This window comes from Python bivittatus, unplaced genomic scaffold (assembly GCF_059951505.1).
Source record: "Python bivittatus isolate LINGU-HERP-01145 unplaced genomic scaffold, Pbiv_v1 ctg000280_np1212, whole genome shotgun sequence".
Classification (NCBI taxonomy): Eukaryota; Metazoa; Chordata; class Lepidosauria; order Squamata; family Pythonidae; genus Python; species Python bivittatus.
Genome location: NW_028277066.1, coordinates 2,235,519 through 2,378,453, shown reverse-complemented (window position 1 = coordinate 2,378,453; position 142,935 = coordinate 2,235,519). Strand labels below are relative to the sequence as shown.

The following is a 142,935-nucleotide window of genomic DNA, read 5'->3' as shown; positions in this document are numbered from 1 at the left end:
GCCTCTGATCTGTTTTCCCACCTGCTCTCATCGGGTGTCACTTCTGGCCACTGAATTTTCTGCTCTGCGCCATGTCCTGCGCCCCAGTCAATGACCTCATACAATGGAATCCAAGAACTTTCACTTAAAAAAAAAAAGACAAGGAGATACAATGGAGGTATCGATGACGATGTACAGCATGAAGAGACACCCCCTCCCTGTGTACCCTATCTTCCAGCATCCTAGAAACTGATTAGGAGGAGATGCTGAACAGACTGTATGAATAGCGCATAGCCAAACTATGGAACTTTCAAACATCTGTAAACATGATCTTGAAAGCTTCAGAATGGAAGAAGGGCCCAGCCATCTTTCTTCTGGATTTTCTGGAGAGATCAGGGTGGCCAGTGTTTTTGACCCAATCCTAACAACCACATCTCTCTCTCTCTCTTTCTCCCTCTCTCTCTCTCTCTCTCACACACACACACACACACTTATCCATCTATTCATCTATCTGTCAGGCCTAGCCCAAGGAACTCCAGGAGACCATGCAGATTCAGTTCAGCAATGTTTATTGGCTACAACCTTTAGCAAGAATCTTCCCAGACTGAAACTAGTTCCCAGGGTCAGCCAGTAAACACCAAGTGAATTCCTCAGGGAGGTGCCAGCCTCATCCTCTTATTTCTTCCCCTCCCTTCCGGAGACGAAAGAGGATGCTTCTCTCCCTGAGTCTGGCCTTCATAATTCCATTCCATCAAACTATCCATCTATCCATCCATCCATCCATCCATCCATCCATCCATCCATCCATCCATCCATCCACTGACCCACCTACTATCTACCTACTATCTCAACTCCTTTTTTTTTTTTTTTAAAGCATGCCTTTGGGGATTGTTGTAGGTTTTTTTAAGATTAAAAAATATTCTCTTAGGAAAAACTGGGCCGTGAACTCTACATATTTAGAAAAGTAGCATATAGAATTCTGCATGTTTGAGGAAGTGTGAACCAGAACTGTTTTTTTTTTTTTTAATGCAAATAAATTGTCAGAAAGAATAATCCTTGGACATCTATTATGGGATTTAGGTTCCTAATGCTGGAAAACCTTCCACGCCTACAACTCTGAATATTCCCCCCACTCACCCCACAACTCTATAAGGTCATCTGAATAGCTTCCTTTCCATGGGTACACCCCCAAGATTCACAGACATAGGAAGCTAGGTGTTCCTACGTGCTCTCACGTTAACAGAAACCTAATTTGTAAAATGAAGATAATATATCGATGGAAATTAACATCACACTCTTCCATACAGGTGGGTTGAGCTGCGGGTGAATGCAATGTAATTAAGAAATTAAAAGGTAATTTCCACATATGCTTTCTGTTAATCTAACTCAGCAATCATTTAATTTACAGCAGGGGACTGGCAAGAAGGCAAGCCAAAATAAATAAGATAATACTACATTTAATTGCTCTATGAAATGATAATGAGATGGAGTGGCTTTTGAGCAGGAACGGCGAGAGGAGGGGGTTGCACACACACCCTGCTGCCAAAACATTGGAGAAGGAATGCATTTATTTTTATTCAGAGTATCTATTCCTTTTATTTTGGAGGAATAAAAACTTGCACCCCACAAAGCCAACTTTCATGAAGTTTGGGGTCCAACTGTAGGTATCCAAATTCCATTCCTTCCTCCCCATTTCCACCCAGCTCCCCCTCCCCATTATCCCCCAAACCCTTTTCCGTAACTCTTCTCCAGAAACCATTGGATGTCTCCCTTCCAGGTTTCTTCTCTCTGATATTGAATAAAATATTTAATTATAAGAAGTCATGTCCTCAGGCCATGTTGGTTTGGGCAGTTAGTAAAGTTAGATGGTAGGATGATTTTATTCTATATCTGATCAGCAACACCAGATGTTGGGGGGTCAAGTTTATAGGTTGAAGATGTTATGGTTGTAGACGTGTTGTCTTGATTGTGACTATTTTGTAGGTACATATTGACTGCATTGCTTGCATGTAATTTTAGCCGTTTTTGAATTTTGATATGGCTGGACTATGTCCCAGTATGGGTTCTCTTACAAACAAACAAGCAAAAAATTTTTTTTGTTGTTTCTTATTTGTTATATTGCAAGAGCAAGGATGACAGAAAACGTGCAGAGTGGGTGAATTCATGCAGATTCCAGATTGCATAGCTTTATTTTTAAGCTTCCAGCTCTTCTGATAACCAAAACAGACTGGCAGGGGTCGGAAAGAAAGAGAGTTCCTGTCTTCAGAACAGGGATGCCTCTGAAAAGAAAGAGGAAGAGGAAGGAGGAAGAGGGGTGGTGGGGGTCATTCCTCTGCCACTTTTCCTATCAGTTGCAGAAATAAGCATATGAAATAGCCTTGACACAGAACACACTTTTGGAGAGCCAGATGGCGTTGATGTGGAGTTTAAGCTATTGTACTAAGAGGGAGACCCAGGTTCTAGTCTATCTTCAGTGACAGATGGATCTGGATGGATTTCGCCAGTCCCTCTCTCTCAATTCAGCCCATCTCAAAGGGTGTAATGGTCTGTGACAATGTCCTTGACAGACAGGAGGAGGAGGAGCTGCGGACTGGGCAACAGTCAGATAAGCGGCAGCTGAGCCTGCAGAAGGAATGGGGGTGTGGCAAGCATCTCAGAAGGGACCCTCCCTAGTTTCTCAGGCTGTAAAGGAGACGGGGGGAGAATTGTACTTTCAGATTTGCAAGATTCTATTAATGTAGCTTTACAATAAAGTAGAATTAGTTCATCTGGTTGTGTTTCCTGTCTGGTCTACCATCAATTTTGCAAGTCTGAAAGTACAATTCTCCCACATCTCCTTTGCACCCCAAGAAATTAAGAAGGGTTTCTTCTGAGCCTCTTGCCCCACCCACTATCCAGCTGCGGGCTATGCCGCCTCTTATCTGACTGTTCCCTAGGCAGGGTCTCTTGGCCCAGTCTCCCAAGGTCTTTCCCATGTATCATTACAGGGGGAGAGATGTACTTTCAGACTTGCAAGATTCTGTTACTGCAACCTTACAATAAAGGTTGTGTAGTTGAAGGGCTGACACAATTGTGGAAAACAATAGGAGGCAGGAGAGAGATACATACTACCTCGAGCTGCTGAAGAGAAGCAGAATATACATCTAAGAAATAAGTGACCCATTGTGATGTAGTGGTGAAGATGTTGGGGAGACCCACGTTCTAATCCATCCTCAGCTACCAGCTATCAGTCACTGTCTTCTCACCTAACCTACCTCACAGGGTTGCTGTTATGGGGAAAAATAAGAGAAGGGGATTCTAGGTATGCTGCACTGAGCTCCTGCATGAAAGGTGAGATATAAATCTAATCAGGAAAAATAGAAATGATTCCATAAAAGGCCAGCAAATAGAATCTCATTCTGCACCATACAGTTGTAGTATTTAGGGTTTTGTTTTTAACTGGGGAGGATGCAAATCGGATGACCCTGCAAGAACTCTGATTAATGGATTGAAAGCAAAGACCAGCTCTACGTTAGTAATTTTAATTATCTCTACTGAATAATGGGATATTGGCTCTGAAGTGTAGCAGACCTACTGACTCTTGAAGTGGAAAGGCCTAGCGGTATTAACCCACATGGAAAGAGAAACATCTTCTCAGGTACTTCAAGGCCTTTTATTCTTGTTTCTTCTTTATTCTAGAGCTGATGTCAGAGTCTAACCATTGGTTCTACTGAAACGGTCAGGCAGGAATCATTACATACAACGTTCATGGAATTGTTGGATTTTGAAGGACCTGGGAAGATATCTGCTTGGTACAGACACCAAGATCTGGAGAACCTCTTAAGATGGCTATCCAACCTCTGCTTAAATATCTTCTATAATAGAGATTTACTCACCACTTCCTTATGTACACTTTGCCATTGTGCCAAGAGGTCTCATTGCTGGGAAGTGTGTCCCAAAGTTTAGCCAAAACATCAAGGCAGAATGAGGAGATCACCAGAACTTGCAGAACAGGAGGAATTATTGGCTCCATGCCACAGTGAAGAAAGCTTGAATCTCAGATTAGACTAGCCTTCCAACTTGGACCAGCTTCCAGTTCCTTGGAATCTGTGTCCCAGAATTCTCGGTAATGGCCATTTAGCAAGCACTCAATTGAGGAATGGTAACTAACAAATAAAACAGCAACAGCAGCAAAGTGTAAAGAACTTCAGAAGGCATCAGTTTGGATGGGGAAGGAAAAGGGAGGCATCAAGCTAAAGTTGGTGTTAAAGATGAAGTTCCCCTCCAGGTATCTAGCATTAACAGATTGTATCCTTTTCCCAATATTTTTGGTTCTACAAGCAAAGGGGAAAGTGGGCATTTCACCCCAATGGGAAATGGTTCTGACAAATTATATCACAAAGAGGACTAGAAATTTGTTAGGTGCAGGAGGGATAGGGACCTGCATGATTAAAATGACCCAGCAGTATTATCAGGTTAGATCTAGGAAAAGAGTCAAGAAGGGAAGGGAAGGGAAGGGAAGGGAAGGGAAGGGAAGGGAAGGGAAGGGAAGGGAAGGGAAGGGAAGGGAAGGGAAGGGAAGAGAAGAGAAGAGAAGAGAAGAGAAGAGAAGAGAAGAGAAGAGAAGAGAAGAGAAGAGAAGAGAAGAGAAGAGAAGAGAAGAGAAGAGAAGAGAAGAGAAATCAATTTTCACACTTCTCTGAAGGAGATGTGAAGGTGAGATCGCTCTCCCAGCAGGAAACCTTGTGACGTTTTGTGAATTCTAATTACTTTTCCACCACCCTTCATTCATTTCATAGAAGTAAAATTCTGGGCCCAACATTTAACCTTGCACAAGGAACAGAAAGTTTCCCTCTAGCTCCCCAATGGATTTGAAAAAGAGTGGTCCAATGCCATATCATCCAAGAGCTGGCAGGATCCTAAGGCCAATGAGAGAAGCCAAAACTGTGAGGTCAGGGTGGGGGAGGGAGGAGAGAGAGAGAGAGAGAGAGAGATCTTGTGCTGTGGATCCAAAGAATCCAGAAAAGCTGCTCCCCCTTTTCCTAAGAGTCATGATTGATTTGGGAACAGTGGCCAGAAGGTTGCCATCCAAGAAAGTGAGTGTGCACAGCCAGGACCAAGCCTACCTTTGCCTTGACTTCCGTGCAGATTTAATTAAAATGAAATACACTGTGGACAATTCTGTCCTGCACGTGGATGTCCACAGCTCCGGTTGCTTTTGTCAAAATGAGGAAAGCCGCTTCACAACCGAACCCCGAAAGCTTTGTTGTTCTGGAGACAGGAGTGCAATGTTCCAGCACACACCCAAAAGGGAAGGGGTTTGCACTGGGATGGTGTAAGGCTGCTTTGATCAGACTGACCAGTTTGGCACACACACACACACACAGCCTGCCACTGTTCCTGTGTATATAAGAATTTTCTCCTTTGGTCGGATTGACCATGAAAAGCTGTGGAGGGTCACCGGGAAAAGTTGGGAAGAGGGACTCTTTCAGCACTGTGGGATGGGTGAAAATTGCAACCTTGATCTTTTTGAATGTAGTAGATAGTTGGTTAGATGGATGGTAAGTAGATAAACGTCATTGCCGTCGTTGACCATATACATATACAAATACATATATGGATATGTGGACATACACGTGGACATACATGTACACATACATTTCTACTAATATCACAGTCCAAAGCAGGCAAAAGAGTTTAAAAGAAGAAGAGAAAAGAAGAGGGAGAGGACAACATTTTGAAGGTACCAAAGAAACACAATTTTATTAGACAAGATTTGGGTGCGTCACTCAGGAAATCCTCCATTTCTTCAGAATCTTCTCCTGTGAAAGAGCTTTCTGTTTTTCTCTATTTTGATGATGACGACCACGATGATCCCAGTCCTTTTCTTCTCAGGATGGCTGAGAGGCAGCAGGAAAAAAACAGAATTACTATACACAACAACCCTTCTCTATCTTTGCACAAACGTATCATAGGAAGACAAGTTTCAGCCTTGCCACGCTAGCTTTCTGGGGGTTGAAATGTGTGTGTGTGTGTGTACGTGTGTGTGTGTGTGTCTAAGAGCATTCCATCATTTGAGTCCAGAGCTTGCAGCCCGAAACAGCGCAGGCCAATCGTTTGACCATTTCAATAGCACGAAGCCCAGCAGCTCCCAGCAGCTTCGTAGAAAGTCAGGCAAGATTTGAATTCAGGGTCCCCGAAGGGTGTCGGTATGACGTCAGCACTTCCATGAAAAAGGGAGGACAGCTTTTGTCCTTCTCAAGGAGAAGCTCGCTACTCTATTTCTTTGGCAGCTGGCAGCATGCCAGTCTTCACCGCTGCCTCTCGCCTTAGAAAAGGAAATAAATGCTATAATCGCTTTATTTGACTGCATTTCCTTGTCTTGAAAAAGCCTTGCCCAAGAGGGGTGCTCATTCTCGCGTGGCCTGCCGAGCAAAAAGCAAACAACCCCCGCTTCCCAAAATTAAAAATAGGATGAAAAAGTTATTGTTGCTCTCCTGGTTTTGTTTTAACGTTCTTATTTTCTTTTTTTAACCACTTTTTTATTGAAGTCCCTGGCTTTGCTTCAGCGGACGCCATGCACGCTCACATGCACACCTCGAGCCCCTCTTTTTTGCATCAGCCACACGTGTGCACACACTCACACACATACACGGGCACACCCACTCGAACGAGGGGGCTGCATTTTGTATGCATAGCTTGGGGTCTTCTCAGCCTTTCCAGTCAGTAATTTGCTGATTGGAAAATGTTCAGGCGAAGGGATGTGGCGAATAAAAAAAACAGACCAGGGAGAGGTGCGTGATCAAGGGCAGGTGGGGGGGGAGAGCTGAAAGAAGTGGGGGAGTCCTGGAGCTCTCAAACGGAGCCCTTTAATCTCAGCCATGTGGTCATCTGCTTTTGAAATAAAACCTGCGCATCCCGGCCTCACGTCAGCTGCTGTTCCCTCCCCTTCTCCTCTAAATCTCATTTATTCCTCATTAACAAAAATCACCTGTTGTTTGTCAAACGGGGACCGAGCTCTTCAACAATAAATTGGGCTGCAACTGTTGAGGGTCTGGGGAGAAGAAGTAAGAAAGAAATGGAGGTGGCAATGAAGAGAGAATGCGCTAGGGGCCCAATGCAGCTAGCCAGCTCCGGAGCTCTTCTAAGAGGTTTCAGCTTGTAAATGGGGTGTCTGGGGGGGGGGGGTTAAAAAGATCAAGATGTCAGCCATAACCTTGCAATCAAAGCCACCCTCTTGAGATTTTGGACCCTACCTGCAGATTCCCCTGGTTGCAGACAAGCGAGTCTCCAAACTCTTGATGTCTGCAAGGATGATCCACATTGTTTACCCACCACGTTTCTGATAAGGGGAGAAGAAAGGGTCAACCAATTAAAGGGATTTTCAGGAGGGCATCTTGAGGGCTTAGGCCTTGCTTAGCTGTGGCTAATTGAATAAACCATCATTGGTTGAGATTGCACTACCTGCTAAACTATATATTATGGTTTGCAAACCATAGTAAGTAGATCCTTGCCACCCACTAAGCCAAAAGTGAGTCTTATATTAGCTTCGTGGGAACCCCATTTCAGTCAAGTGGTTGGTGGAACGAACCCATTTTCAATGCTTCTTTTTTAATCATTTATTTTCAAAGAACCTCAATTTATTATTTGCCTTAAAAGAATGCATCGTTCTTTTTCTTTTTTGGGAAAAAAAATGTTTTATAATTTGGTGCACTGAAAAATGAGAACTCTATCATCAAAGGAATGCTTAGCCACCCGAGAAGGAGAGAAAGGGCTGAAGATACTATAGGGTAGGTAACCATCACAAAGCATAGTAATGCAGATGGAATCTTGTCTTATTTCCCACGTTAAAATATGATTCAATTACCAGTCCAATCATCTTCAGTGCCTAGAACAAAGAGATGTCAGCTTGTCCAGCTCACAAACTCATCTTGAACCTGTCCTTCAAAGAGACCACATTCCACAAAGGACATTTTTGTCAACACCGTCAGAATGAGATCAATGACCCTGTGAGATGGAATAACTTCTCTTGTCAACAGAACAGAGATAAAGATAAAGAAAGGTCTCTCTTGGGAAGGTCTCCATGTGGAATGATGCCACCAAGAAAGCCTTCTTGGAGATGGCTTCTAACTAGGCATCTGAAGGTGACAACATGCCAAAGAGGGGCACAGCAATTGACTCACAGGACAGATCAGGTTCACAAGGAGTCAATCCTTGACAGAGCCAACTCTTAAGCTATTTGGGGCTTTAAAAAGTTACATTCATACCAATGAAGTTGGCCAAATCATTCTTACAGGACCATTTTGCACTGGCTCAAGTTCTCCCTTTAATAGTTTCCAACGGAAAGCCCCATGCAAGCCATATAATAGTAGTCCAGCCCAGATAATGGGAAGTTCTTCTATCTTCACATTTCTGGTGGGGATATTGCACCATCTACTAACACTGGATGGGGGCTTCTGGAGCATCTTAACGTATTTCCCACTGTTCTTTAGCAATGGATCATGTAGCCAGCCCAATGCCCCATTGTTTCCCACCATTACTCTCTGTTTTTACAGTTCTGGCAACTGTGCGTTGCATCGTCCTAAAAGATGTATCTGTCTCCAGCATTCTCTTTTCAAGGGAACAAGAAACAGAGTGCCACAGTTTCTCTCTGTGAGAATGATGAATTTATGTTATTATTGTTGTGAAATCACAGCTAGGGAAAGAGATAAAGGAATCTGTAGGAGGGAAAGAGAAGATCCTGTGATCAGTGCTCCTGAAATCAATCTGTTCTGGTCATCTGAAAATCTTTTTATTTAAAAGGAAAAGTTGCCCCATTACTTTTTTGCCCTCCACTCATCACCCCCCCCAAGAAGTATTCATATCCCTTTTTGTCAAATTTAATTTGTAGAAATGATATAAGTATTTCTCCATGCTTTCCATACATTATAAATAGAGGGTAGCAAAGGAATCTTTTACCATGAAACGGTACTTTTTTAAATGCATTTCATGTTTAAAAGAACAATAAGATTGGTCTTTAAAAATAATAATGATTAAAAAGTATAAAAAGCATTATTTCCAAATTCCTATTCATTTCCCTGGAGCTCACACAAGGCAACTTTCAGTGACAGTGCTGCGAAATGAAATCCTTTTTTTTTTAAAAAAAGGATTCAGATTTATTGACTGAAACATCCAATGTAGTTTTAAATCAACATGGATGTTGTATATAGACCACTTTGTCTTTGTGGAAAGGCATTACACGTAAAGTTTTCTCTCAATGCTTAAAAACAAAAAATTGGGGAATGCTGGTATGGAACTTACACCCCACAAGTTTGCATACAGGTAGTCCTCACTTAACAACCATTTGTTTAGTGACCGTTCAAAGTTACAACGGTGCTGAACAAAGGGACTTACAACCAGTCCTTACGCTTAAAACTGTCGCAGCACCCGCGCAGTTACATGATCGCAATCCGGGCGCTTGACAACCAGCTCTCACTTATGATGGTTGCAGCATCCCGGGGTCACATGATTGCCATTTGCAACCTTCCCAGTTGGCTTCCGGCAAGCAAAATCAATGGGGAACTATATGATTCACTTAACAGCTATGGTGATTCACTTAATGACCACTACAAAAAAGGTTGTAAAATCGGACGCGACTCACTTAACAAGTGCCCTGCTTAACAATGAATTTTCCAGTCCCTATTGTGGTTGTTAAGTGAGGACTACCTGTAAAGGAAACATTTGGATCTACAAGATCCCATTAGCTATCATGGAATATGTATATAAGTAATGGACAAAATTGACTTGTCTGATTATGGAAAGGGCAATAACCTCATTTATTAGTGACTGGAAACCCCTTGTGGACTTTTTGCTGAAGAAAGAAAAAAATGAACTTCCGATTTATGGGTCTGATGATTAGAAAGGGTAGACTATGAGAGAGGGTAAAATATAAATGCATTTATAACCCCCATTAAGAAGATCAGAAGCTGCTTCTTTATCATTTTTCTTATCTTCTTTTTCTCTTTTCTTCTTTTCTTTCTGATCTATTCACTATTTTTCTTTATTTTCTTTATTTCTCCTCTGAAAGTTGTATTGTTTTTATCTTGTTAAAATTTTCATTAATAAAAATTATGGAATCTGTACGTCAGAGGGCCGGCTAAAACTGTGGTTGCAAAAAAAAAAAAGAAAACCCTGTTTGAAAAGCTTCATAGGAAAGGGGAGAGAAAGAAAGGGGAACTCTTCTACGTTTTACGGATACACAGACTATGCCGTAAGTTGAATTCTCCCTTACGCATTCTGACAATAATTAATAGATTAATAAGTCCGTTCCAACAGTAGCTAAAGAATAACTCGGCTCTCCCTCCCCTCCTCTCAAAATAGAACTTGTCCAGCACCAATATTTTTGCTGAGTTTCTTTTTTGGTACCTACACAGGCAGCGGCGGGTAGGAGAGCACATCGTGGTCTTCTTTCTCTCTCTTAGATTAGCTACCTGGGTAAGTCCAAGCAATCAAGGACACTCCAGGAGATGGTGATATTATTTGCCAGCCTATGTTGAAAAATAACGCCATCAAACAAACCTGAGAAGAGGTAGGGGCAGTGAATGCGTCAATTTTCATTTTTAATACAGCACATAGGGATAAATAAGCCCCATACAAACAGAAGCTCTTTTGGGGCCCTCTCTAATTTTTAAAAGTGGGAAGGGGTCCTGAGAGAAAAAAAAAATTAACATGGGCCTAGACCGACCAATTGGTTCCAAGGGCCTACAGCCTATTGGCGTATTAACTTCTCTGTCGTTTATCATATACGCTCAGCAGTATTTATTCAACGTGTTTTATTTCCTGTTTTGAATTATTTCAAGTCACTTCAGGTCCACTCAGGAGGAGGAGGAGGAAGTAAAGAAAGATAATGGTGGTGGTGGTGATGGTGATGAAGAAGCTGATGATGATGATGCATTGAAGAGGAGATTGGACAGGGCCGATGGTTGGATTCCCACAACCTCTTTTAACCTGGTTTTTCCATTAACCCACATGGGTTTGCACAATACACTGTCCCATGAAGTAACCAGAGGGGCTGGGTCTGCCCAGCATTTAGATGTGTGTGCACCCATACAAGAGCACCCACAAGGTGCAAACCTAACCACATTTACCGTTTTGTTGTGGGAACTCAGCAGGCCATCTTTACACTCCTTCGGTGAACGAATGGGAATTTGGGAGGGATGGCAAGTCTGCTCAGCCCTTCTGGCAGGAGGGCTGGGCACGGAGAGAAGGGGGCACCGAGCCCCACAGGCCCGGGGAAACCTCCGCCCAGCGTAATCTCCTCTTGCTATGACTCCAAGCGTCCCGCGCGCTGCCGCGTCCCCGGTAGGCGCACCTTGAATGCGCACCAACGGATCAGGAGACCCGCGGCCATTAATCTCGGTGACAAACAGGACTCCGAAGGAATATTTGCACCCCGAAATGGAAAGATTAGGCCATATTTGTCAAGGCTTGGCGAGCTTATCGCCTCCCGAGCAGATGCTGTTCCATATTCATGAGCCGCAGGAAGCGGTGAGCGGTCCCTCCCGGGCCTCTGACTTTCAGCTGCGCAGGGAGAAGGGGACCGGAGCGCTGGGCGGGTGGGAAGGCCGGCCGGCCGGTGGGGGGGGGGGGGGAGTCCAAACCCGGGAGGGGAATGAGAGGGAGAAAGGAGCGCTGCAATGCCTTCCTGTCTTCCTTCCTCTTTCCTTTCCTTTCTTCCCCTCTCCTTCCTTTCCTTTCCTTTCCTTTCCTTTCCTTTCCTTTCCTTTCCTTTCCTTTCCTTTCCTTTCCTTTCCTTTCCTTTCCTTCCTTCCATTCCATTCCATTCCATTCCCTTTCTCCTTCCTTCCTTCCTTCCTTCCTTCCTTCCATCAAATTTATATGTTGCCCAACTCCCAAAGACTTGGGTGGCTCACAAGAACTAATAATAATAATAATAATAATAATAATAATAATAATAATAATAATAATAATAATAATAATAATAATAATATGGCAAGTGCGACAGACCAGAAACTAGGGGTCTCTCTCCCTTGCCAAAGGCCTAGACTCAGCTCTTCAAGGCCTTTCTACACATCTTTTTTCCAATGGGGAAGTTTTGCCCACAAAGATAGCCAGATCCTTTTCCTGGGGATGGCACAGAACTTAGCTAAGTCGCCCATTTGCCCAGGAAGAGTGGCCAAAGTTAACACCAGCCAAGCAGGAACGTGGGGTGAATACAGGCATGGACTGAGCTGGATAAGGTGGTTGTGAGAATCTTGCCTCGCCAACCAGTGGTGGACCAAGAAGCCTACTGGGCAAATGGGGGAGGAGGAGAGGCCATTGCCACGTGTGGGTCTCCAGATCAAGTGGGCAGCATAGATTGAGTCAGCTTTTAAAGACGTACCGCATGCGCTCCCCCCCCCCCTTCTCCCTCTCTCTTCATCTACTTATTTTCACATAGATTTTTTAAAGAAATTCAGGGTGGGGTGGAAAATAGGTGCCGGTGATATCTCGGGCTTTCAAAAGCTGGAAGAGGCCAGCATCTCTCGGGTTCGACAAAGAGGTATCCAAGTCTTCGAAGCTGTGTGGAAGGATACTTTATGGGAGACAACTGGTTGGGAACAGAAACCTTGCCCATTTATTTCTCTCTTTGGTGAACCTGTTTATACAAATGCAAGAATTATCACTCTGCAATCAACTCCTTGCCCCGTATGTAGGAAATCAGGACCCCTTTTTCAATCTCTCACAGTACCTTGAATTAGATGGACTGAGTTTTAACAACATACAAATATTCAGCTCTTTTGGCCTTTTGGCTAAGATCAAGTGTGAAGTGTGTGTAGCTCTTTTGGCCAATAATAATCATCATTGCTGTTGTTATTGCAACACATTAAGCCCAGAATAAAAGAAAACAATCTAAGCAATCTAAGTTGGGCGTGTTGCACCAAACTAGCTACACTCCCCAGAAAGAAACCATGTTTGGGGAATGTGGTGGCTCCAGCCAGAGTTCCTGCTTTGAATACAAGAGTGGCGGGTTCAGTTCTAGGGATCGCCTGAAAGATGCTCTGATAATTAGCCGAGGCATTCTGGGGCCTCCCATTTTCCAGAGGCGTAAAAGCGTCCACCAGATCCAGCATTTTTGTCAAAAATAGCTGAAAGTGACATCACAACAAGGTCCGTTCTTTTCATGCATGCATGCACCATCATGGTGCATGTACACAAAGAGTGCAGCCTGCATTGCGTCAGCACAGAGTTTGAATCCCATACTTCCAATGTTGCTGTCAACGCTTGCGTTCCCTTGAACCCCGTCCCCCACCCCAGACAACTTTGCCTCCAAATGGTTTAGATTGAACTTCGATAAATTCAAGTCAAGGCCAATGAAGGAGTGAAAATAGGGGTGTCTGTAGGTTATGGTTAAAAAAAAAAATCCAAGACGATTTTTCCGACAAGGTCATGGAAGCCTCACCTGTTTTGTATGTGCATCATGGAGCTTCAATCACCCTGCCACATTTTGACTTCTTTGACCTTACCCTGTGGACACCCAAACATTTCCCAAGACCTCATACCTGGAGGGGTCAGATCTAACTATGGTTCAAGAGTCCATCAATGCTTCCATTCCGTGCAGTAAAATTTCTCAGTAAAATTAAATTAAAATCCCAAGAATCGTTTTAGGATTCTGTGTTTTTTTTCCTCCGTACAGTGAAAACTTGATTTAATGACCAACTGGGTGAAGGGAGTATCATTTATTCCTGATTTGCCGTTAAATTGGAGAGATCACCTGTGGCAATATCATTATGCAAATGAGGCCCATGACGTCATTTGTATCATTTAACATCATTTAAGCTATGGTGTCATTAGGCAGATGGATTTCTGTCGTTTTCTTTCATTTGCATCCAAGTGAATGCAACTGTTAGGATTTGTACTCATTAGCGTAATGACGTCATTACAGACAGGGAGGAAAATGATGTAAATACAATGGAAATGCCATCTGTTGCACTCAAAGTTCATTACATCATGGATACTACCCATGTTCCCATTTATATGCCTTGAATGAACAATATCCAGTGGAGAACTATTATATTTATATATATATATGATGCAGTGAGGAGAAAGTGGTGGCGGTGGTGAATTTAGTTTTTACCTCTGGGCCTCTCAAAACCTTACAAAAAGTCACCTGTGACAGTAGTCTTTGGGCTAGAGTTTTGGGGTGTTGAAATTCAAAGGAATGGTAGGTCACCAGACCATATTCAGCATTGAAACAGACTGCCAAAGAGACATGAAGCTTATTAGTCTCTTCCCATTGAGTTTTTCTTGGGTTTCCAATCTCTTCCCATTGAGTTTTTCTTGGGTTTCCAATCTCTTCCCATTGAGTTTGTCTTGAGTTTCCAATCTCTTCCAGTTGAGTTTTTCTTGAGTTTTCCAATCTCTTCCAGTTGAGTTGTTCTTGGGTTCCTACTACAGCCACAAGTCAAATTTACAGGGTAGAGGGAATCCATTTTTATCACAGTCCCACTAAGACATTTTCTTCATTGTTCATCTGAGTGTCTCATGCTAAATCTGATGTATCAGAAATAAGTTGAATAACCCTACAATTAAGACGTTCCCTCAAGTCCAGGAAGAAGAATGAAAGTTCCACAAGCTGATCAGAAAGCTTTCCCATAGTGTGGATAGAAGAAAAACTCAAGGATGTGATTATGTTCCCAAAACAAGATGTAGTAACTTGAAAGAGAATCAGTCAAAAGCATGACATATATATGTCACTAGAGAAATTGTCTAGAATGTATAAAGGCACTTCAAATTTATGTTGGAAATGTGAACAACAAGAAGGGACATTCTATCATGTTTGGTGGACGTGTAAAAAAGCTAGAAAAATCTGGATTCAAATACATACACAGATTCAGAGGATTTTAAAGATGAATATACACTTGAGACCAGAGGTTTTTCTTTGGGGATTGATAGACAAGCAGTTGGAAAAAAAGTCATGGAACTCTGTTTTTGTACATGATAACTGCAGCAAGATTATTGTATGCACAAAGATAGAAAGATTTGGCACTACCCACGATGGAGGAATGGTTGGTGAAGATGATGGAACTTGCAGAGATGGCTAGCTGGAAACCCCTTAGAGACTTTTTGTGTGAAACAAAAAAAAACCCCAAACTTATCATTTATGGTTTTGATGATTAGACAGAATAGATGATAGAAAGAATAAAATTATATTGTAACCCTAGAGTAAGAGGTAAATTTATAAGTGTACTTATAACTGCTGTAAAGAGGTTCTGAAGCTACTGTACTTCTTGTATCTTTTTTCTTTCTTTTCTATTTTTCTTTCCCCCCCCCCTTTCTTACACTTTTAGCTTTCTCTTTTATTTTTTTCTTTACTTTTTCTTACTTTATATTACTTTGTATTAGCTTTTATCTTCCTTTTTTTAAAAAAAATCTTTAGTAAATGATATATATATAGGAGTGAAAGGTATTTAGAAGCCTTCTGTAGTCCTCAGATATTCTTGAACGGTTGCATCTGAACCGGCTGTTGGTTTCAACTAACCCAAGGGTCTTTTGAGGTTACTGTGACATCAACGATTAAAATAGCAAGCTGGGGGAAATATGCATCAGTTTGAAGCAATAAGGCTTTCAGTTCATTCTGGACTAAAATAAATACTATTTGTTAACTTAAAAAAAACATAACATACTTTTAGGAGAACATCGAGGAACCTCAGCTCCTCTGGCCTTAACAAATATATACTTCACATCAACCAAGAAGTCATCAACTCTGCACAAGTAGAATTGGGCGGGGGGGGGGGGGAATCCTAAATCAAGGACTGTATCTTAATTTCAGATGACAAATTAACCCAAGGAGGAGCCAATGGCAATGTTTTCATTGTGATATCAAGATGAGGAATAAGAAATCCTTTAGAACATGGCTGGAGGGCTGAAAACCTTACAGATGTTGCTAAAGGACAAAGTCCAGCATACTTCAGCCTCGGTTATGATGGCAATGGTGTAACCACTCTGATTGAACTGTACCTGTGGAACAACACAGATTCCCCACCATAGCTTTAGAAAGGAATATACATAATATACATAAGTCAAGCCCATAAAATCTCAGAATGCAATGGAGGAGCTTCTTTGGAAGAAATGTAGCCCCAGAACTGGATATCCGGCTACTTGTTCTTGGAGAAAGGTTAAGTGTAAACCAGGGAATGGATGGTTCAAGCTGAATATATGTTCACACACACACACACACACACACACTCAGAACATCATTGCAAAAACCATTTGAACTCAGTAGAGCCATTGCAAAAATCAGATGAGATACAGAGATAGCTCTAAGCTTCTTTGGCGGAAAGTTGAGCTAAAAAGGTAATACTGAAAATGTCTGAATGTCAGGGCACATCCGTACCATTCTCTATCCCATCTGTGTTTCCTAAAGGATGGAAAAGGCCGATCTGGTGCCGTACTTGTAGTTAGTGGCATTGGGGCCAAGGGGATACGAGATCCTGTGTGGGGAGATGTGCATATTGAGGGATCCTGATTGCCTGTTGACTGTACATGTTGCAACATGTTGACTGTACATGTTTGCATTTTGTTTTATTCTCTTATTGATGCACGCCACCCAGAGCTGCTTTTGTTCAAGAGGGGTGGCCATATCAATTCAAATAAATAGATAGATAGATAGATAGATAGATAGATAGATAGATAGATAGATAGATAGATAAATAAATAGCTAGGTAGCTGTTGAGGTGCATCCCTCATCATGCAAATATATATAGATCCAACCAGATCACAGGATAAATACCATGTAGTCCAATGGTCCTAATTTAACAATAGCTGTTCGCTTCGGTTGACTGACCTTTTGAAAAAACAATCAGTGCCTTCCAATGGTACCTTTTTCCTGTAAGAGATGCTTTTTAATTCTCTGAGCCATCCAGTTCGTTCAGCACTGAGTACCCCTAAGTGTCACGGTCATGGAGAAAATGTATCTATCTCTGTGGTTGCTAGGAGTTGAAAGCAACCTGATGACCCATCATCATCTGTCCTGGAGTTACTTCCTAGGGAGCGTTACGCTTAAGACTGGCGTTTAGAAGTTGCACGGGTGTCCTCAGCTGTTGGGCTGGGGCCTCAAAAAAGAGAAGAGGCCAAGTTGAATCGGGACCTTTGTGTGGGATGGGAAGAGAAAGGGGACCATCTCCCCCTCTGTGTTGTGAGATCCAACACATATGGATTGCATTCCTTTCAAGGCTACAAATAAGCCATGGAGTGGTTATACAGCATATTAGCCAAATCCTCAAAATGGATTAATTCACTAACCAAATATGATGCATAAATGCAGAATGATTGCGATGCATCTGAGAAGCTCACAGGCATGGACACGAGCTATTTTATTACTCAGTGTATTGTGCAAGCCCAGGGTTTAATTCAAGAATGAAGCTGTGCATTGTGCAACGGCAGACCTCTTCCATTCACTCTCTCCCACATCCCATAGGTTACACACACGTATACTCCATTAAGTCCATGCGCTCAAAGCACACATATACATTTTAATTGCACCCCCCCTGCACATCCACACCAAATACTACAAACACGGACATCATTCGCTCACTTCTGCATACGTACACAGCCACATTAGTGTGCGCACATATAGACAGAGCTGCATACGGAGAAAGAAAGATGGTGGGAGTGCCATGGTTTCACCCATCTACCTTGGTTCTGCTTGGTTCTTTCCCAACATGCTCCAGGAATGATAAATTTGGAGCAGGAAAAGGGCAAATCCCATTGGTTTTCAAGCCTATCCAGATTAATTTATTTATACCTATCTACCTTAAATTTCTAGGACTGTCCATTCACTAATGACTCTTGGTAGAATTGTGTGTGTGTGTGCACATGCGTGCGTGCCTTCAAGTCAGTGTGGACTCCTGGCAACTGCCTGGCAAGTCCCTGCAGTTTTCTTGGCAAAATTTTGGAAGTGGTTTGCCCTGGCCTTCTTCCTCCTAGGGCTGAGAGAGAGAGCTTGGCCCAAGGTCACTCAACTGGCTTCGTCCCCAAGGGGGGGCTTGAACTCATGGTACATCAAAATGCAGGTGCAAAGACAGAGGAGGCCCACCTTCTTGACTCCCATAAGCTGACACTGCTACATGGTTAGAACCTGAAGTATGCCAGTCCTGTTGGATCTTACAGGGTGGGCAAAACCACTTGGAAGAAGATGGTCCCTTGACTATGCCAGGCAGAATGCCACATAGGTGAGGATCAATACCGTGAATTGAATCTGGAAGCTTACTGGGAATCCATGCAGTTCTGTAGTAGAGGTGTTACCTGGGCATCTTGAGGCACACCCCTAACTATTCACCCGGCCACATTTACATATGAATGCAAATGCACCATCTAGTGCTCAGCCTGCTGGTTCACACCACGCGGCATCTAAGGTGTACATTTGCTTGCTTTATTGATAACACCAAGTAAATCTTTAACCCAGAGAGCAAACATTACCTTGGATTTGAAAACAATGCAAGGCAGCAGGCAATCACAGTGTGTGTGTGCATGTGCATGTGTGTGTGTGTGCACATGGTTGTGTGTGTGTGCAGTCTTCCTTGCTCTCACTTCCTCACTGCTTTCTCTCTTGTTTTCTCTTCCTCCTGGGCCACTCAACTGGCCCAATCCTACTTAGCTTCAGAGAGACCGTTCTGGTTATTGTTGAGAATTGCTGGATGAGATAACCTGACATTCTTGGGTGGTCCATCCCTTATTTTCTCCCTCCATGGCCTTTACCAAACCGTGGTGGCTCTGATGACCTTTTCTTAATGGAGGAATCTATATTTAGGCAACCACCAAGGTCCATCCTTGCATCATAACCAACACCTGGTCCAAGCCCAAACAAGGGGAGAGAATTCTTGACATCGCTCTTGGTTTCATGCAGTCCAGAGCTGAGCATCTGACATGAGCAGAGCTTCCAAAAGCAAGGTTTGATCTCTACACTAGTCTTGATGGGACAGGGCATGTGGGAGGGTGTGTGGGTTTGAGAGAGAGAGAGATCAATGCTAGCCTGATCACTAATATTGACAGCTGAGCCAAGGGGGCCAAACAGCTTAGCTCATTGCATTCTGTTTCAGTGCAGCACAAGACTATCGCGGAGGACATTCTTAACAGGGCTAAATATAGCCAGATGTCAGCAAAAGCACTAATGACCAGAAGTCCAAAAATCAAAGACTGCTACTCTGGGCTGATGAAACAATAGGGCCGGCTTGGTATATTTATCACAGCTCTGGGCCGATGGAGGAAATGAAATGGGGGTGGGGAAGATGGTAAGGTGTTTATGTTTGCTTGCAGGAGTGATAATGTATCGGACAACAGGCAGAAGCTGTCTTTGGGGGATCGGGGAGGAAGGGAGGAGAAGCGGGAGAGAGAAGAGGGAGGAGGAGGGGGGAGAAGGGAAAGCGGACGAGGAGGAGAAAGAGGAAAAGGAAAGAGGAGGTGGAGGAGGTAAGAAGAGGAAGAGGAGGAGGAGGGTGAAAGAGAAGGGGAAGAGGGGGAGAGGAGGAGGAGGAGGAGGAAGCAAAATGGAGCTTTGGCATTGTTGTGGTTGAGGACAATCCAGAGAAAAGTCTCCAAATACAAGATGGGGATCAGCCCACATTATCATTCCCTACCCACGGGGTTTTGCACCCATATAGTCAGACCTGCTTTTTCAGTTTTAACACCCCTGTAGAATCATTGGCTCCTTCTCGCTCCAAATCCTTTTTGTTTCTGCATCATGAGTTGTAGATGACAAGCGAGGGATCCAACCGCCATGCTCTTCCAGAGACAAACTTCCCGTGTTTGAATGAGATCCTTCACCTGTAATTTTATGATAATAGCAATCTCTCTCATGCTTTATTGCAATAGGTGTATCTTTAAAAAAAGTTCCAAACTTCTCATAAAACCTCAGCCATGTGAATATTGTAGCCCCACTTACTTTGAGTCCCCCAATATTATGTGTAATATGTAATGTGACATATTAATTATGTAATATTAAGTTACACATTGCTATTGCCAGTAATAATGGGGTTGGGGGCTCTGTCTGGCCTTGTTGTGGATCGTAAACTACCAGATTACAGTTTAGCATAAATAATCACAACGATAACAATTGGTTTTACAAGGCCACCAAATCAAAACTCAAGAACGCCTACAGGTTTACAAATACCCATCTGTCCCAGCCATCCATTGCCCATCAGTCCTAACCAGTATGTTATGAAGTCTCAGGCGATTATAGTTAATGCAAAAAAGTATGATCAAGAAACTAGGGCTTAACTGGAGAGGTATACCCAGTTATCAAGACTGAGAGAGGCCCACCTGGTACCCACATTGTGAGCCTATACAAAACAGTTTCAGTAGCAGGACTTTATGATGGTAATCGACCAAGTGGAAGAAGAACTAAGAAAAGAACGTTTTTGTTTGCGAGGCAGCAAATAAAATCCACAGTAAAACCCAATCATTCTAATACTGGAGTAGTCAAAGTATGACATATTTTATAAATAAGAAGCCTGTGATGGAATGGAATTATGAAGGCCAGGTTCAGGAAGATAAACATTTTCTTAGCTCGCCGGAGGAGCGTGGGAGATACAAGAGGATGAGACTGGCAGCTCCCTGAGGAATTCACAATGTTGTGGCTGGCTGACTTGGGAGATGGGGTTAGAGTCTGAGAAGATTGATGTCAGGCCTAGCCCAAGGAACTCCAAGAGACAATGTAAATCCAGTTCAGCTATGTTTATTAGCTACAACCTCTAGCAAGAATCTTCCCAGACTGAAACCCCATCTCCCAAGTCAGCCAGCCACAACATTATGAATTCCTCAGGGATGTGCCAGTCTCATCCTCTTGTATCTCTCACGCTCCTCCGGCGAGCTAAGAAAATGTTTATCTCCCTGAGCCCGGCCTTCATAATTCCATTCCATCACAAAACCAAAACTTAGCCAGGTTAAGATAAATAAAATCACAGTGCTCAGATAGAAAAGTTTCACATTTTCAGGTTTTAAAGAATATATTTTAACATACCCTCTCTCCTTTATCATGCAGTTAATATTTTGGACACTCTCCCCCCACCCTTTTTTTTTTTTTGGAAAACTCCCTGGAAGTGCTGCTGGAAGGTGGTCCATAACTTCTTTAAATAAACCAACAAATGGTTTGGATCACTTGGCAGTAGAACCATTAAAAGACCCAACGTTAACAATTTGGGATGTGGGACTTCCAAGGAAGCAATGGTGGACTGAAGATAGCTCCGTAAAACCACAGCAGAATGAGGAGCTGATGAATGGATTGGCTCCTTGGAATTCCTCTCCAGATAAAGGAGAGGACTTGGGATCACTCATATGCACTCCAGACAGCCACTCCCCATGAGGAGACTGTAAGACAGTGATCTCCAGTGGGTATTAGAGCTCTGGGAGCAGAGGAATTGTCATCTTTGCCCAAGTAGTGGTTCTGTGCCTTCAAAAGGACACTGGGTTCACATACTTCCTTTCTTAACCATTTTTGGAAATTGCTTGTTAACTGATCTTTGGATATTAAGAACCTTCAGAAAGCAAGTTTCATTACACTGGGTAAGCCTCCTTCAGTCCTTGGTGTAATAAGTTTGTATGCAAGTTTAAGGACTTTAAAATTTCTTATTTCGGAATAAAAGCAAAAGGATGATTAGAATGTTGATTTTGGAAAGTTATAAATGGACTAAGGGGCCAGATGGATTTGAAATAAGATTTTGAAATTAATTACAAGAATCCTTCCTGTAATTACAAGAATCCTTCCTGTAAAATTCTATTAAAAATATATGAAGATTTTGAAACTAAGTGTAAGAAATTTTCCAGTGGGAAAATGTTGTGGATTAGAGAAAAACATGATCAGATGGGACTTTGAAGGTTGGACACTAGAGGGAACCAGAAAGAATTAAAGATAATAATTAAAGGAGAAGAGACCCACTTATACAGAATGGAGCAAAATGCTCTAACTTTGGAAGAATTCAAGGATATTTGTGAACAATGCATTCAGAAGTTACTCTTAAGATTGTCTGCTGTCATAAAAATGGATTTAAAAGAGGTGATAGAAGAGGATAAGATGGAGACCAAGGCTGTTTTGATTGTGGATTTAAAAATGACAAATTACAAGAATGATATGGAAGAAGATGTTACACTGGGTTTACAAATGAAACCAGCTGAGGTATAAATAACTAAAAGGGACACACAAATAATAAACCAGAAGAGTGACTTAGACAGTTTCCTTATTTTGGACTTACAAAAGAGACTTGTTCAACTTCTGAAGAAGTTCCTGGGAAAAGGTAGAGAGAAAATGAAAAGAAATAAACTTTTGGGATACTATTTAAAGCAATTAAAGATCAAGATTTTGAAAAGCAAAGGGAAGGGATATAAAGTCGGCTTATTTGGTCAAGGTTAAAATATATGTGCTGTTTCTGGTAACCTTTAATGGATTTTTCATAGGATAGGATAGGATAGGATAGGATAGGAAAGGAAAGGAAAGGAAAGGAAAGGAAAGGAAAGGAAAGGAAAGGAAAGGAAAGGAAAGGAAAGGAAAGGAAAGGAAAGGAAAGGAAAGGAAAGGAAAGGAAAGGAAAGGAAAGTTGATTTATTTGATTAAGGTTAAAATATATGTGCTGTTATTTCTGGTAACTCTTAATAGACTTTTGCTGATTAGGACTGAATGATGAGTTTATAGATAAGAGATGAGATGTGGGAAGAAGAGATCTTTTGTTGTAATATCAGAGAAGCTGATAATTTACTGAAATTGTTTGTACTTGTCTTGAGGAAGGTAAAAGTCATTTCTTTATCTCTTTTCTTTTTTCTTTACTATTTACTATTTCTTTTCCTTTTAATTTTTTTCTCTGCCCTTTTTATTTTCTTCTTTTTACTTTTGTATTTTCCTTAGTTTGTATTAGTTTTTTATCTTTGTAAACTTCAATAACCACTATTATTTAAAAAAAAAAACAATTTGGGATGTGGGATCTACGCTGCATTTTCTGAAGGTCCAAATCTATTTTCATTCTTCTCCTGTTTCCCTTTTGGCAATAACTTTTGTTTCTAACAGAAAGCTTTACTGAGCCAGGAGGATTTGTAGCCCAGAAGGACTCAAGGCCTTTGTGATGCCAAAACGTGCTGCCAGGAACGGTTGTCCCTCTAAAAAAGCAGAGGGCATTCGATTCTCCATCTGAAGTGGCTTTTGCTCAGCTTCATTTGTGTTCCAGCTGATGTTGTTATTCCCCTATTCTTTATCTATTAGAATTCCTCCCTCTCTCTCTCTCTCCCTCTCTCTCCCAGAGAGCGTACATGGAAACAGAACAAACAAACCCAAAAGAAAAGACCCAATGATGGAAGGCTTCAAGTTTCTCAGCAGGCTTCTTGGGGCACAAAGACACCCTAGAGACTCCTGCCAACTGCCTGCTCTTGTCGATGAAGGTGAGATTCAGCCAGCTGGCTGAACCCTTGCCTTGAACATCGCTGGGCCTCTCTTTATGGCAAGTCCTCCAGAGCGTGGCATCAAAGGGAAAACAGCTCAGCAGATTTCAAAAGCAGTTCCTAACTTGCTTGGTTTTCGAGGATGGGAAAAGAGAGGTGCAACAGAGGATCAGAGACACAAAATAAGGGAAGAGAGGGAGAAGGAGAGGGGAAGAAAGAAAGAAGGAAAAGGAGAAGAAAGGGGAAGAAGGAAGGAGAAGGAGAAGGAGAAGGAGAAGGAGAAGGAGAAGGAGAAGGAGAAGGAGAAGGAGAAGGAAGGGGGAAGAAAGAAGGAAGGAGAAGGAGAAGGAGAAGGAGAAGGAGAAGGAGAAGGAGAAGGAGAAGGAGAAGGAGAAGGAGAAGGAGAAGGAGAAGGAGAAGGAGAAGGAGAAGGAGAAGGAGAAGGAGAAGGAGAAGAAGAAGAAGAAGAAGAAGGAGAAGGAGGTGTTATATATCACTCTTCCTACATTAAAAAAAATTAGAATACAATACAATATATCAGTACTCTAAAACAACTGCATAGCAATCAGGAGCCAACATTCAATGTGGATCAAATCCCAGGTAAAGGTGAATATTTTAGGTAATTGGACAAATGTGGTATCAAAGATGCAAGGCTGGAAAAGGGTGAACTACACTGGCTTAGAAAATTGCTTTCTGGGGTTGCTCATTAGTGTCCCCACAAACAGGATGCCTCCCAACCTCTTAAAAACTGGGTGGGGTGAACCAGGAGAAATCGTCTGCAAGCAACTTGGACTAAGTCTTATAAATTAAAAACAAAATGTTGAAATGGACTTGGTCACCCATAGACCCCTAGTGCAGACTATAGAAATATATTTCCTGCATGTTGTTCAATAACTGAGTGGCAAAGTTGAGTGTGCCACCAAGAGCTTTAATTGGCCTGATAGTCTGCTAGACATGATGGCTAAAAATTATGGGAGCTGATGTCCAACATATCTGGAGGGAACCCATTTGGGGACACTTGGCCAAGGGATTCCTGGATTACTACCGAGGCAAGATGCTGTGCGAGAGGGTGGCATAAATGTAATTATTGTAGAATATCAAAGAGAGAAACTGATACTTCATTTGCAGCAGAGAATTGTTGATATAAGCTTGTTGCCCACGTTTGAATTAATCCTTTTTCAACAGCGGACCAAGGAAGAAGCGCTCAGTTTGGTCAAATTTCCTTGAGATGTTCCCTCTGGGATATACATTTCCGAACGTTTCATTTCATTATATGATTTTATTTTATTTCTCTGCACATTATTGACGTTATTGATTCAACAAGGTTTGGCAAAAGCTAACCGATACGGAACTCAGCGTGATTATTTTTGCTGTTGAGTTGTTTGAATGTACGAGTTTAAAAATACAAGAGGAGGAATGGGAGCCGTCCAGCTTGCTAAAGAGGGAAGTTGCTGATCTTGATTGCATCAACTAAGAGTATGTGCAACTGAAAAAAACACACTTTATCACTTGTGCCTATTGTCTGAGTCCAAGATGAGACATACATTGGCCAACAACTCACAGCCTACACCCATCACTGGCTTCTTCTGCATGAGTGGAAGTTGGAAATGGAAGATTTAAATAGATAGCCGTGTCTTCTCTTTTAGGACCCTCCACTTGGATATGTCATGGCCTCCTATCTCTGGATGATTGCAGAAGTTTTGCAGCTAAGATGGACCAAGAATTGTCCAGGTAAAATGGATCCTGCCCAAGATGAGTCTTCTGGGTAGGTTGTTGGGGGCCATGCATTCATTTCCACTGGACCTCCTGCCAGATTGAATAGTGCCAGAAAGGCTTGTCCTCCAGAGTAAAGATTTTGTCTGGTTGGGGGGTGGGGGTCAAGAAGCTGCTGGATCAGGCCACAATAACTAGCCTCAATGGCAAAATCCATGGAATTAGCAACAGATCTAAGCCCATGTTTATGCCCAGGCTGTGGAGAGCATTCCTGCTTTTCTCTCTCAATCTTTCTCTCTCTACCTTACTCCCCTTTCTCTGCCTTTGCCAACCACCCCTCTCCCTCCCACCACCTTTCCCCAGTCAGAGTCTCAGGCTGTGACAAGGAGTGTTTGGAGAAAGATGAATTGAAATGACACGTGCGCTCCAGCATGACTGCCACTGTGATACATGGAGAGCCGTCACTGGCTTTCTGTAGTGAGCAATACAGATGAGACACTGACCTCACTCACAAAAGGGTCAAGGACATTGGAAAGACACAGCAGCTGGAACTAAGAGAGGAGGAGGAGCAGAAAGAGCATGTATCTTTCCCTTCCTTTCTTTATGTTTTTCACCCTTCTCTTCTTCATCTTGTTTTGGGGACTGGGAACACACTAGGGCTGCTGATCGCTCCTGGCCCACCTCGGCATGTCCCATGGCAGTGAGTGCAACATGATGTGCCAAGACTGCAAGTAGTCTCTGGGATGCCTTAGGTGTCACCACTAGAAGCTGACAAATTTACCAAATTAGAACGGTTCAGACCAGCATTGATTTGTCTCAAGGAGGCACTTGGGGCAACAGTGACACAATGTGTCAAAGCAAAGGGGCAGCGTAATTGGCCACAAGGAGGCACTTTGTAGGAGTTTGGAGCCTCCTCCGGTAGTTGTGGTAGCCTGCTAGAAGAAGCTGTGGGGGAGACTTTGGGTCATCATGAAAACTAGGAAGATGGCCCCTTTGCTTTCCTCTTAGAAATAAAGGGACCAAATTGCTCTGGAGCTTTGATCATTGGAACCAAGCCCACCTTTAAAGATCTGAACAGCCTTGCAAATTATAATTCTTCATCTGACAAAAGAGGCACATTGTCATGACTGGAGTGTAATCATATGAACCATATTCATTTTTAATTAAATGTAGCTATAAATGAAATCAAATCAAATATGGTTTGGGCTCAGGTTCCACCCACTAGTTTTGGGAGTGTGGTCCTTGACCTACTCCAAGACTAAATATAATCCTGGAAGAAAAAAAATGTGCTGTTGCCCCAAACTGAAGACCATGCGATGTAGTTTGGAAAGTAGGTGGTATACAACGTGTGACTCAGCTAATGTCAGTTTTAAAAACAGGGTATTATTCTTGAATCATAACCTGAAAGCAGGGCAAGCTAATATCCAACAACCCAAGCAGGCTGGATTTAGACAACCACCTTCCTGATATCGAATTGCTTGTTCAATTTGGGTCTCTCCTTTCCAACATGTGATGCTCAAGGCAACAGGAGCTGATCATATAAACACTAATCAAATACAAAGTAACACCAAAGAAGATCACAGATCTTTAAGAACGTGGATATTGAATTGCCCCATTCTTATTCAATGATATATTAGTAGAAGATCAACTTTCTCCAGTGTCTATTTTGGCTGGAAGAGTGAGATATAAATCTAAGGAACCACAACATGAATGATTGCATATTCTTCTCGTTGGTTCCTTTTCTCTCTCTCTCTTCAAAACTCTGGAGTTCAAGTTCCTTGGGGCAGAGACTTGAGGGTTTTATCGTCTGGTGTTTCAAACAAGAGCACAAGTCATAGCAGAATGCATCACTGCAGAAAGAAATGGGCTGAAATTTGACCGCTTTGCCACCAAATGTTGGTGAGATAGTGACTTGGGTGCTTTCAGACAAAAATGGAGTGTGGGGGGGGGGGCTGCTTTCAACCCATGCCCTGCTTTATCATGATAGCTGCATGTGACTAAACTGGGCCAGCACTAGGAATAAGCAACTACCGTGACACACTGGTAGCAACAGGAGAACCAACGCTAGAGCTAAGGAAGGAGATGAAGAACTCTAGCAAAGGCTTGGTTGCCATGACAACCAGCACCAGGCCTTCAGTTGAGGAGAGGACACCGAGTGGGTGCTCATGTCTTATGCAAAAGCCTGCCACGGGTGCCATTCACAGCCCATTTGTTCCTGCCAAGGCAGAAAGAGTGGAACTGTGGAAATCCTTGGCAGGCTCTGTCAGTCTCCTTCACATCTTATCAGATGGGGAAAGCCCCCCAAAAGGCTGTGAAGCGAGTAATTAATCTTGGCCGATAATGGAGGCGATGGAGGGAGAAGGGAGAGCAAGCAGAGAGGGGATTCGGGGCAAAGAGAACTCAAATTAATGCTGGGCCCAGGTTACAGGACCCTTCAGCTGTTCCCAAGTCTCTTCGGTGGGGTTTATTTTTATTTTATTTTTTTTAAATTTGGGGGCAATTCCTCCCATCCTTTTAGATCAGTTCAGAGCAATAGAGGTGACTTAGTGAAGTGGTCCCCCATCATTTTATCTCCATGGCTGGGGTGGGGGGGTGGGAACAATCATAAAAGCAAGGCAAAAATAGCCCATTTTTCAGCTGCTCCTGTTTTATTCCAATCTTTCTTCATTCTTGCTTTGGGGAGTATGGAGGAAGGAGGATGTTGATTTGCTTCCATCAGATCCATCATGGGTGGGAACTGGGTGCTTTTTAGCGCTCACAAAGACATATGTAAAGAAAGACAAGAGGCTCTGACATGCCAATGGAAGCATTGAAGGAAGGGGCTTCAGAGCTCCCTGTACGCCAGTAAAGGAAAGACAAGGAACAAGAGAGCAGTTGCAGAGATGTGGGAGCCAGTATGAAGAAGACTCTGCCTTTTGTCCTTATCAACTTAACATTTACGATAAGCAGTTGGGAAGGAACCTCTCAGGCAGAACTTGCATGCAAGTATCTTCTTCCATAAAGCTCCTCCTTCACACTACATGAATCTAAATCCCCAGTAGAAGAGAATATATGTAGCTCAAGGTTGAATGGTGGAGTTCTTGATGCTCTCTGAGCTTGGTTGTTTGCTTGCAGACATTTCATTACCCAACTAGGTAACATCATCAGTGTAAGGGAGTGTGGGGTTCACCCTAATGAAGTTACCTAGTTGGGTAATGAAATGTCTGCAAGCAAACAACCAAGCTCAGAGAACACCAAGAACTCCAGAGAATCTAAACCTCCCAGATCTTCAAAGGTAAGAGCTACCCCTTGAACTGAGAATGTAAATTTCCTGAAACCCACCGCATTTGGCACAGCATTAGTGTTAAGTTGTTTCTGTCCCTTACTAGTGCTGTCATTCTCTAGAGTTAAATTACCTCAAGGCCTTCAAAAGCTGGATCTGGGAAGGTGAATCTTTTAGGAGTCAAGTACATGGATGAGGGGCTGTGGTGTTCTGGGTGACCTGGATGATGTCTTCTAAAAGTCCCAAGTTCGATAATTGTGAGGGAAACTGGAAGATGCAACTGGAAGGCCACCAGCTCTCTGCCCTGTAGTGTATATGCAAGTAATTAAATAGCTATTTAACATCCCATGCAGTGAATGTGTATGTTTAGAACCTAAGAATTGGGAAAACACTGGCCATATTCTCCTGTTATCTGGAAAATTAACAGCTACTTTGTCAATTTGTAGAGAAGCTGCTTGTGAAAAAAATAGAAAAAGTCTCTACCTTAACAAACTGAGAGATAAATGCATTTCTAAAGCGAAAGCCATCCCACTGCTGAGGTGTCTGTTACCTTATTCCAGTCCCTTTCAATAAATCTTGTTAAAGAAAACTCTGAGAGAATCTCGCTGTGGGTAGAAGTTGTCAGCCAAGAGCTTGACAGAACAGTTTCGCCAAGTTACAATCTGTAACAGCTGTCCTGTGTTTTTAATGATTAGTGATATATAGGAAGACGTTGATGTTTTCTAATGTTTGTTTTATTACAAGAATACTCACTCTCCAGGCTTTTCCATTAGTAGCACCAGTGGCAGCAGTGGCAAGCCACAGTGACATCAAAGAGATGGTATGGACATTATAACATTGCACACATGATGCAGAACAACAACAGCAATAATAATAATAATAACAAGCAAGAACTGGTGGAACCATAAAACAGACGAGGTAATAGAAAATGAAGAAGCTAAGGTGCTCTGGGACTTTAGAATTCAAACAGGCAAGCCCCTGCCACACAATACCCCAGACTTAACAACTGTTGATAAGAAAGGCAAAAAAGTCTGGACAGTGGACATTGCAATACCTGGAGACCGCAGAAGAGAAGAGAAAGAACTGGAGAAAAATCACAAAATATAAAGACCTGCAAATAGAAGTAGAATGATTATGGCAAAAGAAAGCAAAGATAGTCCCAAAAGTAATAAATGCCTTGGGTGCAATCCCCAAACATCTGGAGCACCGCTTGAAGACCGTCAGCATTGTCAAAATCACCATCAGTCCATTGCAAAAGACAGCTTTACTTGGAACAGCTTCTATCTTGCGTCCTAACACCATCAAACAACAACATCTGGGAAGGACTTGATAGGTGGATAAAAATGCCAAATCCATCTAAACATCTGGCTGACTGTGGAACCAATCATCATCATCATCATCATCATCATCATCATCATCATCATCATCATCATCATCATCATGTGATGTGGAAATGTAGAACCATGTTGTATGTTCCAGGCTTATTTTCATCCCCAAATTTTAGAAATATCACAGAAGACCCATGTTCTGCTACTGACAAATTGGGTGGGGGAGACTTTGGAAGTGGGGGCGCATGGATTGGGAGATTCTCTTTTCTGCTCTGTGACTTTCTACCGCCATCTGAGCAAACCTCTCCTTGTGGAGAGACATTCAGGAATTGGACTTCCTGGGATGTCTGACTGGTGTTTCTTGGAGTAGAACCACAATACAAAATAAATCTGTGCTGCCTCTGGGCAATGGGTGTATTCACAATCCCATAGGTTCCTCTGAGTTTTCATCACTCACAAAAAGCCTCGATCTGCCCCTGCCCCTGGGGGGGAGAACACTCTGCCCCCTTTCTAATCCACTGGGGAAAAGGATATCCTCCGATTAGGTTCAATTCATAAAACAACTGATTTAGGCACAACAAAACTGTTCCTGGCTTGTATGTTCAATATTCTGGACCATGCCTAGAACTCCTTTTAAGATGTGGGGAACATCTGCTTTTTAATTTCTTTGTTTCTTCTCTTTTATGCCATTCTGATGGGTCATCATACAGCTTGTAATCCTTAATGCAGTTTTTGTCAAGGTAGACATCTTCCAGATGTTTGGTCTTCAGCTCCCAGAATTCCCCAGTTAAACATGGCTATTGTTGAGCATCCTGGAAGCTGAATTTTCTCCCTGGAACATTGTCCATATTAGAGATGTTTGTCTTCATTACCGTTAGCCAGATTCTCTTGTTTCTTTGGCTATTCTTTGGCAGTATTAGTCTAAGGTACCCCCCCAAACAGCAGTGAGTTTTGTGATAATTTAAAGTACAATAAAAAAGCCACCTTGTTCCACCTAAATCTCAGTTGACCAACACTTTTATTAGGACCAACCCAAACAGCACAATGCATGTGGAAGGAGGAGGAGGAGGAGAAGGAGAAGGAGAAGGAGAAGGAGAAGGAGAAGGAGAAGGAGAAGGAGAAGGAGAAGGAGAAGGAGAAGGAGAAGGAGAAGGAGAAGGAGAAGGAGAAGGAGAAGGAGAAGGAGAAGGAGAAGGAGAAGGAGAGAGCTTTTAAAAAAATAGCACCACTTTTATTATGGAATAAGCTGTCCCAACTTCAGTATTCTTAGTATTCTTCATGGAATATGATCTTCAGTAAGAAGCGTATGCATATTACACCTGTGCTTGAGGTCAGGGAATAGATAAAAAATGTAAGTGGCATAAACAGAGATTTCTGATAAATTGTATCCATTCACATAGCAGCTGGCACAAATACTGTTTGCATCAGAGAGCTAATTAACACATACAGGCTGAGTTCAGACAGTCCATCTGACATGGTCTGCCTCCATCCAGGTAAGACCCCAGAGAATTGGTGGCAAATGACCCAGGATGACCAGGTCAAATCAGGAATGGCTTTCACCCAATGACCAGAAAGGGGTCTCGCCTGCCATTTCCCCCATCTATCTCTTAACAGCTTTGCAGGAAAAAACTGCAATGACCCAACTGGGGTTCAAGCCAACATGGATACAGTAGAGGACCACTTATGACTCCACCCTCTTTCTGCCCACATTAACCATTGCTATGCAGCCATAAGAGTCAAAGTAGTAAAATGAAGGCAAGCAAGATTTCTCTTTGTTCAGGCTGGACAAATGTTTCTAGCTAACCTTCCTTTCCATGGTTGATGGGGAATTATGTCTACCTTGTGAAGGTTATCTGGAGCGATAGACCTTCTCCGTTGTAATATATTCTCTGCCTCTGTCATTTTCTTTGTATTACCATGTTTCTGTTTCTAAAATGACTTTTAAAATATATCACTGACAATTTGAGATTTGGGGGGTGTTCTTCCCTCCCCACCTTTTTCTCTTCTTTTCTTTTCTTTTTCCCCTGATGCATCTGCTGCTGTTTCATTGTTGTAACACTTGGTCTTAAATTCAATGGTAATTTTTGTCTTCTGCTTGATGTTTTCTGAAGAGGAAGGAAGGAAGGAAGGAAGGAAGGAAGGAAGGAAGGAAGGAAGGAAGGAAGGAAGGAAGGAAGGAAGGAAGGAAGGAAGGAAGGAAGGAAGGAAGGAAGGATATTACCACATTTCAAAATGGGACTGGTCGGTCCCATTCTATTTGAGAGACCTTCTACAAATTCTGCAGGGAAAAGTCCAAGAGGTCCACAAGAAACTTCTCTTTGAAGATCTCATTGTATTAAACAGATTCCCAGAACAGATGGATCAAAACAGAGTCCAGACAGAAAAAAGGAGAAGATTCTTTGAACTTTAACAGTTGTGTCAATCTCAGGAAAATTTGTGTCCCTGCCATCCTCAGAAGACAGAATGAGAAGATCCAGAAATCTTTCAGAATGTTTATAGAGTCAGGCTCCCTTTGGAACTGGAAGAAACCTTATCTAGGCTGTAAAGGTGGGGTTTTTTTGTGGAGGGGGGGTTATGTGTGTGTAGAAGATAAGCCCTTCTAAGTTTTTCCAATCCAGGATGGTGAGCCAGTTCTGGAAAAAGACTAGATTGTCTCCAAATTTCACTTCTGCTCTGGGCCAACCTCATCCAGGGTGATTTGACACCTGCTCTCCAAGAGACGGAATGGCCCTCACAATCAGAGTCCAGCTTGCTGCCCCCCCATTGTCTCCCCCCTTTCTCTCCATCACTCCTGGCAAAATCCTTCCTGCCCGCCCACGCTCTCCCCCCACCCCACCCCCAGCCCCTCTGCCTGCTTCAAGCCTCTTTTCTAATAGCATCCTTTTTATGGAAACAAATTGTCCATCCAAGAACTGCACCTGAGGGCTTTCACCCTTTAACAAATAAGCTTTTAATTTTCTGCCAGAAGGACATAGAGTGTGGGGCGGGCCGAGGGGAGAAAATCAATCACTCATCCATCTTCATCATCCCTGCCTGGGGACCGTTCAGGCTGGCTGAATGCCCCACGGGGAACTGGGGTGAGAAAGAGTGTGGGGGTTGGAGGCGAACGGCAAGATAGGGCAAGCCTGTTGTTGCTGTGGTGGCCCGTGCAATCTGTGACCTTCCGTTGCCCAGGAGCATATAGAAATTGGGAGACTCTGCTGAACCCTGTTTCCAGCACCCCATCTTCATCCTGGGGATGAGAAATGGTCCTTCATTCCCCCCCCCCCCCTTCTATTATTCAATTGGAGAAAGGAAATATCGCTTTTCAAGTTTCCTTTCCAAAGGGAACAGAATTTTGGTGAAATTCTCCTAAGGGAATGTGGTGTTCTTGTATGTCCTGAGAGATGAGGGTGGATGTGAATGTGTTGTCCTGTCCTCTGCCTCTCTCCCTCTGGTTGGCTGTAGTTTCCCAGTTTTGAACGAAAATCAAAAGGGAAGGCAGAAAACAAAATAGTTACTCCACATAATGAAGCAGTGCTGTCGCTGCTGTCCAAACTGGGGAGACCGAGCAGCATAAAAGGGCACCGTTTGGTTTCACGCCACCTTTCTCCAAGAATGAAGCCGGCTCAGAAATGGTGCTCCCGAATTTCAAATGCAGTTCTTGAGCAAACTGAAAATCAGGTAGCTTTGGCAGAGGAAGAGGGCCCTTTTGAGAAACGGCTCTTGGCTCTTGGCACAGCTTGTGATTTTTGCACAACTGCATCCTCAGAGCAAACTTGGATTTGGGCCTCGCTAATCAAAATCAAGGGTGCAATGCAGCGCAACATGGTTTGTCATGACTTTGGAGTTTTTAAGGGTTTTTTGTTGTTGCTGTTGTTAAAAAAAAAATTAAAATATTATAGAACTGCACCTGCTAATATTTGTCTTCTAAAAATATTGAAGAGGCAAGGAATATTCATTCCCATTCTTTGTTTTACATAGCTGGACCTATTAATTCTAGTGAAACTTCACTTTTCCTTCAAGGAGTTCAAGACATCATATGTGGTTCCTCTCGTTGGTGTTTGTTTGTTTGTTTTAGATTTACAGCCATCTTGTGAAATAGTTTAAACTGAGAAATAGTAATCTGGACAAAGGCAGATCTGAAACTCTTTCTCTCTGCCCTGTATTTTAATCCTTTCACCACACTGGATCCACAGAACTATTGCGGATTTGACCATCAGTTAGACATGATCGTGTAGTTATCAGAGTGATAGTCCCCCACTTTGAGAGTCATTTTAATCTGCAGGACCACTCAAATTCTCCTTCCATATTACATCTACTTCTTTAGCTTTGTTTCCAACTGTTTAAAAAAGAAGACCTAGAAACAAAATTCAACCTCAACTGTTTCTAAGAGAAGCCCAGTCATAAACAAGCCATTACATTCTTCCTAACTTCGTCATCAGGCATGAAGAGACACTGCCATTAAATCTTAAAAACAATAATGCATTACACTTGTATGCCCCCCAACTCTTAACGACTCTTAAAGAATCAAGAAGAAGAAGAAGAAGAAGAAGAAGAAGAAGAAGAAGAAGAAGAAGAAGAAGAAGAAGAAGAAGAAGAAGAAGAAGAAGAAGAAGAAGAAGAAGAAGAAGAAGAAGAAGAAGAAGGACCACCATCAAACAACAACATATGTCTATCCCAGGTTCTTGGGGAGGACTTGATAGGTGGATAAAAATGCCAAGTCCAATCTAAACATCTGGCTGACTGTGTGACCAATCATCATCATCATCATCATCATCATCATCATCATCATCTTCATCATTATCACAACAACTAGGTTCTTGGGAAGGACTCGATAGGTGGATAAAAATGCCAAATCCAGTCTAAACATCGGGCTGACTGTGCGACCAACCATCATAATAACAGAAAGTATCCATTGAGTGGAGAAGGGACCATTGGTCCGGACCTTTTGTCCAAGTTTTTCAGCAGCCCCTGTTAGCACCTCTTCAGTCCTGGTTCAGTCCATGAAACACAGACAGGAGATCCTGGAAGGAGACCCCAATGCAGGAAGGCAAATAGCTTCAGCTACATCTGCCTAAGGAGATGAATGAACAAAGACTGCATGCAAAAAGGTGAGAGAGAAAGGAGGATAAACTGTGACTCTCTCTCTCTCTCTCTCTCTCTCTCTCTCTCTCTCTATATATATATATATATATATATATATATTCTTCCATCTTCTGGCGCCAGCTGACGCTATTCCATGTGGCAAGTCCTTGAGGATGGTGCCGCGGCTGCTGCCTCTTGGCATACATATGAAAATAAGGGAGAAGGTTAATTAGATGTTTGCATCCAATTTTCTTCTTGTTTGTGAAACCAGCATTTCAGTGTAACCCAGACGCAGAGCCCCCTGGCCTTTTCTGCACGCTTAGTGAATTTTGCAGTTCTGCACAACTGCCTCACCTCGGTCGGGCTCTTCCATTAGCACATAGAGCTGCCTCTTACTCAGTAATTACCAAGCTTCCACTTCTTTTTAATATTCCTTTTTATTTCCTCTCCCTCAGTCCCTCCTCCCCTACCCACACGGGAATTTCTAGCTCCCATACAGAATCTTTCCCTGGCTGTCTTTCGGAGTGGAACCACGGCGAACCCGCCTCCCTGCCCCCCCCCCCGATGTGTTTCCAGCCGTGGAAGCCTTGTTGTTAGAAAGATACAAAACTGGAGCTATGCAGGAAAATTCTTTTGCTTTGCTTTTCTTCCCCTTTCCATTCAATGTCACAAAAGAGAATCTGCTATCCTAGGGGGAAGAACTAGGGCTGGTGAGGCTGTGTCAGCCTTGCAAGGTGGTCTGGATGAGAAGCACACCCAGAAGTACTAACTTGATTGTCAGGTTACACTAACAGAATCTTGCAAGTCTGAAAGTGCATCCTTCCCCCCTCCCCTTTACAGTCCAAGAAACTAGGGAGGGTCCCCTCTGAGATGTTTGCCACACCCCCATTCCTTCTGTGGGCTCAGCTGCTGCTTATCTGACCATTGCCTAGTCTGTGGCTCTTCCTCCTGTCTCTCAAGGTCATTCCCACAGACCATTACATGCTATGTTTAGCTTAACCAAGACAAGACTGAGGGGAGACATGATCACAGTCTTCCAATCCTTGAAGGGCTGCCCCAGGGAAGAGGGCGTTGATCGATTCTCCATAGCACCTGAGGGTAGGACAAGAGGCAATGGCTGGAAGCTCATCAGAGGGAGATCCAATCTGGAAATAAGGAGGAATTTCCTGACAGGGAGAGCTATTCAGCAATGGAACAGCTGGCCTCCTGGAGTTGTGGGTGCTCCATTGCTGGAGGTTTTCAAGAAAAGATTGGACAACCATTTGTCTGAGATGGTATGAGGACTCCAGCCTTGGGCTGGACTAGAAGACCACCAAGGTCCCTTCCACCTCTATGATTCTCTGATCCTCTGATCCTCTGATCCTCTGATTCTACGATTCTACAATTCTATTTTTTCCATCACTCTGCAACCTTCCTAGCTGCCCACACTTCCAAAATAGAAAGCCAAGGAGTCTGCTAACCACTGGACAGAGGATTGAAAAATGTTCTATGTGACATTAACTCGCCCTCTTTGGCTATCTCGTCACTCAAGAAATGCAAGATTGTCCCATTCTGCCCTGGAGCATGGAGTGAACTTCTCTTTTCCAAAGCCATTTTTTTCCATCCAATTGAATGAGAAATGGGGGGGAAATGCAGAATTTTTCTGCTAACTCTAAGAGAGGCAGTTATAGGAACAGCCCTTTATTGCGTGTGACATTGCTATCCAAGCTATTCTCCAAGGTTTCTAGGGAAGCACATTTGTCATCATCCTGCCTGTTTAAATAAAACAGGAACTTGGTTAACAACACCTCTGTCCTAAAAGAATGGGACCTACAATGGTATCTCACATTTCAAATTTCTCCTTATTCCACAAAGGCTAAAAACACAGGTGGGTTTCTCCATTCTATCACTAGTCTTATTTGGTGGGGGGGGGGGATTTCTCAGGATCATTTTATGGGGGAACCAGATTGAAAATGTTTTGGAGAGAAAGTCACAAAGATTAGGCAAGTATCAACTTATCCGGAAGAGTTTTACAAGATGATTGCAGCGGGAGCTGGAAATTCCTTTGCATTTCCAAGCAATTCCAGTTCTCTACAGGCAAACCCAGTGGGGGAGGGGCAGAGAAGAGGAAAAAGAGATAATTGCTTCTTATGATACTCTAATGGCTGTGCTATTTGCAGAAGATTAAACTCCAATCCATAATGAGGCCTAATAACTTCACCAGTGTCACGAAGCAGAGAGCATGGATCCCCAAGCCAAGGGGAGAGGGGTGGGAAGCAAAAGTGACTTAGGGCCTCTCTGCCTGGGTTGTCTGCTATGTTGACAGGTAGGGTGGCTTCCTGTCTGGGCATTGGAGCACTGACCCTCAGAAGAAAGGCTAGAACTCTGGCCAGGTTTCATTTGTCTACCTTGGAATTTGGTGGGGTGGGGCACCAAGAATGTCCCTAAGATTCTTTAAGCAGTGGAGAAGCTGAACAGAAAGTGTTCTGAATAGTAGGAAGCTGGATGGGAGGTTCAAGCAGACAAAAGAAGGTTAAGTATGTGTCTGATGCAGACATACCGTGTGGAACTCACTTGTACAAGATATGTAGATGTTGTCAGCTTGGATGACAAAGATGAGGGCTATGAAATACGGACTTGCCAGTTTGCTAATAGAAAGTTATGACCAGAAAGAAAGTTTTTGGAGGCTTATTTTTGTAATGCAGCAATGGAAGGATCCAGTGAAGAAGGGAAGGCCTGGAATTCATAAGGTCCTAGCTGCTTAATTCCCCAACATGCACTGAAACTCACCTACCAGTTGTTTCGGAATGTCAATATATTTTCATATCAACTATACCTCCAAACCATTGGAAAATAGGGAAGTGAGTGAAGGAGGTATCAAATGTGTTAGTGGTTTTCTTGTGCCTCCCTTTAGTTCCTGAGTAGGACTGTTTAGTAGGATAGGAGTAGGCCAAATATAACTCAAGACCCACTTGCAAAACTTTGGATATTAGTAGCAGAGCCATAAGGGTCTCTTATTCCAACCATTCAACATCTGTTTCATATTTTGAAAGCCACCCAGGGTGGCAACCCTCCCCTTCCTCCAATGGCTTAGGGCTGCTGGCAAAGAGTTGCTTCATACAACAAAGAGGAGGAAAACTATTGGCTCAAGGTTAAAGCTGGGAGTGTTGAAAGGAGACTCACCTGTCCATTTTCACCCTACCATCAAGCTAGGACCAACCAGTTCCAGCTACTTTTGCATGCATCAATTTTCAATTCTGTGACTGTGTTAATTTACCTGCAAGCATAGTATACAGTTGCTACATCACAAAAAGACTTGAGCATAGTTTGGCTACCTGTAGCAAACCAGATGTTGCTGAACTACACCACCCAGGCTTCCAATGGTGATAGCAGATGCAAACCGCTGGGAAGCATTTGCAGTTAAACTAGTAGAAAGCTAATTTTTTTATAGTAGTATGGATGGGTTATTCCTACACTCTTCATTCAAACCTTGTCCCCTTCCTCTTCCCTCCATGGAATGTTATTAAAAGACTACTTTCCTTCTTCATTTCATTAACCTCTGAGAAGTTAAGCTTTCATTTAGATGTTGGGCAGTTGAACAACAAGGGCTCCATGATTCCTTCCTTCCTTCCTTCCTTCCTTCCTTCCTTCCTTCCTTCCTTCCTTCCTTCCTTCCTTCCTTCCTAGTTTCCCAATTTCATTTTTAGCTTCCCTTTCTTGCTCCATCTATTGAATCACAGCTCTGTGGTGTAGGTTATGTTGGGGAACAGAGACAGGCTGTTCCATGAGTTTTGTAGCCTTCATGAAGATTTTAATCTAAAGCTTTCCATCCTGGTCCAACATGTTAAACCAAAAGTGGGAACAAACGTGTCATAGACCAAATGTACATCTCCTGGTGTAGAGACTATGGACATGGCCTTAAAGAAGGAATTCAACAACCACAATATAAACATCAGCTTAGCCTGGATAGACAGGAGGGAGTAAGAAAGATACTCAAGATTGCCCTGGCTTGATGTTCTTGGGTATAAGAAGGGAGAAAGAGAATCTCTGTCAAGTTTTCAAGATTCTGTGATTATGCCCTCTAACAATAATGCAATCTGATATTTCATTTGGTGTTTGCTTCTTAACTTGGTCTACCTTGAAGGACCGATACCTAGTCTATCTGCAGGCCATGTTCTTTCACTGGTCTACCTGAAGTCATTTTTAGCTTATTATAGTGTCTCAGAAGTATTAACATGTATGGATGAAGAGTGTTACCTTGCCTGCAAAATGTGTGAGGAACTTGGTGGGGGATGGGGAATACTGGTAGAATTCATAACCAGGGCTGCTGAACCAAAGCTGATTATCTCATAAAGTGGGGAAACTCATCTGAACAGAGGACACCTGCATTCGTAGAGTGTCATAGGGAAAATCATTGCTTGCCTGAGTCTGATCTTTGTAGGTCTATGGTAACAAGGCACACGGTTCAGCACAAGGTCTCCATGGACTTTTTCAATGGCACCTATCAGACTCCCTGCCCTTTAACTTTTTCTGAAAAAAAAAAAAGAACCTTTTTTTGTAAAAATAACTTAACAGATGGAAAACTGGAATGCTACAAAGTCAAACTCCCATTTCCAACCTCCTGATGCCTCTTAGCTCCCTAAGCAACCTTTGAAAAGCAGGCAGTTACAAAGGGAATTCTGAAGGAGGGAGAATTTCACAGAAGAGGAGACCACAATTGAAAAGAACTTCACCTTGATCTTTTGATGGCAGGACAATCCCAAGGAGGGCATTGACAAGTGGTCACGGCCTGCCAGTCTGACATGGGAACAAGTATTTATTTAAATACTTGCATCTCCAAATCATATTGAATGTAATAGGTAGCACCAGGATCTTGAATCAGATTTGAAAAAGGCTTGGCAGACCATGGGGCTTTTTCAACACTGGAGAGATATGTTTCCACATACGTTTCCCATATCAACCAACATTTCTCAATAAAAGTAAAGAAGCTGTTCTGTATTCCTAACAACCCCATTGCACACTGAGGATGAAAGAAATTCTGGGGGTGGGGGTTGACTGTGGGCACAAGGAACAGTGAATAATGGTTGAAGTCATTGAAGTCAACCTATGTTAACTTCAAGTGGCTGAAGTGGTTGAAGTCAACTTAATGGTTGAAGTCAACCAATGTCCACCAATATTTGAGGACATGGTGAAAGTCATCGATTCATAGAATTGTAGAATTAGAAGAGGCCAGAAGGATCATGTAGCCCAATCTTCTGCAACATGCTGGGAAACCAGTTAAACCATTCATGAGAAAAGTTGTGCAGCCTCTTCTTAAAAGTCTTCAGAGATAACCTCCATAAGCAGACTGTTCCACTGTGGGGGATATCTTAATGTCAGGAACTATTTCCTTATATTTAAATGAAATCTAGGTAGCTGTACTTTATACCCACTATTACTGATCCTAGTTTTATGGCCAAAGGAAATAATTCCTGATCGTCTTCCCTGCAGCATCCTTTCATGTACCTGATGACAGATGTCATGTCTCACCTCAATCTTCATTTCTCCAGGTTGAACATCTCAAGTTCCTTCAGCCTGTCCTCATAAAGGACGTCCTCAAGTCTGCTTATCTTCTTTGTCATCCTCCTCTAAATCTGTCCTATCCTGTACAAATCCTTGTGAAAACATGGTGTCCAGAAGTTCACACAGAATTCCTGGTGTGATCTCCACAGTGCAGACCAGGGAAGAATAATCACTACGTATTTCTTTGATACGATGCTTCTTCTGATGTAAGTGGGGAAACATTATGGCCTTCATAGGGTGCAAGGGTATTTGGGTACACCTCAAACCTGCCCTTCCCAATCTTAAATATTCTATACTTCCTGGTCTGTTTTGCTTAACCTTACATTTCAGACAATTTTTTTTTTTTTCGGAGAGCCATATACACTGATCATTCTAAATATCTTGGTCATTTTCTTCCCTTGACTCCACATGCAATTATTCTATGATGAAGGATTTGTTTTGCCATTTTTACTATAATTCCCTTTTGCATGGCTGGCTTTACTTAGGTCTATTATACACCAACCTGGTATCTACACAGATAAAAGGTGGTTAAAGATTATTAGTATTCTGATGATTTGGGGTTGTGTTACTCCACAGAAATTTCTTTCTCATTTCCCTGGTTTTATTCAGATACTTTTATAGAGACACCAGAAGATGCTTAGGGCACAGCCTTTTGAAAATTTGCACCTGTTTGGGGGCAAATATATGGGTGGGGGAAGGGATGTCCACAGAGTGTGGTCCCAAAAGTCAAAATGGCAGCTGCAATAGTGCCATTGAAGGTCCACCCATTTTCATATGCATTACACATATGATGCACATAGAAAACAGACAGAGCTTTGATTGCATCATTGTGGCTGCCATTTTGACTTTTTGGATGATTCTCTGTGGACCTCCCTCAAAGGGGAGGTGAAATTTTTCAAAATTTACAATGGGGGGTGTTGAGATTTTGCACCCATTGCTCACCGCCAAGATTCTTCTTCATTAATGACAGACATGCCCTTTTTTTGTCCATGTGACATTTCATTGGATGACGAAATGGGTCCATTTTCTGGATTCTCATAACCCACTGAACCCTAAATTCCATTTTGAGAAAACAAGGGGCATAGGAACTGGAGAAGTTCAATAAAGAAGCAAATAAATATCATGACAAAATGGGATGGGTGTGTTCCCGTAACATGCAAAACCACCTTTCCACCACTACCCCACCACACCCCCTCTGAAATGAACCAAGCTTTGCACAAATACAGCTACTCTGCTCTGGACTTTCACTGAGCTGGTCATGGATAGAAGGAGCTGAAAGAGAGAGAGAGAAAGGCGGGGGAAGCACAAGAGAAAGAAATTAAAGGGAAGATCAGTTGGGAGTGAAGAACCCAAGTGTGTGGATAAGAACCCTCTGGCCCAACTTGCCAATCTCTCTTCCGCCCTGCCTACAACGCCATCTCTCCTGGAGTCCCTTATAATTGTCTTCTAGCATCACCCCATCATCGTTGTGCTGCTACAACACTCATGGATGCTGGGTATATATCGGCAATGACAGGGTGATGCTAGGTGACGATATAAGTAAATAGTTGGGAAATTGATCAAGACTGGGAGTTTGAGGCCCAAGATCACATCCTCGTTCCAGCTTCCTGGGGAAGCCACTGAACCCAACCTGGAGTTATGGTTCCAAAGTAGCATAGAAACATCCAACTTCTCCCTGAATCTCTCTGAGTTTGCAGAACAGTGACCAGAAGCAGAGAGGAGACAGATTTATTTTCCACTTCTTTCTTTCTTTCTTCTTTCTTCTTTCTTCTTTCTCCTTTCTCCTTTCTCCTTTCTCCTTTCTCCTTTCTCCTTTCTTCTTTCATCTTTCTTTCTTTCTCTCTCTCTTTCTCTCTCTCCCTTTCTCTTCTTTCTTTCTTTCTTTCTTTCTTTCTTTCTTTCTTTCTTTCTTTCTTTCTTTCTTTCTCGCCCCCCTTCTTTTTCCCCTCCTGCTTACCTCTTTCCCACATCTCAGTCCTTTGGGGAATATCAAGGGCACGGCAAAGAAGGGTTACCTGGAGAAAAGGGTTGCTAAGCAACCAAACACACACCCCCACCCCCAAGGAAGTGCCAGAAAGCCCAAACTGGTTCCAGCCCTGCAACCAGATTAGCATATTAATGAGGTTGTAATTTCTCCTGGAATTGTCTGCCTGTGTACGTTTGCTCGGTTATACAGGCTGGCCCAGGAGTTTGCTATGCAAATAAACTGGTTTTTACAGGCCCTGGCTTAATTAACTCATCAAGTTCATCTTCCCAACAAAACGAGAATGAAACAAAAGCCAGAATGATAGTAAAAATTATTATGGGCCTGTGTTTCTAGGTTTCCCTTAGATTAAAAAAAAGACTTCAGTTACTAGGTTGTTTTTTCCCCTCCCTATTTTCTCTTGCCAAAAAAGAGTGGGTTGGGGGGGGGGTGTCTCCTTTGGATGATCTCAACATTCCACAACTAAATAGAGTAAGAGAAAAAAAGAGGGGAGAAAGTGTTTTCTGAATCTCCTGGAATCTCCTGCTTCTTTGATTGCAGGATTATCAGGGAGGTTGTTTTGGGATGGAGGAAGATGGGCTCCTAGAGAAGCAAAATTTTCCCTCAGTATTTAAGGTTTGCTGTTTTTTATTCCCTAACTTTAGCCCCATTTCCTTCCAAACAGGGATAGGCAAATGGTAGGCCCCCAATTTGATTAATGAAGCCCCTCTGAAAATGATCATTTTGATCTGTAGAAAGATCAGCACCCCGGTCTGAGCAGAGACCAGGGGAAAGAGGGAGAGGAGAGGAGAGGAGAGGAGAGGAGAGGAGAGGAGAGGAGAGGAGAGGAGAGGAGAGGAGAGGAGAGGAGAGGAGAGGAGTGTAGGATAGTGCAAAGGTGTGACAGAAAAGGGAAAGAAACACAAGGGTACAAAAAAAGATAACAGTGCTGCGTTCAAATAACATACTATCATGGACCACATAAACCCATAACAGTGGATGAATTGACTAAACTGTGATTGATTAACATGAATGAATGTGTCATTCGAACACAGCCATGGTGTTCTGATGACTACAATGGACCACCAGGTCAATTGAAGACCAAGTGATGACATCCACACAGCATGATCAACTTGCTTGTTAGGATTTTGTATATTTTTTTGTCATTGTTTTGGTGGCTTAGTGGGTTGGGTGAACCCAACTGAGTTGGTTAGTTTATCATTCAATGCATTGTGAGGGCCCAGAGCACAAGTCAAGTTGATTTAGTCACCAAGTCAACTGTATGTTGGGAACACAGCCACTGTATCCAAAACAGAGAGGAGTAAAAAAAGGGTGTTTCAAGCATGGAATGAGAGACAAGTGGATATTGGGAACAAGGAGAAAAAACAAGAGGGTCAAAATGAAAGAACGAGTAGACAGAGAGAAATGAGAGCTGTGTTAAGGATCTGGGAAAGATCCATGGCATTAAAATACAAAACGGTCCAACCTCTTCTACAGGATCAGTAAAGAGGGGAATTGGGGAACCCAGACAGAAGACCCTCATCAAATATGGTGCAACATTATTTTGTTACATTTTTAAAAAAATTTAAGGAAATTCTGTTCCATGATCAGCCTCCCTCCCTCCTGCCCTCTCTCTCCCACACACACATACAGACATGCACATGGACATGGACACACACAAGAATTCAAGCAAGTGACCAGCTTAGTACAACTTCAACTCCAAATGAAAAACCAGGGGTTAATAAAACCCAATATTCTCTTGATCTCTTGGGTTGACCAGCTCAGAGTGTTAACCTTCCAGCTTCTCTTTTCTGTTGTTGTCACATTCTGGATGGACTATCTTATCGCCACGCCGGCTCTCTAACTTTCAACTTGTTTCCTCTGCTAGTCATTGACTATGTCACTAGGGTTCCAGGAAACCTGGGGTTGACAGAGATGGACACTGTACATATTCTCTTGTGTATGACATCTGGGATGTGTCTTTGTTATGAGAACCTTGTTAAGTTTCTCACAACTGCCTCTTGCCCATTCCAAGTGATAGCACTTTCTTACAAAAGTCTGCAACACTATTTGGTCATTGACAACTCACACCATGTACATGGAGATCTCTTTCCCAGCCTTGGCATTTATCTGGCTTCTTTGTGGGCTGGCTGGCTGGCTGGCTGGCTGGCTGGCTGGCTGGCTGGCTGGCTGGCTGGCTGGCTTTCTTTCTTTTTCTTTCTTTCTTTCTTTCTTTCTTTCTTTCTTTCTTTCTTTCTTTCTCTGTTATTCACAGCTGCAGTTCAGAGTCTTCCTAAGAAGAGGCTCTTGACTTTGCGTGATCCGTTTCAGAAAGTTTCTACTCATTCTTTCATTCTCCCACTAAGAGAGCTTCCCGTTACTTATTACCACTGTTAGCCTAACTTGCTATATGATACATAGTTAACCTGAATTTATAACAGAAATTAGAAGTTAAACCCGAATTCACAACAGCCAGCAAGGATGTGAGAGAGAAAAGCTTATCCAGCGTTGCCTGGTGAATTTAAGATTTGAATTTGAGACATTTGATCTGGAAACTTCTTGCATTCTCTAAGACATTGCTCCAGACCATTGCATTGACTCCCTGATATCTGCAAGTTTCATGGGATCCCCCAAATTCTCTTCTGCATCTCCAAAGTAGCAATTTGCCAACAATTTGCATGGGTAAATAAGACCAACAAAAATGGAATGTATTCAGTTTCAGGGTAGGCTTAGCACACACTTCAAAATGAAAAAAACACAATATCTTAATTAAAAATATCAACCTCGTGCTTCTTATATGACACCATGACAACATTGACATAACTGCCTTGCCCTGAGGGGGGGAGCTTTCCATTAAAAATAATATTTTAAAAATGTGGCCCATATCTTTGTTGTAGCAAGATCTTATCTGTGATGAAGACCTTTCTATCTTGCCTTTCTTTAATGCAATATAAGGTGTCTCCCCATATTTACCTCCCTGGCAAGTCAGGAAGTGGGTTCAAACAGTAACTGGTCCAAAATCACAAGGTGATCTCGAATACTTGGCAATGCTTTACAAATTATCTGAAGCCCCACTAATTGTCTTTATGCACCCAATCTGATGTATCCTCCTTAGTTGGGGATCTAGTGTATTCTTTGTCAGAGTGATTCCCTGGGACCCCAAATGATTTCCAAAATTAAAAGTGTTCGAGACCCATCTGTATTGTCAAAGCTGAGGTTAAAAATTCCAAATTAACTGGGTCAGTTTGTGTGACATGCACTTTTTTAGTACAAGAAAGAAAAACCTTGTAGTTCCACCCTAATCTTAACTAAGTAATGTGACATTTAAATAAATTAAAACTTCCAGTTATGGTAATAAGAATAAAGCTCTGGGGAACATGTCGGAAAATGATTTATATTAACCAGCTTAGAAAGTCTGCAATTTGTTTTCATGCTCTTTCTAACACTTAGAAACCCAAACAGATCCCATAGATAACAATGTTTATTTTATATATAAGCTTTACAGTAAAGATCTACCCTACAGATTGAAATTGGTTTACATGATTCTTTTTTTCCCAAGTAACATCATGAACTATAACTGTTATGGAAGCATTTGCATGACATAATTAAACCCTAACCCCAGGTTAACAGAACAAAATGAATGTATTTAAATAACATCATAAATCCATAAACAACATGGTGGTTTAATGAGAAGCTCCAGTTCTATACAATATGTAAGGCAATTGTTCCATTTCCCATCACATGTTGAACCACATTCTACCTCTTTTAGCTTAGAATTGTTTGTAAATACATGGCTTGCAACTGAGTGGGGGTAGGCCAACACATTTGGAAAATGCCAGCTACCTTCATTTTGCCTGCTTGTGCCACCTGTTCATATAGCCAGAAGTCTTAAATATGACATACAACTAGGTTAGATCCCAACCACCAAGCTAATTGTCCTTGGTGGGCTGTTGTTAAGGCTTCCCCAAGCTAGCCCCAGATGTGACTATCAATGGTGAGATTCCTGGCCATTCTTTTTGTCACTGGCCCAAACTTCAATCCCTAATAGCAGCTTTTCCACACTGGGCGTGGAAAGGAAGAAGTGTGAAGAAACAATTCTATAGAGACATTGCTGCAGAATAGAGAAAACGCATCCTTTCTTCCCCCCAAAGCTGTTTTTCCATTGCTGACTTCATACACCTTGGCAAGTCTTTGTTCCACTCTTAATGGGCTAAAGTGTGAACTACAGGGCAGACATGTGTATCGGTTTCTCTGACTTTTAGGATACAAGTTCCAGTGGAGAAATGACAGAAGGAGGACAAACTTAACCCTTTCGTCTCCAGACATTATCTGCTTTATGGCCCATCATATTCAGTTTCTTTGCACCTGCAGGTTGAAAAAATATATAAGGGTGGGGAATAGTTAATTATTTCCTTTCAGCCACTCTTGAGTCAGTGCTATTTTGCTTTTCAGATGGCATAGGTTGAGGAAACGGGGAGGGGAAGAGGGGGCAGGAGATAGCAAAAGGAAAAGGGGAAAAAAACAGAAAAATTTCATGTATTTATTCATTCAGTCATTCAATTTATATAGCGGCTCATCTCACATTCATGACTCTGAGTGGCTTCCAATAAAAACATCAACAAAGCCAAAAACAAAAAATAAAACAACCATACAAGCAATACAAAACATTAAAACAATTAAAGACCATACAATACAATCACCAGGAGATCCCAGTAATTTAAGAACCATACAGCCATTTTATGGGCTCCACACCATTCTCTGATCACCAGGCTAGATAGCAAAGCCATGCCTTCAGGCCCTTCCAGAAGGCCATCATGGTCAGGACCAGCCTGATCTCAGGGGGAATGACATTCCAGGTATAATCATCTATGTGAGATCTATTTCAATCTTTGAATATACTGTAGATGCTCTGCTTTAATTGCAAGGATTAGCTTTAAAAATCTTATCACCTAACAATGTCATACTGTACCTTTTTAATCAAAGGGAATGGATGGACGGATTTTGCCCTACCATGTTTTCCAAGCATGGGAACCCAGAGATGTGTCCCTGAATTGCCACAAATGTTCACTATGCTTGGGGGACCATTCTTCTCTTGGGTTGTGGTGAAATCACTTCCCGCCTGGTCTTTCTTTTCTAAATCCCACTGCTCCATATCATCGCCCCCTCCCAGATCTTCTTTCATTAAGATGAGACCATTTAGAGAAGGTTACCACCACTTAGAACTTAGAGTTAAGACTCCAAGAAATTGGCTATTGCAACTGGCGATTGCCTGAAGGCAAGAGAAATTAGTGGAATTAGAATTCGTTTTCTGCTCATTGTGCCACCTTGAAATAACCCTAATGTAAGATGACGATGATGATGATAATGATGATGATGAAGATGATGATGATTTAAGGGAGAAAAATGGGCCTTCGTTGCCGGCATTAGGCGATCTTCAGCACCATGGCCAGCTCCTGGGCGCTCTATCACTAGCAGTCACACAATCAATAGAAGGAAAATACATCTATTCATAAAATACACTTTACCTGATTACTGAATTAACCCATTTTCTGGGTTCCCACAGCACACCAAACCACCAAACGAGCTGAATTCAAATAGCAGGCTAAGTTCCCCAAACAAACAAATCAAGGTAGATACTAGCCAGGCTTAGCATATTGTGCATCTAGGTCCTTAACTGACTGGGTTAAGAGAACTGCACGAACACAGCCAAGCTGTAACAATATATGCACTCACACACACACACAAAGCAAAGAGATATGGGTGGAAAGAAGAGCCACCCTCCCCACTCCTTTTTTTCTGTTTGGGGCAGCTGTTCGGGGTTTTTTAGGAAACTAGGACACCTCATCTGTCAAGCAAGGAAATGCAGGTATTTTCTAACGCAGCATTTGTTCAGCAGTGAGAGAAGACATAATTATTATGAGATCCATTTTCGATTAGGGCTTCATGGAGAAACAAAAGATTTAAATTACAGGCCAGTGGGGCGTGTGTGGGTGCAATTTCCTTATGCTTTGGGTTCTCATAACTGGAATGTCGTTAGTTTGGTTGGGTTTCGTTTTAAATGGGGAGAGCCACATTTCTAAACATTAAATAATTCTATTTGGAGGCAAAGACAACTTGATTTCCCCATGAACCATGAAACTGAATGAGACTTTTCCAGCTGCACTGTAGAATAATAATAATAATAATAATAATAATAATAATAATAATAATAATAATAATAATTATTATTATTATTATTATTATTATTATTATTATTATTATTATTATTATTATTATTATTATTATTATTGAAGCTCATGGATCTTCTACTTTAAAATTATTCTAGGTTGCCAATTTCTACTGTATTTTTTAAAGAAAAAAATGAATGCTGGGGTGCAAAATGAGTGTTGTATTTTTTTAGTAGCCTGGTTTTGCAGCAGTTTTGGGTCTCTCAAATGAAGCTAGCCATGTCTTGGGTTTGTTTCATGGATCCAACTGCCCTTGGGATTTGAAGAGGATTTGACTTTATTGTTCTTCATAGTGTCCCTCCATTTGTCTTTATTTCTTTCTTAAACAAGGAAGGGAAGCAAAGCCGGGGTGGGGGGGGGGGAAGTAAAGGTTACATTGGTAGGAACATGCCCTGTGAATTTGTATCATAATTAACCAGAAATGGACCAGTTTTAGTTCTAAAAACAGTGTGTTGAGAGAGAGGAAAAGAAAGTTGTGTTTTGATACTGGTTAACATGAACTGGGGGTGGGGGAATCATAACCCCAAATTTCCTCTTGCTTCTGTCCTTAGAGACCAAAGGTCTTGCGCCGTTGATGAAGGACGACACCCCACGGAAAGCATTGGGGGTCAATCAAATCAACACCATTGATACTAGGCCTGCCATAGAACTCAAGGCTCACTGAGATGAGATGCAAACATCCAATTCTATTCAATCTCCCCCTTTTTCTCAAAGAAGCAGGATTAAGGCAGCTTTCCCCATTCTGGAGCCCTGCAGAGATGTGAACTTCCTTAGTCCCATCACTCCGCCTCTGCACCAGGGGCAATTTTTTCCTTCTAATGGGAGTGGGTGGCGAATATTTCTGGAGGAACCCTGTATGACCGAGTTTGGATTAGGTGCTAGCAAAAGAAGAGTAGAATAGCCCTACAGATGTTCTTCTGTTCCCGACAGTCTACACCTCGGATCTTTGGACACTTGGTGTCTTTTGAGCATGATTTTTGGTGATGATCCCATAATCAAGCCTTGAAACATCTCCACTGGGTGTGGAGACCCAATTTTCAAAAGGTGAAATCAGGGGTGGCTGGGAGGGTGGAGAGAGAGGGGATGACAAAGATGGATCAAGAGAAAGCATTCCTGTACAATGCAATAATCCAACAAGGCTTGGCCTTGCTGGACCCCCACCCCACCAAACCGAATCTGCTCTCCCCCCCCCCCCGCCAAAGTCCTCCTGCTCTGAAGGAGGCCGTGCTTCGTGCCACCCTCCCGCCCCCTCCAAACCTCTCCCCATCATTCCAGTTCCGCCTGGCACCGGTCTCTTCTCTTCGGCGTTCATGGGACTTGCTGTGGAGAGAGAGTGGGTTTTCATGCATACCCCCCCCTTCCCCAGATGGCCCACCCTACTTAAGAATCTCACCCAAGCCAAACAAAAGCCACCGTGTGGCAAAAGTCCCCTCCCTCACACACCCCCTTTCCAAATTTTCACTCAGCCAGTTAATGGGGGAGAATCCTTTGGGGTGTCATTCCAAAAGGGGGGGCAGAGAGAAATCCAGCAGATCTGTTCCCCACCCACTTTTCCACCACACCCCCTTTGCGAATTCACCTGAGGGTCTTTCCCTGATCCAACCAGCCTCATTTCCCCTCCCCTCTTGCTTTGCCTGGAGGAAAGCTGGTGACTTTTCAATCTCGGAGTGTCCCCATTTTTTTCCTTCTTCGGCCCCCGCCCCCCACCTCCTAAACAAAGGCAAACGAGGGCACCACAGTGACTGATCAACCCACAGCCATTAGTGAGAGACAGAGGGAGGGAAGGAGCAGGCAGATTGAAATTCCCCCACCACCACCACCACCACCACCTCCAGCTCAGCCAATTCAAAACGTTCCAAGGAAGGGCGATTAATCTAAACCTTGGTGGAAGCAGCCAACCAATAAAAACGGGGGTGGGGGAAGGAAAAGGGGAACAGAGCCAGCTTTAACAGCAGGTCCTCCATTGAAATGAATGGGGAGAACTGAGCCACTTCCATTCATTCCAATGGTGGCTTGTATACCAGGCTGGGCTGTAATGGAAGAAGAGCCTTGCTGGATGGCCACAGTTCTCCCCGCCATCATCACCCCATGTAAGGTGCGAAGGCAACATATGCTATTGTCCAAGCCCATAAAAATGTGTAAGAGGTTACAGGAGTCATGCTAAATCAGGACTTCAGAAATGCTGTGTAGCATCTCAGGTCAAGGATAATAAAACTAGCGCTGGAATTGGTTGGGGGGAGGGAGAGAATATGGATAGCCCCACAGGTCCTAACTTTTTTCTCTTGTAAGCTCATCACCTGTTCGAACACAACACACTTCTCCAAGTTGGTGAGACCCACCCCTGCCAAGATTACTTTGTTTTAATCTTAGTTAGCTTTTCTGTGGTTTAGAGTAGGGTGCAAAGCTAGGCCCGGTGGTTAGTTTAGGGGCTGATGTATTGTGTGAACCCCGAAAGGGGATTCATTCAAAAACCGTCCTATGCCCATTGGGTGAGCCTGCTTCCATGGTTTTCTTTTAAAGATGGCTAACCAGGCTGAACCCACACCCTGTTATTCAAGCCGAATGCAGAATCTTCATGCCATGGTTGGCCAGAAACGTCCCGATTAGTAAGTGAAGCATAGAATCACCAACTTAGAAAGGACCTCAAAGGTCATTTAGTCTAATCTTGGTCATGCCTACTATTGCACTCTTGTAGTACATGGATTAGTAGCCATCCAGCTTCTGCTAGCAAGGAATGACTCGTCTGACCCCTTTAGATTCACTCTCACCTGGTTTTCCCTATACGTTCTCTTAATGTCATGGACACAGGATAAGAGAATGTATCTGATTACAGCAAAGCCATGATTTGTGTCCGGTGAGGTACAAAGTATGGAGCTGAGGGATTTTCCAGACACACTCCAATGTCACTGTTTAGACATTAACAGTTTCTCCCTCACTAAAGCAAGAAAAGCTTAGGGGAGCAGTATTTCTAAGCGGAGTTGAAAGATCTCCTTTGAAAACATCACCTCAAGCTTCAGTGTTGAAGGCTGGGGAGACTCCATATCGATGTGTTGATGTTTTAAATAAACATAGTGATCAGTCATTCACTTCTTTAAACCCAACAGTAATCAAACCGTGCAATTATAATTCATAAAAGCAGAAGTCTTTTTAATGGGAAAGAATTTGTGTGTTTCAGTTGTACACACGTCTGTGCTATTCCCAAGAACAGTTGGCCTTCACGTATCCTTCCAATTTATTGCCACAAAGAACTGATTATGTTCCATTCAGTGAATATTCCATGAACGTTTAGGTGATTGGGAATATCACACACCCCTTTATTCAGGGATTCGTGTCTTGCTTCTTTTGTCTTGAGGTAGATTGTTCTGGAATTTGCCTATGGATTATCTTCAAGGAGGGCCTGGGCATCCTGGGAAAAATCTTTAATCTGGCAGACAGCGAAAAGAGCCCTCTGATCATTTCCATCCCCATTATTTTATTTCACCACCCACCAAGCATAAGAGAACACTTATTTCAAGCACCTACCTAGGAAAAGGGAAGGACCAGAAGGGTGTACTTTTGGGGAAGGAACGGGATGAAATGATGCCCTGGGGTCTAATGGATAAAATGCTGCAATTGCTCGAGAGTTCCTGTTTGAGACAACTCCAAATCCAGCCTTGGGATAGATATCCAAAAGTTCTATCTACCTGCTTAACCAAGGTTACTTAACCAAGGTTTACAGAAGCACCCCAATTTTCTGTGTTTGCAGGACTCACTAACCCATAAACAGACCAGATAAGATGTATTGGCCCAGCACACGAGCATCAAGCAAACATGGGACTCACTATTTCCCATTCAAGGGGTTGTGAGAACACTGTCTAACAAACCCTAACTCTACCCCAATCTCACAGATCTGGCTTTGCTCTTTTTAAAAGATGTGAGGGCAACATAAGAGTTGCACAGTAAGGGAAAGGGGAGATCCAAGGGAGTTTTGATTTCTATTGAGGAAACTACAGGCTAGGCCATATAAAATACCCTGGTCAACATTAAGGGGCCTGTGCAGAAGTTTGGAAGACCAGAGGTTCATATTTTATACTTGGATCTCAGAGCACCTGGTCCAGAACAAATGAAGGAATTTTCAGGGTCCCCATTTGGTCAGAGGGGACTTTTCAATGGCTGGGATCATGATAGAATTGGTTAAAATGGGAGTCTGGAGTTCAGCAGGCTGTGGGAACCCAGTCATCAAGTTAGCATGTTCAGTGTGGCTGGTTCTCTTCTTAAGCCATAATCAGATTGATTTGTTTGAGCAGACCATGTTTTGTAATCCCTGTGGTTACGACTGTTAACCCACATTTAATAGGTTGTGTGAATCTAAGTAGGGATTCCAAGCCATGTCAAAGTTCACTTCTTGGTGACATGGTTAATCAATCCAGCAGAGAAAAGTGGGATAATTGTTCTGCAGGTCTGCTCCCTCTGACCTGAAGAAGAATAGAGTGACACTAAAATTTAAGATAAAATGCCCTTCTATGGCCTTTAAGAGACAGAGTGGCAAACCGACAAAGGCAAACTGGTTCCATATCATTCCCAAGAAAACGTCATGGATGTGTCCAGCGTATCCACCAGAAGCTGAGTTCCTTTCAAGGAGATTTGGCCTAAACTTTGACTCTACCTGACATTGAAAGAAATCAGACCTTGCATTCTCCATCTGTTTTACTTGTGAATGCAAAGGGTTTCCTTGGGAACACAGTAAGTCTATGCAGCAAGTCACCTGTTGTTTTCTGTTTCTAGGTCAAAATTTACAGCTACTTTAGTTCAAGCACCAAAGGCATTTGCTTCTGTGGGAAACTCATTGGTTTCAAAGCAAATTGTCATTAGGGAACATCATTTCATTTTGTAGGAATTTCTCTATGTGAGATGATTTCCAACATTGGGTTCACACCAGATATGAAACCCTAAATCCAGGCTAGCAAAACACATGTCTAGTGTCAGTAGCTTTAATGACATTTGATGCTGGCAGATGGTTTTATTGCTCAAAGTCTTCACCTGAGTCTTAGCTTTCTCCATGCATTGAGTGGGTTGCTGGTCCGTGTGGGATGTTCCATCAGAGAAGTCCATTCCTGCACGTTTAGTGGTACAATCCAATCTCTTAGTGGGAATTAGGATATGATTGTATCTGTGAGTCTCAGACGGATGGGTATGGAGTAACACCATCACCAGGACTATCGAGCATGGATTTTGTAATCCCCAGCATTACTGGGGACGTTATGAAGATCAAGCTTTTTTTCTGTAGCAGCCTTCGGCCATCCTCTTGATGTCCAAGTTAAGATACAACCACTCTCAAGCCAAGGATGATCCTGGTGACTTCATCAACACATCCCTGTATTTTTCTTGGGTTTGTTGTCACTGTCTTCTTCCATGAGGTCTTTGCACTTCTCAGCCTGCATTCACACATTCATTGTATTTGGTCCCCATCCAAGTACAAATGAGATCCAACCCTGCTTAACTTCGCAGGTCAGGCAAGGTTGTTTGCTTCCTATTTTCCAGACTGCATTAGTAGAGTTCGGTACACAATGACTCTCAGCATTTAGGGTTCCTTTCCTCTCAGCAGAACTTCTAGGCTCTCCCTGATCCCTTCCTCCTTCCTTCCTTCTGCACTGGCTCTTTTTACTGCCTTTCTCGTCTCTTTTCAACAGCATCTAGAAAAGCTTTTCCCCAGCCAGACCATTCGGTGCATCAGACAGCCTGTGGTGATCCTAGATGTCCCAACTAGCAGATTTCCCTGATGTTCTCCCATCCAAGTCCACTCCTGGGCAGTTGCACGTGTGAATCCTTTTTGTTCTGGGTTCAGTGGACATTCTACTCCAGGCTGGATGCAGAAGGTGGAATCGGAGCCCTGATCCTTGAAAAATCAGGCTCTGGCTGGAGAGAGATCACCCAATTCACTGAAAAGAAACTCACCAAGTGAAATGAATATTTGAGATTAAAACTTAACTTACCTGGCTTCCTGCTGATATTAGTTTCTGTTAGGGGGAGGGCTTCTCACCTTCAAAAGTGCACCCCCACACACACACACACCTCCATTTGGGTTTGGAAAGGTCGCAGCCCTAAAAGCCTTTCTTGCCTCCTGATCAGCTGATTCCCACATGCCGGACATTCAGTGCGGTGGGGTCTCACTCTAGATGTGGGGAGGATGCTTCGTCCTTTGGGGTTTGGGCAGAAGCCCCGTTGATCCACCCAGAGCCCAAAGGCAGACCAGATTCGAAGCAAAGCCAAAGCCGTCAATTAAAAAAAATAAAGGGGGGGGGGAGGCTTGTAAGATTTGTTCAGATCTTATTTTTTATTTTTTTAAAGGCCTCTATCCTCCAAGTTTGAGGTTGTATTTCCCTTTTCCAATGGAACTGGCTTCTTCTTCGTAGCACCATGTTTTCTTCTTTCTTTCTCTTTTTCTCTCTGCCTCAGACTGAACACTGGCTCCACACATGGGGATCTATGGCGTGGCCTCAGTTTCCTTTCTTTTTCCCCCTCCCCTCCCTTCCCCCCTCTTTTTCCTTGCACTCCAAGCTGGTAGCGGGAGGTTTATGAAGCTCAAAGAATGGGGAGGGAAGAAGGGAAGAAGGGAGGAAGGAAGGAAGGAAGGAAGGAAGGAAGGAAGGAAGGAAGGAAGGAAGGAAGGAGGAAGGGGGGAAGGAAAAGGGAGACAGACAGACAGAAAAGAGAGGAAGGAAGGAAGGAAGGAAGGAAGGAAGGAAGGAAGGAAGGAAGGAAGGAAGGAAGGAAGGAAGGGGGAAGGAAAAGGGAGACAGACAGACAGAAAAGAGAAGAAGGAAGGAAGGAAGGAAGGAAGGAAGGAAGGAAGGAAGGAAGGAAGGAAGGAGGAAGGGGGAAGGAAAAGGGAGACAGACAGACAGAAAAGAGAGGAAGGAAGGAAGGAAGGAAGGAAGGAAGGAAGGAAGGAAGGAAGGAAGGAAGGAAGGAAGGAAGGAAGGAAGGAAGGATTTGAGGCAGAGGTGGATGGAAGTCCAGAAAGAGAAGGGCTGACTAGTTCTTGGGCACCCCTTCGCCCTTCCTTGCCCTCCAACCTGTTTTATTTGTTTTGGGTGGGTAAGAACAAGGCCTCCTTAATGACTCTATTAATTAGCAGGGTTTCTTCAGCGCGGTCCGCCTGCGCCTCGCCGCCGCCCACTGGCGAGCACGCGGCCCCCTCCCTTCCTGGCCAGCTCAAGAGGAGACCCCGCAGGCGGCCTCGGATTGGGGAAGTTGTTGGGGGGGGGGGGTGCCGAAAGAAGGTGGGGGCAAGACTCTGGCTCCAACCCTGGTCAGGCAATTGGACAACTGGGGAGCCGAGGGAAGAGGGGAGTTTCTCCCGCCGTTGCCAGACGGAGAAGAAAACGCGGGCAGCCCGCCTCCAGCCTGAAAGAAAGACCCGCAAAGACGCTCCGTTTCCTTAGGTTTTTTTCTGTACCACATCCCGCCCCCACCCCTCCACCCCCACCCCCGCCCCCGCTTAGCTTTCGGGGATGTAAGATAAAATTGCGCCCGTGGGAAATTTTCAGCGCTGAAGATAGTTTCTGAAAAACAGCCCAACGCTAACGCTAACCCTAAATGCTTTGCATAGAAGGGGATTATTTCGGAAGCGTTTTCCTTTTCTCTCAGACCATGCATGAAATCAAAATCCCTTCGCACGTTTTGTCCCTGAAACGCCTAACACTTCTGTCAAATTATTATTATTATTATTATTATTATTATTACTACTACTACTACTACTATTACTATTACTATTACTATTACTATTACTATTACTATTACTATTACTATTGCTATTGCTATTGCTATTGCTATTACTATTACTATTGCTACTATTATTAATCGTACAGCCAGCCAGATGTTTAGACTGGATTTGGCATTTTTATCCACCTATCGAGCCCTTCCCAAGGACCTGGGATAGGCAGATGTATTATTATTATTATTATTATTATTATTATTATTATTATTATTATTATTATTATTATTATTTCCTTCCTTGTTTTATGGCATTTTGCTGTTCTAACTTCCTTTGCTTGTTCACCAGGTGAAATGCTGACTCGGTTCACGGATGCGCCAACCTGGTTTGCCCGCTGGCAATTGAACTTGTGAAGACGTTTTCTTTGAAAAAATCGAATACTTTGAAAGATGGGCGGGGTAATGACCATTCTGATAAAATGCGGACATGTAAAAATATTCAAGAATTGGGATAAGAGTAAGGGAATAAGAATAAGAATAAGAATAAGAATAAGAATAAGAATAAGAATAAGAATAAGAGCTATCTCTTAGGGTGTTGTGTAACTTCTGCAAAACCTGGGAAGGTATATGGGGGATACCTGTGTGTGTGTACACACACACACGTGTCAAGTCATTCCTGTTATTTGTTTCTGTTAGGTGGCTTTGCGGGCCCGCGGTGACGGATGTGTACCTGTGAAGCAACTCCTGGAAATTGATCAGTACCCCGCGGACGAGACGGGAGGGAGCGAGCGTGTTTTTGTCAATTACACGATTGAACAAATACCCCGTCGAAGAGAGGGGCGGCCTTGGCAGTGCGCCCGCGCGGCGAGCGTGTTTGTGAAAGAGAGAGGGACTCCTCTTGATTAGGAAAGCGAGAGAGCTGGAAATGAGTTTCATCGGCTCCAGGGCCGATCTTCAGAACCACAACAAAAACAGGAGCAAAACAAACAAACACGCGTGTCCGTGGGAAGACACCCCCATTCCTTTCTCGACGGGTTGTGCAAAAGATTGTGCCCCGTATTTGGAGATGGGATTTCTTTCTTTTTCCATTCCGCTCCGCTGCCTCCAAAAATTAAATATTCAGATACCGATATAGATTTGCTTTTTGTACATTTCCTTTTCCTTCCTTCCTTCCTTCCTTCCTTCCTTCCTTCCTTCCTTCCTTCCTTCCTTCCTTCCTTCCTTCCTTCCTTCCTTCCACAATCACAGTAGTGTGCTATTTTTCAGCTTGCTTCTCTTCCTTCCTCTCCTTCCTTCCTTCCCAGCTCAGCATTAATTTCCAGCAGATCTCTCTTGAAATGCCCTTGTCGTGAATGCAAGACTCGCTTGGACTTTTTGTACCGTAGGTTATATTTACACCCCAAACAAAATAATTACACTTTTGTGTGGGTGAGGGAGAGAGGGAAACTTGGAGGGGGGAGCGCATGATGAGGCCGCTGCTCTTTGCGACAAAACACTTTCTCAGTAGTAGATCTGTACAATTTTTCACGGCTGAGTGAAATCAAAGGGAGGCCGTAATGAATCCGACGTGCAATTTAAATTTACAATTTGTAACGTAGGCTGCTTAGAAGGAGCCCACAGCCCAGCTAAAGGAATCGTGCTGGGCTTGGTGTGCTTGTTTAATGTTTAAAAAAAAAAAATCCCCCTCCATCTTCTTCAGCCCCTACTTATTCCCCCGCCCCACAAAGGAGCTTTTAATGAGGAGAGGCAAAAGAGCTTCGTTGCGTATTCCCTTCTTTGTAATCGGTCCACCCTTTCCTTTGGTCGCCTGCAGACGCCCCCCGCCCCCCCCCCAAACGGAGAGTGACTTTTTGGCTTTATTCGCAGGACACTAACCTGGTCCGTGCAAGATCTAGGAGGTGCACCGGCGCAAGATGCGAAGGTTGGCTGGTGTTAACCACGGTTAGTTGGTGGGGTTTGGAGGAGGGGGCGGGCATAGTGCCTTTTGGCTAGAATGTGGTTAGAAGCGGAGCCCAGAAAATGAGGTAACTCGTGGAACATGTGGAGGCAGCCTCTGGGTGAATGTGTGTACGCGTAAGAATGAGCGTGCCATCGCTAACTAGAATCACTAAGGCAATAGATAGATAGATAGATAGATAGATAGATAGATAGATAGATAGATAGATAGATAGATAGATAGATGGACGGACAGACAGACAGACAGACGGACAGGACAGGACAGGACAGGACAGGACAGGACAGGACAGGACAGGACAGGATATAAATACAGGGACAGGACAGGACAGGACAGGACAGGACAGGACAGATGGATAGACAGTCAAGCCTTTTGTGTGTTGAATCCGATAGAGTATGAGCCTCCCGTTTCTTCGCTTTCTTCTTTCTTAACGACGCTTTCTTCTTTCTTAAAGGGGCGCGTGCGCACAGGGACACACACAAAATAGGGGTTTTCACCGCCGCCTCTTCTAGAGGAGCGCTGGGCGGCTTATAAATCAGAAGCCTTTCCTCCTGCACTTGCGGGACTGAATTCCGAATTTCATGCCTACGCTCCGCAAACGGCGAGTCTGAGCCCTCCTGGAGACTCTGGACTCCCGGGTCCTAAGCGAACCCCTCACCCTCCCCACCCCCCCAAGTAACCCTAATGCTAACTCCACGGATTGGGGGCCTCAGCGGGGTTTCCTTTCGCCTGACTCGGACCGGGTTTTTTTTAGGAAAGGGACTCCGTGCACCGCGAGCCCGTCTTCTCTCCCTCCACACACACCCCCCTCCACCTTCCGCCCCCGCCCAATCAGGACGCGCTCCCCTTTCCCTGGGATTCGTTTTGAGTTTTCGGGTTTTTTCGAAACAACCTTCAAAGCTGTGAAGGTGGGAGGAGGTGGGGTGGGGGAAAATAATTTGGAATCGGAACAGATAGGAGGTAATTAATTAGGAAAGTCAGAAGGGAATAGCCCGGTGCAGCGCACACATTCTGCCGAGCTTAACTGATTGAAAACAGATGCCTCCTTCTTTGCTTTCCTGATCCCTCTGCCGCCTGGTGCGCCCGAACCTGGATACACTTTACTCTTCCAAGGGGGATCCTTTCTCCTCTCTTCGCCTCCTCCGGAGCCTTTGGGGTTTCTTTTTTCCTTCCTTCCTTCCTTCCTTCCTTCCTTCCTTCCTTCCTTCCTTCCTTCCTTCCTTCCTTCCTTCCTTCCTTCCTTCCTTCCCTCCCTCCCTCCCTCCTTCCTTTTTTCCTTTTCTTTTTCTTTCTTTCTTTTTTCTCTTCTTTTCTTTTGAACTATAGTGGAATTCCACCGCCGGCGCCCCGGCTCCAGCGCGCAACCACCTTCGGAGGTTGGGGCAGGCAAGGAGAGGCGGCGGCTCGGGACCCCGGAATGTGTTTGGCGGGGGAGGGGGCGACGGAGGAAGAGCCAAGGTTTGTGGGTAGGACGCGCCGGGGGGGGGGGGGGGGAGAGGCGACCAGAGTAGGACGGGCTGGAAAATGGAAGCCAAAGGACTCTTTTTCACCTCTTTCCCTCCCTCCCTTTCTACATTTCTGTTCTCTTTTCTCCTACTTTTCACTCTTCTTTCTCACATGCACCTTTTCCCCCTTCTCTTCTTTTTCCTTTCTCCCCCTCCCTCTTTCCTTTCCTTTCCTTTCTTTTCCTCTCCTCTTTCTTTTTCTTCCTCCTTCCTACCTTCTTTCACTTTTTTTTGCCCCATCCCTTCTCTATTTTTTGTCTTTCTTATTTCCTTTTCTTTCCCTTTTCCACCCGTTCCCTTTCTTTGCAATTTCCATTCCTCTTTACTTTTCCTTCCTTCCTTCCTTCCTTCCTTCCTTCCTTCCTTCCTTCCTTCCTTCCTTCCTTCCTTCCTTCCTTCCTTCCTTCCCTCCTTGTCTTTCTCCTTCCTTCCCTTCTTTCTCCCCTCTGTCCCTCCCTTCCTTCCCAGGGCGTTAAAAATGGGGAGCGCATGTAGCAGGAACAGGTAAAGAAATGCATTTTCAGCTATAGAAATGAAGCGTGAGGAAGGCAGGTATTGATTCTGGACGAGATCCGTTTTGAGGAGTATCTAGAACGGGGGACCTAGCTTCGCTCCTGATCTAAATCTTAAAGCAGAGGAGGGAGGTCTGAAAAGCAGTCCCGGGGTGCCGGGGGGGGGGATCCTTTCCTGATTAAGTGAGGGGTGGGTACCGGTAGGGGTCAAAATGGCTCACCATCCTCTCTGAAGGAAGTGGATGGAAAGCTGCTAAGGAACGCGGGGCGAAAGAAATCTTTCTCGCCGTGTGCCTGATTAGGAAGCCAATCTGCTCCAGATCCGTAGGACCGACTTCCAAGTAAGCCGGGTGCAGTGTAAATGATGCATAAAAGGGTGCTCTGCGTTGCCCCTTCCCCTCCCTTCTCGGCTACCACCGGGAAAACACACACACACACACACACATACGGACAAGGAGAAATAATGCCTTGAAGGACTGAAAACTCGTGCCTGTGTTTCTAAACGAAACGCCTCGGGATGCGATTCTGCTTCCAAAGCGGGACCCGCTCGCGCAGCCTCCGGCCTCCGACCTCCATCACGAATTATATCTTCCCCTCCGGCCCGCTCTCCCGCCTCCAAATCTAGCAAAGACACCGATCGCCCTGCCAGACCCGCGCCTTTCAGAGCCGTGGCGGCGGACCGGGGTCCGAAAGCGCTACTTTGGCGGATCCTTTTTTTACAGGGTTGAAAAGGGGGCTCGGTTTCGTTTTTTCCTTTGATTTCGCGGCCCACCTTGTCGGCTTGCGGGTGTGGGACTTGGCTCTCCCGTCTCTGCCTCGATCGATAGAAATCCAAGAGCCCAAACGTGGGTGCCTGGCAGAAAAGAAACGCCGGACGGACTTCTTCGATGTGTACACGTGTGCACGAGAAGGAAAGGGTTAAGGACATTGCTTCCCGTGTAGAAGAGAAATGAACAGAAAGCGGAGAAGCGTCGTTTCTCCAAAACGAAATCCCCAAGCGAGTTTGTGTTTTTTTTTCCTCCACCACTTCACCACTCTCTGCCACGCCGCGCAAAATAAAGAGCCGCGAAACTACATTCGGCCGTATTTCTCGCCCGGAGTAAACTTTTGCTAGCCAGCGGCTTCCCGCTGCGGAAGATATTCCCGTTGGAATTTCTCTTGGCGTTTTGGACCTGAAATTCGGGGGAGGTATCGGGACCCAGATCTAAACGCGGGGGGTCCATTCGTTCAATGCACCATCCCAAGCCGGTGGACTAAGCCTCATTTACAGATTTCATCAGAAGAATAGATCAACGGTACATTAGAAAACAGAAGGAAAAAAAAGAAAAGAGCGTCCGCGTATATACGGAGAGGGTTTAAAAGCTGAGGATTGTCTTATCTGAAGAAACGGTTTCCCTTTTGCAGCAGAAGTACTCTGGCTGGTTATAGACCTGCGGGCGGAGGAGAGCTTCGGTTTAAATATATACTCCCCTTTTTGAATTTCATTGATCAGACAGGAGCATTTTGTTTTGATGTCAAAGGTTATTTTGCCTGGTGAATTCTATAACTGTGATTGGTGGAAGTTGCAAAGATCTTTCGAACGATATATTTTCGATTTGAAATTGGACACAGAGAGGAGGAAGGAAGGAAGGAAGGAAGGAAGGAAGGAAGGAAGGAAGGAAGGAAGGGGAAGGGAAGGGGAAGGGAAGGGGAAGGGAAGGGGAAGGGAAGGGAAGGGAAGGGAGGAAAGGAAAGGAAAGGAAAGGAAAGGAAAGGAAAGGAAAGGAAAGGAAAGGAAAGGAAAGGAAAGGAAAGGAAAGGAAAGGAAAGGAAAGGAAAGGAAAGGAAAGGAAAGGAAAGTTCGCTGTCTACGATTTAAGCAGAACAGACATTACTTTTCTAAACTGATTTGGCCAAATATAAAAGATTATAAAGGCCGTCGGATAGCCCCGTTGTATGGTGCTCCTCACTCTCTTGGGTGCACGTTTGCATACACCCCCCCCCCCCCGCCCCAATCTTTTGTTTCCAGCCGATTGGTTGTGCTTGTTGGGTCCAGAAAGAGTCATTATACTTCCACCATGCACAGCCCACCTCACACCTGGGGGGTTTGCCTTTTCCTTCTAGTGCCCTCCTTGCTTATTCCTTCTGCCTGGACCCACATCTGAAAGAAAAAAATATGTCTGTTGCCTTCTTCCTTTCCTTTCCTTTCCTTTCCTTTCCTTTCCTTTCCTTTCCTTTCCTTTCCTTTCCTTTCCTTTCCTTTCCTTTCCTTTCCTTTCCTTTCCTTTCCCCCTCCCTCCCTTTCTCCTTCCTTCCTCTCTCTTGCCTTTCTCCCTTTCCTTTCTTTTCTTTCCTTTCTCCCTCCTTCCTTCCTTCCCTCCTTCCTTCCTTCCTCTTGCCTTTCTTCCTTCCCTTCCCTTCTTCATCCATTTATTCCTTTCCTTTCCTTTCCTTTCCTTTCCTTTCCTTTCCTTTCCTTTCCTTTCCTTTCCTTTCCTTTCTCCTTCCTTCCTGCCTGCCTGCCTGCCTGCCTGCCTGCCTGCCTGCCTTCCTTCCTTCCTTCCTTCCTTCCTTCCTTCCTTCCTTCCTTCCTTCCTTCCTTCCTTCCTTCCTCTCTCTTGCTTTTCTCCCTTTCCTTTCTTTTCCTTTCTCCCTCCTTCCTTCCTTCCCTCCTTCCTCTTGCCTTTCTTCCTTCCCTTTCCTTCTTCATCCATTTACCTCCTTCCCTTCCCTTCCCTTCCCTTCCCATCCCTTCCCATCCCTTCCCTTCCCTTCCCTTCCCTTCCCTTCCCTTCCCTTCCCTTCTTCATCCATTTACCTCCTGTCCTTCCTTTCCTTTCCCTTTGTTCGGACTTAATTTGAAAATCGCCCCCCAGGGGTGGGGGCGGTCATTATTTAACAGGGATCGTTGTCGGTTTCTTTCGACTCATCCTTGGCTCTTATTTAAAAGAAAGAGAAAGGATTTCCAGGGCTGGATGGTGCAAGGAAAACGCCTCCTGGACCAGCGGCTCTGAAAATGTGCCCATCCTGGCAGGAGGGAAACAAAGACCTTTGGTTTTTATTTCATTTTATTTTAGCTTGGGGGGGGGAGGGGATATTTGAGTTCTCTTCCTTCCTAACTTTTTCTTTTCTTTCCCGAGGACGTTTGAGGAGGTCCACCGTAAGAGGGGAGAGGAGCCAGATTTGTTGGGACTTTCTCAGCACGTCTTGGAAGGCTTGCCTTTCAGCCCTGGTCCCCCTTCCCCACCCCCCAACACACTTCCAATGTTGTCCTACAAATGGGAGGTGGAGGGGGGGGACAAAGTCCTCTTCATTATCAGACTCAATGAAATGACTAGCGACGTACACTCGGGTACTTCCCGGTGGTTTTCGGAGACGTTTGCCCAACCCTCCCACTTCTGCGAGACAGCGGGGGTGAGGTGGGAGGGTGGAGAAGAAAGAAAGGAGAGAGAGAACCTTATAAGTTAATCTCTCCTGTTCCCCCCGCCCCATTATCCCCGCACCTTGCATGACAAAAGACGGGGAGGGTGAAGAGAAAATGCCCGGCTCTCTTCCCAAATTCCTAGGCAACCAACCGCGCGGGCCCAAATTCTCAGTCCCTGTCGCCGTCGTCGTCGTTCCCACTCCCTCCCCGCCACTCCCACGCCCCCGGGGGAAAAGAAAATCCAGTCGCGAGCCGGCCAACTCAGAAGGCCGCTGGAAAATCGGAGCCCGTCTCGCAAAGGCTTCGGCGTAGCTGACAGGAATCCCCGAATAACGCTGCACGCTGCATGCGTGTTGCAAAAGATGCCCTCTTCAAAAGGGGGCCGGAGGGAGGGGTGGGGGTCTCCGAGGCCCCAGTGGTCGGAAAGCTCTGTGGTGAAGTGAAATGTCAAAGTGGAAAACGGGAGGGTCACCGGAAACATACTTCGGCCTCTCGATTCTCAGGTTCCCGTAATATCATCGGTAATTCTGATCTCATTAATATACTATATAGTACAGAGTTGACAACGCTCTAGCCAGCGGATACACAAATAAACAACTCTCCGGATAACGGCTCCCTCCCCAATAAATAGACGTGTCCATTGGATTTTTTACTCTGAAAGATTCCGAAGTTTGGCTTTGTTTTGAGAAGGTACCCGGTTCTGTCTGAGCCCCTTTTGCAAGTGAATTTTGCCTCGGCGATTTTTTCCCCCCACTCCTCATACTTTTCGAAGTCCTCCGCCCTCGCGCACATCTGCCATTCCCGCGATCAGGAATTAGAGAAATCGCAGGACATGGTGTTGGTGGTGGTGGCGGTGAGGATGAGGATGAGGAAGATGGTGATGATCGGAAGAAAATCACGCCCCCTGCTCTTTGGACACCCGGACGGTTTTGTCAGTCAGTTAAAGAGAGAATGGGATCCCCAAATCGGCGGCCGTTCCACTTCTCACGCCACATCCGCCAACTCTCTCACACACACACACACACACACACACACACACACACACTCCAGCAGGCCGGCGGCCAGGATGGAGCCGGGCAAAGTTTCGATGCTGCGATTTTCTTCTCGCGCGGATCTCTCCCAGGTGGGCAAAGCCAGTCCTGCGCCCCCCAGCAGCGAAGGCAACCCGGAGCGACCCCAGCGGCGGGCGCGTTGAGACCACCGCCACCTCCGTCCCCACCTGCTGCTTTTGGACCTCTCTGGCTAAAGGGGGCAGGAGGGTTGATTTTCCTCTGCTTTCTCTGGGGCGGGGGCAAAGGGAGAGACGGGCCGCCCCCGAGCCGGTCTCCCCACCCGCCAGCCCGGCCCGACCGAGCTGCGCCCCCGCCCAGACCCGCCAGCGCGCTCAGGTCGGAAGGGAAAGCTACTCACGGCGTACCTCGGCGAGCCAGGTGCGAATCTCGCCCCTCCACAATAGAGTCGCCTTCTTTTTTTCCCTCTGTGCCAAGCGCCGGGCTGGAGCCAATTTAGATATGCTATAAATTAAGAGGTTGCCATGGCCACCGGCTCGCCATTGGCCGCCGCCCGCCCGACGTGGCGCCCCACGTCACCAAATCTGAATAAGGGTGCGCGAATTACTAAAGCGCCGAGACAAAGCTGGGCGATGGGAGCAGCGCAAAAGTGGAGCCAAGTCCCGGCCAGCCAGCGGCGCGCCGGCGAAGGAGGGGACCGGCCGAGGAGCACCGCCGCGCCCGGGCCTTGCCCGCCGCCGCCCAGCCCCGCCGCCCCGGGGGCCGCGGGGCCCGGCCTGCCGCGCTGAAGCTGCCCGGGAAGCCACGCCGGGCCGGGCGAGCGCCGAGCCGGAGGGGCGACGCCGAGGAGCCCGAGCGCGCCCGGAGGAAGCGGAGGGCGCGCGGGGAGCGCCCACCGGGAGACGCGGCAGCGGCCGCGGGCGGCGCAGAGGAGCGGCTGGGCGGCGCGGCCACCCCCCTGTCCGGCCGCGGCGATGATGGTGCACTGCGCCGGGTGCGAGCGGCCCATCCTGGACCGCTTCCTGCTCAACGTCCTCGACCGGGCCTGGCACATCAAGTGCGTGCAGTGCTGCGAGTGCAAGTGCAACCTCACCGAGAAATGCTTCTCGCGGGAAGGCAAGCTCTACTGCAAGAACGACTTTTTCAGGTGAGCGGCCCTTGTCCCCCGCCCCGCCCCGCCCCGCCCCGATCTTCTCCGGCGCGCTCCCCGCCCTCCTTCCCCGCTTCGCACCCCAAGGAGGACGGGGAACTGGGTCCCCCCAAGCCTGCCGCTGGCCTTCCAGCCCTGCTGCGCTCCGGGCCTCGCGGCGTTTCTTCTTTCCCTTTCCCGCTGACCCCCCTTCCCCCTCGCGCCTCGACTTACCCCTTGTCAAGTGGGGGATGCCTCGCCTGCCTGCCTCCATCAGGGCCCTGGCCTGATCCTTACACGCCTGCCTGGAGGCGAGCTTTGGGCAGCAAAAGGCAGCGCTGGGGCGGCGGGGGGGGGGGGCGGGTTGAGAGAAAGAAAAAAATAATTTACCTGGGGGAAAGTCTTACTGGGAATATGGCTTGTTTCTCAGGCGGTTCGCTGGGGCTTGCCATGCCAGCCTCGCTTAGGAGGGCGTAAACTCCGCTGGATCGGATCGGGTTGGCTTGCCCGGAATCTCTGGTTCGCAATTCCCGTGCAAAAAAACAAAGAGAGGGAGAGAGGGCTTTGTCTATTTGTATAATTATCACTAGGTTTCTTGATGGCACGGGTTAAAACCTGGGCTCGCCCGGAGCCCCTGCAAGGCGCGGCGAATTGCTCCCTCCACTCGCGAGCCGGGACAACGAGGGCCGCCGTTTCGCCAGCGAAGCGAAACGGAACGAGCGGCGCATCGCCCCTTCCTGCCGAAGGGGATGCCGCCTTTCCCGCCGCCGCCGCCGCCGGGGCTGCACCTGCCCGGCTCCGCACCTTTCTTTGGGGACGACCGAGACGCGCGCAGACCGAATTTAGCGGAATTGGCTTCCTCCGCGAGAGGCGGGCGGGCGGGCTCGCTGGCTCGTTCCTCGAGGCGCGGGGAGGCTGGGGTCATCAGCAGATCTTCATTTAGGGAATAAGCGAGAGAAAGATTAAACGGCCTGGAATTCGGGAAGTGCTGCCATCCCCGCCCCCCCCCCCCGCCATACTTCCCGCTGTTGGGTCCTTATTTCTCCTATTAGCTCTGCCTCACCTGCCTACCTATACGTGCGCGCGCCCTCCCCCCCGACCGCCGGTTCTTGCCACGGAGGTGACAATATATTCAGGCCCAAGCTGTTGGGGTTTTACCTACGAGTAGTCTTCTGGATTTCAACGGGACTCCTTAGTCATGAAGCGCAGAGGCGGGTAGCCGTAAAGGGTGGGGGGGTGCATTCTTCTGGCCTTCGCGTTTCTATTATTCTCCCGCGCCAACTTCTACGGATCTTTAGGGGCGAACACTATTTTATTTATTTTATTTTTATTTTATTTTGAGAGCTCTCCCTGTAAGAATGCTTTCTGGCATTTTAAGCGGAGAGGGGTCTGATATAGATATGAAAATGAAGGCCGGCGTCCTAATGGAAGGGGACGGCTCGGATCCCGAGCTGCCTTTGCGTTTTGTTTTGCCAACAGCAGCGAAGAGAAAAACTCGGCCGCTCCCTTCCCCCGACTTTGCAGAGGCTCAGCCGAGCGGAGGGGGCGAATCTGGCCCACCCGCATTTTTTCTTTTTGTCTTTCGAAGACAAACACCTACACGCCCCAAATCCACAATTAAAGCCCATTTAAAAATGCAAGCCATCCTTGCCTTTTAGCTTTTTCGACTGTAATTGAGGTAAAGCACCTCCTCGTTTAAGGGTGAGGATCACGAACATTGGGGGCCGAGCAAGGGGAGCGGGGTAAACTGCTGAGATCTGCGGGCGTTTGGGCCCCAGGCGACGGCATATGAATAGGCGGGGGTTAAGCTGGCTTTGCACATGTAAACGGGCTGGAAGGGCCATTCCGAATTCTTGGACCTTCACTCTTCTTTCTACATATACCCCCCTCCCCTTAAAAAGCCTTTAAACGCTCGGGATGAAGGGCAGAAAAGATGCAGATGGCTATATTTCTTCTCCCCCCTCCCCCTCCGCAAATATATATATATATATATATATATATGGCCTGTAATGTTTTCACATCAGGTAGAGGAAATGGTGCTTGCCCCAGAGCGGGGGGGGGGGGGGGGCAGACAGAGGACCTGGACCCCAGCTTCTAGTTTTTTTGCCTTGCTCTACATCCTCGAATTCGGGTGAGCGAACAAGCCAAGCCACACCACCGGGATTTTAAAAAATGGAATAAATAAAACCTTTTCTTCATCCGTTCCCATTTGGCCTTTGGACAGAGAGAAGGGGGAGAGAAAAATGAATTTCTTCCCAGGCTGAAGTGAACAATCTTCTTAAAAATAATCCCTCCCCCGCACCCCCTCCTCTGAAAACCACATACCCAAAATGGATTGCCTTCGTCTAGAAACTAGGATCCGATTCCAGTCGGACGGGTTTCCAATGAATTCGAAGCCAGGAGCGGCGCAAGATTCTGGAAAGCGAAGCGGTCTTTGCCTCGGGTTTCACGCGGAGCGGCGTTCCCTTGGGTCAGGCCCTTTCTAAGGGCGGACAAAACCCTTTTAATTCCTTTTTTTTTTAATTTAAGCATTACATTCAAACGCGCCCAGCCAGTCCAGAATTTTTTCCAGGATTGAGCCCCAATTGCAATCATCGTTCTCCTGTGCTTACCGAGTGATTTCCTATCGAAAGGGGGAAAATCAGGGCATTTTTGAGAAGGGGGAAGTGGGGAAGCAAAATGTTCCTTCCAGCCTCTCCCCACTTTCTTCTCCTGCGACCTCAGTGTAATTGTTTTCTGCCCGGTTTATTTAAATTAAAAAAAAAAAACATCCTTTCGCATAAGTGGCACAGAAACCAGGAAGAACACTGAAAAACCACGGAGATTCTTTACCGGGCAGGGGTGGGAGGGGGGTACTTTTCCTGGCCGGAGTGAAAAAGGGATCGACCCAGTTGATCGTTTCAAATACGAAGGCGACGGCGCACCTACCTTCTACCGTTTCTCCCGTGTGCTTGGGAATGGATCCCCGGGGCGCATTTTTGGGGATCCATTCCCAGGCACTCGGGAGAAACCTCGTCTCGCCCCGACCTGAGCGGCCGCTCCTTTCTTCTCCGCCTCGCCATCGCCCGATCCGTTTTGACTGCTTTTTCTTCTTTTTCAGGAAGTTTGGGACGAAGTGCGCCGGCTGCGCGCAGGGTATCTCCCCCTCCGACCTGGTGCGCAAAGCCCGCAGCAAAGTCTTTCACCTGAACTGTTTCACCTGCATGGTGTGCAACAAGCAACTCTCCACGGGCGAGGAATTGTACATCATCGACGAGAACAAATTCGTCTGCAAGGAGGACTACCTGAGCTCCGCCAGCTTTAAAGAGGGCAGTCTCAACTCAGGTGACCGCTTCCCCGGCCCCTTCCCTGGACCTGCTGCTGGTTTTGAATCCCAGAGAAGGGTAGACAATGGTGATTGATCTGTATGCTAAACAGTCCTGGATTCCCCACCCACCCCCCCGCTGGGGGTGGGGGCAAAAGACCTCAATTCGTCTGGGACTTTGCGCTCCCAACCCTGGACACTGTGCTCGCTAAGTGGGGAGTGGGGTGGACAGTCATGGGTGCCTTGGCTAACATAGCATCTGTGCTGAAACTGGAGTCCCATCTCCTCTAGCATCTCAGCTAGGAAGCCTATGCCACGGCTAGACCTAAGATCCGTGGCCCGTGGATGCTTATAGATGGATTGACGTTACGCACTAGATTCGTGCTTCTTTCTCTCCAGAAGCTCAAGGCAATTGAACCCAACAGGTTGAAGGGACAGGCAGGGCCTGATCCCAGGTCACTGAAAGAGGATGGGCTTGAATGGGTGCTTCCACAAGGCCGTATGGGCGGGGGGGGGGGGGGGGAGGGTCTTCCCCAAAGTCACGCTTACTTAAGAGTAGGACTCATTGAAGTTGGGGAGATATAGGCAAGCATCCATAAGCTTGTGGTATAAGAAATGTTCCTACCCAAGCATTTGTGATTTTCGGTTAAACAGTGGAAGAATAAATGTAGAAGAAGAAGGGAGATGCTCCGAGATCTCATTTTCAGATTTATTTATTTTATTTTTTTTTGGTAGAATAGGGAAAATCTTCTCTACAAATCTTCTCTACAAATCAGGATTCCTTCCTTCCTTCCTTCCTTCCTTCCTTCCTTCCTTCCTTCCTTCCTTCCTTCCTTCCTTCCTTCCTTCCTTCCTTCCTTCTCTTTCTTTCCCTCTCTCTTCCTTCCTTCTCTTTCCTTCCTTCCTTCCTTCTCTTTCTTTCCCTCTCCTTTCCTTCCTCTCTTTCTTTCTTTCTTTCTTTCTTTCTTTCCTTCCTTCCTTCCTTCCTTTCCTCTTCCCCTTCCTTCCTTCCTTCCTTCCTTCCTTCCTTCCTTCCTTCCTTCCTTCCTTCCTTCCTTTCTTTCTTTCTTTCTTTCTTTCTTTCTTTCTTTCTTTCTTTCTTTCTTTCTTTCTTTCTCCATTATATTCCTATTAGGCCTGTCCTCTTTCTGTCAGGATCCCACACTATCTTCATTCAGCCCAAACCTAGCAGGTTTTCCAAAACCATCATGAGCTTCTATTTCATGAGAAGTTTAACCAAGATTGCAAGTGTGGAGGGATGGCTGTGAAATGAGGAAAGCAGAATTTCAGATGGCTTGGAGGCTTCTCTGCCTGGCTGTTGGCCAGAGTGTAGCCAAGATAATTGTGATTTGGGATCAGGTGCATTTCCAGTCTGCCCCACCTCCTCCTCTTTGTCCATCACTGGCTGTCTTTTTACTAATGTGGGGAGAGAAGTGGGGGTTTGGGAAGTTACCCTGAACACCACAGATACCCTCACCATCTGCATGAAAACGGGCTTCTCTCCATAGAACCCCTTAGACCTTGGCATCTGCCAAACCACCTCCTGGTCTCTGCTGCTTTTCAGATGCTCCCCATTTCTTTTTCCAGCCCAGCCTTGCCTAACCTTCTCCCCACCAGATGGGCCACCCCATGACCCCCATCCTCTTCAGCAAGCATGGCATGCTAGTGGGGAGAGGAGGGGAATGAGAGCTGTTCTCATGCAAGAATAGCCTTTGGGGGGGGGGACAGCCAGGAGTGGTCCCCACACACATGTATCTCCTGGCATCAGAGTAGTCACACATCAATCAAGCAGCAAGTTTAAGGGGGCTGTTGGCCCTGCCAAAGATACAGAGATAAGGATCCAATACTTTGCAAATTGAAAGTGAAGATTCCTTCCAGTTTTGCTCTGCCTCTTGGTGACTTCATGAACATGTCCATGTAGTTTTCTTGGCAGTGATATGGAAATGGGTTGCCATACACCTGGTGGTCTCCCATCCAAGTGCTAGCTAGCTCTGACTTCACTTAGTTTTGGCAGCCAGCCAAGATCATTTTTCTCCTTTTATTTCACAAATTGTATAACTGGATTTTAGTCCTCACGAAAAACCAGCATCCTGGATCCCCTTTCCTCCCAGCCCCACCACTGGACTGATCTTTCCTTCCTTCCTTCTTTCCTTCCTTCCTTCCTTCCTTCCTTCCTTCCTTCCTTCCTTCCTTCCTTCCTTCCTTCCTTCTTTCTTTCTATCCTTCCTTCCTTCCTTCCTTTCTTCTATCCTTCCTTCCTTCTATCCTTCCTTCCTTCTTTCTATCTATCCTTTCTTCCTTCCCTCCTTCCCTCCTTCCCTCCTTCCATCCTGCCTGCCTGCCTGCCTGCCTGCCTCCTTCCCTCCCTCCCTCCCTCCCTCCTATTTCAAGAGGACAAGAATAACTTTTCTTCAACCAGACCTCCAAGTGCATCAGAATATACTTCATATCATCAAGTTAGACAGCCTGGCTGAGGCTTCTTGGATTTGTTGTCCAAAGCATCTACAGAGCACCAGCTGGCGATGGCTTTTCTAAATAGCTCAGTGGGTTGGCTGCTACCCTCTGCTTCCAAACCCTCTTTTTCCACAGCTTTATTTGTTTGTCTGATTCATTAATGAATCAATTAATTGATTGCCTTCCCATTGCCTTTGCAATGTTCCTCTATCCTCTCAAAGCAACTTACATCCTTTTCTGTGAACATAAAGACCCTTTTCTCCCTGGATATTTCTTTCCAAGGAACCTGATAGTAGGTTCATTCACTGATAGCAAGATTTGGGGGTTCTCATCTTGGCAGAGCTCCTCAAAAAAAAAGTCAAGGGGATGCCCTGTTAGAATATCTGTCTTCTTTTCCGAGTCAAAGAACTCCTGACTTGTCTTGTCTTCCCTCATTTGCTTCAAAATCTTGCAAGGTGGCTCTGTTGCATTTAGAGTCTCCCTTTCCATTCTGCTGAATGAGACCAGGACTAAGTTGATTTTCTTCTGACTTTCCCATAAAAGTACTGGGCAAAGTTTATTTCCTTTGGCTAAGTTACCCCCCTGATGCTCCTTGCTCCTTCTTTCTCCACATATTGACCATTCTTCCTTTTCCCCAACAGTTTCTTCCTGTACCGACCGAAGTTTATCTCCGGATATTCAGGACCCCATGCAGGATGATACAAAGGAGACGGACAATTCCACTTCCTCAGATAAAGAAACCACCAATAACGAAAATGAGGAGCAGAACTCTGGAACCAAAAGAAGGGGACCCCGAACCACCATCAAGGCCAAGCAGCTGGAGACCCTCAAGGCAGCTTTTGCAGCCACCCCTAAACCCACCCGACATATCCGAGAACAGCTAGCTCAAGAGACGGGGCTCAACATGAGAGTCATCCAGGTAAGATAAATTACCATTTTGTTATAACAGAGTTTTGAAGGTGCCCAGCTGGAATGATTGCTTCCCATCATCTACTAGACAATCATTTTTTTGGCTTCTTTCTGGGCATTTATTGTACCCCAGAGATATTCTGATTCATGGTTCTAATGCCCTTCGGAATTCAGCCTCCTCCACGTCCTTTCCAACCGTGCCTTTCTGTCTACAGAAAGGGGAAACGTTTCTACACATTCCAGGTTATATCATCACTTCTCACCATGGGCATCTGGAAAGGCTCTCCTGTGCTGAGCCATCACCAAGGACTTTTCTTTCAGAAAAAGAGAGAGAGAGAGAGAGAGAGAGAGAAAATGAGAACCATCCAGAAATGTTGACAGTGAGCTTGTCAAACTTGGAAATCTTCAGGCACCATCCCAAAAGGATTTTTACAGCCAGCAATCATCATTTATCACTCTTGTCTTCCAGGAAATATTTTGAGAGCCAAACCCTTAACTGTTTTAATTAAGAATGGAATATTAGGAAGTCACCTTAACAAAAAACAGAATCGACATGAGTAGCAGACAGTAGGAGTGGAACATGAAGGACAGGAGCATGTGACATCCTACCAGATGATTAGGTTTTGTTGGAGAGGGAGGAACGGGTGAAACCCATTCTTCCTGGCCCCTGTCCTCTAAATGCAAAGTCCAGTTGCATGTAGGAGGTGTATTCCATAGCTGACATACTTAAGAGCTCTCTGAAAGCTGGTTATGATTTCTGGGAAAGGCCCATTGGACTGAGCAAGGGGTGGAGTATGTGACTTCTGAGACCTCTTCTCAACATTTGTGATTCTGTGACTGGGAATAGTGAAAGACCAGCAAGGTTTGGATGGACGAGCTATTGGAATGAATGGTGGCTACCTGAGTGCAAAGCTTGAGTTCAGTGATGGAATGGAATTATGAAGGCCAAGCTTGGGGAGATAAACATTTTCTTAGCTTGCCAGAACCACATGGGAGGAACGAGAGGATGAGACTGGCACCTCCCTGAGGAATTCACACTGTTGTGGCTGGAGGACTTTGGGAACTGGGGTTTGCGTCTGGGAAGATTCTTGCTAGAGGTTGTAGCTAATAAACATAGCTGGACTGAATTGGCATTGTCTCTTGGAGTTCCTTGGGCTAGGCCTGACATCAATCAAAATGTTTATCTCCCCGAGCTTGGCCTTCATAATTCCATTCCATCACAAGTCCACATAGACCTGCTCCTATGCACGTTTTTCCCCAGGACAAATTCCACAGTACTGAATGGGATGCACCTCCAAGGAAGAGATGCCAGAAATTCAACCAGGTCCAGTTTATACTAAAAAGGAGAAGAAAGCAAGGTCTCCCCCATTAATTGTTAGGGTCCCCTCCCTCCCTTTGCCTTTTAAGGCTCTGTTTGCAGTTCTTCCTTTTGCAAGACCAGCGGAGGTGATGTTTCAACTGGGACTTGTTTGGCCAGAAGAAAAAGAGGCTACCAGGAATAAATCAAGACCACCAGATCATCTGAAGTCTATGGAAAGAGCTGTTTCAACCACCAGGTCTCTTTTGGAATGCAGATTTCTTAGGCAAATCTGCTCTGATTTCTTCCTGATGTGCCAGCTTGCCAAGAGGAGGCTCATCTCTATGAAACAGCTAAAGACTGTGTAGGACTGCTCCTGTCCTTCATGTTCCACTCCTACTGTCTGCTACCCACTGAAGACAGTGGAGCTTCAAGATTCAGAGGCAATATAGCTGCAGAAGTTAGGCCCTGAGGGCCACGAATGAGGACTTTTCTGCCTCTAGTGGCCCTTAAAAGATCAACTTTTCCCCTTAACTAGTACCCTCCACAGGTGGGAAACTACAGTTCCCTTCTTTTCCACCCAACATGGGATGGCTGATGGGGAAGATCTCCAGATGTGTGTTCCTGGTCCCTTAGGAAAGCTGTTGTTTATCTGAAGATCGTTCAGCTCCATGGGCCAAGACTCCAAAGGTTTCCATCTTTCCAGAACTCTTCTTTTGCTTGGCACCTCAGCATGGACCCTCTTGAAGAAACCATCCAGCTGGATTCCCCCAACTGCTTGCCTAGGTTTAAGTTCACTATGGACTAGTCCAATGACTTGGATTCAACCCCCCTCCCCCAAATTAGCCCTAAAGGCTGGGTCTAGCCCACCCAACATCGTTAAAACGTAGCCAGTTTGCTTATGGCTCAGTGAATCTTGTGAATACACACCCCACTTTCTGAAATCATTAGCTCGTGTGGAAATAATCAAAGTGAAATTAATTTATGACCAGCAAAGGGGAGTGAGAGATTGAGCTGGTGTATTCAGTGTTTTTCTTAGAAGAGAGGAACTTCAGCTAAATCTGGAAAAGAAATTCCACATGCGTTAGGAATGGGTTGGCTTTTCTGCACCTGCAATTTGCAACCACTTTCTTCCCCTTTGTGGAAGTGTTGCATGCTCCTAATTGTCGCACGCGTACATGCACATACACACACAGAACTGCAAACTGTTATCTTCCTTGCTTTCAGAATGGCATGCTAAGTAGTAATGTCCTTCCCTAAGAATTTGTTAAACCACAATCAGCAGGGTTTCCTCAAGAGGCTAAGCCCAAAATGTGGTTTAGGAAAAGAAGACACCTTAGGCCAACATTGAGGAAATCACAGGATAATTGTGTCCCCATCGCACCCAGAGCCACAAACTAGTCCACCATATTTGAGTTAACCCTAGCCCCTTGTGGTTAGGTTAAGGTTCAATGTGCTCCCCCAACCCCAGTCAATGAGTTGTCCAAAAGTGGACAGTTGAGTCAACCCTAAACCATGGATAGGCCTATCATGCAAACATAGCCAGCATACAAGGACATGCTCACCAACACACTACCCGTGGTTAGTTGAACCCCGGGGGACATACAGTGAACACAATTTTCTAGTTATCCTTGAGCCAAACACAGATGTTTCAGATTCGATCGGATGCCCTCAAAGCTGAAATGGGCTTGGTCACTTCTCAGCTCAAGATACTTTGAGAACCCAGTCTTTCACCTGGAGATCATCTTTATACTGGTCTGGAGGCATCCCAGCTGGATTAGGGGTGAAAGAAAGAGAGGTGAATTTCATAGAACAATCCCTGTGTGGCTGCTCAGAAGTAAACTGGCCTGTGTTCCACAAAGCTTACCTCCAAGTAAGCCTTGTTTAGAACTCTAGACTTTGCAGAACAGAGGAGCAAAAGAAGGAAATTCCATGGCTGGAGGAACTTGCTGGCTTAACGTCTGAGCACTTCTCTCAAAACAGAGCCCCTTTTCAAACAGTATCCTTCACACAGCACCTCCCTAGGTCTTTTCTCATCCCCCTTGCACATGATTAATGTTCTGTCAAGGTCAGGAGTCTATAGCCACCTTCTCGCCACACGCTTAACCCAGGTCTTGAGTTTATCCCTTTTCTGAGTTCGCCCACCCCAAACCACCAACTAACCCAATGGGTGGGATTGTCAAAATCTGCCTAGCTATAACCTCCTTTCCCTCGACAGATGCATTCAAGACTAACCAGTCTTAGCTTGTTGCGTGAACGCAGCAGTATGGACAAGCTCAACCCCGTTGCTTTCTGGGAAGAATTCTCTGTTTCCAATTCTATTGCTTTCCCCTGATCTCCATGGGGTTTTTTCCCACCCTTTTTTTGGTGGCAGGCATGTTCCTGGGGTACGGGGGGGGGTTGCATTGGAGGGGTGCTTGTCTGCTTGGAGCCCCCCATCTTACCATCTCCCCCCACCCACAGGTTTGGTTCCAGAACCGGCGCTCCAAAGAGCGCAGAATGAAGCAACTGAGCGCACTGGGCGCCCGGAGACATGCATTCTTCCGGAGTCCTCGGCGCATGCGTCCTCTGGGGGGCCGGCTGGATGAATCCGAGATGCTGGGTACCACTCCATACAGTTACTACGGAGGTAAGAGGCCTTTTCTTCTCCAGTTTTTGACCCAAATGTGCTGCCTTCAAGACTTGATCCTTTTCTTAGCTTATCTTCTCTTTTGCTTCTAACCCCCCTTCTAGCTATCTTTGGCTCCTGGGTCAAGGCCCCCCATCCACTTATAGGAAGGAAGATTGCCCGCCTGTTTGTCGATGACTTTATTTCTAAGTAAAGATCCTTAGACAATGAACATGTAAGGGTTTTTATTCTGGCTGGGTCTGCCACATGCTCCATCATGGTTTGTTGGATAAACCACCATGGCTGGGTTCCCATCTGTTGTAAAGCCACCAGCCCTGCTTCAGAGATCTGGGTTCGTGTGACGTGCTCAGCCCCAAGCCAGTAAAAACCACGCTGGGTGTTCACGTGTTGTCTGAAGCCAGCCTCGGGGTCTGAGGCATTAGGGCTCCAGATTTCACAGGCAGAGGGAGGAGAGGCGCTTCTCTGTGGACCTTCTAGTTACCTGTAAATGAAAAGAAAACAAAGTTTTCTTGGTCCTCCCAGAGTGGAGGTTCAACATCTGGAGAATTAACCTTGTTTAAGAAAGTTTCACGGAGATGGAAAGTGTTCTTCAGTGAGTGTTTTTCACTTTTCCTTGATTGCTTTTTGGCCTCTATTCTTACCTTCCTCCCTTCTCTCTTTCTCTGCTCCCTTCCTTTCCATCAGAAGTCATTGTGGAAGAATTTCCTTTTCCTTTTCCTGTTTCTCTTCCCTTCCCTTCCCTTCTTCATCCTTTCCTTTCCTTTCCTTTCCTTTCCTTTCCTTTCCTTTCCTTTCCTTTCCTTTCCTTTCCTTTCCTTTCCTTCCCTTCCCGTCCCTTCCCTTCCCTTCCCTTCCCTTCCCATCCCTTCCCTTTTCATATCCTTCCTTCCTTCCTTCCTTCCTTCCTTCCTACCTTCCTTCCTTCCTTCCTTCCTTCCTTCCTTCCTTCCTTCCTCTTTTCTCTTTCTTCCCCTTGCTGATTTACCTCCTCCTGCCCACTCTCTGCTCTCCTTCTTTCCAACCCCTTTCTCCTCCCCGCGCCCCATCCCCTTTCCTTCCCACCTCTCCCCCGCCTCCCCTGCAGACCCTCCCAGAGCCAAGGCTCTGAGGATCGCCCTGGGGGGGGTGCCCCTCAGCCAAGGCAAACCTTGCTCCCAAGGCCGCCGTCCGGCCCGCCTGGACCAAGCGGCGGGCTCCCCACCCCAAGCCAGAAAGGCGCTTTGTCCATCACGGCCCGGCTGGGAAAGGCCGCCCCCGCACACTCCCGGGGCTGCACCGAACAAAGCTTCAGCTGCCCGCCTTTTGTACCCCTTTCAGACGGCATGTGCACCAATTATGCCCACCCCAGGCGCTCCGGGAAGGCTGGTGTCCCCCGACCAGCCCCGCTGTGCTGGAGTTGCTCCAGGCTCAGCACCCTCTCTCTTCAATTCCCCCACATCTCTTGAGGCCAAGCATGAAACCAACAGACACCCCCCTCCGAGGACAAACTTTATGGGGTCTCCCCCCTGAAACGTTCGCAGGGATCCTTTCTGAACAAGTACTTGCTCTCTAGTGTTTCTTTCCACTCATCCCCCCCCCCAAAAAACACATTTCAGGTAGGGGTGTCTGCCATGGCCCTTAGCTCTAACCATATCTATATGCACACTGCACCTTGTTTACAGGGACTGCATTGGGACTGACACGCTGGGCTGTGATCCTTTCATCTCTCCTACTGAACTCAATAGGGCGGACTTCACAGATGCCCGCTTGGCCCATTCAGTGCGCTACCGTGCTCTTCTCTGTCTGGGTGGGCTCATCCCCCTTACGCAGAGTAGGTCACTCAGAGGCTGCATCCTCACAGCACAGGGAACCCCCAGCCAGCCAACTCTCTAGTAGCTTAGTGTGCAAATCCAGTTGTTGTGCCTGGCAGATAGCGTGTCGTGCAGAAGCAGAACATGGAATATAGTCGAGCCCATCTTGGGTGAGTCTCTGATGAGAAGACAGGCAGGCATGTTTTCCTAGACATTTAAGATTTATTTCTGGGTATTCTGGGAGGGTATAAACCCTCTGCTGCTCGCCAGCCTTTACACATGTGAATGTCGCCCTTGAAGATTATGGAAAAGAAGAGGAGAATAGCGTGGGGGAAAAATTCTCCAGGGTAAATTCAATCGGTAATAGGACCTCACCTTTGAAGACAGGCTGAGGTGGGGGTTATACTCCCCTGGCCAACTGATTGTTGGCTTTTCTCAGAAGTAAACCCCACTGATTTCAGTGGGGCATGTAAGGTCTTGCTTGCAGTCTTGTATCCCTTTGTTCTGGGAGCAAGTCCGATCCTTTCCCCTGATCTCTGTACAGCTGTCTTCGGAGGAGACGTTGACCAGATTGCTCAAGTTGGGAATGTCAAGGTGTCCAACTGGAATCGAAGGTGGCGAAATGGGGCGTGATTGCTTATGGGTTGGGCAGGGAGCCAGGTTCCTGGGGGCAGAGGTGTCTTTCAGGGGGTTGGAGTGAACTTTTTTTTTGGGTAATGCATAATTGTGTTTGTGTAAGAAGAATATATCTATTTATATCTCACACAGACACACACATTTATTTTTAAACTGTGTGTGTTACAATCCATATGTATACATCTCTGGCCCTGTGTTTCTGTGCGGTTGGGAGAATACGTAATATTTTTGCGTGAATGCTGTCCTTTCAGTTGTCTAATGGGGTTTATGATTATTGATTACGCGCCATAAAGTCAGCGTCAACTATTAGCCACCAGATAGACAGATTTTTCTCCAGGACAATCTGTCCTCAACCTGGTCCTTCAGGCCTTCCAACGGTGGCCACTGAAACGGAGTCCCTCCACCTTGCTGCTGGTCATCCTCTACTTCTCTTTCCTTCCACCCTTCCCAGCATTAGAGCTTTCTCCAGAGAGGTGGTCTTCACATAATGTGTCCAAAGGAGGAGAATTTGAACCTGGTCATTTGTGCCTCGAATGAGAACTCTGGGTTGATTTGTTCGATGATCCATCGGTTTGTTTTCTTAGCTATCCACGGTATTCTCAGGAGTCTTCTCCCACCCCAAAGTTCAAAGGTGTCAAGACTCTTCCTCTCCTGCTTCTTTAAAGTCCAATTTTGCACTTCCATAGAGTGTCACAGGGAATACCACGGGTTGCGTGATTCTGATGTTTGTAGGTAGAGGCACATCATGGCACCTGAGTATCTTTTCCAAGGCCTTCATGGCTGGTCTGCTGCGTTTTATTTCCCGACTACTGATTCCTTTACTGTTGATGGTTGATTCTAAAAGTCAGAAGCTCTCCACCCCTTCCATGTCTCCATTGTCAATTCTAAGGCTAGTCACTGGACCTGTTGTCATTCTTAACTAAAACCTTACTTCCATTTTTTCACCGTGTTCCTTGACTTTCATTGCTAGAGTAAATTGGGTCTCTAGGTCTAGATATTGTCCTTAAAAAGGGGTGTGTGAGAACTGGAGAGGTCGCAGCTGTAGCCTGGACAGGCACGCGCACAAGTGTGTGTGCATGGTTATAGATACCCACTAAAGTCCACTGTGATGTGCAAAGCAAGGCATGTAATCGTGAAGAAAGTTGCACTTATAGTTCACCCGGGAACACACCCCTCCCTAGCTTTAGAAGCTTTGTTCAAGAGGGTGGGCCTCATTGAACACACGTACACATGTGCGTCCCCAAATCCAGATCCTGCCGGGTCCTCTCTTTAATAGAATTAATGACCCCCTGCTACGGGGAGGGGAGAAAAGGGAACGAATACAATTCACAGCAATTGCTTCAACCCTTGAATCCCTCATCTGCCCTGTAGAGAGGGGGGCTCCCTCTCCTGCCTACCCCCCACCTCACCCCCCAATTTCCTGGACCTGCCATCCTCCTTAAGCCCCTCCTTTTTGGCCCCAGCACACAAGCTGGCTTTCAAGCACTGATCGGCATCAGCCCCTTCATGCATTTTGTTTGTGTTTTATGGTGGGGGCGACTTTATGGCGGTGTTCTCACATGCGTATCAAGTCCGGTCAACCCGTACCCCCTGAAATGGCCCACCCGGCAAGGATGTGGTTTGCTTATTTGTTTGGGGGGTCTGCAAACCCGAACTTTTGATTTGATGTAAAGTTGCACAAGCAGAAAACGGGTCGAACCGGTAACTGGGTTGGGCCTCTAAGGAGCACGGTTCCTTGGGGTCAGTGCCAAGGGGACAGAAGTTAAAATCCTTTCAGAAAGCCCCAGGTCTACTCAGAAGTAAGTTCTGGAGAGTCCCATGGGGTTTACTCACAGGGAAGGAGGTATTGCCACGTGTGGCTCTTCCACAAGGATTGGACTGCAGTTGCCCATCAGCTCCAGGTTCAGTTATCCGGAAAATGTGCCTTCCGAAGAAGCTTTAATGCACGGGTGGCTAAATTTATAACTGTTGCCCTTACTTGGTAGAGTTGGTAGGCCAAAGGGTTGGGTCTCAGTGCCATCCAGAAATTGCTTCCTCAGGCAGGTTAGCAAGGATAATGGGAGCTGTAGTCCAAAGCTGCTCAGAGAGCACCCAGTCAGAGGGACCTTTGGGGGTTATAATTTTTGCGTGGCTTGTTTTACGGGTTTCTCACTGAGGGGTCTAGCGAGATGAAGATGGGGAATAAACCACATCTGTTCCATCAGGGCTGGCTTCTCCAGCTGTGCGGTAATACCGGCCTAACTCGGAGGTCTCCCTATCCAGCAATAAGCATCAGGGCTTCACCAAAGCTCCGGGTTTTAAAAAGCTCGGCCTTGTAATCCAACGTATTCCACGGAGGAGGTGCGGCCAGACTCCTGATCTTTCGCCCCCACCCCCCCTGCCCGACCAACGCGGCTCTCCTCCTTCTCCCGGCGTGGCGCTGGGCCCTTTTCGTCGGAAGCCTCTTGGACCGCTCACCCGCTCTCTGCTCTCCCCCCCAGATTACCAAGGCGATTACTACGGCCCCGGGAGCAACTACGACTTTTTCTCGCACGGCCCCCCCTCGCAGGCGCAGTCGCCGGCCGACTCCAGCTACATCCCGACCTCGGGGGCCGGCTCCACCCCGCTCGGGCCCCTGGACGCCCCCCTGGCCGCGCACCACACCTCCGAGAACCAAAGGTACACAGATATGATCTCCCACTCCGACACGCCCAGCCCGGAGCCGGGCCTGCCCGGGTCGCTGCACCCCATCCCGGGCGAGGTCTTCAGCGGGGGGCCCAGTCCCCCCTTCCCCATGTCGGGGTACAGCGGGCCCCTCTCGCATTCCAACCAGGAGCTCAGCGAAGCGGCCGTCTGGTAGAGCGCCCTGCGGGGGGACGCCGCGCGCCAGACCGCCCCTCCAAGCCCGAACTCGGACCGAGCCCTCTTCCCACCCGGACGGGGGCGGAGGCCACCCCGCTTCCCTCGGGGCCGCCCCAGGACACGCCCGGCCCACTGCCTGCCCCGGGTGGGCCCAGTGGAGACGCTTGGAGGCCCAGGAGGGAGCGCCGAGGCGGCCGCCAGCCGCCAACCTCCGCGTTTCGCCACTCCTCGGACCAAAGCTGGATTGCCTGTTTCGCAGACTGGAGGATGGGGAGGGGGTCGAGCGTCGCTTCCCCCGCCCCGCTGTCTCCCACCCAGGATTGTGTCTTGGGTTCGGGTTTTTAGCGATTTCTTTTTTTCTTTTTAAGAAAAGGGGTGGGGGGGGAAAGAAAAGAAAAGAAACCTACAAGAAAAAGCAGTTTGGCGTTTGCTTTGCTTTGCTTTCGTTTCTCCGGAATCGGATCCAAAAGAAAAGGAAGAGAACGGATTTATTTTAATTAGAAGGTTTCTTTGACGCGGATGGGACGGTGGAAGGGGAGGGGGGGGGCTGGAGGGTTTTGCTGGTGACGCGTCGCCCCCTGGTGGTCAGTGCTGGAATGGCACGGAGGACCTCTTCGATGCCTTCAGATGGACTGGGGAGGGTTTTGAGTTCCTTTGGTTGAATTAATTAATATTATTATTATTATTATTATTATATTCTTATTTTTATTGGGGAGGAAACACAACACCCCACCCCACCCCGGCTACCAATTACAGCGAAAATAAAAAGAGAGAAAAGCAAATCGTTTGGGGATGTCAGTAAGAAACCCCGATCCAAACCTTTCTTGGAGGCTACCCGTGTTTAAGGATGTACTATAGGGTTTTTTTTGCTCCTAGTTTCTTTATTTTGTATAAAGAAGAAACAAATAAAGTATGTTTTTGTGTTTATTGATTATTTATTATATCAAGGATCTCAAGGGCCAAGGTGGGAGGAAGGGAACGAATGGAGATGCATAAGGAATTGAAATTGCAAATGACAAGAATTGCCACGCTTAGGTCGCAACGAAAAGACGGGAGAAAGTCATTCCCATTGTTGTTGCTGTTGTTTCTGTAAGAAAAGATTGGGACTGAATTCAAGATCCAGTGCAATTAAATCTTTAATACGAACACAGATCAGCGAAAGGGGGTGGAGTACAGTCCTTAAAAGGATGCATAAAGGATCTGAAAATCTATATCAAGAGTGAAAATGAGAATCTAAAAAGAATGAGTAAAAAGCTAAAAAAAGATAAAAGATAATTCAAGATCAGTCTTTTCCAATCTGGTGGCCCCAGTTGTTTTGGGTTACAATTCCCATTGCCCTTAACGTCTTTGAAGGAAATTTGGAGAAAAAACATTTTGATTACATTATTGTTAACAAAAAATGTGACCACAAAAACATCAAAACTGTCATTATCTTAGCATAATCATGGAGGCTAGAAGGACTCAGATGTGCATTTTATACACAGACTTGGATTGTATTTTATACACACACACATTCCTAGTTTCCAGAGACTACTGGAACAGTGGTTGAATGAAGAAGAAGAAGAAGGCTAAAGAAGTAGACAGGAATCCAATTCATAGGGTGGTTTTTAAAAAGCCCAGATGGCTGCCCTCTGCATGGCCATCTTGATTTTTTTAAACCCCCCCAAACATCCTTGCTTCACCTGTTCACTAAATAAATGTATTCCTTGTCAACATCTGGTGCTAAACCATGGTTTTATTAGCATCACAGTTTGTTAAACAAGCCATAGTGGCCTGGTTCACACCAAGCCATGAAACCTTGGCATAAGCCATGGTTCACAAGCCACGATGCCTGGATTCTGATACCTCTCTCAGCCCGAACCAAAGAAACAGAGTGGAGCATTTTCTTAAAGGCCATCCTATGGTAGAACCAGAGAAGGTGACATCTCCAGCAACGTTCTCAGGAGAAGAAATGATCAATGCTTAGCTCCCCACTATGAGGCAGGAGGACAAGACAGGCAATTGCTGACTCATGCACCACGTCGTCATCATGCCAATGACGTGAATTATGTTTTTGCATCAGATGTCAGGACATTAAATAGTTGCATCCTTTGACATGTCATCATTTTGACATCACTGTGACTTCTTACAGCTACCAATGCAGCCTGAAGCTTTTCTCCCCCAGTGTGGCCTTCATCTGTATCATCCATTGGGTCCCCCAATCAGCGGCTGCCTTCTTGCCATAACTGTGGCTTGTTGACCAAACCATAGTTCAACAACCTGCTGCTTAGTCCAGTGTATGAACCCTTCAGAGGCTGTTAGTCATTTAGGAGCAGTGGAGCAGAAACATAGTGGAACCAAGAGTCATTTTTCTCTTTCCAATATAAATTAATTGTCTGAAGAAAAAAAGGAAAACACTTATCAGTGAAAAGCAGTGCCTGGTGTACACAGAGAAGGTAAGTGCTTATAACAGACCCAGGGTTTGGAAAAAGTGACACCATCCTATGGGAACCCACAACAATTTGTCCCGTTGGGGCACAAATCTCTGTAAATGTAAAGGAATACCAGGCCCAGATCATCCTAGCACTATCTGTGCAAATGTTCACTGGGCCATCAGCTGTGCTAATAGGACTTTCCTAGAATGCTCCTCAAATGTTAAACTAACATTCACTTTTTCGTCTATGTAGAAAGCAAGGTGGACAGCAGCTGTCTCAGACGGTTTCTAAAATGCAAAGCCTGTTTAGAATCTAACCTTCCAACAGAAGAGAAGATCTTAGCTCAGGGTTGAACTGTGGAGTCCTTGGTGCTCTCTCAGCTTGGTTGTTTGCTGGCAGACATTTCACTGCCCAACTAGGTAACATCATCAGTGTTGGTCATGATAACATGCCGATGATGCTACCTAGTTGGGTAATGAAACATCTGCCAGCAAACAACCAGCTTAGAGAGCACCAAGGACTCCACAATCTACCTTCTTAACCCCCATCCCATTTTCCTATCTTGCAGCCAAAAGATGGAAACAGAATTAATTGCTTTTCCAGAGTGTATTACGACATGCCTCCTGAACTGAATTTGATAATCCTAACCATCTTTCGCCATTGCCAACTACTGAATTTATCAAATCCCAGTTCATCCTCTCCACCTTCACTGGCTATGTTCATACAACATACCCAACTGGGTTATTGGATTAACCCATTTTTTGAGTTTGCCTAATACAGCAAATCATAAATAGGTTTGTACAACCTACTAAGCCACAATAGGTTGAGGAACTGATGTGCATACAAGTTGAATGTTGATACAAATGAAATTGCTTTACAGTTAGACCAGTGTTTTGTCTAATCCAGTACTGTCCACATGCTGAGAACATGTTTGCATCATCACAGTTGGCCGAAGATGCCACAGTTGGCTGGATACACAGGTAAGTGCTAAGCCATGAAAGTATGGTTTGTAAACCACACAATGGTTCTGTTCCATCCTTCATACAAAGCCAACATCAAATAAGCTGAATTAGTCTGAATGGCAAATGAGTGTGCATATCTGCGTGCGGTGACCTAACAAACTAGTCCTAGAAATGTTATAGGGTTGGACCCTGGTATCTTCTGAACACAAAGGAGGCTGTGAATGATAGTAACTTTGGCCATGCCTGGGAGGATTATATTTATCCGTCTTATAGTGAAGGCCATCTTAGTACAGTGAAGCTGAAGAATGCCAATTCTGAATCTCATCCACACCAAAGTGACCTTGGTCAGCCTTTCCCACCTTGCAGGGCGGTGAGTATAAAATATTGGAGGATATTTAGGAGGGGTGTTTCATATTCCATTGGGAGATTTGATTTCAGAGCATCTCAATTGAATCGATTGGCTTTCTGAATTAGCTAGCTGCTTTAGATCGTTGAGCTGAATCAGTTGCTTCCAGCACAAAGAACTTTTGGGATGGACAGAGGCAGTTATAGACCCCATCTCATGAGCTGGTCTGACTCAGATATTCACTCTGAATCAATGTGGCAATTCAAAGTGATGGATGGTTCAAATCAGATCAAGACTGATACACACGCCCTTCGTATTTACACCTCCCCGAGCAACAGCAGGCCATAAATACCTAAATCGTTAATAGATGACTTATTGCATTTGGCTAAAGGAACTTCTCCCCTCTTTTGACAAAGAACATTTCAATCCCAAATAGTGCATTTGGACAGCAGAATATTCAAAAAATATGTTTGAACTGATAGAAATCAGTTTAATAACCTCCTTGGCTTCCCCAGAGTATCCTGAGAATTGAACAAGGACCCTAGGCCCTTTCTGTTGGAGGCCTTTCTCATAGAGTTGGAGGAACCTTGAAGATCATCTAATTTGGCCAACATAGAATTTGGTTGATGTTAGTCATGAACCATTTAACCTTGGCTTGTAAGCTTCTAACAAAGACCAAGCAACTGTGGGGAAAAGGGTGTAGCTGATGTGGTCTGTCCTCAGTAGATACTAACAAGTGTCCCATTGTTCAAGTGTTCTGCTGATGCTACCCTTGAAAGATTTCTGGCTTTGGAGTCCAAGCAAGGACAGCAGAGAACCTAAACAGGCAACACACATCACCTGTAGACCAAGCCTCTGTACCATTCAAGGGGTCCAAAAGGAAAATGAGCAATTTCTTAGAACTTTAAACCCTATGAAAATGTGTAAAGTAAATGACTGTTACTTTTCCAACCCCAGGATTACATCTCACTCCCCATATAAATCAGTCAGTCAGTCAGTCAATCAATCAATCAATCAATCAATCAATCAATCCTTCCTCTTGCTTTTTGAAAGCTAACACATCAAGAAGTTGGCCCACCTCCCTAGCATGCACTAACTTTCCAGATACATGCAGAGCTTTTGGCAAGGAAAGCCAAGTAGGATTCAACAGATTTCACTTTCTGAAGAGAGATGGACCTCAAAGATACGTCCTGTGCTTTGACTGACTGTGTAGATGTGTTCTTTGTATGCATGTTTACCTCTTTTCTTCTCTTTTCTAAGGTGGTCCTTCTTATCTTGAGAAGGCAAAGGATTGTAGAAGGTGGAAACTCATCCATTTTTAGATAAAAAATGATGCAGGGCATATTAGATTGATTATTTGATAATTAATAGAGTGCCATGAAACCAGAATCACCACCCCCAACAAGAAGCATTCCGCCTCCCCCCCAAAAAACTGGTGGGGATGATAGTCCAGAGGTTTGATTTATGAGATTCCATCTTCCTGAAAACATCTCCTGGAGTAGCTTGACCAACACAATTTATCAAGAATGGAGAGAAAAGAAGAGGCATCAGAAAATATTCCTGGTGGAATTTCAATGCAGGAGTCACCCAAGAAAAGTCTATTCTTCCCTTGCCTGTATCTTGGATAGTTTGCTAAACTTTGGTTAGTTCACAGGACAGGATGTTCAGTGACATGATAACGACTTGCAGAGGCATTTGGATCCACCACTACATCATATCATTTCTGTATGATCATGGAGGAATTTTCCGCTCAGAGAAAAACTCTTATTGTGCCTGTCTCATCCATACCTTTGTGAATTCTCAGATTGACCTCTGTTGCAATATGCTCTGGGGTCTGACCTTGAAGACTTCTCCATAAGAACATTGGAGTGCTGGATCAGCCCACATTTTAGCCTCAGGCTTGAGCCACAATGAAAATTTTAAGATTAAAACCCCAGTATTTGAGGAACATCAACTTCTTATTCATTCTCCCTGCTGTCTTTTGAGAAATATGCATGGCCGCTCCCCAGTTGGGATAGCGAGGAGTCACTGGTGGATCAGGTGGCTAGTTTTGCTTAGATGGTGGTGCAATCACTGAGTTGGGCTTGGCTTTCAAACCTCTAAGCTCAGGAGCCTGGGGAATTCTGGGAGTTGAAGTCCACACATCTTAATGTTGCCAGCTTTGAAGAACATTGCTCTAGACCAGTGTTGTCTAAATTTGGCCACTTTAAGATGAGTGGACTTCAATCCCAGAATTCCCCAGCCAGCCATGTTGAAGTCCACTCATCTTAAAGTGGCCAAGTTTGGACAACACTGGTTTAAACCAATTCTATATCTTCCTGTTGCTTAAATCATTAGATCTGTGCTCAGAGGCTAAGAGGATTTTGGCAACCTTGTCTATGACAGCCATTGAAGTACGCACTCCTGAGTCTCCAGAAGAAACCCCTTTCTTCAGGGTTTCTTGTCTTTGGTGTACAGGTAGTCTCCAATTTAAGAACAAGTTTTATTTATTTTTATTTATTTATATGTCAAATTTGTCACCGCCCATTAAAAAGAGACTGTTTGGGAAGTTCCGTTCCCAAGGCCTGTCCTTAAGTCAAATTTGTACATAAGCTGAAACAGTGTTATTGTATAATACTGTACAAGTAGTATTGTATAATGAACTCGAACCACTGTGTATTTAACTCAAATTTTGCTACAAGGGGCTCCGTTCTTAACTATGGGTCATCCGTAAACCGGGTGTTCTTAACCCGGAGACTTCCTGTCCTACTCTCTCAATTTCCCTCAAACGTTTTCCAATCTGTCCTTTTCTTTTTTCAACTGAAGAAGTGAGAATTAGAAATATTCCCCCACATCAACTCTGAGAAGTGCAGAATTAAACAGAAGGATTAACTCCTTGGGACTCAGAAATTATTTCTTTGGATTATGGCCTAAAATTGCATTTCTGCTGCTGTCACGTTGCTATGAAGCTTAGGGCTGGTGCACATTGGGACAAGCTGGTAGTAAAATTGCTCATGGAGCTGAGCAGAAAGTAGCTTTCTCTCTTGTCTCCCCGAGTCCTTAGTCCTCCTCCAGAGTCCCTGAGACAGAGCTTAAATAAACCTGAAATTTCAGGCTAATCCTGGTTGGCCTGCCTCAGTAAATAGGGCATTTTCAGCAAGGCATAGGAAAAGAATCTATTAGTGCAGGCAGAGAAATAGAGGCATTTTTCTCCACCAATTCACATCCATCCAAATGAAGGAGAATTTATTTTAAACGTTTTTTCACAAAAGAGTATTGTGGAGCAACTGTCATGGGGCAGGGGAGGTAGAATGTGATGTTCTTGCATTTACTGAGTGTCATGGCAGCCAATGAGTCTGTATGTATGAATATTTTGTCTTTCATCCCACAGTCCTCCATCTAACAGTCTGCAGCCTCCCTGGCTTCCTCCATTTCTTCCTAACAGTCTACAGCATCCCTGCTTTCCCCCATTTTCACCTAACAGTGTATAGCCTCCCTGGATTCCCCCATTTCTTTCTAACAGTCTACAACCTCCCTGGCTCCCCCCATTCTCACCTAACAGTGTATAGGCTCCCTGGCTTCCTCCATTTCTTCCTAACAGTCTACAGCATCCCTGCTTTCCCCCATTTTCACCTAACAGTGTATAGCCTCCCTGGATTCCCCCATTTCTTTCTAACAGTCTACAACCTCCCTGGCTCCCCCCATTCTCACCTAACAGTGTATAGGCTCCCTGGCTTCCTCCATTTCTTCCTAACAGTCTATAGCATCCCTGCTTTCCCCCATTTTCACCTAACAGTGTATAGCCTCCCTGGATTCCCCCATTTCTTTCTAACAGTCTACAACCTCCCTGGCTCCCCCCATTCTCACCTAACAGTGTATAGGCTCCCTGGCTTCCTCCATTTCTTCCTAACAGTCTATAGCATCCCTGCTTTCCCCCATTCTCACCTAACAGTGTATAGCCTCCCTGGCTTCCCTCATTTCCTACCTAACAGTCTGCAGCCTCCCTGGCTTCCCCCACTTCTATTCAACCCCAAGGTTGATGGATCTCCTCTTTCGGGGTTCTTTCACTAGTGGGACTTCAATCCCTGCTAAGGTAGGATCCTGCCCTTGAGAAATTGTTGGAGAATTTCTCTTTCCCTTGGAGAAATGTTGAGAAACCTTCCATCCACTTTCTCTACCTTCTGATTAAGTGGAGAAGTTCAAAAAGCCATTAGACTCAGCTCTACACTCCTTGGATAGAGGACAAATTTTGACCTTGGGGAACATTTGCTGCTGTGGAAAATTTACTTGTGGGATTCTATACTGATCACATTTTTTAAATGGTATTTTATTGTCTTACAAATTATGGGCTGCTTGGAGCTGCAGGAGTGGGCCAGCCGCGGGATCGATCTCCCAAATCAAAAATGGCCTCTTTGAAAAGGAGTTGCTGACCACGGATTTAACTATTCCATCCCAGAATCGCTACAAATTGAAGGCTTCCTGGTCTGTCCCCAAGTGTCCATTGCTATTCCGAGCTCCTCCATCTGAATGGTTCTCTTCAAGCCCCCAGCCAAAAGCAACAGTGGCAATGGGAGAGAACCGTCATAATTAAAAATAATGATGACAATAATGCAGGAAGACAGTAGCAAATAAGTGAATCTAAGAAGGCGCACTTGCTAATTAAAGTGCAGAGTTGCCGTCAAAACAATCTGACTGTGGATAAATATTGATGGGGCTAAATAATAATCGTATGCAAACAGTGCAGGAGTTGGCACTCAGCGAGCCAGTGGGACAGAGCAGCCATTTAAAGAAATAGAAACAAACATAAATAGAAATTTAAATCAGCCAGTCAAAGAATGGTCCAATGTAGGAGACATAAAGGGGTGGATTTTTCTGTTCCCCACCCCCCCGTCCCACTTTGGCCATTCCAGCTTGGCTGTTTTGACCTTCTTCATACCATCTTTTTGGAGTAGGTGGTATACATTTCACTGATCTCTGCATCCTGATTCTTAAGTCAGAGCTTTCTCTGTTTTCGGCAGCCGGTCCCTTCCTTGGTTGGCCTCAGTTAAAGGTTGAAGGAAGGGCCTGAGAAAAAAATGAGAAAATGGTTGTTCTAGAACCATTCTCTTTCATTCCACATTCAGAATGCCAGCGGGGTTGATTTTGTAGTGAAAATACTGTAAACAACATTCAGGTAGTCCTTGTTTAGCGACCACAATGGGGACCAGCAACTCAGTGGTTAAGTGAAGCAGTCTCTAAGTGAAACTGTGATGGTGTTTACAATCTTCAGCTTTCCTTTGCTTTACAGACCTGTGAAGGTCATAAATGCAATGATTGGTCGCAAAGTTATTTGTTCATCACCGTCGTAACTGTGAATGGTCACTCAGTGAGGACTACCTGTATGAGGAAGAGCAGGGTGTCCACAGGGTGTGATCTCAAGAGTCCAGAGGACATCGGTGATGGTGGGATCAAAGCTTCACCTGGTTTTGTGTGCATCACAATGCATGTAAAAGCAGGTGGAGCTTTGATCCCACCATCATGGACACCATCTGGACTCTTGTGACCACACCCTGCAGATACCCCTTGGGAGAAGGTGAAAAGGAGCTCCCAAATGTGCATATATGATCACTAATTTCTCCCAGGCTTTTTTAGTATTATTATTTCCCATTTTAATTTACCACCTTGATATATCCTGGTGGCCTCCCATCCACAGGCTGGCCATTTCCAAGCCTGCTTCACTTTTCTGAGACTTCTCAAGCTGCTGCTTCCAGTTGTGTAAGGAGAGGAGGGGTCCCAAAATGCATTTAATGGTGATTGAACCTGCTTTGGGGCAATGAAACTTGAGGAAGGGGCAACAGATAATTTATATAAATAGATAAAATAGATTTTTTTAAAAGGCAATAAGTGGATAAAATCCTGAACAGTGACCTACATTCTAATACTTTGGGCACTGTTTGGCTCTGGTCTGACTCTGTCATCCAGGGCCATAGCTATAGCTTTTTTTTTTAAGTATTTTTTTTTGTTTTTATTGATTGGCCTATAAGAGGAAAAGAAAACTGCTGGATTAGAGTGAAGTAGGATCCCTGATGTGCTAGGACTCTGTAACATTCTGTACAGCTTGCTTTCTTTTTTCTTTTTTAAGTATTTTTCCCTTGTTTTGTTTTTATTGATTGGCCTGTAAGAAGAAAGAGAGAGAGAGAGATCCGCTGAACTAGACTGAACCAGGCTCCCTGATGTGCTAGAATTCTGTAACACAGGATCCCTGATGTGCTAGGACTCTGTAACATTCTGTATAATGGTTCACTTCTCACTGTCCTCAGGCATGTGGCCAATTTTCAGAGTTAAAAAATAACAGCCTTCTCAGGACTGCAAAGATTGGGAGCACTGTCCTGCAAAGCCCTTCTAACAATGGCATTTGGAAGAGCCTGAAGAGTAGATCCTCATCAAGGCCCTTCTTGTAGAGTAGACATTTCCCCTGTTCCTAAAACCTGTAGTATTGATTATAATGCCACACGTAGAGGTATAAGGTAACCTTACCCACATACGTAAGCTATATTCACTGCCAACCCTATAAGATGCCAGACAGGAACCAGTGGCCCAATCCCATATCTCAAAAATAGCATAGCTAGCATGCTGACCTAGGAGGAAGTGATAAATAATGAGAAGGTCACCCAGATAGGTTTATCAAAGCCATTCCGACGTCATGCTGTAATTTACCCTGCCTCTGCCTTTTTCTTCATCTTGCTTTTGTAATGTCATGAGCCAAAGATATATAAGTTGTGGTTCTACCAATGCTTTGTTGTGAGCCCGCTGCACACTGGAGTTGTTTGCATGCTTAATAAAGTTATGTTGTAACAAACCGAAAAAGTGACCTGGATAACTTTTCTGTACTGGATTTACAAAAAAGACTTGTTAAAGTTTTGAAGAATTTTGAGAGAAGGGACAAAGAAAAAATGAAAAGAAATCAAGTTCTTAGGACATTATTTGAAGGGATTAAAGATCAAGATGGTTAAAAGTAAAAGGAAGGAATTTAAAGTTGGTTCATTTGATCAAGGTTAAAATAGATACGTTGTTATCTATGGTAACCCTTAATGGACTTTTGTTGTCCAGGACTGAATGATGAGGCTTTAAGGATTTGTTTATAAATAAGAGATGGGATATGGGAAGAAGAGATCATTTGTTGTATTTTAAGAGAGGGTGAGAAGTTACTAAAATAGTTTATACTTGTGATGAAGGGGGAAGTCATTTCTTTATACATTTCTTTTCTTTACTATATTCTTATTTTTTCTTTCTTTTCTATTTTTCTTTCCATTTTTAAAATTTTTTTGCACTTTCTATTTCCCCCCTTTTTCTTCTCTTAATTTTTTTTATATCCGTTTTCGTCTTTTTCACTGCAATGTTTCCTAAAATTACTTCAACCAACCAACCAACCAACCAACCAATAAATAAATAAATAAAGTTCTGCTGGGATAAAATGATTTGGCAGCTTTCAATGAGCCAGGGTTGGGCCACCCCCTGCAGGACACCCCCAAACCCACACACAGATGTGTTTTTCCTTCCTGAGAAAAAGACACCTGCTTTCTAGTGCAACAGAGAGTGCCCTTTCTGTGCGTGCAACCTTTGCACCGGTGTGCAATGTCTAGCAAAGGCAAGAGGATACACAGCTGCTGGCAGGGTGTGGTTTCACACACCCCACATTGGTGTGCTTACAAGGAGGAGAGGAAAGCTGGTTGGGAAAGGGGCCGATGCAAGGATTCAGGAAGGACAAAGATCTGGAAGGGCTAAAAGCAGAAATCAATGGTTCGAAAAAGCCCACCAGAAATGGTTGAACTTTCCCAGAACTGGGAGGACTTTAGCCTTGATTCAGAAGTCTTTCCACCGGCCACTGCATCTCTGTTTGATCAGCAGATTCCAGCAGAACTCTTCTGTGGGGTCATAGTCAGACCGTAGCTGAAGGAGGTCCCCCTCCCCCCATCAAATTATCATTCCAGACATGGGGAGAAGGCTGGTCCACAGATGCAGCCCACGGGCTGAGCAATGGGCCAGGATGACCCTGAAAGTTTTGCACCACTTCAGGGAGCAGATGGGCAAGAAACATCTGCTTGAACGAACCCAAGTCCTCAAAGCAGAAGTGCGGAGAGCTTGCCCGGTCTATTTGCGTTTGCAGTTTATCTTGCTCTCCTTAAAGGAGAACATACAAACGGAAGGTCAGCAAGTCTGAATTTCCTCATTTGGTTGCCCTCGTAGAGGTTTTCATCACGCCGTTTTTCCCAGCAGTTTTGGCTTCCCTAAGCTGCATGTACCACCCAAGGCCACTCAGCCATTGCAAATGGCCTTTCGTTTTTGCAGGAATAATTTCTATACTTATGATAAATTTAACAAGCAAATTCATCTAATATCAATATTACATGGATTTTATTTTTTATACTTTTCCTCCTCCCTTCCTCCCTTCCTCCTTTCTTTCCTTCTTTCCTTCCTCCCTCCTTCTCTCCCTCCTTCCCTCCTTCCCTCCCATCTTTTTTCTCTTCCTTCCTTCCTTCCTTCCTTCCTTCCTTCCTTCCTTCCTTCCTTCCTCCCTCCCTCCCTCCCTCCCTCCCTCCCTTTCTTTTCCTTCCTTCCTCTCTCCCTCCTTTCTTTCTCTGTCATGTTCAGTTTACTTTCATCACTGTAATGTACAATATGCAGGTTATTTTTTTAACCGTATAACCACTGAACTATTTTTGTTTCTTTGTTGGTCTTCATGACCACTATAATAATAAAAAAATAGAAAAAATTCTACACCACCATCCTGTGAAGTCAGTCATGATTATGTATTTTATTTATTTCTATTGATTATGAAAGCTTCTGCACCACTCTGATCATGAAACCGCATGGGGTTTATAAAACCAGTCTTGCCAGGTTGTCGTAGGCCTCTGTCTCATCACAGCAGGGGGAACAACTGTAGGTCTCCTGAGCTTGCTGAATTTCAGTGACTGTTGCTGGCTGGGACTGCTGGGAGCTGTAGTTCTATAGTACCAGAAGAACCAGATTCTCTACCTTTGTTCTAGGAATTGGGCACACAAAACATATATGATATGCCTTCAGTTGAGTCCCTTCTCTCATCAGCTGGACCTCAGGAAAATTGCCAGCTAGGTTTCCCAGAATGCAATGGTTCTTTGAAGGAACTGTGGTCAATTGAAAATGTCAGCGGTCTAATACTGTAGGAGAAAAGAGGGAAAGGATTAATCCTGGAGGGACTGTGATTCTGAAGCCATTGGAAGGGCTCTGAGGGATGATGACCCTGGATTGAAACACTACATCATTTCAGATGAAGCACTCAAGCTAGGAGAGTGGCTTCATTGAAACTAACAACAAGCCACGATCATTTGTGAAATTTGTGTCAGCTAAATGACTGACAGTTGCTAGGAATTCTGGGAGTTGTAGTCCAATGCACCAAAAATGGCCTTGAGAAGACATCTAACTTGGAAGAAGACTATAGGAGTGGTTGCTAATCATGTGCCCATAGACGAGGAAACCACCAGCTTGGATTCCCCAAAGGAAGCTTCATTTCATGCCCAGTTGGTTCTTCATAGCCTGGAGACCCTCCACGTTAATGCCACTTCCCCCACACACAATGATAACTATGGAATCCAATGTCTTGTTTAGCCTCTCCTCTTTCTGCAGTTGCTGTAGATAGCCTGAATATAGGAGGGCCAAAGAGGCACCACAAGCTGGTTCCACCAATATGCGCTCATCATCTGAGGAAAGAGACAAGAAGCAACAACAGCTGGTCAGGAAGCCAGAAGCAAGGCAGCCAATCAGGAAGAAGTTGTAATGGCAGCCAATCAGAAAAGCAGAAAGAAGGCACCAATCAGGAAAACAGAAGCAAGGGCAACCAATCAGGAGCTGGGAGGTCTGAATTCTAGAGGGACGCCCAAAGCATTCAGAGCTTCTAAGCTGGGTCTTCTGCATGACCTGAGGGGTGTGTCCTATTTTATAGTCTGCTACTTGAAGGGGTGTCCAGTTGGAAGAGCCACCAGAAGACAAAGCAGGTATGGCCTTGAAGTTGCCCATCCAAACTGGACAACAGTTGGGCCACAGCAGAGCTCTGAACAGACTTCCCCACAAGGGTGAAATGGTTTCTCTTCCCATCTGGATTACAGTCACAGTTTTTATATTTGCATGTGGGCCTCTGTATGTCCATGGTCAGATTTACAGTAATCTGTATCCTTTCTCTCTCATTCTCCCTTGAACAGTGCATATGACTAGCCCCACCCAGGACCCTACCTCTGAACAATTCTGGTGCCATCTACCATCCCCTCATCTCTTTACCTTCATCTTCCAAACCCAAAACTCCCTCAAGTTGAGCTTGACTTCTATTGGCTTCATGAACACATCTGTATCATTTTTCATGTTGTTTTTTGGCCACAGTCAGGGTGAAACTCTAATACAGAAACCAAGATCTCATCCAGCAAAATAAGCAGCAACACAGTCCCAAGAAACAGGCTGGCTTGCTACATTTTGAAGTAGGAGAGTAATATGGATTGCCATCAAAAGAGGGAGGAGTGAAAAGACCATGTTGAAGTCAGTGATGTCAGTATGTAGACAGACACCCTGCAAGATCTCTAATCCCAAGTCTAAAGTAACTACATTGCAGCCTGAAGCTCATTTCCATGGTCACCTGGGTCAATTCCTGTGAACGAAAAGCAGGTTATGTTGCTCTGAATGTGCCTTCACTTGTAGGTGACTTGCTGTTCATGAACAACCACAAGGCTAGAGTATAGTTTTCAACTATGTAGAGACCCAAACACAAGAACTAACCACTTGGGGAGGTTGTCTGATTGAAATTATTTGATTTGTCAGCAGCTCGGTGTAAAGTAAGTCTGACATTCCAGGATCAATCAAAAGAAAACAGGAAAGGATTGAGTATTGGGGAAGGCTGTTTTAAGCACACCACTAAGCATTTTCCACCCTAATGCCATTTTTGGTCTAACTTTGCATAACTTTAACCCTGTTTTGATTCCTTTCTCTCTCCTTGATAATTTGGGTTTCTTTGGCTAATTTTATCTTGCCCTAGGTTTGAGTAAGTTTTAACTAAATGTTAGGTTGTGTCAGTAGATGCTTAATTGCAAGCCTTTTTTAGGGACTAAAAACCATCATTATTATGAATGAATTGTCCAGCTAAGTGGCAGCCAACCTTGGCTGGTCTCAGAAGGTCTAAGGAGGGCCACTACATGGTTAGTTTTTGGATGGGTGAGCATCAGGAATCCTATGTGTACAGACAAGACTGGGAAGACAACAAAATACATTCTGAAAGCAGGCAATGGCAAATCATCTCTATATGTTGCCAAGAAAATGATATGGAGCCATCCATGAAGTCACCAGAGGTCAACCTTGAATTGAAGGAGACTCTACCTTTTATAAATGGATCAATGTATTAATCCATAAAATAAATAGGTGATATCTATGAAGATCTGGACATACTCATGTAGCCAACCACAGGAGGTGTCCAGTCAAACAATAGAGACTCTAGAGTTGCTTCTCTCTCTTCAGGGCTCAAAACACCACCCAACATCCTGGTCCCATCTCTTAGTCCCTTGCTGGGACAACCTCTGAAACTCACCCAGAAATTGCTCTACGGCTTTCACAGCTTCCACATCCTCCAAAACTTGAGAGATGACTGGACATTCCTTGGTACAATCTAAGGCCCTCTGTGCCACTGTCTTGGCCCCAAGGCACCTGGCCACACTGCAGAATAAAAAGCAAAAAAGAAGCAGACCAGAAGAGCAAGTGTAGAAAAGATCAACTCCAAAGATCAAAGGAAGGGTGGAATTCCTCTACAGTTTCTTCAGGCATGTATTCCATTATTTCCTCCCTCTGTCACAGTTCAGTTTTACAATTTGGAATAAGACTGTAAAATCCTGGATGATCCACTATGGTTCAAGAAGGAAAGAGAATGGCTGGAACTTCTGCTTTGACAACACAATAGAAGCACCCAAAATTACACCTCAGGTTGGGTAAAGTGGCTTGAGAGATGTTGCCCTCCATCCTTCTTAATCCTTGAATCTGAGTCATCCAATACAATTAAATGGAGACTAAAGCTAGATGAACTTTGCTACCACGAGCTGATTGTTGATATAAAAGGGAATTAGAGTAAGTCAGGAACATACTTGCCATGGTTACTACTAGCCATAATTACTATATATGACCTTCATGACTGGAAGGTCCTTGCCTTTGATATTGGTTGCTGAGCAGGAAGCAATCTTGTAATTGGTGGGTGGAAACCCTGAACTCCAGTGACATTGGTGGAGACCCTGCTAAGTGGTTGTACTTTTAGGAAAATGAATGGTGCTCTCTCACTGATTATGTTTTTATAATTTTGATAGTTTCCTTGTTTTTAATGGCCTTTGCGGTTATGTTTTGGGTGGATGTTGAAAAGCGTTCTGGATTTTTAACTTGATAAGTCACCCAGAATCACCATGGTGAGATGGGAGGCTATCTAAATTTAAGAAAGGAATAAAATATAAATGAATAAACAAGAGCAATCTTGCTAGCAAAGCATGCATTGTTTTGTTGGAATATTATGCTCTGTGGTGTTGCATGACTCTGTATTTTATGTCATGAGCCATTTTTTGCTCTGGGAACGCTGCAGGATTGAAAAGGTAGATTTCAAGGAGAAAGGGAAGGAAGGAAGAGGATTTCTTCTACAACCTGGGAGTGAAGTTCAGGGCCAGCCCAGAATGTACCTGGTGATATCAGGCAAAGTGACCAGCTGCCCGGCTTTGATGGCCGCATTCAAACTGTCAGCACCTCTGGTCTCCACAGCAATGATGGGGACATCTGGCCAGCCCACGTCCTGCAAACCAGAGGCCACTCCAGCCAGAAGACCACCTCCTCCCACCGAGAGCACAATAGCTCCTGGTTTGGTCACCAGGGAATTCTTCAGCTCCTTGATAATGGTGCTGTGTCCTTTCCTGGAAGGAGAGGGAAAACCCAGCTTATTCAAGCAACTCCCCAAAGCTGCAATTTGGGGGGAAATCTGTAAAAGCCAAGAAGTTGTCAAAACCTGAAATGGATGTATGTAGCCATCCCTGATCTGTAGACCAGTGTTTCTCAACCTCAGCAACTTTAAGAGGTGTGGACTAAGGGTAGAGTTGGACACATTCATTTAGCTTCTATTAGACTGACTCAGCTAACTTCCCACTTTCAAAGCAATTGGCCCATTTCCAAATTTGACCATGCTATTTGTCTCCTCCCTCCCCCCCCCCACTTTTTTTAAAAAAATGTATTTGGGGAAAGATTGCGCAAAAGTGCCTAAAATGATGTCCAAGAATGCAGGACATTGGAGAAAATTCTTTGCAACAACCACAAACAGTTGTCTGGAAAATGAACTTCTGTCCACGGCAAGTGACAGATATCCAAACCCAAGAAATTCTGGTAAAGGGGTCTAAGCGTACGGAGACTGCTTATATCTGATGAGTCTCACTGAAGATGAAACTGGTTGCATAGTGTCTCCTACTGGTCAGTAGCAATTATAACATCTGTAAAAGCCAAGAAGCTGTCAAAACCTGAAATGGATGTATGTAGCCATCCCTGGTCTGTAGACCAGTGTTCTCAACCTCAGCAACTTTAAGGGGTGTGGACATGCTGGCTGGGAGAATTCTGGGAGTTGAAGTCCACACCTCTTAAAGTTGCTGAGGTTGAGAAACTGCTGTAGACCATCCCTGGTCTTCAGATCTTCTCCTATTTCTGCAGTCTGGTTCACCTGACTGGTCCACCTCCCTCAGCACATTGAGAGAGAACCCACCAATGGCAAGAATGGTGGGTTCTAGTGGAAAAATCTCAACATTACCCAAGAAAGGGTTTATGTAAGTTCTTAATAGACATGTGCATTTTCCACAGACAGAAATGATTTCTGAATCAAATTCCTTGAGGAGCAAAACAAATGGTTACACACATGAAATCTATTCTCAATGTAAGATATCTCAGGGGTACCAGCCGTTTTACAGCATGGTGGCTTCAGAATGTTGAGGTTCTGCCCTATCATTAGCTGGAGGGAAGCAATCATTTCAGGTGACCATTGTATAGGCATGAAGTTCTCACTTATTTTATTTCTTTTATTTAAAACTACCAGGGAGAAAGAAGAGTCATTTGTCTCCGTTCCCCAAATTAATTTGATTGGCCTCGGGGAAGCATCCAGCCTTCGAGATGGAAGAACTGCAGTCTAGGCAGCCAAATCTCTTAGCCTGGGCCTGTTCAGAAAATATGGAAGTTGATCTAGCTGAAGTCCTCTGAGAAACCTGATCGACTCTCCCAAAAGGTCCTCAGCTGAGAAGGATTCAAGGAATGGCCATCTTGCAATAGGATTCTTACCATACTAGAGGGTGATCAAAAGGAGGGATGTTGACCCAACCATCTGTTTTAGCTAGTGCCACTGCTCTGTCATTGGCATCGTCCCACACCTACCAGGATGAGAAACAGGGAAATCCTGAATTCAGCAGAAAACACTTCCAAATCGATAGACATGACACCCCCTAAATCACTCGCCCAACTAGTAATGCTTTATGGAACTTGGACTCTGCCAATTCATTTAAAGTAGGACAGCATCTTCAGCTCAGTCTTGCTCTAAACCAGTGTTTCTCAACCTTAGTAACTTTAAGAGGTGTGGACTTCAGTTCCCAGAATTCTCTGCTTTTTAGATGGAGAACCATGCTCCTTAGTGGGGGCTAGAAGCTGTTCCCCACTGGAACATAAGGGGGCAAAATGTCATTTTTCAGACCATGTTTGTATCATCATGATCATCATGATCATCACCACCGTCACCATCACCACCACTGATACAGTCTACCAAGTAATTCTGACTTATTACTAGATTTACATCCCACCCTTATTTTATGCAATTGAACATAATGCTGCCTCCTTCTATTTTCCCCACAACATCAACCCTGTTGGGTTGAAAAGGTGTCAAGCTTTCATCCCTAGGGGGGAACTAGAACTCACAGCCTCTCGGTTTCTAACATTTAAAAATGAGACCCAGGATAGGCATTGAAGCCTCTGCAGTTTTCCAAGTTGCCTTCGCTGTGGATGCTCTAACCGATTCCCTAATTCTGGAGTGTTTTAATTTTCCCACTGTTACCTTCCCAAATAACTCCACGTCCGCTCCGTACTGCTCAAGCCTTTTTATCGTTGGCTCTATGGTGCCTCTGGGGACAACTATTGTAGCAGGCATTCGGAGTTCCCTAGCAGCGTAGGCTGCAGCCAGACCAGCATTTCCACCTGCAAGGATTTGGAGCAGGAAGAGAGAAGAATTGCTTTCAATGGGAATTCTTGATTGATCAAATCAGTCAATTGCTAACTTGCTGCACATCTGCATTATGAACCTTTTTGTTCACAGGTGGATACACTTCCAGACTAAATCAAATTCAGATGCAACAGTTCTTACCTATGAAGGAAGCCTGCAGCCCAGGGTGTTTGATCCTTACAACAATATAATGGAAACATTTTACAGATAGTCCTCGACTTACAACCATTCATTTAATGACCATTCAAAGTTACATTGGCACTGAAAAAAGTGACTTACGACCAGTCCTCGTGCTTATGACGTTGCAGCTTCTCCACAGTCACCTGACCAAAATTCACATGCTTAGCAACCAGCATGTATTTACAATAGTTGCAGCATCCCAGGTCACGTGATCGCCATTTGCAACCTTCCCAGGGGGCTTCCAACAAGTAAAGTCAATGGGGGAAGCCAGATTTGCCTAACAACCATGACAAAAAAGGTCGTAAAATCGGGCACGATTCACTTAACGATGGCATCGCTTAGTGACAGAAGTCCCAGTCCCAGTTGTAGTCATAAGTCCAGAACTACCTGTACATATGTAGGCTGCATTTGTATGACAAACCTTACTCAGTTGCTGAAATAATCTAGCATGCACAAGTCAGTAAGTATAAATTAACTACATTTCACGTTTACAAGTGACAGACATATTTTACAATAATATTTGGCGCAAGGCTGCCATTGTCCACATAGCAGAAGGTTAAGACTTAAAGTAAGCAGCAGGTCAGTGCTATCCAGTGGTTCCAGTTGCAGATGTGTTGAAAAGCCAGGGAAATGGAGCAATTATTTACCTGAGGAGCAGACCAGATGTTGACAGCCCTTCTTAACGACCTGAAATAGAAAGCAGATTTTTTTCCCCCATCATTTCCACTTGTCCTTGAAAAAAAGAGAAGGGCTTTATTGTGAGGTGCAGAAAGTTACCAACCCAAACCAGAAGTAACTTGACTTTGGTCTGCGTTTTGGGTCTTACAGGTGATTCACCTGCATCCCACCTGTTTCCCGTATGCAGGTGAGTCTCTCCCACTTTTTCCTGCCAGGCTGGTGAAGGAAACAGCAATCTTGACCAGCATCTCTTGCCGGAAAGGAGAGAGGTTGCGTTCTCATTCCTTACACTGAACATGGTTTAAGGAAAGATCCCTGTTTGCCTGCTGCCAGTAACAGAGATGAAGCTGTCTTGCTTGATCAGAACTCTGATGATCTGTAGCCACGCATTAGCTTGTTTTAAACAATGCATTTGAGCTTATCTTCCTGCTACGTCTCCCTCTTTTAAAATCAACATCATGATTATTGATTTCTATCCCACCTTTCATTCAGGAGTTCAGGGTGGCATACAAACCCCTCCCTCATCCTCTTTTCCCCTACAGCCACGGCCCTGAGATTGGGCTGAGAGACAGTGACTGACCAAGAACTTCCATGGCTGAGGGGAGAATAGGCCTTGGGTCTCCCCACTCCTAGTCCAACATCTTCACCATTGAACCACCACGGCTCTTGGACTGAGAAGGAGGGACTGGCCCAAAATCTCTCAGGGAGCTTCTATGGTTGAAGGGGAATCACAACATGGGTCTCCTCACTCCTAGTCCAGCACCTTCACCACTGAACATGCTACCTCTTGGACTGAGAGGAAGGGACTGGCCCAAAGTCTCCCAGGAAGCATCCATGGCTGAAGATAGGTTAGAACCAGGGTCTCCATTCTCCTAGTCCAGCATCTACACCACACTACCCCCCACCCGAATAGGTTTCTGCTGTACATATGTGCATGAAATGAAAGTTGGCTGTGTCAATTCAAACTCAACTTAAAACAGATAAGATATAAACCACAGCTCACTAGAGCAGCAATTGATCACATAATGAATATAATCTTCCTAATTTTGCCAAGATAACAGTCCCCAAAGCACTGATGTCACAAGACCAACAAATTCTTGTTTCAGTTTAGGCCACTGTGAATAGCCCCAAATTTCTGGATGGAGCTAAGGTGGGTTCTTCAGGTTGGAGTCTTCCTTGCTGAAACAATGGTAACCTTCTAGATTTAAACCTTCTAGCCTATTGTCTAAGACAGTGTTGTCCAAACTTGGCCACTTTAAGATGAGTGGACTTCAACATGGCTGGCTGGGGAATTCTGGGAGTTGAAGTCCACTCATCTTAAAGTGGCCAAGTTTGCACAACACTGGTCTAAGAGAACAGACTGTCCTGGGAGACTGATGGGAGCTTCCAGTTGGTTCCCAAATGTTGCAATTTTTCCAGTTAGAATTGTGTCCATGTATTCCTCAATACAGAACAATTCATTCATCTTATGAACATCTCAAGATGAGCCTTGTCAACAGACACCAAAGCTGAGTTTGCACAACAGGTTTCACCAGATCAGGCAAAGACCAGCAGCTGCATTCACACAAACATGCTCCGCTTGGTTACGCTTTGCCTGGGTTTGATTTGATTTTTTTTGTGACTAAGTGAGCTGGGCCAACCCAGGCTGTTGGGTGAATTTCAGCTTCAATGTATTGTGTGAACCCAGAAAATGGGTTAAATCAGGAACTGGTCTATGAATACTGTGCAGACCCAGCCAGTGGATTAGAAAATATGCATAATCTTTCTGAGTATTTAAAAGTGTCTCTTCATCTGTGCACTAAGATTTGTCAATATCCTCCTTACCCCAATCCCATTTATGATCTCACAAGATTCAAAAACCAGAATTTCATCCTTAGAAGGGACTTGGCCCACCCTATAATTTTTTTGGATAACAATGATCTGATGACTTGGAAGCTTGCGAGATAATATTGATCAAAATGCTTGTTGAGTTGTTATCATCATCATCATCATCTTCATAGACACATCCATCTAGTTTTCTTGCCATTATCTCTTTCTAGGATTTTTTCGTGGTCTCCCATCCAAGTACAAACCAGGTCTGGCCCTGTTTAGTTTCTGGATCAGCCAAGGTCAGCTAGGTGGCATCAGAGTTGATAATTCACCATTTATTTAGAAAAGGCTACGCTCCATCAAAAAAAGGAACTCTCAGCAGGCCGTGACTCAGGGACGTGTTTGGAAGTCCCACCTGACCATAAAAAAGACCAAGATAAGTTTCCAGAACCAGGGATCATCCTGGGGGCTAAAAGAGGGTCTGAGCGGGTCACTGCAGCCATTTTGCAAATAGGCAAAACTCCCTGGGGACAGCGGCTTTGTGACAAGCACCCAGGACATTTTGTCTAAAATGCTAAATGTCCCTATTGGTCTAAAAAACTTGCCTGTCCTGCCCCAGCCACTCACCTGTTGGCAAAAGTAGCCAATACCTCGGATTTTGAAGGAACTACTTGGCTGGGCGTTCTCCAACTTCATGTAGACTTTGGTGCCAGCTGCTTGTGAAAGAGCCAAACTTTCCAGCAATGGAGTCTCGACATGGAAGGGTCTCTCAGCACACCCATCAGGCAGCATCTCCACTGGGGGACGGAAGCTCCCTAGACAAATTAAGCACATAAAAAAAATCTGGTAGGTCAGGCCGAGAGTTCATCAAAACCCTGCATTCTCTTTGATTAATTTAAGAGATGTTGCTCCTCTTTTCTATCATCCACTTCTAAGGTTGTGTATAATATCAAACTTAAAAACCAAATCATCTTCAGTCTCAAACGTATCGGGGGGGGGTGTTACAGGATAATCCTACTGCTGTGAAGCATAAAAGAATTTGGGAGAGGGGGAATTCCCTTCCTGAGGAAGGAAGGAAGGAAGGAAGGAGGGAGGGAGGGAGGGAGGGAGGGAGGGAGGGAGGGAGGACAGTAAGAGAAGGGAGGAAAGAAAGAAAAGAAGGAGGGAGGAGGAGGGAGGGAAGAAGGAAGGAAGGAAGGAAGGAAGGAAGGAAGGAAGGAAGGAAGGAAGGAAGGAAGGAAGGAAGGAAGGAAGGAAGGAAGGAAGGAAGGAAGGAAGGAAGGAGTCTGAATTGATTCTAGTTGCATGAAAGTAAGAAAAGGTCTCAGAAATAGAATTACCCCTGCTCAGAATTTTTGACCCAGCTTTGGAAAATATAAACCTCCCTCTGCCTTCAGTTCCCATATTCTGAATCTTTTAGTGATAAATTCAGGCCAAGGTGTATCACATCCCAGTTTCTGTTTTGTTTTTCTAACAGAAAAAAAAAATACAGGTCTCTCAAGAACAGCCATTTAATGTCCCCACCAGAAAATACAGGGATGAGAAACACAGGGAATGGGGGCTGGGGGACGGAAGTGGAGTTCCCCACCAAAGAAATGAAACTCCGGCCCATGAAAGCTGCTTTCCCCAGGTCCCAAACATTCACATCCACCACCAGATGCTCACTTCGTTGTAGAACCTCTCAAGAAATCTTACCGCGTTCGTCAGGCGGAGTTGTTTGTCTCTCCTGCGAAGACTCTGTCCTCTCCCGCGGGGTGAGCAAAGTTTAAGAATGGAGGAGGGCCACGGAAAAATGCCAAGGATGACGCTGGAGGCTGGTGCGTGTGGTGTCCTGATGTGCGTGAAAGAGGGAAAGAGAAAGCGATTGCGAAAGGCGGTCGCCTTAGCAATCATTCCGACATCTGGAAATCTTTAATCTTCTGCTGATATTGCACGTTGCCTTTTGAAAGACTTCCAGGGAAAGTTATGGGGGGGGCAGTTATTTAACATCCTTCTTTATTTTCTCTCTTCAAGAAATAATCAAGAAAACCTAGAACAATGTAACAACAGAGAGAGATTAGAAAGAGGTACAGAGGATATATAAATGGAGGATATATAATAGGTGACAAATTGGATATATAAATATAAATAAATATAAATATGGATGTAGATGATTTAGAACAGGGTTTCTCAAAGTGTGGTCCAAGGACTCCTGGGGGCTCCCCCAAGACCTTCTCAGGGCCACACAAAATCCAAATTATTTCCCAGACATTGAAGCTATTCGCAAACATTTCAAACAGTGTCGCTCTTCTCATTATTATTTTTTATCGGTGAAAAACATACAGAGCTTTTTCATGAAAAATATTGTATTCATGTTCCTATCTAATGGGCTTAATGTGGTTATTTTTACACGATTCAATAAATACATGTTCTACAAATGCGTCAATTTTAATTTTTAATACAGTAGGCATTGATAAATATATCCCATACAAGCAAAAGCTGTAATGGGGTCCTCCATAATTTTTAAAAGTGGGAAGGGGTCCTGAAAGCAAAAGGTTTAAGAAATGCTGATAGAGAAAATATAGATGATGTTAGATATAAATATCGAAATAATATAGCTGATAGATATAGATATAGACCAGAGACAGAGGCAGAAATAGAGAAGGTATAGATGTACATGATATAGAAGTTGAGTTGTGTAAGTAATGTTGATATCAGTGTCAATGTCAACTGCATCTTGATGGGTCATTTACATGGTCTCATGACTCATGTGATGTCATTCTCCACCCCCTATACCATGTTTCTCAACCTTGGCAACTTGATGATGTCTGGACTTCCACTCCCAGAATTCTCCAGCCAGCCAACTGGCTGGGGAATTCTAGGAGTTGAAGTCCACACCTCTTAAAGTTGCCAAGGTTGAGAAACACTGTCCTATGCAGATACCTATGATCTCTTCTTGAATGAAATTTCAAAAGCAAATAGTCGTTCATCCAGTTGAGTAAGCACTTAGGTGGGGGAAGGGGTGCAGAATTACTTTGCTGAAAACCCTTGGCTGGGTTTTCCCCAATTTCCCTCTGCCAAACTCAGCAAGGGGCCAGCCTGTGTTCCAGAACATTACAATTCAGTCCATCCACTCATGTGATGTCCTTTTACACAACCCATCCAAAAGGAATTCCACTGCCTTTGAACTTATAAAGGCTTCCATCTCATTAAGCCTTTTAAAATGGGGGTGGGAGGTCGATCAACATTTCCAAAGATATAAGCTGTGGAATGTGTTGGATCATTTGCCCCCTTTCACCAGATTTTTGGAGAAGAAATTGGGATCTCACCTTGAATTTGCTATCTCCAAGGCTTAAGCCAGGTTGAGCTAGAGAGGAATAGAAGAAGGTGAACTGAGAGAAGATTCTCCAGATCTTAAAGGATCCAAAGGACCTGCCAGAACTGAGAGAAGTCTTCTTACAATTGCTTTTGAGAATTTTGGGGAGGGGGCAGATGGAAGAAACTCTCTTGATGACCCTGTTTCTAAAGCCAGGCTGATGTCTCCAGCTGCTGAGCTGAGGAATCAATGTTTAAATGTGTAATGACCTGGCCAGGTTTGCTCCTGTCTCCCTTTGAATGTTTTGGGGAAAGAATAAATGCTGTGCTACAATAACAACTTTTAGAAGACCTGATGAAAAATAGTACCTTCTGGAATAAGGTGAGGAAAACAAATTCCAAGCATTTATCAGAAAACAAAGACTCAAAAAAAATTGCTTCTGAAAATTTTAGAAATCTACAGAAATACCCCATCCCCATCCCCGAAACTCAAACTAGGGACACTTGAACTTCAGCTCCCACTAACCCAGATATGGCTTTTCCAAGAAAACACATGTTAGAAGAGAAAGACTCAAGAATAGCCCTCTCGGATCAGAGCCTCAACCCATCTGGGTCAGCCTTCTGGGTCACACAGTGCTCAACTGGATGCATTTGGAAACTTGCACACCAGAGGACCACGCGCGCGCACACACACACACATACCCCCCCTTCCCTTGTAGAAACCAAATTGCTTCCTCTGATTCCAAAAGACTATCTTCTTCAGTCATCCCTATTCTTAGCCACTGACAGCCTGATGGCCATGAATTGTGGTACATCGCCCAGAGTCACTTTGGGTGAGATGGGCGGCTATACAAAGACAATCAATCAATCAATCAATCAATCAATTGGTCCAGTCTCCTTTAAAAGCATCCCAATTGCCTTTGTTACAATTGCAGATTGCAAATCCTACACTTTTAAGCCACAGCCTGCAGCAAAAAGTCTTGAGTCTCTGTCTGTGTTTCGTGTCAGTGGGGTGACCTCAAATTCTAACACGATGGAAGAGGAGAAAAAAGTCTCCCTCCGCAACATCTGTGCCGCACGTGGCTTTCTCTGTCTCCATTATGATTCCCCTTATTGTTTTTGGATCCAGGCTAAAAGCCCCATGTTCCAAATCTTATCTTCTGGAGTCCCGTTGTTCTCACTTGCTTCCTTCCCTGTCCTTGTGTGCAATCGCCTGGTGTTTCTTTGTTTCAGGCCTGGTTTCTAAATGATGTGTTTGTTTTGTTACTAAGGACAGAAATAGGACCCTGCAGGAGAGCAATTTCCACAGTGACCTAACCAGGTAGCTAAAAGTTACATAGTGCAGGACTACATCACAAGCGATTGCGCCATTGAATCAAGTCAACAAGTGTGTCTCTAGTTCTGGTTGGAAATACATACTTACATACATACACAAATACAAACACACACACACACATACATATATACATACATTTGTCATGGAGGAAATCTATCTTTGTGGTTGCTAAGAGTCAACACTGACTTGAGACAACATAATCAATCTCTCTCTCTCTGTGTCTCTATATATACTTACATACTTACATACATATGTGTGTGAGTGCGTGTGTATACATGCACACACAGAGGCACACATTTCAGCACAACATGCCGATTCAGTTTGAAACGTCCATTTGTTTCAAAGGCTTCATCGAATCACCCTCAATCCAAATTTTGTATTCCATTTTTGCCCAGCCTTAGAATTTAGGATAGACATTCATGAGGAAGCTGCTGTCAAAAATTCCCCATATCATGGAAATCTTTGAGAAAAATGGGATGCCTATTTTTTTAACTCTAAAAAGGATTTGCAGGGAGAAACGGTCAAGATCCTGCCCTAGTAACGTGAAAAAGAAATCCAGAATTGGGGTTTTCAGATGGATTATGGAGCTGAGGATGTAGAAGGACCTTGTAGCTTTCTTATCTCCTCACCACTTGCCTGTTGCTCTGTTCTTGCTGTATCTGTTGTGGATGTCACAATTGTTGGAACTTGACCCTTCACCTGTTGCTACCCAGAGGGAGAAAAATTCTGGAATTTCTTTGCAAACATGAGAATTTGACACTCAGAGGAACCACATGGTCTTCAGTGTTTCTGGAGCTGTTGTCACCATGTTCTTCTGGGAGGTTCTTTAAGCCACCTGTACAGATCTTCCCACCCGCTTAGGGGCTCAGTCCCACCTATATAATTCCAGCTGATGTGATTGGCTTAAAGGTAAGTAATTCAAGCTAACACCATTGGTCCTCCACTCAGTAGAAACAAAGCCTTCTGGATTTTTTTTCAACCATCAACCAAGTAGCCATCTAAACCTGGAAGTCCTAAATAATATGCCTAAGGGGGAGGGAACTCCAGTTCATGAAGCAAGCCTTAAGAGCATTGCAAAAGGAAAAAAAAAGTTACTTGCTGTGAAAATGAGATTTGCAGGAATGTATGTCAACAAGAGCTCGGCTAGATTGCAGAATCGGTACAAACTCCAGCTTGGGGAGAATCAATACTTTATAATAAGTTTCTAGGCTGCATGGTGGTGAAAATATGTTTGGGTGCTAGATGGGAACAGAGCTAACACCCCAGCAATGAGAAACCAATTAAAATTTCCAACAGGCAAAACGAGATTGCAAAATGCCTTGCTCCGTCTTAAGATTAGCAAAAAAACGGGATGAGTAATCAGAACAGAATCAATTTATAGGATGCAAATTATGACTGGGTTTCGAGGTTCCCAGCTCTCTGATTTTGAGAGTTGTAACTTGGAGAGTGTCAGCTTGCTGACATAGGCCCAAGAGATAAGGGGGAGTCTAGCCACTGGAGCAGAGTTTCTCAACCTTGGCAACTTGAAGATGTGTGGACTTCAACTCCCAGAATTCCCCAGCCAGCAGGGCTAGCTGGGGAATTCTGGGAGTTGAAGTCCACACATCTTCAAGTTGCCAAGGTTGAGAAACACTGCACTGGAGGTTCTACTGAGAGACAATATCCAGATCAAAACAAGAGGTTCGTCTTCAAAGGTTGACCACCTGGTGCCCTTCAGATGGTGCTTCTACTACAATACCCACCACAAGGAACCACTTGCATTTATGGGGGTTGTAGTCCAATCTCCCAAGGGCACCAGTTAGCATTTCTCCCAGTTCTGTTGCAACCATGACAGGTCCAGATTTTTCATGGAAGCCAAGATGTCCATAGTAGGTGGAACTCTTTTTGAGTCCATCCCATTTCCAGCATCACCCCTCCTGAGTTGCTCCCCTTCTCTGCAAATCAATCACAACAAGCAGCAACCCTTAACCAATCTTGGCTGATCTTAGAAAACATAAGTAGGTTCAGACCTGGTTAATCCTTGGATGGGAGGCCACTAGGCATTCTTAGGACTGTAGGCTAGACCGGGAAATTGAGGGGGAGATCCCAGAATGATGTGAGTTTAAGAACCACTGCCAAAGAGATTCAAGTTTGGGCAATCTTGAGTTTCTTTCCTACGCTTTCCTGTTTTCCTGGACAGAGCTTGTATTTTGCCAACGGTCTCTGCGTACTTTCTCCAAGGTCATCTCTGGGATCTTCCACAGCCCGTGACCAATGCCCAATTATGCTAGCAATTCCTCCTTGCTGAAAGCTGCCTTCTACTCCCTGGTCTCTCAGCCCCCTCCGGTCTGTATTTCCTGCAGAACCCTTGGCAAATTGTGAAGGAGCCACTGATTCATGCTGCCCGCAATACTGAATCCGAGGCAGTGATACTCATAGCAAGGGGAAAAAATCAGGAAGTGTCCGGTAGCACCTCTTCTGACTAACACATTTTATTCAAAGGCAGAAGCTTTTGTGTGCCACAACTCACTCCACTGGATGCAGGGCTGTAGCTCCTGAAAACTTGTATGTCTTAATAAAATTCGTTAGGAAGGAGGCTAGCAAACCCCTCCTGGTTTTTTGTCCTATATAACAAGGAAGCCTTGCCAGCTACTCAGAGGCGAACAAACTGAAGGAGGGTATATGAGAACATCCCCGTCAACAAAGAACCCATTTTCCCTGGGCAGAAAAGTAGGAGTTGCTCTTGAATCTGACAGAAGGTTCATCTCTTCCCCAGCCACATCTCGTCTGGCAATTTGCTGCAGTCTAACAGACCTGGCTGGGCATTTTTCAGAACGTCAATGAACCTGCTTATTCAGGAGCACTCTTGCTTGGATTGCTAAAGCCTAGGGAGACAGGGACTGGTTCTCTCCATCCTGGTTGCCAAAGCTCTCCAGAAGGGCCCTTGGTGGGAAACAGGGCTGCTGCTGTTCTTTAGTAGAACTTTCTTCTTCTTCCGGGTGGATATTGATTGATTGTCCTTTTTTCTTTTTTTAGAGGTTGATTGTGGAGGAACTTTTAAATAAAATATTTGAGGCAGAGTTACAGACCAAGAGAGGGGTGGGTGGGTAGAGCAGGGGAAAGCTGACTGCGGTTAATATGTTGGCTTTGCCTGCTGATTTGCTGGGCTGAATGAATGTTTTCGATGGCTCGCTCCCCATTCCGGATCAAGCAACCCAACCTGGTTTGAGCCGGTTTGGTCAGAGTGAAGGGTCCTTTTGTCTTTCCAGCCCTCTCCTCTGCCTGCCAGCCCCCCTCCACCCGCAACCAGCCAACCAGCCAGCGAGGCCATCTCCCCTTTTGGAATTGAAATGACAAAAGTAGACTGTAACCCCTCCCTTAACCTCCGACCCTCATCCTTTCTGCTCCTTTCTCTCTTCAGCTGGAGTTTTGGGTTGGAACGGAGAAAGGAGGGATGTCATCTGAGATCAGGGGGGTAGTCTTGGGGGGTGCCTCGTTCCCTCCCCTCATTGGCCCCCAAGCCAAGACCACCGGCTTATAAAGTGGGGCAGAAGGACCCATGTTCTCCAAAGACACTGTGAAGTCCAAGAGCAAAGCTGCCCGAGAGAAGAAGACACCACCCAAAGTAACAGCATTTGCTTCCATACCTGAAGAACACCAAGACCACCTCACCACCCATTGCTTTTGGCAACCCATTTTCCACAGCCTTCCCTGGGTCTCTCAGGGGTAAGTGTCTCCTTGTTTCCGAACTGCTCCTTCAGAGTTGCTTAAAGAACTCACAATGAGCCACACACTTTCAGCCTCTGGATTAGCCGCAGATGAGAAGGATCGGGGTGTCAGATAATCAAAACTCAGACAAGAGGGTGGCTTCTATCGATAGAAAATGGGCTGGAGGGATGATTTTGTTTCAGCAGGGTGATATATAGCCACAGATGAGGCTGCCTGATTCTGATTCAGAGGGAAAGTAAGGCAGGCTTTTAAAGAGGTGCCTAAAGCATTTTTCTTCTTTTCTCTTTCTGTAATTCTTTGGCTAAAGGGGCAAAAAATGATATTGGATAGATGATAGATAGATGATGATGATGATGATGATGATGATGATGATGATGATGATGATAGAAAGATAGAAAGATAGAAAGATAGAAAGATAGAAAGATAGAAAGATAGAAAGATAGAAAGATAGAAAGATAGAAAGATAGAAAGATAGAAAGATAGAAAGATAGAAAGATAGAAAGATAGAAAGCGATCAATCAATCGGTGGTGTAGCATCTCCTTATTTCCATTAAGATTTCCCATTCAATTCCCTCTGATATTAGATATCAGATAGATGGTGATGATGATGATGATGATGATAGATGATTGATAGGAAGGAAGGAAGGAAGGAAGGAAGGAAGGAAGGAAGGAAGGAAGGAAGGAAGGAAGGAAGGAAAGAAAGAAAGAAAGAAAGAAAGAAAGAAAGAAAGAAAGAAAGAAAGAAAGAAAGAAAGAAAGAAAGATCGGTGGTAGATCATCTCCTTATTTCCATTAAGATTCCCATTCACTTCCCTCTGATATCAGACACAAAGGACTGAGGAGAAGCCATGGAAAAGATCTTCCCCTGAATCTCTGAGAAAGATACTGCCATTCCAAAGAGTCATCTGGGTCAGAGGGATAAATGTTCTAACTTTGCAGAAAACCTTTGCTCAGTTTTGTCTCCCAGCATTTTTCTAGGTGCTTTCCAATGCTTTCCAAGGTTTGGGGCAGAAATCTTTCCTAGACCTGCCATCAGAGATCTTGTTTGTAACCAGAAATGCCATCCAGGAATTTCCAACACTTAATACTCTTCTAAAACTCACGCATTGTGCTAAACACAGTGCATTAATACAGCCAAAAAGTTTTCTTCGTCTAAAATGCAAAGCCTGAAAACATAAACCATGCTATGGTTTGATGTGGCAGCTTGGTTCAACATGCAGGTTCTAATGGCTGAGTTCTCACAAGAAGCTGTACTTTAAACTAGCCATTCCCACTTATCTTATTCATGTCATGTGAACCCACTCCCTGAATTCCTTCCATTATTCCTTGAAAACACAGGTAGTCCTCGTTTAGTAACTGCTTTATTTAGTGACTGTTCACAGTTACGGTGATGAAAAAGTAACTTTGTGACCAAACCTCACATATATGATCTTTGCAGGTCTGTAAAGCAAAGGAAAGCTGAAGTAAGATCATAAGCAGAGTCCCAGTTTCATTTAACCACTTTGCCCACTTCACTTAATGACTGAGTTGCTGTCCCAATTGTGTTGCTAAACGAGGACTACCTGTAGTATCATTGGATATATGAATTGCCTCTGATGGATCAGATCAAAGATCTCTTTAATTATGTCTTTTCTCTGCACCAACAGCTAGAAATGTGACCACCCTGCCCCCACTGCAGCCAGTAAAGAAGGGTAACTGGGAAGTCCACCCAGCTGAAAGTCACCTGGGGTGGGAAAACTCTGTAATAAGTAAATCTTATCTTTCAACAGAAATTACAGATGAAAGAAGAACCCTAAAGAATGAAAAACATTGACATATATCCAAGTTTGTAAGATGAGTGGATCTCTCTCCCCAGATGTTGTTGAACTACCATTCCAAACAGAGCCAGCCCACATAGCCAGTACTAAGAGATACTGGGAACTGTAGTTCAACAACCCTGGTAAAGCCACTGTTTAGGACCTTGGATTCTTACAGTGCTCAGAAAGAAAATAGCGTCCACATTGGACAAAGGCTCCTGATAAAATGGCCAGACTGAAGCAGGGAAACTGACTTACAGGGAACAGCTGAAATGGCAGGAATGTAACCCTTGAAGAAAAAAAGCTTTAAAAATCCCATTGATCCACTCCGTGGCAGGAACAATGGGCCTTCCCTCCCCACTCCCTCCTTGAACAGCTGAAGGGTTGAATTTCAGCTGGAAGTTGGAAGCACAGCATCTGTTTATACAAGCTAGCTGGGGGGACTTTAGGTGAAGTCTGCTTTGACATAGGGAAGGGCCTTCACATCTGGGCTGTAAAGATCCAGACAACTCCTAGGGGGCAGGCAAGCTGAAAAAGACAGCATAAAACTGGCTGTTTTCTGCCATCTTGTGGCCAGGCCAACGTTTGCAATTCAGTTATGTAGATGTAGCATAGGGGAGACTCCAGGCAACTGGAAGGAAGTTTTATGGCTCCTTAAAAAGTCATTGAGAGCCAGTTTGGCATAGTGGTGAAGGCACCAGGTAGAAATCAGGAGACGGTGAGTTCTAGTCCTGCCTAGACACGAAGCCAGCTGGGCAACCTTGGGCCAGTCTTTCTCTCTCAGCCCTAGGAAGAAGGAAATGGCAAAATCACTTCCAAAAGAAACCTTGCCAAGAAAACTACAGGGACTAGGCCAGGCAGTTGCCAGGAGTCAAAAACGTGACTCGGATGCATGAAAAAGCAACAACCCCTCGTTAGCTCAATCTAGCCTAAGGCCATGTAGAAACGCCACCCAGAGTCACATTTTGTGAGATGGGTGGCTCTATAAATATGGTGACTAAATAAAGAAATAAATAAATTCATAATAAATAACCCAAATGTCATTATTTACTTGGTAAATTTATACAGCCACCGTTCTCACGCAGGTGAGTCTGAGTGACGTACAGAGTTGAAAAGACAAAATACCAAAAAAATAGCCCAACAAATATAACAGCAAAAAACATTTAAAAACATGAAAAACCATAGAAACTGTAAAATAAAATAAAATAAATAAAATAAATAAAATAAATAAAATAAATAAAATAAATAAAATAAATAAAATAAAATAAAATAAAATAAAATAACCTGCGGGAGAGCACCCTCTAGCAATACAGCCCCTTTGTAGTCTCCGTACCCATGTTACCAGATCCTCAGGCTAGATGGCAAAACCGTGTTTATTAGTTTCTGATGATAATGTTCAGAAATCACACTGTACCATCAAAGACTATCAAGATCCAACAAAGCTTACGAGATGATAAATGGATGAGTCTGTAGAACAGGTTCTTTTTTTGGTGAGTGTAGATTGAAGAAGCAACGCAATTGTTCTGGACGTCAATTGTTCTGGATCTCATCCTCTTTACTTTCTCAGTCTTCTAGGATGGCGCCTTCCAGTCCACTCCATGTGAATACGCCACTGAGAGAGAGCACCCATCTCTCCAAGTTGGCTGGCACCAAGGTCTACTTGAAACTGGAGTGTGCCCAACCCACAGGTTCTTTTAAGATACGGGGCATTGGGAATTTCTGCAAAACGGTATGGATTGGAGGAGAATCTATGAGTGGGACATGAAGGGGGTTGTCAAATTCACCTCTGACAGTACTGGAAGAAATGGTGGTGCCTGGGAAAACCCAAATTCAGCATATTAGATGATATTTTAATTTTTTAAAAAGAGCATCACAGAATCCTTGAGGTAGAAGGTAGCATATGGGTCATCTAGCCAAACCCCTGTTAGATGCGCCCCTCCTGTTCAGTGCAGAATCTAGTAGAGCATCTCTGAGAGATGATCATCCAGCTTCTGGTTGAAGACCTCTCATGTTTATATGGGGGTAATGAAATAGCCAGTTTTGTAGGTTTTAGACGCCTAAGGAAAAATCCTTCTAATTTTTAGATATATATTCAATCATGGATACACACACCCATTCAATCATGACCTGGGGATATCAATGAATCAAAACGTTAATCAGTCCCAACCAACATGGACAATGGGAGCTGTCATTCAGGCATATTTGGAGTACCCCCCTTTTCCCTATTTTTGTGACAAAGTTGAGGGACGTCAATTGAGAAATGTCTGCAATGAGTTGCAATTCTCTTGTGAAGTTAAGAATGTCACCTTCTCATTCTCCTGCCTTTGTTTCCACAGTGGGTGGAACGAGGTTGCAAACATTTCGTCAGCTCCTCAGGTAAACGGAGACCCACTGCAGCCTTCCAACAAATATGGGCGTTGTGTGAACGTGTGTGAGAAAGGGGGACATCCAGGGATGAAAACTACTAGGTGGTCCCAGTCTATTGGCTGTTATTATAACAGCAAAATGAGTGAACTATGGAAGAGGAAGTCAAGGTTCAACCTGTATCTCCATCCTCAACAAACTTTCCATAGGTGCCCATTAAAAGTATGGAAGGTGGCCATCACCATAACATCTCAACTGGGTTATTCAGGTTACTACCAGTTAAGACTTACAAAGTGCTTCAGTTCGGCGCTGAACCTTTTCTTCCCATTCTCCTATCATCCTCAGGGGCATGTTTGAAATGGGGGGATGTCAAAAAAGTCAAGATGCAATTGCATCCATATAATCAAAGCCCAGTTCCTTTTTTGGGTGTAGCACATGTGAAGCACATAAAAATAGGGGTGGGATTTTGATTGCATGAGAGTGGCTCTCATCTTGACTTATTTGACACACACACACACACACACACTTCTTTTGATTGAAAAAAAATTGCTGCCCCCTTCCCACCCTCCCAAAAAAACCCCTACTTTGTTGGCTGGGATTGATAGGAGAAAGAACCCACCAGTACATGGAGAAGCACAAGTATGCCACTTCTGATCCAGAGGGTAAGCAGAGACAACCACCAAGTCTTGGGTCATGTAATGCCAAATAACCTTCCTTTCAGGTGGAAATGCTGGCCTTGCAGTTGCCTACTCTGCCCGAATGTTGGGGGTCCCTGCCACCATCTATGTCCCCTCCTCTACTCCAGCTTTCACTATTGAGCGACTGAAGGAAGAAGGCAGCTCTGTGTGTGTTGAAGGAGAGGTAGGTTTGGAGAGAGTAGAGGTAGGCTAAGGACCAAACATCTGAAGTTCTGCTATTTTTGTCATTCTTGAGGGTTACAGATTGTGGTAGATCTTTCTTGTTTTTGTTTTCTCAGCATCTCAATCTAACAAAGTGACTTCATCTCCCCAGGTATTGACAGACAGCACAAAAGCAGCTAAGGAGCTAGTGAAGAACAACCCTGAGTGGGTCTATGTGCCTCCATTTGATGATCCCCTGATTTGGTAAGTGACCTAGAAGAGCAGGAGAGAAAGAACTTCTTCTCAAAAGAGATACTCCTCCTCCTCCTCTTCCAGATTGCATTCCATCCCTTAATTTTATCCACACAGCTATACACTTGATCTTAGGTGACAGACCAAGAAGAAATTCTTTACACAGATGCTGGAGTTATCTCACTTGGCTTCAGGGGAGGATTCATTCCTTTACCTCCCACTGCATAAAGAAAGGATTAATTATATTATATCCAAAAGAAAAAAGGTTATGGCCTTTATGAAAAGATCTGCAAGCCACAGGCATCAATGGCAAATTAATAGGAACGACATGGAACAAGTCATATTTTTTTGATATCTAGGAATTGTTTTTCATACCTGTAGCACCTGGAAAGTCCAACTAAGACCTATTCTAAAGAGTGCCCAAAGGAGCACATAGGCCATTCTTAGCTCCTCTTATGCCAGGATGGAAATTACATCCTCAAGGCACTGAAAGTTTTTGAGGCCAAGGTCATAAATCAATTTTTGTGTGAAGCCCAGGTCTGTCCATACAATGATTGTAGACACCATTGGAGGTCATTCAATTCAAATTTCTCAGAACCAATTTATGGTCCCTTGCTATATATCAAATGTCTTTCTGCATTTGGTTTCAAGGCTGGTCTAACTCAAGGCCCAAACACACCTCTACCACTTTATTGGCTTAGTTGAGTTTGCTTCTCTGAGTTTTTAAGGAAGGCTGCACTGCAGACTTGCTCTAAAAAGTCCTTCACAGTATGCATGTACCGACGATCTCAACACCATCAAATTTGCAATCCTGGTAACATATGTGGCTACTTTAACATGTTGAAGACAGGTGCTGTGTTTGCAAGCTCTTTTGGGAAGCATGATTTCTGTTCACTCAGTATCTGAAAGGACATGCCCCTATCTGTCACGTGCTTAACATTACCCCAAAAGATCATAGAAAACCCTAGTTCTTGTTTCCATGTCTTATTGTTAGTTTTACTGAAGAAAAAAAAGGATACAATAATGGCCCATCCACTCATCAGATCACATACGATCTTTTAACCAGCATTTGCACATCTTCAGATTTCTCCATCCATGTTCCCACCTTTAGTAAGCATTCTACAAAGACACAGAAATTAATCTACTTGTTCTTACTTTGTTGTTATTAATCTTATTGTCTGCACGCCACCAACCTGGCATAGTAGGTTAGATTAAGAGACCCAACATCACCCAGGAAATGTCAATGGCTCAGTCTCCCTGGTCCTAATCAAGATTATTACCATTATCATTATACAGTGGTACCTCTACTTACGAACTTAATCCGTTCCGTGACTCTGATCGCAAGTCAAGTTGGTTGCAAGTCGAAGTAAATTTTCCCATAAGGTTCAATGTAATTACCATTAATCCGTTCTGGCGTCCGCGGACCACGTGTCAGGGGAGGAAAAACGGCAGCTGACCATGCGGCAGGGCGGAAAAATGGCCGCGGACCACGTGGAACGGGCGGAAAATGGCCGCGGATCCGGTTCGTAAGTCGAGGCGAGTTCGTAAGTAGAGGTAAATTTTTGGGGCCGGAGCTGGTCGTATCTCGAAAAATTCGTAAGTAGGGGCGTTCATAAGTAGAGGTACCACTGTATTACCACTATCACTCCAAGCTATCATTCTGAGGTGCATTCTCTAAATGTAAGAAGAAGATGCAGCTGATCAGGCCAAAGATCCATCTCAGCTCTAAACAAGAGGTGGGACTACATCTGGGTTGCTGCGAGTTGAAGTCCAACCCATTTGGAAGAGGTCACCTAACCTCCCTGATTCTAGATTCTCTTTCGACAAAGGTCAACTGCAGTTCCAATCATCTTCCCTTCTCTGGAAGAAAGCAGAGAGAAACAGCAAATCTGCATCAGTAGCAACATCTGATCCTGGGAAGTTCTACTGATAGTAGTACTCCTAGTGTCCTGAGGGAGTGTTATTTTGATATAGCGTGGAGTAGGAATTGATGCTGAGTCTCTTTCTTCTCTTAGTGACTGGAAGGGGCTGGAAGGGGCAATTCAGTGCTGGGATGCTGGACCCACGCTAAATGCCCAGTGGCATGAACCCATGTTTCCAGTCCAGGTGGTAGACGTGGCTTTTGTCTAAAATGGGGGGGGGGTTGTTTGTTTTAGGATTCCCCTTCTCTCTCCAAGCAGATTTTCTGTGCTAGCATCCTTGTGCCCCATCAAGGCCTGGATAAAGCATCCTTCAGGGCACTGAGAAGAGTTGGGGCAGAAATATTCTCCAACATTGGTCTCATTTTCCCCCCAAATCCCTCTCCCCTCTCCTCCCCATTCTTTGCTGAGACATGTCAGCTCACCCATACCCCTCTTCCTTCCAGGGAAGGCCACATGTCTCTGGTCAGGGAGATGAAAGAGCAGATGGCCTCCAAACCTGGAGCACTGGCACTCTCTGTTGGAGGAGGAGGCATGCTATGCGGAGTGATCCAAGGCCTGCATGAAGTGGGCTGGGATGATGTGCCTGTCGTTGCCTTGGAAACCAAAGGAGCTCACAGTCTGAATGCTGCTTTGGCAGCTGGGAAGCTGGTGACACTTCCTCAGATTACCAGGTAAGCCTGTGAGATGGTCCTTTACCATCCAGTATATGCAGTCCTTGCTGAGAATTGGGGCTGGATGTGGCACTCTCTTCCCTAATTCAGAATGGCTGCATTCATACAAACTACTGTACCAGTTGATTGATTGAGACCCTTTTCTGGTCTGCACGGGACATTGTGCCGGCCACAGGAAGCCAAAACCAAACGAACCCCAACAGGGTTGAGTATCAAGGGTGAACCCTCTGTCAATGAGGCTGATCAATATGGTCTCTATCTTAAAGTGTTGGAGGAGCTCATTGGGGTTTATTCAATAAATGGTTTAGACAAACCATGGTTTGGTGCACTAAACAAGGCCACTACAACACTCTTCTTCCCTTCTGGATTCAGCGTTGCTACAACTCTGGGGGTGAGCATCGTGGCAGCAGAGACTCTGAAGCTGGCTCAGGAGCACCCCACTTTATCAGTGGTGGTCACGGATCGAGACGCAGTGGAAGCTGTTGAGAAGTTTGTGGGTATGTAGTATAGCTTCTAGCACACCCAACCTATCTCAGTCTCTCTGTCATTATTTCTACCTCTATCTCCATCTCCATCTCCATTTCCACCTTCACCTAAAGCTCTATTTCTACTTCTTTCTACTTCTACTTCCACCTCCACCTCCAACTCTACCTCCATCTCCTATCTCTATCTCCATCTATCTCTATCTCTATCTCTATCTCTATCTCTATCTCTATCTCTATCTCTATCTCTATCTCTATCTCTATCTCTATCTCTATCTCTACCTCTACCTCTACCTCTACCTCCATCTCTACCTCCATCTCTACCTCCATCTCTACCTCCATTACAACTCCTCTAAATCCCAATCTTTCCTGTCAGTGGAAAGAGATGTTAACAGTCAAGGGGGGTCCCCAAGGCTCTTCGAAACACCAAACTATATGGAGGAAATTGGGAGGGAATTTAGCACGGTCAGCAACCATAAACCCTGTGTATCTGTTCTGAGGGAAGTGGAAAAGAAGCTGAAATGGAGTGTCCTAAAAAAAAAAAAAAGATGACATGCCTGTCACACTGGCTGGAATCACCCAAGCTGTGGAGCTGTAATGAAGGTCAGACTTGTGATACTAAACTCAGTATTCAGAGAGATCATAGGAGATGTTCCCTCCCCTCTCACCTAGCATGCAGACGAGGTGAGACGGGCATCGGTCTATCTATCCTTGCATACAGCTTCAACCCACCTTACATCCAAAAATTGAAGTTGGTATGTGCAGTTCTCTTCAGCAAAGACATCTCAACACTTTAGCCATGCTAGCCAAAAACCTGTGACCTGCTGAATCTAGGGCAACTCCATTTGGGCTGCAAAAATCTAGACAGCCCTAGACTGCAGCAGAGACTTGGAGTTCTTAGTTTGCTGGCAGCTAGTGGTCATCTGTGAATCTCGTGGCATGTTGACCCGGGGAATTAAAAATAATGTCTGGATTGTGCAGCAAAATATGGCAGGTTTTCCCTCACAGGAGTACCTTTCTTCAAGGTGTCAACTTTTGGGATACTCCATTCCAGCATAGATAATTATTTTATTTCTTGGTGGCCCTCCTTTCAGCTGTAATCCTGTTGTCACCCACTCTCTGAGTTCTCTGTTAGGTGAGTCTACTGGAACTGAGCTATAACCCATCACTAGAGGGCAGCAAAGAGCAATAAACCCATTCTTCATGGCCATCTAGTGGCCAGATTTAATGGCCCTAGATTTACAGTGATGCTGAAACTGTGGAAATCAATTTCCTCTTCTCCTCGCTGCATTCAGCAGGCTAAAGAACTATTTTTCCACCACTCACAGATGATGAGAAGATCCTTGTGGAGCCAGCTTGTGGGGCTGCCTTGGCCGTTGTCTACAGTGGGGTGGTCCAAAAGCTACAAGCAGAAGGCAAGCTGAAGCCCCAGCTGGACTCCCTCGTGGTGATCGTGTGCGGGGGAAACAATATCACATTGGCCCAGCTGCAGCATCTCAAGTCTCAGCTGAGGATCTTGAATGCTGGGGAGCAGTGGGATGATGACGTAGAAGAGAGCCATGTTGCGATGGCCCTGTGGTCTTCACAAACCAGAGGTGGTGTTTTTCGGGCTTCATTCCAGACACACCGGCCACCCTGTGCTTATTAAAACTCAGTTGCCTCATGCTGTCTTCCTTCCTTGGCTTCTGTCTTACACAAGGGTGTGCAACAGGGAACAGTGGCCTGGTGTCTTCTTCCTTAAAGTTGGTTGGATCACCAATCAAGAGGGGGCTGGCACTAGGCCACTGTCAGAAGATGCCTGGTCTTCAACCATTGAGTAGGGTTGAAGACCAGCTGCCCAGTGTGATGACTATGCAAAGTGTTCTCCTGGCTTTGGAGACTATCCCTTAAGTCTGGCTTCTGGTTCTTCTTGGACAGGAAGAAGATAGAGCTTCCTGTTCCAGTTGAAGCCTACCACTAGCAATTTCCTCCTAGGGGACTTTTTTCAGATCAGAAAGTTTGGGCAACCAGGAAGGTTCCAGAGGAATGGAAAGGTGTGTACCAGAAAATCCTCTCTCCCATGGCTTGAGTCTCCCTGGCTTCCCACTCTCCCATTCAATCCCAAGGGAAAACAATGGAAGGAATGCCTCCTGGGGGGCCTTTTAAATACAGGGAGTCCCCGGGTTAAGAATGCCCAGGTTACAAATGACCCATAGTTAGGAACGGAGCCCATGGTAGCAAAATTTGAGTTAAATACACAATGGTTCACGTTCATTACCCAATACTATTTATACAATATTGTACAATAATACTGTTCCGGCTTGCATGCAAATTCAACTTAAGGACAGACGTTGGGAACAGAACTCGTCCTTAAATTGGGGAGTACTGATATTAGTGCTACCAAGGTCACAAAAGGGCGAATCTTGTCTTTGAGAAATCCCTGAAATAATTCTGAGATGAGATCCACCAAAGGGGGTGATTTGAAAAGACCATCTGTGTCCAGCTTTCGTTATTCATGTTTTCCTTCAGTAGCCAATAGCCCCCAACCTTCCTTCCTCAGATCTGTAATTCATTTCCCCATACACCGTAGTATGCCTTTTTCTCTAAAGCTTCTCCTGGCGCAGACAAATGATTAAAAAAAAAAAAAAGCCCTGGTAATTGTTAATTTAAGTCTTGTATTCCAGATCTACCTCCTTAAGAAAGTCGAGCTAACCCTCTCTATGTGCTGAGGCTCCCCCCTGCCCCAAATCATGGGTAAATTGGCTCCAGTGGGGTCTTTTTTAAAAGAAAGACAGCTTAGATGCAGCCCTAAACCTGGGTAGTTTTCAAGAACATGTCACAGCGATGCGAGCCAGAAACAAGCAGACGGGGAGCCTATTAGAGGAACCAGGGAAGGGGAAAAAAAACTGCCTATTTGCTAAGATACAATGGAGATTGTCCTTGATTTCCACTCCTTGTTCATCAGCGTGAACGAGTTTCTCTTTGTCAGAGGACTGAAATATCTTGGAGTGCTTGGCCTTATGGGGTGGCTGTGTGAAAATTGCAACTCCCATGGCACGGTGCCAGGCATCACAAAAGAACAAACTGTACGGTGTGGGTGAAAACATCATTGCCAGGGAAGGCAAATGCCATTCGGTGGAACAGGGGAAAAACCCGTTCGGTTTGCAGAGAGTGCAACAGGGATTGCACTGCAAAACAGGGAAGATTCGGGCTGGGTTGGCTCAGCCCCTGGGAGCAGAAAGAGGAGTGTCAGAACCTGCATCGATCAAATGTCAATTTAAAAAGCTACAGCAGTCCATGGGTGTTGGCTTGATTTGATTCTGCCATTTGTATCGGGGGGGGGGGGATGGTCGTTTATAGTTGTGCGTGGGATATTGCTATGAGATGGAGAGGCGCTCACACTGATATGGGAATTTACAGCAAGTCCTGAAGGCAGACAAAACCGGTGGTGGTCTGAAGGCTGGGAAGAACTGTGTTATCAATGGGAGGAATGCACAAGGCCACCGTTCTGTGAGAAAAGGTTTTGGTGGCAATGTAGTAAGGGCGGGGGGGGGGGGGGAATAAGTAGAGGGAACTTTACACAGGCTTTAGTTTTAGCAATGCTTTGCTTCAGGCTGCATGTACCAACCAATAAAGGAACATTTATCTGAACCAGGCCTGGTTTCACGAGAATTCTTCTAAATTGGGGTTCGGACTTCGTGGACTTGACAAGGAGCTTTTGTTTCAAGCCTGACCTCAGTTGGCTGCATCTGTACACTTTTGTGATAGTTTTTTGGAAGTAGTTCACCGCTGTTTTCTTCCAGGATGGGTTGGTTAGTTTACTTGCTGTTGCTTTCCCAACCTAGCCTACAGCCCTGGGGTTGCCTAGTGGTCTAAAACTCCAGGTCTTAGCTGGCTCTTGCTTAGCTTCTGAGATCAGCCAAGGTTGGTTAGATGCTGCCACTGGCACTAGATAAATGCTTCACTCTAAATTTCAGAAAACTGCTCAGATGGGGGATTAAAGAGCAGGTGAACCCAAGGGAGCTCTCTTCCTTTTTACTAAGACCAAATTTACACTTCCAGCTCAACGTATGTGCTCCCTAAATACACGCATCTGGGGGCATTTGTTGCAACCTTGAAGTAACTATCAAAATGGACCGGTAATTATTTTGTCCCTACAAAAGCCCTCTTCCACAGCATTTAGTGGTTGACATCATGATTCCAAAGTGATTTTGGTTCTTTCCAAAACTTTGGTTCATGTTCATGCAACCATTTCTATTCTAACAGATTATCCATTTTGTGGCTAATTTGGGGAGATGTATCTTGTGCGAGGGCAACCTCAGTAGGATATCTGGACAGCTCCATTTCCAGCTGGCTATGTTGGCTGGAAATGATGGTGCTGGAAATCTATGACAACTGGAAGGTTAACATGGGGGCTTCCTCTCAACCTTGGCATCTTTCATCTATGTGGAATTCAACTCTCAGAATTCTCAGCAGTGGCTATGCCAGTTGGAGATTCTGGGAGCTGAAGTCCACATAGTTGGTGGATACCAAGGTTGGGATTTTGAAGGGTGTCTGGACTGCTCCAAAGATCCTAGTGATGAGGAGGAAATGATAATGTCTCTATGAGGAGGAGATGATAGTGTCTCTTCAGGACCAAGAATCTTGGGTGACTGTGAGACCTCTGGGCTAGGGAGTTTTCAAACTTCTCCAGTGGTTTATAGCTTCCCTGTTCCAAAGAGTTGGAGGTCAATGCTTCTCCAAAAGCAAAAACAGCTGAGGAGGAGGAGCTGCTAGAACCCATTCCCTTTCCTCTTGGTCTCAGCAAGTAAACACTTCTCAGGTTTCAAGAACTAAGACACAGTGAATGGGAAGTCTAAGAGCTGGCAAGAGCAGGACTAACCTAGTTGATCAATCAAGTAACAGCCTGGCCATTTAAGCAAGCTTGCTGCTCATGTTTATTGTTGCTTGCCTCCAAACTCCTGGTTCTGTGCTTCATGATCCTTTTTCATGGACTCCAGAACTTGCTTCTTTCACTTGAACCAAAGAAACCAGATATGAGCTGCTAGGAAGACTGACCACTTTATGTTATGAGTGCTTCTTCTTCCTTGAGGTCTCTGCCTGGGTTTCATTGCTTCTCTCCTCTTCATGCAGCTGTTTCCCTACCTGAAGAAGCAATTGCTGCAACAGCTATAAAACAGGACAGCAGAAAGGCAGGAAAATATATTGCATGGGTGTGTCCTGGTGATTTAAAAAGATTCTCCCCCTCCTCCCCCCAAATTAAACCTTCTTGTGGCACATTCCATTCAAGCATATAGATGTGGAAAAGAGAACTTCTTAACACATTTCTGAACTACACAACCGAAGACATGTTTGGGTAAGCATTTATTGGAACCAAAAAAATAGAGTTTAAAAAGGTTGGATGAGATGAGACAAATCAGCAGAATTCCATTGACACGACTCAGAGACCCACCTCTATACCCTGATCTACAGGGGTCAAGGCTTCTTCTCAACCATCTTGCCTCCTTCATTTGGATTCAAGGAGAAAGCTGTACTTTTTTTAAGCACTGCAGGAGAAAACATCTTTGGCTTTTCCAGTTGGTCTTAGGACATGAACACACTTAATGGCAGCTCTATCCCATAATAACAAACTGGCAGAAAATGTTAAGAGTTGTCTCATGCGTTACATGCAAGGGAAGCCTGGATTTGCTGCTGAGTGTGGTACCGTGGTGAATGTCCTTGTACAATACCTATCTCAGAAGCCTGGTTATCTGCCTGTTCACATTTATGAGGGTTAGATATATCTTTAAATATCTGAGATGATCAAATACAGATGGCATTTTTCTCTAGAAAAAAGCAAATGGCAAATGGGATCAGGTTGGATCCCAGTTGCTGGGTGAACCTCTTTTTATCAGATGGCTGTTTCCCAAAGCTCAAATGTGTTGGATGACAGCCAACATTATCTTAAAGTAATCATTAAATTGCAAAGTCCTAGTGTTCCCCAAAGCAAACTTCTCCAGATGTTTGAAACTGTTCCTCAGGTCCCAAACCGACTATTCTAAAGGGGAGAAGAAATGGGACACTATCAGAGCAAGGCAGTTTTTTTAAACTTTAGGCTTCAACTCATCTTACTGGGCAACATTAAGCAACAATGAAGCTTTTAAAAAAACTCCATGCTTTGATCTGTTGGTCTATCAGCGCTCTTCCAACTTAAAATCCTTGTGAAATTTTGCATGGCTACTCAATGGTGACTTTAAAGGCACTCTGTCTATGCAGTGGACTTTCATCTCTTTAAAGGAAGACCTGGGGCTTGGCAGGAGAGCAGATTCAAGGCAAAGAGAGCACATTTTATCTTCAGGAAGTGTAAATCTCTTGTTTATGATTAGGGGTTGCATCTTAAGCAAACAGCAAAACAGATAATTTTTCACTCACTGTCACAGGGATCCATCTGCATACAAAGTCGGGGCTTAATCGCAACATAGAAGGATGAAAGTAGTTGATTGAAATACATGGGCTTCCTCTATAAACTGCTTTGACCCTAACCCTAATCTTTTTGAAATCTTCTTGATCATTTTAGGAGTTGGGCTGAGGATCACAGAATCATAGTATAGGTGTGATGGCTTATCTAACAATTTAACGTCCTGTAAAGTGCCTAATTTTTACACTGAAGATATTTCCAAGCCTTACTAGAGAAGGAACAAACACAGGATGTTTGACATTCGAAATGGGGCTGAGTGGCTACAGAAGACTGAAAAATTCCCAAGAAAATCAATCAGTCAGCTTGTTAGTTAAAATGTTATAGAATTCCTTGCCCCAATCTTGGGTAGATCCATGAACCGATTCCCAGCTAGTGAATGGAATGGGTCATGTCTTCCCTCTGGAAGTTCTTTAGAGCTTCTGTTTTCATTTCAACCCAACGTCAGGGTTGGCGACAAGTAAGATGGCAGCTCCAGGACTAGAAGCTAGAAACCAGCTTGAGATCCCAAACTTCCAGAAAGATTCCTAAAACATCTCCTGTTTAAGAAAGCAGCAGCAACAGGGGAACATGCATAATATCAGGTAGGTCAAAGATCTCCCCCAGAAGAGCAGAAACACTATAGAAATCCTTGCCTGAAAATCTTAGTAGAGTATCATATCCAAAGCTGTGGCATTCAGGGGCTCAAACCATGACAATTTTGCAGCGTGAACTATTCTGCTATTGGCATTGCTTGCTCAAGCCATGGGATGCTGCCTGGCATTCTGCGAGAAAAATTCTGCAATGTTGACCATTTTGCATAACTGATCTTAGGTCTTACGAGACAGTGCAATCGGTTTTACAGGGCATAATTGTAAGAAAGCGAAAGAGGGCTTGAGCGTCCCCTCACAACTGGGGGGGAAAGAGGGACACAATTTGGCTCAACCAGGTACTCACCTGGGCATCTTGTGAAAGACCCTTTCATTCAAACCCTAATCTGGCCTTCAAGATTTCTGCTGGCAATCACCCCACGCCTGCCTGCTCTTCCCTCCTTCCCTCCTTCCCTCCTTCCCTCCTTCCCTCCTTCCCTCCTTCCTTCCTTCCTTCCTTCCTTCCTTCCTTCCTTCCTTCCTTCCTTCCTTCCTTCCTTCCTTCCTTCCTTCCTTTTTGCAGCCAGAGGGGGTTAGAAACTTAAAATACATATTTTTTTAAAATGCAAGCAATATGCATTTCCCCCAGGAAGCGGATTTCCACTGATAGCCAAATGCTGCACAGAATTGCAGCATTCAAACATCCACAGTTATATTCCTTCGTTAAGAACTGCTTGCGCTGCTGAGAGTGAAAGAAAGAACGCCTTCACGTTTCTTTCAAGAAAGCCAACCTCTGGCTGGAATTTGCATGCCAAGAGCTCAACAGAGATAGCTAGAATTAGGCTCACAGTCCAAGCCTGCAAGGGAGACCAGCCTTAGGGGACTTCAGCCCCAGTGGACCTGGATAGGCAAGAATTTCCAAAGATCAGGGTGTCCCATGTGAAACAGGTTGCAATACGGAGAAGAGCTCCATTGGAAAGGAGGGAGATCATCCCAAGTAGGACCGCTGGTGGCCACGAAGCTATAATTCTTCACCATCTCGAAAGACGTAACCTGCAAACAGAAAAGCAGAGTTTTCTTTAGGAATAACATCTCTGGTTCAGCAAGCTTTTCACTCTCCTGTTTCAGCCAGTGGGGAGAGCCAGTGTTGATGGGCAGGGAAGCAAAGGGTCTTTAAAGGGTGCACATCATTGATTCCCACAAATATTCTGCTTTGTGAGTTCTCACTGTTTTTAACTTGAGAGAAGAAACAGTTGGATGCCCTACTGATCATCATCATCATCAAACTAATCATGACTAGATCTTCATGTCCCCAATCGTGGGCAAGGATCCTCACGGGGAGTCAAGCAAGTGGCCACGTGATCAAGAAGCAGATATCATCTTGACTTTTTTGACACCCTATTGGGATTAGGACTTTCCTTATTTTTTTAAAATGATGTAGATAGAGCTGAATTTACAGGACTTTGAGCTCCTGAGCCCTGGATTTACGCAGGTATCTGGATGGAGCTGGGAGAGTGAGAACAGGAAGAATCCAGAAAGTCTTGGGCATTTAAGCCACATTTCCATCACCACCTCTTAAACGGATGAAGAATCTCCTAGCCTAAGAATATCAGCTTTTAGATTGAAAATATACACACTAAGAACCACATAAAGTGATAAAAGTTTCTGTCCTGTGGCTCTAGGGCAGTGTTTCTCAAGCTTAGCAACCTTAAGATGGGTGGACTTCAACTCCCAGAATTCCCCAGCCAGCCAGGCTGGCTGGGGAATTCTGGGAGTTGAAGTCCACCCATCTTAAAGTTGCTAAGCTTGAGAAACATTGCTGTAGAGCCTTAAGGAAGTTTGCTACTCTGTTCTTTTTGCTTTCTTCTCTCGGTTAAGCTGTTTTGGAAGCGTTCCACAAACTTGGAAAATTGGGTTAACGTCATGCAACAACAGTGAATGGATTATGCTGTGTGAATCAAGCATCTCCCAAGTGACTTCTAACTCTCTTTAAAAAGTAAAGATGCCCTTGATTACAGGGATACAACCATTGGCAACAATGTAGGAGTTTGTAGAAAGAGGTAACAATCTGAAAGGGGCCACCATCTTGACTTTCCTGACCCTACGTGGATGTCCCGGCCAATAGGCTCAGCGCTGAAATGAAGATCTAGGCACAATCAGCTTTGTGCGCAGGGCATCCAACTGTTTCTTTCCTTAAGTTAAAAGCAAGCAAGCAAGCAAGAAAAAAACATTTTGAGGGACGTTTGGTTGACCTTCCCGTCTACTCCACAGCCCTGGGATCCCCTGGTGGTCTCCCATCCAAATGCTAACCAGACCTGCTTAGCTTTTGAGCCCAAGCAAGATGCGACAGGGGCTGCCCCCTGCTGAGATTAAACAGCCATCACACCCTTGAAAACAACTTGTGGTTCAGCAGTGAGATGTCCCATTGAGCAGGAACCCTCCACTCCTCTCAATGTAAGTTCTCCCTCTTTCACACTCTGCCCCTCACCTTCATATCGGTACCCCCATGTGGCCGCTGGTACAGAGCCCCAAAGGGGTATGTGCCATTCGCAGGATTGAGATCGGAGCGGGCAGATATAGCGTTTTCCCCATTCTGTGGTGGGTTGCAGCCTTGGCAGCAAGACAGAGGATCTTGGGGGAAGTTGTTGAACCTGTGCAGGAAATGAAGAACATAACATGTGTAACCCAGGCTTTAATTTACCTATCATCCATCCATCCATCCATCCATCCATCCATCCATCCATCCATCCATCATCTATCATCTATCATCTATCATCTATCTATCTATCTATCTATCTATCTATCTATCTATCTATCTATCTATCTATCTCCATCCATCCATCCATCCATCCATCCATCTATCATCTATCATCTATCATCTATCATCTATCATCTATCATCTATCTATCTATCTATCTATCTATCTATCTATCTATCTATCTATCTATCTATCTCCATCCATCCATCCATCCATCCATCCATCATCTATCATCTATCTATCTATCTATCTATCTATCTATCTATCTATCTATCTATCTATCTATCTATCCATCCATCCATCCATCCATCCATCCATCCATCCATCCATTGTTGTGCCTTCAAATCAGTCTTGATTCCTGGAGACTATCCAGACAAGTCCCTGCAATTTTCTTGGCCACATTTTCAGAAGTGGTTTGTCCTTGCCTTCTTCCTTCTAGACTGAGAGAGACGGACTGGCCCATGGGTTTTATGCCTCAAGCAGAACTAGAATTCAGAGTCTCCTGGTTTCTAGCCTGATAACGAGAAGATATGTAGATTTAATATCCTGTCTGTCTGCCTGCCTGCCTGCCTATATCTATCAATCTATCAATCTATCAATCTATCAATCTATCAATCTATCAATCTATCAATCTATCAATCTATCAATCTATCAATCTATCAATCTATCAATCTATCAATCTATCATCTAATTTATGGGCCACCCAATTCAGTCCTGATTCTGGGCAGCATACAGCATGAAACAATACAAACAGAATCCTACAGAAATCATACAATCACAAGGCTGGCTGAGGAATTCTGGGAGTTGAAGTCCACACATCTTACTTACAGTTGCCAAGTTTGAGCAACACTGCTCTAGAGGAATGCCTAGATGACCTTCCAGGTGTCTTCCGACCCTTACATTCTATGATTCTATGAACAGCTTACGGCAACATTTATCTTCATTTTCTACCACCTTGCTCCATGAACGTGCTTTGCTTCCCATCCCCGTGTTCGCATATAAAGAAATATTATCCAAAGGCCATTCATTATACAGACATCTGAGGACCACGGGCAGTACAAGCAAACCTCTAACCTCATCAGTCGGATCATCGAATCCATATCCTGGACGAATGTCTGGTTGCGCCGGAAAATCTGTGCTCGGGGGGCCTTCTCATAGGTGAACCAGTCCCCATATTTCTGTACCAGTGCTGGAATGCCACTGGCATTGAAGATTTCTTGGAAATACCTGAGCGCAGAGAAACATCCTCTAAGAGTGGTTTGGCAGCCTTAAGGGATCTTGCAGGTAAGTACCTCCTTTGCATGCATGTGGCCCCCAGTTCAGTTCGGGGCCTCTCCAGAGCCTTTGGCATGGAGAACCCATGCTCCACCTTCTGCGTGGCAAACCTTCACCCCTCCAAACATCCCAGGGAACGAAGGGGGAGGGAATCCTTACGGCACATTGTAGCTTGCCCAGTAGCCTTCTTGGTACAACAGCTTGGTCTGGTCAGCAGTAACCACCGTTCCCCTGGAGATACAGAAAAAGGGAAAAGGGATCAGCAACTATTATACCAAGCTGAGGGCTCATTTTCCAGAAATCAGGAAAGAAAGCCTGTAATACTGAAGGATGTCAAGTTCTGATTGTTCACCCACCCCAGAGTGGGATCCAAAGCAGAGGTAGCCTATCAGTTGGCCCATCCTACATTCTTCACTATGGTGCCTTCCAGAAATTCGGAGAGATCCATCTCAATTTGGAGCTAAGGAAGGATGTCCTCATGGTCTCTCCCCCAGGGCCGTGCAATGCTTTTCATTCAGTTCAGAAGAGTTGCTCTGGGCAAATGCAACCCCTCTCCAGAAGCCTTCAAGGAGCCACATCGGTCCTTCCAGCCCCCTTGATGGGTGAAATGCCACAACAGCAAAAGGCTGGTTCACGCTCTGTGCAAAGCCATGGTTTGCTTTAACCATGGCTTCCTGAACAAGCCACAACTCACACACTCCAGGAAGCTATCAGCTACAGCGCATAAGCCACAATGGCTAGGTTCATCCAGTGCATGATGGCTTAGCACAACATTTGAGGGCCAGAGATTGCTACTACTTTATTTTTTTCTGGAGCCTTTACAGACATTTTGCAAAATGAGACATGTCAAGGACACCTGTCCCAAACTAAGAAAGGCTGTTTCACAATTGGAGACCTGACCACGAAGAAGCACAAGGAGGAGTCATTTCCATTGCAAACCAGATCAGAAGCAATTCAAGTGATGCTGGAGAAAAATATGCAAATTATCATTTGCAACACTTACGGAATCTGTTCCAGCACGGTCAGTAGGCCATCTCGGGGACTAGCTGCGCCTGGGACGAACAATTTATAATCCACAATCATCCATTGGTTATTGTACCTGTGCAAAATGAAAACAAAGTATAGGAGGAGGATGTCTAAAATATGCAGTCTATTGGAACTCAAGGGTTAGCAATGTCACCTTTGGGTTATATTTGGTCTTAAGAAGGGATAGATGGATGGATGGATGGATGGATGGATGGATGGATGGATGGATGGATGGATAGATAGATAGATAGATAGATAGATAGATAGATAGATAGATAGATAGAGTAACCCTACATCTTCTGAACTGCCATCTTTAGAAGGATGGAAATCAGAAATTGGGCAGCAGGTCAAGGGAAACTAGGCCCTTACTTGCCTCCTCCTCTCTTTTTTTAAGGCTAAGATGGGAGACCTCCACTAAATTCCAGGGCTGTAGCCTACACCGGTAAGTTAAATAAATAAATACATAAATAATTCCTGGTGTAACGTCATTGGGAACCCCCTCCAGACTGTTGCCAAGAAAAAAAAAACACATGGAAATCTTCATAAACGCTTCAGAAGTTGAACTCAACTTGAGGAAGTGTTTACTGCTTTTTTTTTTTTTTTAACTTTCACTGTAACTAATTGCTGTCCAAGGATTTAAGTACAACGTTAGGGCAGGCCTCTGTACAGACATGCAGGACAACAGAACGTCATCTTGCCATGTTTGATGTTTGTAAGCGCCATTGCTCAGAGGTGACCGCAAAACCGCAGTTGCGAACATGCGTGTGTTTGCAGCAGTCCACAGAATGGACCACTCCAAGTTCATCCTCTTGGGAAACATCGCCTTTAATTTAAAATCCAAAGGATTTCAAGTTTTGAACTCTCATGTCTAGAGAAACAAATGCCTGTGGCTAATACCAGGGGAGGTTTATTTTGCTTCCATTATTGATATCCTGGCCCCATTCTTTTTTTTTATAATAATTTTTATTGAAGATTTTAATTACAATAGTAGAAGCAAAGACAAACTAAACTCAGAGAGAGAAGGAGAAATAAAAAGAAAGAAGAAAAAGAAAGGAAATATATAAAGAAATGACTTCCCCCTTCATCACAACAAGTATAAACAATTTTGGTAATTTATCACCTTCTCTTAAAATATAACAAATGATCTCTAATATCCTGCCCCAATTCTGAAGGGCTCTCAGCGGGTAAAGTTTGAACCAATCATAGAATAAAAACTCCAATAAATGAATAAATGTAAGACAAGGCATTAGGGGCCATCAAAGGTTCTAACAGGATGGTTCCACATGTTTGCAAAATACAAGCAAAGTTTGGACCAGTCATACCTCCGGGGGACAGTTCTCCAAAACATGGGGCCACCAGTGAGAAGGCTGTCACCTGGTCCATGAGCCTCACCAAGAGAAACCCTCAACAGGTGCTCCCTAGAGTATATGGGCAGATTCTTTCCTGGCAAGGAGATGATCTTTACCACCACCTGCTACTGCACTATTCAAACCTAAAACCTTGGAAATTGAACCCAGGACCTTCATCATGACACCCATGCCCTTCAGTCCTTCTACTCACGTGCCACTGTTGAACTTCTCAAAGATGGCCGCCCATTCTGCCCCAGTCCTTGCAAGTCGATTAGCCACAATGTTGCGCATCCATTCCAACACACTGTCGTTGGCCTGTATGTATTTCCAAAGGCTATTGTTGCTGTTTCCGATGGTAGTTTCCAGACTCACCTGCAGAAAGGAAAAACTCTGAGCTCTTCCCATGATTAAGAATTAAACAGTCAGGTCAAAGTTGGGATTCTTCCCTTTAGAAGTTGTGGTCAATTCATATGAATGTTACTTACCATGTTCTTTAATTATCTTTGAAAAACGTATGCCTTACTAGAAATGACTTCCTCAGACTTAATGACTGATAAATGAATAGGCATTACAGTTTCCAGATTTTCCATACCCTCAAGGAACCCTGGGAGTTGTAGGTCCAATATATCTGGTAGGACAATCTACTGTTTCCTATGACATGTCTGATAACTACCAAGGTGTACTTATTAGCCCAAACACCCATATTCTTCTAGCATTTTTAATTCTTTTCTTAACTGCAGTTGCCTGCCTGTGTAAACTGGGTTAGCAGAAAATCCTGCCCATCTGGATTAAATCCCCAGGGAGTAGCATGGATCCAAATGGGAATGGGTTCAGCACCCTGGACAGTTCTCTAAACATTGGGCCAGAATTGCCTCTGCTTCGGTACGATGGATAGCAACTCACCAGGTAAATACAGAACTGTTGCCACAACATTGGCCTGGAGTAACTGGCAGGGTTTTATTGCTGTGGCAGGAAAGACCTTCTGGAAGCAAACATGCCCAAACCAAGATAGAGCCAAGGGGAAACCCACCATTGACAGCACTCACCAATCCACTACTCAAGATATAGAAGTCATCTCCGGAAAGGATAGTGCCTGGATATGAGGAGAAAGCCTGGGTGTGACCAGAGATTGTGGTATCACCTGAGGAGCATAATGCAATCATCTATCAGTGCCCATCTGGAATGAGACACATATTCTAGCCACCTTTCCCATAGTAAAATAGAACAGGGAGTCAAGGGAACCTCTAGCTCAAGAATCCTGGCTTAGCACTAGGATTAAAAGCAAACACTGGGAAGTTCAAATCTCATCCTAGCTTTGGACTTTGGGGTAGTCATCGAGGACAATGAAGTTCTGCCTTATAGAATAACAATACTGCCCTGCTTTACAGGGCTGTTGCAAATATTCACAGGAGAATCTGGTTGAAGTTCTCTGGACATGACCTCAATGCTATGAGAAGAACAAGGGGAAACGTTTAAAAAAAGCAACCTTTCCAATTTTTTACTCACTGTGAGCTGAAGTCCGGAATGGCAGAGTATACTTTTTGAGGATGCGCAACATGGACTGATAGTTACTCCATGTGTCATGCGAGACAAAGATATCTTGGTTGTTAGGCAAGAGTTTGATCAAAGCTGAGCATGAACCAGAACCAAGGGTATCCTCAGTTTCAGATTTATTGAAGGCTGATTCCAGGTCTTCCAGATCACCCCCTAGTTGGAACAAGCTAGAAGAAAGAAAAGTTCTTGAAGAAACTTGGCCACCTTACCTACAGATAAATGTTGTCTGTGGTTGTGTTGATGATAGTGATAAAACACTGATAGATCTAGTTCTGTAAGCTTGAGGATACCGTATTTATTTCTCGGTCTTCCTTCACTTATCAAGGAGATAATAACGTTGGTCTATCTTACAGGGTTGAGACAAAAATTGCTAAGATTGTGGTTGACAAGTGTTTTGAATACCCTGAAGTGCTCTAAAATGTTAAGTCAGAGATGCACAATCTGTGGCCCTCAAAATCCTTAGGGGTATTCACCAAAGATCCCCAAAGGTCATAAACAAATTAGAATATTTAATAAAATATTTAATAAAAAGCAACTTTTTGATTCCTTGGAAAAATCCAAAATCTATCCCTACACCGTTGGGCAAATCTACACAAATGTATGTGTTTTTATGTTCTCCAGAACTCTTCATTATTCAAGGTGCTACAAACTCCGAGATGGGAGAGATAACATGACTGGAGAATGATCATATTGACTGTATTTGATATTAATTTTTAAAAAATGAAACAAGATCAAAGTTCATTTTTGTCCTGGCTCTACCCATTAGTTTTAAGAATGAGGTCACAGCATGCCTTTCAAAAGCCAAGTGTGAATCCTCAGCTCAGAAGAAGTTGTGGTTTCTTCTCACGCTAAACAAACCTTCTAATCCAGTATACTTGCAGTGAGCATTCTGCTTTACACAAACTACACTTTGACGGACACAGCTAAGAGAGCATTGTGGAAGTGTTTCATTCATTCAATTGCTGGAGGGATAAGAGAGATTTAAGTAAAAGGAGGCTAGGATAAACTCATGGAGATGAAGTATAGAAGCAATTAATGCCAGCTAGATGTATAAAGTTCAGAGCTGATGTTTATCTCAATTACTGGCTGGTAGGATATCACAGTAAATGTTTTATTATTTATATATTTGAACTTGTATGATGCCCTCAATTCACAGTGACTCTGGGTGACATCTAAACAAATGAAAAATGATCATCAAAAGAAAGTAATACAGAGAGAGATAAGAACCTATTATCATGCTTCCTAGAGTTGGGTTCACACAACACTCTGGCCCAATGCCTGAGAGAACAGCCACCTCTTAAGAGCCTTATGGAAGGCCAGTAGGGGTGGGGCTATCCAAAACTCATGGGGGAAGCTATTCCACAGGGCAAGTACCACAGCAGACAAGGTACGCTTCCTTGGTCCCATCAGAAGGCATTGCTTGATGGAAAGGACCCAGAGCATGCCAAATCTGTTGGATCTGGTGGGATGAGCAAAACTAATGGGAGGCTCATAGCAACTGCCTTCATATGTTGCTGGCATGCTTCTCAGAGGCATCTGGTTGGCATCCATGAGATAACAAAAAGATGGATTACATAAAAGAGATTCCATAAGGCATATTGTCCCAAGGCAGATCAATGACAGATCATCCCAAGGTACTTTTACCCCAAGGTAGGCTATCATCTCAAAATAGATCAATAAGATTAATCTTCCCAAAGGTAGATTATTCCAAAGTAGATAGATAGATTATCCTAAGCAGAAACCATACATACATAATAGAGGCTTTTAAACTTGAATGGGGATCATGGAAATCCATGATTCCTGTCTCACCAGAATATTCTGGTGAGAATATTCTTGTCTCACCTGGCCTCTTCCAACCAAACAAAATATTTTCTGCCTGGCCTGCCCTCCAGCCTGCCCTGTGTGTTTATGCAATCTCGAATTCTTGGAAAGTTTTCAGGGGAAGGAGAAGGTTCCTTCTGACCCAGAGTGTCTGTATCCATCCTTATCTTGGAAGTGATAAGCAATTAGATCATCATGACCAACTTTCAGAACATCTCAAAAGTGAAGGAACACAACGGTTTGCATGCAGATTGCATGCAAGCACAACGAATTCATCATCCAGTGCTTTGTTTTAACCAATTAACCACATTTCCCAGGTCTATTGACGATCCAGGCTTTATTCACACATGTGACTGTAGGACAGACTTGGCTGCTTGTCTAAATGTAGCCATCCTCCATATTTACATGATAGGATTCTCTAGAGCTGTGCAACGGTGATTGAACCAAGTCTCCAAGATGCCTCTACTGTAATTTCATAAACCCTTTTTCTTTTCTTGACTGTTTGGAAAGACCCGACCAAATCAAATTCGGTTTCCCAAATTAATTCAAGCAAATTAATTCAAGCCGTCAGACTGGATTGCTGATTTGACTCACTTGGCAGTTCAAAGCAGGCCCAAGCACACCATTCCCATTCTCCATATGCCCTCACCCCTATCCTTAATGTGGGAAATTTACCTAAAAATACACCACTACTAACAACAGAACTTGGACAGGAGGTACCATTAAGCTACATAACACTGCAGCCAAGCCCACCTAACCTTGCCATTTCTGTGTGAAGCTCTGGTTTCTGCATCAGCCCATTACTCTCTTCCATGCATCCTTAAGGTCATGCACCAATCCTGAGCCTAACCCAACAGTGCCTGTGAATGCTTCGTCCCAGAAAGGTACTCACAGAAAGCCAAAGGGAGCAACAGAGAATCTGCCAGTTGGGAAGGCAATCTGACCATTGTACCCATCCTCTAGACCTTTCAGCTGCAGCAGAGCAAGGCGTACCTGGAAATTTGGATGGGCAACATAGAGATGTCATTCACAGGAGATGGCCTTGAAGAAAACATGCAGCAACCATTAGTAAAACATGAGCTTAGCCCCGGGAAAACAGGTAAGTGTGAGAAAGAAACTCAAGATTGCCTCGCCTTGATTCTCTTTGGTATATGACAGTGTTTCTCAACCTTGGCAACTTGAAGATGTGTGGACTTCAACTCCCAGAATTCCCCAGCCAGCCATGCTGGCTGGGGAATTCTGGGAATTGAAGTCCACACATCTTCAAGTTGCCAAGGTTGAGAAACACTGGTATATGAGGACGAGATGTGGAAATGCTCTCAGGCTTTCAAGATGTTGTTATACCCTCTACCAATAAAGTTCTACTGTTCCTTGGGGTGTCTGTTTCTGAGCCGCTCTTCCTTGAACGGCTAACCCAGGACCCCACTGTCAAAGATGGGCATGAACCAATATCGTTTGTCCCCAGGGGACAGGATAAAAAATCCAACCAGCCTCCTTTTACCCGCCTGGAGATTCTGTCAGGCATAGCCTCGAAGGATATTCCGCGACGGACTTGAAACCAAACGGCAAGTGTGTCACCACCCTTAAGAAAGCCATTCGCTTGCAGGCTGGATAGACGTGTGTTTTAACAATCGGACATCTTCTACATGTTTTTTAAACACACGAAATGTGATGGGTCACCCTCCTCAGCAAAAACGCTAGCTTGGCCACGTAGCAAAATCAATATTTAACATAAAAGTTCCCAGTCTCGGTTCTTCTTTTTTTCCTTCCTCTGATCTTCTGCTGGAGCAGAACGAGCTACAGAACAGATGTTCTGTTGACTAAAGCCCTAATTTTCATCACGATATCCAGACAATTGTACCTGATACCAGTACACGGAGTCCATTCCTGCGTCCTCAATCTGTTGCTCCATCCAAGCCAGGTTGGTTTCAATATAATTTTTCAGCTTTTGGCAGTAGTCCGTCTCATACGTAAAAGGCCCACAATAGCTAACCATGGTGTTCATCCAGTGCATATATATCAGCTGCAAGGCATGAAATAAAAAAGGGATGGTACAAGGCTAAATCCTTCTCCGAAAACACCAGATCCTGGATGTCCGTCCCCTGGGGAGGACGCAAGGAAATGAGGTGTCCTTGTGCAAATGCCACAACTTGCATATCTGCGTCTGATGTCCGGACACAAGTATGTAAGGGTGCTGGCATGATAACCTTGCTGTAAATCTAATGCCATTTTGCCCTGGTTGCGGTTTGCTCCAGATGTTGCTCCGCAAGACGAGCACGTGCAGAATCAGAGGAGACCGCCAACCCAGCATTGTGAAATGCGAATGGAAGCTACTGTCACGTGTGGTAAGGTGGAACAGTTATGGTGAAGTTCCTGTAGAAGTTCTGGTTTCTAGGAGACCCCATTCCATCCCTTTGTCACCATCCCAGCTTCCCCTCCCTCTAAAAGACTGTTGGCCTTCTCTTGCATTAGTGCCTCTAGTCCTCACTGGATGTAATGGACTGTGGGCATGACCTTGGGGGACGGATGGAAGAGCCACAGAAGGGACAACCAGCGTGTAAAAGATATCTCAGCCCACAGAAGGTGGGAGGGTGTGGGAAGAGCTTCAGAAGGGACCCTCTCTAGTTGTTTGGAGAGTACAAGGAAAGGAGGGGAGAAATATTATCAGATTTGCAAGATCCTGTGAATGTAAAGGTCATGTTAGTACTCCTGGTTGGTGCTTCTTGTCTGGACTACCTCACAGGGCTGACGCTGAACGATCAGGGGGTGGGGAGAATTCTCCAAGCATGATATCTCCTGCTGGCCTTTTCTCTACAAATTTCACCCTTTGACCTTCCCATTCAGAAGGACTGAGTGTGCATTTCATGACAGTTGTTATTTAAACAATTTAAATTTAAATAAATTAAATTTAAATAAATTAATGACAGCTGTTACTTAAACAGCGTCCAGTGTCTGAAAGATTATTCCCTTGGGCACCACTAACAAGCTCACCCTGGAGAGGAGAAAGGTAAAAAATAAAGTTTGCAGTCAAGAGTTTCACACATCGGTCTGAGCGAGACAGTCCTGCTTTTCTAGTTGCCCCTCCTTGATCGCTGCAAATCTTCAGGACTAGAATTGTAATTTAAACCTTCACTCAGTGCAACTTGGGGACAACGTCCGTGTTTTCTTTGGGTTTATTCAGAACACCTACACCACACATCCTCACTGGTCCAGTTAACAGGTAAGTTGGGTTTCCAGTGATGAGAGATACCCTTCTGCACATGTTCAGAGGCTACTTCACATCCCTTAGCCCTCCCTAAGCTCACAGTGTTGCATACGGAATGAATCAAACAAAACCCTGTTTTCTCTCTAGAGAAAAGGTGTACATCATGAGGTTTCAGAGTCCCATTTGGTCCCCCAAATTTGGATGGATCTGCCAAAGCTTTCCTCCAGATCGCCTCATCGTGGCTTTAAGGTAGAGAAAGCTACAACATGCACTGACATGAGGCACGTGGGTTGCATTTAACTCAGTTGTGATTTTCCTTGTTGTGAGCTCACCTGCTCAGACACGGCGGCTTCAGCAAGTCCGGCTGCATAGGCCTGAATGCTATCATTATACTTCTCGTTGGTAGTTAATTCCAGGACGGCCCATCTGTGAAAGGGAGAGAAAAAGAGAGCAGCTAATGAAAAAATGCATTCCTCCCTCGATTATCTCCTAACACTGTAACACCCCTTGGCTTAATTCCTAATGCAGCCTGACCAGTTCTACTTGCATGTTTCAAGCTTCTAGTCCTCAGCATGAAAACTTGTTTCAAGCTTCTAGTCCTCAGCATGAAAAAAAAAACTTCACTTCCCTAATACAAATTAGTCCCTTTACTTTCCTAGCAGAAGAGTACCCCCTTAAATTTCTGACACGGTCTCCCCATGACATTTTGCATCTAGTCTTTAGTGTGTGTGTGTGGGTGTGTGTATGTGTGTTTTCCTCTTCTCTTCCTCTTCTCTCAACTGTGTATAAGTCTGTCACTTGTCTTTCCTGGCACAGTAACAACACTTTGCTTGCGTACTTTCTTACATGGCCTCCCCATTACCCTTTGTATTGGTTTCAAGCTTCTAGTCCTCAGTAGGAAATCATCAATAGGGAACCCTGTTGAACGGCTAGGGATTCTTCCCCTCTCTGCTGCTAATCAATCCACTTGGCCATCTTCTCCTGTTCTACAACTCTCCTCCTTGTCTTCAAATCCACATTCAAGGTTTATCGTATAAAATGCCCTGGGCTCTTCATTTGTCCAGCACACGCTATCCGTCCTTTAACTTTTCCCTGCCTTTCTACGTCTGCCCCAAATTCAAAACCCTTGTCCATGGATAAAAGTCTCTCTGTAACCTCTGCTCGTACATCTGACTTCATTTTTAAGGAACTGTAATAACACCATCGCACCGGAAAGGAACCAGCATCACGGAGTTGCCGAATCAAAGATCTCTGTTGCGTAAGGGGCAGAAAAAAAGATAAGAAAATCTGCCCATTTTTTTTTCCCCAGCAAGCTCGAACTGCAGGTTACAAGGACAGGTTTTGTCATCCAAACCAGTTATGTGATCGAGGAGCAAATTCTACGATATGGAAAGGGGGAGGAATCATAGAACGGGCTTTCTACCGATGCTTGAAAACCAGCATTGTGATGAAAAACGACAGGGATTCTGTTTTGGAACAGCGACACGTGCACCCTGGGAATGTTGAACTTCCGATCTGGAGCTGGCTGCGAAATGGGTGCAAGGAATGATGAAGGTCCGTCACCCCCTCTCAGCTGTCGGGAATTGGCCCCTTAAGGGCAGCTTTTGAACTTGGCAGGCTGAACCATGTCTAGTCTAGCCAAACCTGTCGAGGAATTCATCTGCTTTAGGTGCGCGCCTATCAGTGTAAACAGGACCAGAGTCAAAGAGGAGCACAGGGCAGACGTGATGCAATTATTTCAGACCTCAGATGGCTGAAGGCTCCTTGTTCTCCTGCCAAGAAAGCAGTGCCCCATTTCAGTTTGCAGCTTGTAACAGTTCTCTTCTCTTCCCCAACATCCTTGCTGCATTCCCCAGGGATTCGCACGAGCGCAACCCTCCCCAGGACTAGTGCCTTGCACGTTTTCTTATGGGGACTTATGGACCATGCATTAGAAAAGACTCATGATCCATTGATCCCGCCTCTGGCAATAACCGCAGCAAGATTACGGTGTGCAAAACAACGGAAGCATCATGATAGTCCCAAAGTCGAGGAAGGGATTGCGAAAATGTCAGCAATGTCAGACAGGGTGAAACTGACCTGTTTGGTCAGAGGACAAACAACAGAAAACAAATTGTTTGGAAAGGCTGGAAGCCTTATATGGACTTTTTTTGCTAGAAGAAGCGGGGGGGGGGGGGAAATGAATTGATGGATTTGAAAACAAAGAAAGAGGAGGACTGAATGAAGGGGTGAAGGGGCTTGTAAAGAGAGAGGAGGGACAATAAGAATGTAATTATCTGTTGAAAAGTCAGAAGTCATTGATATGTCTCTTAACTGTTCGTTTTCTTTTCGTTTTCTTGCACTTCTCTTTTTTTTCTTTCTTTTTTTCTTCCCCTTTTGGTTTGTTATTATTATATGACCTTTTTCAATAAATTCAATTTAAATAAAAAGGGACTGGCGCCTTGCAAGGTCCAACGTCTCCCGGCCGGCCGTTGCGCGGCCCCGCAGCCTCCTTGCGCGCCTCGTCGGAAGCCGAGCCCGCTACGCGCCCCGAAAGCCAGGAGAAGTGTTGGGGGGGGGGACCCTGGTCCTACCCGTTGTCGCGGATCCCGTCGGTCAGGTTGGCCCAGGCGACGGCGCCCGGAGCCCAGCCTTTGACCACCTTCAGCTGCGCCGACGCCGAGTCCAGCAGCACCGAGCAGCCGCGGGTCGGTTCCGCGCCGGCGCCGGGGAAGAGCGGAGGAGCCCGGGCGGAAAGGCTGCGGAGCAGCAGGAGCAGCAGCGGCAGCGAGGGCCGGAGCCGCGCCATGGTCCGAGCGGTGCCTGGTGGCCGGGCGAGGTCGAGGAGCAGGCCGGCTGCCGTCTCGCGTCAGGCTCTGATGCAGCCGGAGGAGGAGGAGCCCCCGCCGCCGGGCACCGCGGGCGCCTCCGGCCGTGCGCTTCCCACCGCAGCCCCGCGAGGGAGCCCCAGCCTCGCTGCGGGCGAAGAAGGCGGCCGCTCGGCTTGCTTGGCGAAAGAGAAGCGGGGAGGGGGGGCGAAACTTGTAAGGCTGAGGACTCCCAGCCTTTCCAGCACCACCACCCCCCCCGCAACCTGGGAGGGCGCTCCCCCTCCATGCACTGCACACCCCGGTTCAGAATGTCCATC

The 142,935-nt window shown here is 44.8% G+C and overlaps 4 protein-coding genes across 4 annotated transcripts; 2 read left to right on the top strand and 2 right to left on the bottom strand.

Annotated features, from left to right (window-relative positions):
* Positions 1–65,512: 65,512 nt before the first annotated feature.
* LHX5 (LIM homeobox 5) lies at positions 65,513–81,525 on the top strand. The gene is made up of 5 exons (XM_088143164.1): positions 65,513–65,685; positions 68,768–68,991; positions 72,067–72,344; positions 76,095–76,260; positions 81,167–81,525. Exons 1-5 carry the CDS (start codon positions 65,513–65,515, stop codon positions 81,523–81,525), a joined length of 1,200 nt encoding a protein of 399 aa, XP_087999290.1.
* Positions 81,526–93,998: 12,473 nt separating this feature from the next.
* Positions 93,999–104,987, bottom strand: SDSL (serine dehydratase like). Its single transcript, XM_007436709.4, has 8 exons — positions 104,850–104,987; positions 103,782–103,969; positions 101,315–101,354; positions 100,323–100,462; positions 99,560–99,648; positions 97,933–98,160; positions 96,810–96,934; positions 93,999–94,944 (listed from the first exon to the last, which is right to left on the bottom strand). Exons 2-8 carry the CDS (start codon positions 103,944–103,946, stop codon positions 94,751–94,753), a joined length of 981 nt encoding a protein of 326 aa, XP_007436771.1. The 5' UTR covers positions 103,947–103,969; positions 104,850–104,987; the 3' UTR covers positions 93,999–94,750.
* Positions 104,988–111,202: 6,215 nt separating this feature from the next.
* Positions 111,203–121,541, top strand: SDS (serine dehydratase). Its single transcript, XM_007436711.3, has 8 exons — positions 111,203–111,489; positions 114,856–115,017; positions 115,625–115,664; positions 116,374–116,513; positions 116,664–116,755; positions 119,109–119,336; positions 119,709–119,833; positions 121,147–121,541. The coding sequence occupies exons 2-8, from the start codon at positions 114,865–114,867 to the stop codon at positions 121,464–121,466; spliced, it is 1,098 nt and encodes a 365-aa protein (XP_007436773.1). The 5' UTR covers positions 111,203–111,489; positions 114,856–114,864; the 3' UTR covers positions 121,467–121,541.
* Positions 121,542–125,146: 3,605 nt separating this feature from the next.
* PLBD2 (phospholipase B domain containing 2) lies at positions 125,147–142,682 on the bottom strand. Its single transcript, XM_007436710.3, has 12 exons — positions 142,382–142,682; positions 140,141–140,234; positions 138,465–138,626; positions 137,496–137,596; positions 134,735–134,949; positions 134,275–134,369; positions 133,440–133,600; positions 131,857–131,952; positions 131,013–131,084; positions 130,653–130,805; positions 129,309–129,471; positions 125,147–127,873 (listed from the first exon to the last, which is right to left on the bottom strand). The coding sequence occupies exons 1-12, from the start codon at positions 142,594–142,596 to the stop codon at positions 127,706–127,708; spliced, it is 1,695 nt and encodes a 564-aa protein (XP_007436772.2). The 5' UTR covers positions 142,597–142,682; the 3' UTR covers positions 125,147–127,705.
* Between the last annotated feature and the right edge of the window lie 253 nt (positions 142,683–142,935).

Excerpts from the sequence above, each read along its gene's own strand:
- SDSL (XM_007436709.4), bottom strand. The coding sequence starts at position 103,946 with ATGCTGCCTGATGGGTGTGCTGAGAGACCCTTCCATGTCGAGACTCCA. Across the intron at positions 99,649-100,322 it reads ACGTGGAGTTATTTGGGAAG|GTGTGGGACGATGCCAATGA; the intron begins GTAACAGTGGGA and ends TCATCCTGGTAG. Across the intron at positions 96,935-97,932 it reads ACTTTGCCTGATATCACCAG|TGTGGCCAGGTGCCTTGGGG; the intron begins GTACATTCTGGG and ends TTTATTCTGCAG.
- PLBD2 (XM_007436710.3), bottom strand. The coding sequence starts at position 142,596 with ATGGCGCGGCTCCGGCCCTCGCTGCCGCTGCTGCTCCTGCTGCTCCGC. Across the intron at positions 138,627-140,140 it reads AAGCCGCCGTGTCTGAGCAG|CTGATATATATGCACTGGAT; the intron begins GTGAGCTCACAA and ends CATGCCTTGCAG. Across the intron at positions 131,953-133,439 it reads GAGAAGTTCAACAGTGGCAC|GTACAATAACCAATGGATGA; the intron begins GTGAGTAGAAGG and ends CATTTTGCACAG.
- LHX5 (XM_088143164.1), top strand. The coding sequence starts at position 65,513 with ATGATGGTGCACTGCGCCGGGTGCGAGCGGCCCATCCTGGACCGCTTC. Across the intron at positions 65,686-68,767 it reads TGCAAGAACGACTTTTTCAG|GAAGTTTGGGACGAAGTGCG; the intron begins GTGAGCGGCCCT and ends CTTCTTTTTCAG. Across the intron at positions 68,992-72,066 it reads AGAGGGCAGTCTCAACTCAG|TTTCTTCCTGTACCGACCGA; the intron begins GTGACCGCTTCC and ends TTTCCCCAACAG.
- SDS (XM_007436711.3), top strand. The coding sequence starts at position 114,865 with ATGGCGCCTTCCAGTCCACTCCATGTGAATACGCCACTGAGAGAGAGC. Across the intron at positions 115,018-115,624 it reads TTGGGAATTTCTGCAAAACG|TGGGTGGAACGAGGTTGCAA; the intron begins GTATGGATTGGA and ends TTGTTTCCACAG. Across the intron at positions 115,665-116,373 it reads ACATTTCGTCAGCTCCTCAG|GTGGAAATGCTGGCCTTGCA; the intron begins GTAAACGGAGAC and ends CCTTCCTTTCAG.